The sequence below is a fragment of the Lactuca saligna genome, chromosome 3, assembly GCF_052625555.1.
Source record: "Lactuca saligna cultivar CGN05327 chromosome 3, ASM5262555v1, whole genome shotgun sequence".
Taxonomy (NCBI): Eukaryota; Viridiplantae; Streptophyta; class Magnoliopsida; order Asterales; family Asteraceae; genus Lactuca; species Lactuca saligna.
Window position 1 is genome coordinate 164309549 of NC_136419.1, and position 144179 is coordinate 164453727.

A 144179-nucleotide genomic window follows, 5' to 3' on the forward strand; every position below is an offset into this window, starting at 1 on the left:
ACTATCAATGGACGATCCAAAGTTCATTGAGGATTGGTCGCTTGTGAGTAGTTGAAAGTGTGGTAACATTATTATGAATTGATAAGATTCTATTAATAATGAGTTGTCATATGGCAAATGTGGAATGTTTCCATATTGGGAGTTGGATATTGAGAGTCTTTGTCTAGTTTAGAAAATTTCATGCAAGAAGAATGTTCAAAGGAATGTACTTTGGATGTGAGACTTCACGTCTATGTAATTGTCTTGTAAAAATTTCCGATATAGTACTTTATAATTTCATTGGCCAAGTTTGGTGACTTTTGTGCTATGATTTTGTGAAAGGATCGTTGCATAAAATGTTAGAATCTAGCATTTTCTAGTAGTAGCAAGAACCTTGTGTTCTAACACTAATGATAAGGATTGGGAATTGTGAAATGAGCATCATTGGAAAAGTTTTTCAATTGATCTATTTCACAAAGTAAGGACCATAGGAAACATAGTGTGCATGCTTTGTGTATGGGACAACTATTGTTGTACTTTGAGTAATAAGTTGATTTTCTGAAACGGTAAACGATGAATAATGAGTAATCAATATGGTGTTTAAATAGAAGTGTTTTATTTACTCTCACAAGTTTGGGGCCATATAGGATTAAGTATTATTATTGTGTTTCAATTTTGCATGTTTTGACTTCCAGAATAACTGGTTTATTCAAACCTCCACAGTCGGTCATACGTTGGAAGTAGGTATGAAGGAAGACTGTCATGAAGAGTTTGTAGATTGTCTAAAGAGTTTAGACATAGCACAAGTTTGATGCAAAGTTTATGAGTGCTTTTAATAAGATTAAAGTATTGGATTAAACCCACGCTCACAAGAATCTCTTCATGGATTTCATCACGAGTGATTGTGAGTCGATAATATTGTATATTCCTGAAACCGAGATGTGTGAGTTGTTATTTTCTGGTTGGTTGCACATTGATAATAAGTAAACGCACCAGTAACTTGGTGTTATAAAACTTATTGTTGTGGGTGATTCGATCAGTAAATGCAAGCTAGCATTTGAGTTGAATTTTATCCATTCATTTTACCCAAAGTGGGATAAAAGCGATATATGTGGGCCCCTCGATGATTTAGTTATGACACCTAAGCGCTTGGCCAAGCCGGGACTAAGTTGATGTGTTCAATTGTGGTCTATTGTAAGTCGTCATAAATCCGAAGTTGGGAAACAGTATAGAGAGAATGATCGATGTTCATGTCTTGTATCTATGCGATATCTTGAGAATGGAGGAATATATGATCCCTTATCTAAAGGACACGTGTATCTGATAAGATCATAGTTGATAGCGGCTTTTGAAAGCTACAATTGTTGATCAGGTACTGAAGTTATGCAAAATAGTTATTAGACTTATCCAAGTGGGAGACTGTTGGATTAGTGTCTAAGTCCATATCTATTTTGGTATGTACTTGACCCAATTATGAGCATAGTCCTTTTGGGTTGCCTTCACCATAGCAATATGTAGGATCAATTAAGGAGAGAAAGGTTTAATTATGATTTATTAATATATTATAAGAATAATATATTAAAGGATAAATCATAATGTTTAATTAATATTAGTTAAGAATTAATTAAGAATTAATTTTGTGGCTAAAAGAGATTAATTAAACTTAGGGGACTGGAATTGTAATTATGAGATAATTGCAATTGGGCTATGGATCACCTTGGAATAAAAGGTTGGACGAATTCTATGGGGAAGCCCATTAGAAATCGTCCAAGGCACGTTCCAGAAAGGGTCCATGGGCTGCTTAGGGCCTAAGCAGTCAAATTAGGGTTTCCTTGTTTGATAACCCTAATTGCCTAAGTATATAAGGAACCCTTGGGCACCAAATATTTGGCAAACACTTCCTTTAGGGTTTCTAGCCGTTTTTGGTACCTCCTCCCTCCTCCCTCTTCATCCAAGTTGCTTAGTGGTGTTTGTGACTCCATTAGAGGTGCAACACTTGAGGCACTAAGCTTTCTAAAGCCAAGGATTAATTGTTATTGCTATATAACAATCAAAGGTCAGATCAAAACCCTATTCTATGTTAATATGATTAATTGTATGCTAGATCTAGGGTTTATAGCTTTGGATATTCAATTGCATGTTCATTAGACAAACTAGATCCAAAAGTTATTAGGGTTTGCATGTACATCATAGGATTGATGTATTGTTCAAAACCCATCAGAATACAGTCAGCATCTACAACAAGTTTTAGTGACGTTAAGGGAAGAGAAGCTATATGCAAAACTTTCAAAGTGCGAGTTTTCGATTCAAAAGGTAGACTTCTTAGGGCACGTATTCACCGAGGATGAAATACACTTGGATCCTTCCAAGGTCAAGGTGATTGCAAGCTGGGCAACACCAAGAACACCGACGGAGATACACTAGTTTTTGGGCCTTGCTGGCTACTATCGAAGATTTATACAAAACTTGTCTAAGATTTCAAAGCTGCTCGCTACCTTAACTAAGAAGGGAGTGACATTCAAATGGGAGAATAATTAATAAACTACTTTCCAAACGCTTAAAAAAGCTCTGTGAAGCACTCCAATCTTGTCTCTCCCAGAAGCGACCGAAGACATCGTGGTCTATTATGATGCATCCAAACATAGCTTAGGATGTGTGCTCATGCAATGAGAAAAGGTCATCGCCTATGCCTCAAGACAACTCAAGATGAATGAGATCAATTACACCACGCACGATCTTGAACTAGGAGCACTGGTGTTTGCCCTGAAGATCTGGAGGAACTACCTCTATGGCACGAAATGCACTATCATCACAGATCATAAAAGTCTTCAACACATTCTCAATTAAAAGGAGCTCAACATGAGACAACATCGATGGGTTGAACTGCTAAATGATTATGAGTGCGAAATCCGTTATCACCCGGGCAAAGCCAACATAGTAGCAGATCTCTTCAGCTAGAAAGAATACTCGGGCCGTCGGGTAAAGTCGTTGACTATGACCATCCATTCCCACTTATCCGCACAGATCAAGGAGGTGCAGAAAGAGGCATTAAAACCAGAGAACGTCGCAGGGGCGGCCTTACGAGGAATGGTTAAAAACCTTGAAGTTAAGGATGACTGAGCTTATTATCTCATGAATCGAATCTGGTCATCAAAGTTCTGCGGGTACAGAGACGTTGTCATGAATGAGGCTCACAAGAAAAAATACTGCGTTCATCCAAGTTCAGACAAAATGTATGTGGATCTCAAGAAACTTTATTGTTGGCCGAACATGAAGATGGAGATCGCTACCTATGTGGGCAAGTGATTGACTACTTTTAGAGCCTTCAGCGTGATGGGACCATAGCACTGGGCCTTCAGCCTATCTGGACCGCTCTCTAGGACTTCGGCCTGACTGGACTACCTCGAAGGCCTTCAGTCTATCTGGACCGCCCTGGTAGCTTGGCCTTTAGCACGAGTTGGTCCGCCTCAACCCAACAACCATAACATGTTGACATATACAACAACAATCAATAATCAACAAACATAGGTAGTCCTATTAATCTACCAGTCTAACATATATACAACAACATAGGTAGTCTTATAGATCTACCAGTCTAATCACATAACCAATGAACATATAACCTCAACATAACATCACACATCAAACCAAGATATCTAATCTAATGGGTCACATTGGTTCCTTTGACCCACAAGTACAATGAGGAAAAATCATCTCTCAGTCTGAGCAGATAGTTAAATAGAACACTGCTCCAAATATTAGCTCTAAACATCCCATATACATTAAAAAGAGACCAATCTCAACTACAACTTAAAATACTAAAAATACTGTTACGTCAAACTTGGTTAAATCCTGGTCAAAGTCAAAAGTCAAAAAAATTTAACCGAGTCAACTCAATTGAGTACGCCCAGTATACTCAGCTTGTACACACGGCGTACAAGGGTATTGAAAGAAAAGTTAGTTTTTGACTACGTACACGCATCATACTCTAACATACGCACCTGCCACCTTTTTTCTTATATTATGGGCTTAATCCTTTAAGCCCTTTCGTCCAAAGTACAGATCTACCCTCAAATGATGTCCTTAATCATATACTTTCCAACTTTATGATGTTGCATGGCAATTAAGAGCTGCATACAAAAAACGCTAACTTTTTACTCATTAAGACATCATAGCACATGCATACTAGGAAACTAAGGTCCAAGATTACTTAAAGCTCAAATGAATTAGAGTAACCCATACTCAGTACATCATGCTTATGGGACCAAAATGAACATAAATCCATGGCTAATCAAGATATAAGAAAAACTTCATCAATATTAGACCTTTTTACCTTCGAGTGGTGCCAAATGATGATGCGTTTCTAGATCCAAAGAGCTTCACTCTTCTAATACGGTCTTCTCTTCATTCTTCCTCCTTCAAGATCACCAAAATACACACTCATGGCTCAAAGATGCTCTAAAAATGGAATAGGGTTTGCAAGGGTCGAATATAAGGCTGGAGGCTGATGAATGAAGGGAGCCTTGAGAGTTAAGGAGGTATAAAAATTGCACGAACCCTAAATATTATGGTTTTGGTCTAGGCTACGTACACCCAATGTATGCTTGGGTACCCCCAGCATACATAAGTAGTGTATGTTTTCTCATTAAAGTGTCATGAGACTATTTTTGCAATCATTTCTCATACCAAAGGTTAAAATGGAAACACCTGAATGTCCAGATGTTACAGGTTTTCCGTGACTGTTTGAGACTGTCTCTGCCACAACGTGGTGATTTACGTCAATGAAATGGCTATGCATTTTGGTACGTATCTGAGTTTATCCAAGACTAGGTTTTAACCGGGTTAAACCCATCAGCTACGACACAGCCAATGGATAGCCATGACATGGAGGTTAATAAAGGTTGACTTTGACATTGACTTTTGACTATTGACTTTAGGCCATTTGGGATATTTTGAATAGTATATTGAGGCTTGGTCCCTATCTATTGTATATGTGACCTAAAGAGACGTTAGTTGGAGCAATACTCAGTTCAGATATCTTCCTAACATTGAGGTGATTTTCTCCTCACTCTACTTGTGGGTAAAAGGCACTAATGTCGCCCCATTAAGTTATGTATCCTTGTATATAAGATGATGCTTTGTTGATTATATCTTAGATTGGCGGATTTGTAAGATTACCTATATTTTCTTGCTATATGTTATATGTTACATATGTCGAGCGAGTGTGTGTGTGTGTGTGTGGGGGGGGGGGGTTAAGGTTGCACTACTTTATGTTAGACAATCCAATCAAGAGAATATAGGCCAGTGGCAATTCAATCGAGAGATTATGGGACAGAATGGCAATCCAATCGAGAGATTGTAGTCAAGAGTGGCAATCCAACTGAGAGATTGTGGGCCACGGTAATCCAGTCAGGAGACTATAGACCCAACATGCAATATATATATTTTTCAGTTGTGTGTGGTATTTTGGAGAAACTCACTAAACTTTTGCTTACAGTTTGATTTTTATGGTTTCAGGTACTCCAGAATGTAGGGGCAAAGCAAAGGCTTGATTTGCACATCATCCTGGATTTTTTGACATATGATTTTGAGATACTTTGATTCATCTTTATGACTTTTGGAAATTGAGTTTTGTAAGACTTATGGGTTATTAAATGGTTTTAAAAATGAAAATTTCATCATGATTTTTGGGATTTTACATTAAGAGCATGGATTGGTGAGGTTGAGAGCACTTAGTTTTGGGTAGTATACTTTTATTTAGACGATACGAATTGGTCATGTTTTGGTTGTTACTTTTTCTTCAATAATGGTTTTTTAAACTTAAATACGTTTAATTGGGTTGTTTTTGAAAAATAGTAAAGTACGATTTGTTTTTAAATTTGTTGCATAAAATGAAAATTTTGGGGAAAACTCACGTCGTTACATTATCCTTGTTGTAAAAGGATTTTTGTGTACTTAGTTATGATTTTGTGAAAACAACGACAAAAACTCATACCCCATGAAAAAACCCTTTATGACCAAATCACTTATATTGAGCTAAAATCCTAGAAAATTCGCTTCTGATACATTTGATTTATATTAAATATTGCATACCCATTTGCACAAAGCAACACAAGCATAAAAATCAAAACATTATCATTATACTTCACAAGAATCACATTCGAAGGAATTTTAGAGATAAAACAACAAGAGGAGTATATCAAATTGTTCATCTTATAGTGAAGTAGTGAATCGCATTTGTTCTATTTGTTTTTCGTTTCAACTTTCTTTTTGTCATCTTTTGTCCTGACTACCCTTCGTTGTATCTTACGGTCAGATTATTTCCATGTTATTTTTTTCGTTTTAACTACCACTGTGTTATTTTTCGTTCCGATTATCTTTGTGTTATTTTTTGTTTTGACTACCTATGTTTTATTTTTTTTCTTTTGCACTATTCTTGTGTTATTTTTTCCATTCACACTAAAACTACGACATCTACTAAAATCAATTATTTAAAATAATAATAATAATAATAATAATAATAATAATAAACAAAAAAAACAAAAAAAATATATGTCAAATCAAAATGTGGGCTTAAAAAGCAAATAAAAAAATGCATGGAAGAACATACAAAAACACTCTTATTTAGGTGTTAGGACCCAACAGTGAAAGAAGAAAGGTTCTGTAATTGCTAGACGTCTCCGAGTGAACAGCATCTGTCAAAGTTTTGCCGTACTTTTTATAGTACTCTGCTTTTATATATTGCATATCCATCTCTGTCCTTGTCACAATTACTCGAGTCAGAGTTTTATCATCGGTTCCCAGCCCTTTCATTGCTTTTCGTAACACCTGTACTTTCCAAATTCATAGATTAACATTTCCATAATCAGTTCATCCAACGTTATTTAATAAATCAATTATCCATTTATAAAAAATATACCCAAAAAGAAAATGCGTCGGCTATTTATCAATACAAATCTGCATAAGAATACTTATATAATTATAGGAAATAAAGAGTTATAACTAATATTAACAATTTTGTTCCCTTATTGTTGGGAATCATAAACAGATGCCATGTCGTGTCGTATCTTCTCATACATAATAAACAAACATACACGATCTAAAAGGTCATGGCCATACATAGTGATGAACCCTAAGAGGTACTAGTAAGTAGAATCACCCCTTCTGGTTAATGATGATACAGGTATATTCGAGTACAAAATCATATACTATCGAATATATATTAAGGGGTGTTTGGATTACCTTTTTAGCTTATTGTTTATAACTTATTTGAGGTAGGAATAAGCAATAAGCAATAAGCATGGGGAAAGATGCTTATTAAAATTAACTTATTTAGCTTAATAAGCTGGATTTTATCAAAACACTCAAAATAGCTTATTGTGGGAATAAACAATAAGCACCTCTTTTTTTTCCTATCAAAACACCCCTAAACTGGAAAGAAACATAATACATGCAAATTGTCTGCTTTGTTTTTCTTTCCATTTCCCTAAGCTTACGTCCTTCTATAAAATACTTTTTATCCATTGCTTATCCCAACATACAACACTTAATTGAAAAATAAAAAAGTAGGATGCTATAATAAACATACCTTCGCAAAGTATTTACCGGGATTCTCAGCCGATTGCAAAATTGTTACAAGAGCATACTCAAAGTTCCCAGAAGTTTCACTCTTAATAGCCTGTAAATATGATACCATGTCATATGGGTTTTAACTAAACCAATGATATAGGATGCTATTATAGACACACTGAAGGTACCTTCTTAAGTGTGTTCCCAAACATATTTTTATATGCAGAACTGACTGCATCCATATGTGGGCGGCTTCTTTCACTGAAAATGCTTCTAAAAGTTTGCTCATCGGTTCCTAATCTCTTTTCCCCAGCATTAAACAATGCTTTAGCATCTTGCTCCACTATTGTCCTATCAACATCTGGCCCTTCACTTCGAGGCATACATATATATGCAACAAGCATCTACAACAACCAAAATTATGCATCTTACCCTCATTACATGCAACAAATCGCATTACATCATTTCTTCCTATACCAACATATTCTACAATACAAAATTTACCCAATGTCATCTAGATGCAAAATTAATTTTCAAATTACAATGTCTCAGTGAAAAAAGTGGCACTACAAAGATTTAATAGAAACAAGTTGTACTAAATAAATCAATGAAATAACGTTGGTATCTCTTGCATTTTTTCCATTGCAAATGATTAAAAAAATGACTACAAAGTTTTGATAGAAATAAAACGTACTAAATAAATAAACGAAATAACAAGTTGTACTAAAAGTATGTGAAAAGTGCAATTAATCGTGTAAGTGACATGATCTCATCTATTGGGGAGGCCAAAAATGAGTTGTTTTTTTTTTTCTATATAAAAGTTAAGGATCAATTCGTGAAATAACACTCATTTTCATATATTTGTTCATTATAAAATCCTAATTTTATTTTTTATTTTGTTATATAAAATTAGCGTATTTTGAAGAATCTATATAAACTTATCATATTTTTTATTTTGTTATATAAAATCCTAATTTTATTTTTTATTTTGTTATATAAAATTATCGTTTTTGGAAGAATTTGTTCAAGGAATGTCATCTAATACGAATCAATTTTCATTGTTGTAATTGGGTTAAGTGTTCAAGGTATAATGTGTCAATAAGAAAAACCCTGGAATTACAATGTTTATAATTGACCAGATTTTTCAAAATAACACGCCTTACCATAAAGAATGAAAAGCCATAACATCTAGAATAAAATTCAAAATTATTAGATAGATAAAAGAAAGTTCATGCTGCATTTATGCTAATGAAAAAAATATATATTGAAAAAGGTCTCTCAAATGCATACGTGAAAGGGTCGTACCTAACTATTGCGTCACAAAAAAGCTTAAGATTTCCTAAATAGAATATAAGGGTTAAATCCAACTACAGCAATGCACTTTATATATATATATATATATATATATATATATATATATATATATATATATATATATATATATATATATATATATATATAACATCACGCTTTCATTTTATCTATAACCATTTTATCTATTACCATTATGTACTTTAGAAAGTCTTTCCAATTATAGTTATATCATCCAAATACAAAACCATTTTTATTACAATAATTATGTAAATATTTTGAGTTTCCGTTGTAATTTACATTAGTATTATTCTTCATGTTATCATTTAGTTACTAAACTTTTTTTTTTTTTTTTGTATTTGATGGCTATTTAACTTTAAATTTTGTAACGATTACATTCTTGTAACTGTCGTAATCGCCGTAAGATGTATGCTTTGTGTACTCATCAAGTCACTACACCAGTTTTTGTATGACTACAATTATTTTACTTTCAAATTTTGTATCAGTTACATCCTGGGTAATAGCTTCTTACCTGCTAATTGGTATATATTTTTTTTTCCGTGTTTACTATATACATCATTATTCTAAACGTGAAAATAAGTATTAGAAGGATTAAATGTTTGAAATCATTACACGATTACATAAAGTGGTTTTAAAAAACACTAGGAAAGTCAAAGAAGGACCGAGTGGCTAGTGGGGGATCCGAGAAAATTTTCAGTAGGAACATTGAAGGAAACAAATGGCATACTCACGAACCTAGAGAGATGGCATACTCAAGACTCATGGGCGTAACAAATTATTTTCAATTTTTAACATATGCTAAATGGTTATTAATTATTTTTAGTTAGGCCATATATTGTCATGCAGTTTTTGCCGCCAGTATGCCTATGTGGAAGTTATTACCGGCAGTAAACACCCCCCAATAATATTATTGTCGACGATAAACTACCATAGGTATACCTTCACCGATCTCTCTCACCTCTTTTAACATTCAAATTCATTCTTTCCCCTGCTCATTCTTAATGGCGGTAAACGCTACACACAACACCCTAACCATTTTGAAAAGTGGCATGAAGTGTGGTGTCAGTGGCACCACACTATTCAGCCTTAACAAGTGATATTATATTAGATAAATAATTAAAAATTTAAAATATTCAAAATAATTATTAATTATAATTAGTTAATAAATCCAACATAACAAAAAATAACTAAATTAGGTATTAATGGTTACAATGGTGTTATTGATACAAAAATTACTTAACGAGAATAAATTGTGTTTAGTGATTAGATCTAGTACACAAAACATAGCATGAGGGTAAATTTGAACACAAACCATTTTATAAAGTACAATGGCCCAATAAGAAAATAAACATATAATATGAAATTCCTACGATCAAATATTTTTCAAAATACAATGAACTATTGTGAAATTTGATAGTATAATGTTATAATAGAAATAGATGGAAAAAGAATGTTATAATACATAAATAAATAAAAGTATGATGCTAATCTTTGTACATACCGTAATGTTTTTTTAATAGACTTTGAAAATAGGCATATAAAAGGAATATGTAACATGATCCAACAATATATCGGCGTAGTTAAAAACTTAATGGTTAAATCTAAGAAACAGAATGACTACTTTCATATATTTGTTTATCATAACATCCTACTTTAGTATCATCCTGTTACATCATTATGGACTACCTTCAAGTAAACCCCCTCTAAAACTTACTTATGTTAGAAAAGAAATACTAAATTGGGCCTTAAACCGGGAGGTCATAAAAGAGTTAGTGTCATGGGCATCTTTGTTTTGTCACCAAATTTCAGTTAGAGCGAGAGATCTAAGAGATACTAGTGTCTCGAAAAGATAAAAGGCTCTAGTTCTCTTTGTAATAATTCAGCTGAAACTTTGAATTTCAATAAACACTGGGTTTTAGCTTATTCAAGTATATTAGTTAGTATCCTTACAAGGTTCCAACACTCTACGTGGTGGCATATGAAGTAGTATTTTGGACCCAAAAACAAGTGTGCTAATTTGGATTAACGAGGATGATCTCTCTCTAAGTATAGGGTGGTGTTACGATCTTATATTGTCCAAATATAAATTGGATTGGTGGCTTATAAGTTTAAGTTTCGCTATTTACCATTAATCTTCTTCATTAATATATCTTAAAAGACAAGAAAAATAGGAAAGAGTGACCCACAACACTTTAAATCATGGTAACTTTGTTGATTGATAAAATATTGAAATGTGATAGGAACAATATAGAGGATGGCAAAAACATATGGGCTAACCTTAATAGTTCCAGAACCAAGGACATCTGGTGCACCCCATCAATGGTCATGACACTAGATAAAGATGTATATTTATAGAGACTATAGAAGAGGGTAAGATTATTTGTCATGCCGTGTGATCGGAGGAACATGAATCAGTTGGAGGAAAAAGATAATAGGTATGTATTAGGGTTCGATTTCTAAGCAAATACAATAGTTAGAGTAGTGTAATTTTTAGTCCCAATAAGGTGTTCTTATACTTCCTTGGTTATGGTAAATTTGTTGTCTAATGTCGAGGCATTGTATGATGTTGAGTGATGAGTTCCTTTAATTTATGGTCAAGTACTTCTTACATGTTTGTTTGGTGTGGTGGAATTCATGGCAATCGTAACAACCAACATCATCAGTTGTTGGAATAGTTTCTTGTGATTCAGTAGTTTGATCATTATGACGGCCCCTACTATCCTATCTGTGACCTTATATCGTCATCGAGAGCCATCACTAAATCCTTCTTGGCTAACCAAATCACAACCTTTGTCTTTGAAGTTTAACCATAATCAAGCTGTTTTGGGGTCTCAGTTTGTTGTTCTTGGTCTCAGTTAGTTATTTTGTATATTAGGTGGTTGTTTCTTGATCTTAATTCATTGATTGTGGGTGTTTATTTGTTGTTTCTTGTCTACAATAATTAATCAAGGTATCAATTAGTATTTTTGATATCGTCTCATTATTTCCATCTCAATTAGTTTATTCCTATTCTCAATTAAATATTTATGTTATCCATTTTTTTGTTCTAGTCTAAATTAAATGTTTATGGTATCAATTTAAATCTAAAAGCCTCAGTGAAGTAATGATGTTATTATTATCATTTGTAGTTTAATTATTTTAGATTATAATGATTATAGTTTAGTTTATTGCTTATTATAATGGATATAGTTTACGTATTTGTAGACTATAATTGATATAATAGTTAAGGAAACTCAATATTTAATTTTTTGTTAACTTATCGTTAAATATAAAATATCAGGTACTATATCATAACTATTGCTACATAGTGTATAGGTAGCTTGTCGCTGTTGTCCACTACTCACTATAGATAACTATGGATTTCATATTGATATTCAATGGAAAAATATAGTTGAACTCCTCATATACCTTTTTAAATTCCATGAAATAAGTAGTGAGTACTCGTCTTGTTTCCCATGATGAAAGGACTTACAAACTCCATATATTCTTTATTTGTTTCTGTAGTACATGAGTTCCTTCACATATTCAAAGTGGCTAACTAAAGAAGAGAAAAAAACGCTTGATATTATTGAAAATATGCAAACACAAATAATCATCTTTGTAACCATGTATTAGAACGATCACCTTTAGGGATTAGATGTGAAATGAGACTCTATTCCCATGAGTCGGAGACGTATCGAAATAGTTTTTCTCCACTTGGAAAAGTTAAATCCATTAGGTATGTTATTAGTGAGTCTAGCAGCAACTAGAAGCATCTCAAGTACACATGTATTAATGTTGTTGGTTCTCAACGCGTAAAATCTCCCGACCATAAACCTCACTCTGATACCATGTAATTAAGGAATATAATGAGGCTACAAATAGCTTATTTATCATATATTATATAAGGGGAAAGTACAAGATTATGTATAGAGGCAATAAGCCTAAACATAGGAAACCCTATGTGTGTATCTACTAACGAGGAGGAAGCCAATAAGTACAATACTTATATTCTAACACGAACTGAAGTGCATGAAATTTTAGTGTAATTAGGAAACATAACTACAGTGGAAGGTTATAATGAATAAATTACATATGAGTGGGAAGATCTTGTTAACTCTTACGTATGTATTCCAAATGCCTAAATTCTTACCACCTTAGCGAGGTAACTAATATCCCATTTTCTTTAAGGAAGGTTGTGATCCTGTGAATGTGAGACCTTATACATACCTATACTACTAAATGACATCCAAAAAATTATAAAAGAGATGATGGTTGTAGGACTTATTCAAAATCGTGAAAATCTATTTTGTAGTCCTATGAAATTGGTTAAAAAGATGGGAGTTGGAGGTTCTGCATAATACACTGATTTGACATATTCTTGATACCTCTCGTAGATAAACTATTAGATGAACTACATTGAGAAAGTACTTTTTTCAAATATATACTTGAAATCAAGGTATTACCAAATAAGAATGCATAAAAGAAGACATTCAAAAGAAATTTTTTCTCACACATAAAGGTCTCCATGAGTTCTTGGTTATTTCGTTTGCATTGGTCCATGCCCCCATGAAGTTTTAAAGTCTTACAGATAACGTATTAATTCCTTTTTTAAAGAAATTTATAATGTTCTCTTTAACAATATACTTGTTTATAGCATATTTAAAGAGGAACACTTTATTCATTTGAAATGGTGTTTGAACTTTTTCCCAACGCAAATTAAATGTAAATCACAAAAAGTGTGAGTTTGATAAAAGGAGATTGGGTTTATAGCCTTTCTATGGTGGGTGTAGAAATAGACAAGACTAACATCCAATATATGTTATATTGGATATTACCAAGAATAATGAGTGACTTATGTAGATATTAGGGTGTGTTAGGATATTATAGAAAGTTTTTCTAAGACTACAACATTGTCCCTCCATTGAGGAATTTTCTAAATAAGAAACAATTTGTGTTGGAAAAAAGTTGCATAATAAGCCTTTGGAAAATTAAAGGATTCCTTAACAAAATCTTTCGTACGAAGGCTCCCTGGTTTCCTAAAACTATTTATAATTGGACTGACATGTTTGGGTATTGTTCAGGTGTTGTTTTAAAAGAGAATAAACAATTCATCATTTATTTTAATAAAACCTTGGGAAAACAATAACAACTCAAGTAGGACTATTAAAAAGAATCAATGGTGGTAGTGATGGCACTAAAATGGCGATGGTCAAGGTAAATGAAGTGTTAGAGTCAATAAAAACATATCAAGATCGAGTCTTTTTAACTAACTTTTGGAAATAAATTTTAAAGTTACAAGGAACACATTTAAAGTATAGAACTTCTTACCATCCTTCAAAAAATGGCCGATCTAAGGTGGTTAACAAGTTCCTTTAATAATATTTGATGTTCTTGTCTCATATAACATAAGTAGTGGCATAACTGGCTATTATGGGTGGAGTACTAGTATGATATGTCTCACCATTTTAGTTTAAAAATACTCATTTTATAGTTTTATATTGACGTGATTCTCCCAATTATGTATATACAAACCAAAAGCATCAATGTTTTAACAAATAGATCAAGATTTATTTTCCAAGTGGGTGATTTAGTTTCCTTAAAATCGATGATCTAGCTTGAAAATAAGTGGAATTTCAGGTGGATGATTTGGTTTCCTTAAAATCTAGCCTTACTATCATCGATCATTGATGATAATAACAATAGAAAACTTCTTGCCCATTTTATGGGCCTTGTCCAGTCGTGGAAGACAAGTTACATATTGCCTCCAACTTCCTCTAAATTCCATTATCCATCATGTTTATCGTATCTCACAATTTAGAAAATCTATTGGAATGTATTCTTATACTGTTATTCCATCCCAACAAAAAAGAAACTTTGTAATTAGTTGTATTTCTGATAGATATACATGAATAATGAGGTGTTGATGAAATGGAAAACCATGTCCAACTTCGAAGCATTGTGGGAAGATTTTGATTCAATGATTGCTCAGTTTCCAAATTGCAACATTGTGTACAAGGTACAACATTTCCAAAGGGGGGGGAGGGGGTGCTATTGTTATACCTAAAATAAACCCCTCTAAAATTTATTTATTTTAGAAAGAAAAAAATTATAGTAGGGCTTTAACTAGGCGGGCATAAAACAGTTGCTGTAAGGAAATTTTATATTTTTTTAGTGTATGTCGATCTAGTTGAGATAAGTAGAAGGTCAATCAATTTTGCATTATTTTTGTTTTTTAACTGAATTTCATTTGGAGCAAGAGTTGTGGGAGACATAGCAATTTAGACATACCCCAATTTAGACATAAAAAATAGTGAAGAAATTTAAGCCCGTTGATTCACGATCTGGAGGCCAAAAGGGCCGCACATGTGGCAAGTACGGGAAGATTCATGAGGAGCATTTCGGTCAATGGCAGGGTGCCATAATTTCAGAATGGAAGGTCAGTATGCAAGTGATTACCATCACCAGGCTCCGCCATCGACCACCAATATTTGTTACCACTGTGATCAGGTTGGCCATGTGAAGGCCAACTGTCCATTATTTGTTGCAAGGCCAGTACATGCACCGTCTCAGACAGGTACTAGGGGAGGGTCGAGTCCCTAAAGTCCAGGGTCATGCATTTTATCTCACAGTAGACAAGGCTAGGGCGACGCCTAACGCCATTAGTGGTATGTATTCATTTATTATTTTGTCAAGTTATCTCCTGTATTCTTATGTTTGTATTTATAATAGGTACCTTTTAGTGTACTCATTGCCTACGCTTGAGCTTTTGGACTTGGGTGCGAGTCGTTCTTTTATATCTTGGTCAGTAGGATTTTGATATGACCCTTAGGGATTTGGGGTGTTCGTTGCAAGTTTTCATCACCAACGAACACAAGGTTTCGGCTTCGAGTATGTTTTGTGAGTGTACTTTGGAGATATTCAAGGTGTCTTACATGATTAACCTGATTCATATCCCTATGGGGGATGTATACGTGAGCATGGGAAAGGAATAGTTGAGCATGTTTGAAGTTGTGATTGATTGTGAAAGGTGTGGGGGTTCAAACCCCAAGTGGGGGAGAACTGACCTTTTTTGGAGAGGTTACCACAGTTGGTTCAAATTTTTGTTCAACTGCTACGGCTAGGAAGTATATCCAGCATGGATGTTTGGGTTATCTCACTTACATGGTTGACACTTGAATGGAGGGAGAGTTTTAGTCTCTAATGAGCCATTGGTAAGAGAGTTTCTGTAACAGCCCGGAATTTCAGGTATTTTTATAATATTGTTTTTGGGGTGTTTCAGGAGGGGACTCGGCGAGTTGGAGCCAGACTCGCCGAGTAGAACCACAGACTGGGTCGCGGGTTCGCGACTGGACTCGACGAGTCCATTATGGACTCGGCGAGTCTGCGCTGTTCAGCGGAAACCCTAGCCGTTTGGGTTTGGAACGTATATAATGCACTTATATGCCGTCATTGTCCGTCTTTTAGCCGATTGAGAAGAACCCTAGCGGCTGTGGACATCTAGAGCAAGATTGGAGGCTATTGGAACCTTGAAGAAATTGTCGGGCAAGAAGGAGAGGAGTTTTGGTTGAAGGAACAGCAAGGGTTTCGAGTTCTGAGGTTTGGGGACACAGAGAGTGCGTTCTTCAGGTAATACTTCGGATCATTCTGTTATATTGATGTGTGTGCAGATTTAGGGTTTATGAAACCCATTTGGTGATTAGATGGATTATTACCTTGTTACCCAAACGATTATAACCCTGTATTAGGATGTTTAGAGGTTCAGAAGGTCCCATGCTTGTGTATTCGGGACAATACGTATTTCAGGAAGCAGATTGATCGACTGCATGGCATGGACTCGCCGAGTCCAATGAACAGACTCGGCGAGTAGCTTGAAGATTGACTGGGACTCGTCGAGCTGTTCTTCAGACTCGACGAGTGGAGTCGGGGTGGCCCCGCGATTCTTCCACGAGGCTCTCGTCGAGCCAAGAGGGATACTCGACGAGTAGAAAGGGAACATTAGGGAAAGTTGGGGAGGACGTCTAGACTCGCCGAGTCGCCTTTGCACTCGCCGAGTCCGGTCAAGTTGACCGTTGACCGTTGACCGTTGACCAAAGTTGACCTACATGTAATTTCTTAGGGTCAGTTGTCTTGAAAGATAAAAGTATTAATAAAGGATATATGATATTATAGGGAGTCTGTAGCTCGGCGGATCGAGTGCGAGTGATTTCAGGAGTCGCTAGCTTTCATTACCCACGAGGTGAGTCTTCTCACTATACTGTACCCGGAAGGGTTTGACTGTGTGACCGGAAGGTCGGATATGATTTGTGTTATACGTGCTATAAATGGTAAGGTATTTGCTATGCGTGCTATGTATGTTTATACAGGCCGGAAGGCAATATGTTATGTGATATATGATCTATGTGCTATATGTGTTAAGATTAATGTATTAATTGCTGTGTATGTTTATGGGCCGGAAGGCAATATGTTATGGGCCGGAAGGCAATGTGTTATGGGCCAGAAGGCATTATGTTATGGGCCGGAAGGCAATATGTTATGGGCCGGAAGGCGATTATCTCAAGGCCTGGAAAGGCGTATATGCGTAAGTAGTATACTGGGGAACTCACTAAGCATTTATGCTTACAGTTGTCATGTATGTGTTTCAGGTACTAGCGAGGACCGTGGGAAGGCGCCGACATGACGCGTACACATTGATGATGTTTTGAGATCTTGGGGATTTTATGATTGTATTTTGATATGAAAATTGGAATAATTATATTTGGTTGAAATAATTCACTTTACTTTAAATGAAAAATTTATTTGAAAATTTACGTTGTTACAGTTTCCAAATGTTTTCTTTGAGGATTTCCCGGAGTGTCTCACGTGAGGTAGGTGGAGTTCAGGATTGATCTGATGCCTAATGTGGTCCCGATTGCTAAGGTGTCGTATCACCTTTCACCACTAGAGATGCAGGAGTTTTCCTCCCAACTCTGGGAGTTTTTGGGCAAATAGTTCGTCAGATCGAGCAGTTCACCCATACCGATTATGTTTCTGTAGAAGAAATATAGGTGTCACAATATGTGCATAGATTATCGAGATTTGAACAAGTTGATGGTGAAGAATCATTAACCACCTCCTAGGATTGATGATTCGTCATAGGGTGCATCTTGTTTCTCCAAAATTGATTCGAGGTCGGGATACCACCAGATGAGGATCAAAGAGGTGGATATGGAGAAGATTTTGTTCTGAACTCATTATGGTCATTATGAGTTTGTGGTGATGCCGTTTGGGCTCACCAACGCACCAACAACGTTCACGGATTTGATGAACCGAGTGTGTAGGTTGATGATCGATTAGTCGGTTATTGTTTTCATTGATGATATTCTACTCTACTCCAAGACTAGGGAGCAACATGAATAGCATCTTCAGGAGTTACTTGGGGTACTGACGAAGTAGAGGCTTTATGCCATGTTCTCAAAGTCTGAGTTTTGGTTAAAAGAGGTACAATTCTTGGAACACCTCGTCAATCAAAATAGCATTTTGGTAGATCCAACCAAGATTGAGGTTGTTATGTGATGGTAGGTCCTAATGTCCCCATTTGAGATCAAGATTTTTTTGGGGTTAGAAGGTTATTATCAAAAGCCCATTCATGATTTTTCCAAGATTTCCATCCCCTTGACTTGCTTGACGAAGAAGAGTATGGATTTTTCGTTGGGGGCCTGAGAAATAGGGTGCATTTAAGACTCTGAGGCAGAAGTTATGTGAGACACTAGTATTGACCCTTCCTAAGGGTGTTTAGTATTTTGTCGTATATTTGTGATGCGTCGATAACGACTTTGGGGCGGTACTCATACAACAAGGCAAGGTCATTATGCATGCATCCAGGCAGTTCAAGCCTCATGAAGACCGATATCTGATGCACGACTTGGAGTTGGGGGTTGTAGTAATTGCCATCAAGATTTGGCGACACTATCTCTATGAGGTATGTTGTACCATCTATATCCATCACAAGGGTCCGAGATATCTTATGGATCAATTGAGTATGAACAAGAGGCATTGCATGTGGCTTGACGTATTCAATGATTATAACTGTGAGATTCTTTACCATCCAGGAAAGGCCAATGTGGTCGTCGACGCTTTGAGATGCAAGGTGTCTAGTAACCCATTGTAGGTCTCTGTTTGAGGATAACCATCGACTCAAGACTCTGGAATTTAATTGGCAAGGCTCAAACCGATAGAATCGGGAGGAAGAATCGGAAGAAAGAGAAGATCAAGGGCCAGATTAGCAAATTTATCACTGATGGTCGCGCTTATGATCCAGTGCGGCTGAGTTTAGGAGCTAGTTAATGGTGGGGTCCGATAGAAATTGATGGTAGAGGCACTTAAATCAAGGTTCTAAATTCACCCTCGAGCCAGGAAGATGTATCGAGACTTGAACGTTAGCTATTGGTATCCATACATGAATTGAAAGATAGCCTGATATGTACAGAGATGCTTGGCCTATCAGATGGTCAAGACAAAGCACCAAAGACCGCATGACAAGTTACATCCCTTGGAGGTTTCTATTTGCAAATGTGAACAAATTGCCATGGAGTTCATCACCAAGTTGTCAGCGACGGCCAACGGATTTGATGTCATTTGGATTATTGTTGATCTTCTAACCAAAAGAGCCCATTTTCTTTCCATTCAGGAGATTTCTTTGGCCCATAAATTGGTTGATGTGTATGTACACGAGATTGTTGCTCGCCATGGTGTACCGGTTTCCATCGTGATGTGCGATTCACTTCTTGGTTTTGGCAGAGGTTGCATGAGGAGTTGGGTACGAGATTGAACTTCAACACTACTTATCACCCTTAGAATGATGGTCAGATTAAGCAGACTATCTAGATGCTCGAGGATTTGTTGAGGGCTTGTGTCATTGGTTTTGGTTAGAGTTAGGACTCCTAACTTCCCTTAGCTGAATTTTCATACAACAACAACTATCATTCTCATATTAGTGCACCGCCATATGTGCTTTTATATCGGATAAAGTGTCGTACTCCATTTTGTTAGGGAGAGGTCAGCCATAGGTTCATGGGGAGGACTAAGGTGGTTCTCCAAACCACGAAGCTTATTCAGCAGATCAGATAGAGGTTACAAACCGCTCAGAGTTGGCAGAAAAGTTATGGTGATATGCGTCCATCCGAGTTGGAGTTCTATTTTGGGGGCATGTTTTTGCTAAAGTTATCACCTTGGAAGGTTTTATATGCTTCAAGAAGAGAGGCGAGTTGGGCCCCTGATTTATTGGACATTTTCGAGTAGTGTCCAGGTGGCCTACATATTGGATATGCCTAAGGAGCTTACTTAGATTCACATCCCCTTTCATGTTTCTTCACTTCAGAAGTGTGTGGTTGATGATTAGGTTATGGTTCCATCGAACAACATCCAAGTTGATGAGTGCCTGAATGATTTTGAGATGTTGGTGGCTATACTAGATAGGAAGATGAAGGCCTTGCACAATAAGGTATTGCCCTTGGTCAATATCCAGTGGGAGAATCAGAAGGGTTTTGATTGGACCTGGGATCCTCGGGGCTAAAATACGTGAGGATTATCCAAATCTATTTGTAGCCGAAGATTTTGAGGATGACATCTTCTTCAAGTGGGGGTGATTTTAACATCTGATATTCTAAGGTATTATTATTTTATTTAAAATTTTATATCAAAGAAACCTACCCTACGCTGGTGTATGATGATCCCCCTATATTGAGCATATGAGGGAGTTGGACGTGGGGATTAAGTGACCTATGTTGAGCGTAGGAGCGCATAAAAAACCCTAATCTTTTGGGTTATGAAACCTACTTAAAGGCTCTAACCCTTAAGTCCCTCTCCATTCATAGCCTCCACCCTCCAAAACGACCTCCTCGAAACCCTAGTCGCGATTTGTGAGCGTAGAGCTTTTGGAGTGCTTTGTGTTCACTTTTGAAGGAAGAAGAGTATTGTAGAGTCATTTGGGACTTTAAATCAATGTAGATCCTGAATTTACATCCTTTCATCCCTCTTCGTAAGGTATAGAATTTCTACCTTGATGATTTTTCATGTTTGATCTAGTTATCGTTGAGTATTTCATGCTTTTTCCACATAACTTTGGTTTACATGAGTATGAGCTACTCCAGACCATTTGAATATCATTTCCAGATGTTTTTAGGGTTGCTAAATCATGAAAATGAGAGCTTGGTTACACCCATATATCAGCACCAACGCCAACACCAACATCAGCATCGGTACCAACATCTCAAGCATTATATGTGTCAGCATGTAGATAGCTATCTTATGTAATCTTTGTATATTAGGTAAATATACATATATATATATATATACATATATATATATATATATATATATATATACATACATACACACATACATACATATATATAGCAGATTTGATATCTTGGTGATAAGGATCGATTCTTATTATAGATTAGATACAATCCCTTCATTAAAGGGGTATACTAGTATAGGTTAGTATATATTTAACATTAGCATGAAACCCTAATGTTAAAGTCTTGGTGACCATATTTGTGACAACCTGTTTTCGTGGTGAAAACAAACCCTTCCTCATGTTCCTATGTGTCAAGCTATTGTCAATAATGATCTTGTTGGTCCTTTGAAGCAAAAACCATAGACTATTTATGATGACAATACTGACTAGTCGCAACGATAAGAAACTCTCTTCCATATCATGTGTATCTTCTTGTATAGAATTTTGAGTTGACTCAAGAGATGATGGCTACGATAACAGTGGATTATGAAGGCACTATGGAAGTTCAAGCAACTACCATCAACAACCTCAATTGGAAATATGAGCATTTCTTCGCTCAACAACGAGAGTCACTAACCCGAACTTTTAACAGGTTTAACTATTTGGTAAATGATATGCACAGGCCGGGAACTGTCAATCATTCTTCTAAATTGGTTTTGAACTTCCTGGACTCCCTTGGGAAAAGCTGGGAACATGATGTTGACGTCCATAAGAAAGGTGAGAAGATCAATGCCAAGGATTTGAATTCCTTATTTGGAAATCTACAAAATTGCGAAGAGACCAAAGCTCTTCGTAAAGGCATCATGAAGGACTTAAGCAAGGAAAATTATATAGCCTTGGTTTCTCGAAAGGAAGCAATGAATCTCATAAGTGAATCAAATGACTCAAATCACGGTAAAGAGAGTGGTGAAGAAATCAATGATGAACTTGTTGCTAATGTTGATCTTATTGTCAAACGTTATGAAGAAAGCATATCAAATAGGGTTCGAAGAGCTCAGTTTAAGGGAGGTAGTTCAGCAAGGAGATCCTCTTCGGAGAAGGGAAACTCAGGTAACTATTTTAACTGTGGAAGCCCTGACCATTTTTTCAGGGACTGCAAAGAGAAGAAAGAAACTAAAAGTTTAGAGAACTATGAAGTGCTATAGAAGAAGTTGTTGGCTCACATGAAGAAGGAGAGCATCTCTGTGCCAAAAGCTTTCATTACAAAGCAAGAGGATCGTGAAGAATGGGTGGAAGAAGATGAGACACTCTGAAGATGAGGAGTTGATTGTTAAGGGTCCTATGGATCTTATCAATGAGTCCCCTAATGAAAATCTTAATATGTATAACACTGATACCTCTCAAGTTTTCCAAGGGTTGAGTCAAAATCTAGAATATACTTGGTTTCTTGATAGTGGGTGCTCTAGACACATGACTAGTCTCAAGTCCTTCTTTACAGATTTTCTGAAGAAAGACGGTCCTATTATGGTTTTTGGCGACAACAATAAAGATGTTGTCATGGGAGTTGGAACATTTCAATGCAGGGCGTTCAAACTGAAGGATGTGTTCTATGTCAAGGGTCTAAAAAGCAACCTTATCTCCACTAGTCATCTTTTTGACGTTGTTTATAAGGTTCTCTTTTATTTCCATGAAGGGAAGGCTCTTGACTCTAAGAACAAAATTGTGATAACTGCACTAAGGGACATAAACATTTATATGCTTTGATTTTATGTTTTTAGACAATGCTACTTTATGTTTTAAACTTTTTACTTTTCTACCTTAAAACTTCTGAATATAAGATGCTAAAATTTTATTTTACAATGAACTTTACTTTAAAAAAAATTAACTATTATTTTACCAAACAAGTATACAATGTACAATTTACTACTAATATTGCCATTGTGTGTTCTTCTCATGTTTATTTGAGAACTAGAACATGGTATTTTTTCTATCTTGATAGTCAGTCACATATGTTTTCAACATATTGATGATCTTATTACTACACCCACTGATCATTTAAATCATCTTCGCATGGAAGAGCTTAGTCATTTAGAACTTGAAATAGGACACCGTGTGTTGATTTCTCTTGGGCTTAGAAAAATATTAGAATAACTTAAATTTGATGAATTCATTTAGGTAAACCCGAAAATCTTGAACGAAGTTGTTACATTCTACAATGGTTCTTTTAGTGACTCATATGATGAAGATTAGTCTTGACATCATCAGATAGGGGGGGATTCTAAGGTTACACCTTATGATATGATGTGTCAAACACTCTATATGATGACCACCCGTGTCAGTGCCAACATCAAGATCTGAGATAATGTCTCAAGCCTTATCAACATCAGTGTGTAGATATTTATCTTATGTAATATTTGTATATTAGGTATATAATATATATATATATATATATATATATATATATATATATATATATATGTAATATTTGTATATTTGGTATATAAATATAAATAAATAAATATATATATATATATATATATATATATATATATATATATATATATAATAGATAGCAGATCCGATATCTTGGTGATAATGATTAGTTCTTAGTATATATTTGAAACAATCCCTTTATTTAAGGGACATACTAGTTTAGTTTAGTATATATTCAAAATTAGGGTGAAACCCTAATGTTAGCGTCTTGGTGTCCGTCTTTGTGAAAACCCGTTTTCTTGGTGAAAAAAACCCTTTCTTGGTGAAAGACAACTTTGTGAATATTTCCTGTTCTTTACTTTTTCTATTCTTGTTTGCTTAGTCAGTTTGTTCTTGTTTATTATACTTGAAGTGTATCTGATTGATACAACCTTTCGTTGAATAATAGATAACTTTAAGGACCAAGGTTTAGGTTTTGTGCTTCTTGTGACCATGTAAAAGGATAAAGTCAGAGACTTTATCTATTAAGATGTCCATGTGGTATAAATCTAAAATATGAACAATCGGCCTTTTGTTTTAAGGACTTAATAATTATGTTGGTCATCAGGAGGCTAATATGGGCGTAGCCCTGATTTGACCTGTTTTACCGTCTTGAGCTTTACGTTAGGCGTACAGTTGCATGCCACATGAGCATAGGTCAGCTAGAGTTGACCATTGAACTTTTAGCTATTGACTTTGACCAAGTTTGACTTACGGTCAATTTGAGGATTTTAGGTTGTAGATTGAGACTTGGTCCCTGTTTGCTAATATGTGACATGACGAGCTAGTTATTGGATTATTGATTATTAATGTTATCTTCATGACTATGAGTTGAGTTTCTCATTGTACTCGTAGGTCGAAGGCACAGATGTTGACCCATTATATTGTATTATATATCCTTGTGTATGGGATGTTGCTATGTTATAGTGGTTTGTTATATTGGTAAATTTGTATGATTGCTTGCACTTTCTGGTCATTCATTTCTTTTATTTCATATGTCGATATAGTGTGGTTGGGTTGAGACAATACGACTTTATGCTGCAAGCCCACAAACTCTAGGCAATCCCTTCAGGAGACTGTGGGCCTAGGGGCAATCCAGTCGGGAGACTATGGGCCTATGGATAATCCAGTTTATATTGTGGTCCAGTGTGCATGCATTGTTTATATATTGTTGTGTGGGGTATATTAAGGGTATCTCATTAAACATTGACTTATAGTTATTGGTTTCATGTTTTCAAGTACTTCTGATAATTTAGGCAAAGCGAATGTGTGATTCTATACCTCCTTCATTGTTTTATGTTTTGCGAGATTGACTTGATAGTCTAATTTTTTTGGAAATGATTTGAAAACAATGGTTGTTTATCAATGGTTTCTTATGGAAATGTTACTATGAAAATAAAAAAATTTGTCATGGATTTTGGGATGTTACAACATTATTTTTTAGCCTACTAGAGTATATCACACAATCTCATTGTACTTGAAAATGTCTATCTACTTATTTAGCTTCATCCAAGTACATAGAATTTTTTGTTGTTATAACTAGATATATTTTCAAAAAAAAATGTCTAAATAGGATACAATTTGCTATAATTAGGTATAATTTTCTATTTAAAATTTCTTGATAAGGTACAATAATCTAATAGATAAAATAAAAGATAGTGTTGTAATAATGCGGCGATTAAATAACAGTTTTGTCCTTATGTTCTCATATCTAAGAGTTCGGATGTTAATATTACCTTCATTTTATTGTTTTTATCATGTATTACTATAATTATTATAATTACTTTTATTTATGTTATCATGTATTATTACAAAACAATGATAACGATAATGATAATGATAAAAATTTAGGTCCAAACATGAAGAAATCATAGCACTAAGACTAAAAATGCAAAAGATTCATTTTCGGGAGAAATTCATAAAAACCACTATATGAATAGGGACAAAAAAAGAACTTACTTTTAACAAATAAATGGGATGAGACTAGTATTTATTGCACCTAACCCGCCAACTAGTTATAACCCATATTCTTTATTTAAATAATTAGTAAAATGAAAAGTACCTTTTTATGATCACCAGAGGTTTGAGATTGAATATCATGCTCAAGGTACACTCCAAAAAGTGCAATATAAAGTTGCTTAAGCTGATATAATTGCGAGGGAGTCCGAGAACATATAACTTCTGTAACTGCTTTAAGATCAATGTTGCTACTAAGTGCTTCTCGTAGTATCATTGCATCCCTCCGTGCTGGATCAGGCATCCAAAGTAACAATGCTTTCTGAACCATTCAAAATCCCCCCTCAAGTACACAATATCAACCAGCTTTCATTTTTATTTGTTTATTAGAAAACAATATTATAGTGATAGATATACAAAATGTTACCTTAATATCGCCAGTGAGCTCTGAAGACAAACGTTTGGTCAAGTCTTCAGAGTACATAACTTTATATTCTTGTTCAATGAGAGCACGCTGTGATGCATCACGATGGGCAAGAATACCGATGATAGCTATAGTGTCACATCCCCAACCTAAACATATAATACATTACATACACTAATAATATCAATCTTATTCATTCTCACTCAATCTACATTCCATCATATAAATATGAAAATCAACTATGATATTTACACATCATACTATATTATAAAGGAAGTATTTTTTTTCTTTCACCACATTCATTTGAAACTCCCATGCATTTTTTCCTTTCACCACATTCATTTGAAACTTTCAAACCTATAGTGTAATTATATATAAACTAAATTTCAATATTAAAATAATATTTTTACTTCTACTTATAAAGTTATGTTTTGCTAACTTTTAACATATTATACTTAATTTATTAGTTTTAATATATTGTTAGTTGTAAACCATTATCATTTTAAAGAGACAATTTTGGAACAATTTGTATAAAATATTTAAATTATTAATTTGAATATAACATTACAGGGTCAACTTATATATAAATTTTAGTTTAACTTAAACAACCCAAATAACATTTTGTAAATAGCTAAAAGTGGTTCATTGTAGTGTCCTTTTAATAAAACATTGAACAAATAAATTTTTAAAAAATAATTAACAATAACAACAACTATAAATAACATTAAATCATATATTATAATTCATTTTATTCATGTGTAACTCACGGATAGAAGTCATTCGAGAGCTTGAGATTATACAGTTATAATAGATGTATATATTATCATATAATTTAAAATAATCAATATATTTTATCAATTTAATATATATGAATTATTATATCAAATTTAACAACAACGTTATTGTCATATTTAAAAAAACATATATTTGTAAAAACTTCAACTATATATGTGTTTCTGCGCAACACGTGGGCATTCACCTAAAATATGATATATATATATATATATATATATATATATATATATATATATATATATATATATATATATATATATGTGTGATCATATTACTTTTAATTTTATTCATGTGTAACTCGCAGATACAGTTATTCAAACGATTGAGATTATGCAGTTATAATAGATGTATATATTATCATATAATTGAAAATAATCAATATATTATATCAATTTAGTATATAAATTATTATATCAAATTTGACAACAACGTTATTGTTCTATTAAAAAAAAAGATATATTTGTAAAGATTTCTACTATATAGGCATTTCTGCACAACATGCAGGCATTCGCCTAATCTAATTATATGTAAGGTCACATTTACTCATTGATGGGAGTTACATTGATTTTTTTTATATTTTATAATTATCATAATTGCATTTTTTTTAGATAAGATGATGAACAAACTAACATCACCCATACATTTAAATTCCATCATAAAAAAACATTTAAAATCTAAGCTCCCTCTCTCCACTTAATGTAAATTATAACATAACTCCAAGGTGTTTTTGGTTCGTAGAATGTTTTTAGAAAGAATACAATTGAATACGTTTATAAAATAATAATTTTTTAATTATGTGGTGAACACATAAAAAAACACTTCAATGGCCGAAATTAGAGTGTAACATCCGGATTCCCAGGTATATTATTCTAATATTTTTATTTTTGGAATTTGCGAAGGAACTCGGCCAGTTGATGCTTAGACTCAGCGAGTAGGGTCGCGGATTATCATCCTAGTTCGCGACTGGACTCGGCGAGTCCATTAGTGGACTCAACAAGTCCATGCTGTTTAATGAAACCTTAATTCCCCCGGGGTTGGAGCCTATTTAAGGGCACTCATAGTCCCCCATTGCGGCTACCAGTCCCTTGAGAGAACCCTAAGTGAGCTAAATCGTTTGGGAGGAAGGAGAAGCTATATTTGATCTTTCTATCTTTGGTTTAGCAAGAAGAAGGTGATCAAGAGCAAGAGGAGACTGAAGGAGGTGTGATTCTAGTGGTTTCAGAGTCTAGAGACTTCAACTTGAGGTATTTATTCGGACCTTCTTCAGTTTTGGTGTTGATTCTTAGAGTTAGGGCTTTCTAACCTCTTTTGAGGATGGTTATGTGGAGCAATTGGTCCCTTCTCGAGTTTATGCTTTGGATCTGAACTCAAAGAGGTCCAGAGACCTTAAACCTTGGAGCTTTATGGGTTATCTTGGGAGTCATGAGCTTAGAATGTCAGTTTTGGGGCTAAATCACCAAATGAGACCATCTAGATGATATATGAGTGTCAAGGTCTGGACTTTACGTGATTATTTTGATTGGGAAGGCCAGACCTCAGGAGGTCAATAGGGTTTGTGCATGTCATGTACTTGTCGAGTTGTTCTTGAGACTCGGAGAGTTGAGTCGGGGTGGCCCCGCGATTCATACCTGGGGACTCGTCAAGTAAAAGGAGGGACTCGATGCGTCAAATGGGACTAAAGAGTTAGTGCACACATGTGGACTCTCCGAGTTGCCCAAGTGCACTCGACGAGTCGGGTCAAAGTGTGACCGTTGACATTGGTTGACTTTTAGGGTTGGTCAATAATGAGGGCCTATGAGCCAAAGAAGGGGTAAAATGGTCTTTTACCCTTCTGAGGGTGCCTAGAGAGGGTTGAGTCTAGTTCTGAGAGTTATATTTATGAAAGTATTACTTTATGTGTTTAGACGGAGGCTAGATCGTATTTCTACCGAGTCATTGATTTATTCGAGAGATCTAAGGTGAGTCTTCTCACTATACTTTACCTTGAGTGGTAATTAGAGTTATGTGACATAGTTATTGTATGCTATTATGTGATGTGTTGTATTGCATTATTTCTATGTGATTTATGTCATGAGTATATCAGAGTATATCAGAGTTAGAACTGGAAGGTTCATAGAGTTAGGACCAGAGGGTCCACAGAGTTAGGGTCCACAGACCCACAGAGTTATGGCCTCAAGTGGCTAGTATGTGTATGTATGGTATTTTGGGGAACTCACTAAGCTTTATGCTTACAGTGTTATGTGTTTCAGGTACCAGTGATGATCGCGGGAAGGCGCCAGCATGATTCGTACACATGCATGGGTTTTTTTTTATGTATTTTGATCTTGGGAAATATTTGTGAAACAAAGTTATGATACAATGGGGTTTTATCGATAAATGTGTTTGGGAATGTGCGTTTAAAAATGTGAAAATTTTGTTTTAAATTTTACGGTGTTAGAATTTGGTATCAGAGCCTTGGTTTGAGGGATTCGGATGCATCTTCGGGCGTATCTGAACTCGAACTGAGGATTTGAGGAATTTTTTTTTGATAATAAAGTAAATTTCTAAAAGGTGTAAAAAGATTTTTGAGACAAACTGAGCAGAGCCGTGTATACGATCAGCCAACGCCCGAACAGTGATTTCCCACAATACCCTTACAATAAGTTTTAAAAGAAACGTTATGTTATGCTATATGATGAATTATATTATGAATGCTAGAATAAGACTAGGTATTCTTATTAGGACTAGAGTGGCCTGATATATGATGCCTTAGTCTAGGGGTTTTGCTGCTAGGGATGCTTGAGAGTGTTGAGATAACAGCAAGGAGCTTATGAGAGAATTGCTAGTGAGTAGGACATGATTAGAGAGAAAAGCGTACTTGGGATTTGGGGCTCTGGGAGGAGGACTTGGTGTGAATGTTGAGTAGGTGTGGTCGGTAGTATTGGGTCGTACTATCGAAGGCACTTGGTCAGTGCGCAATCCAAGTAAGAATCCTTAGGGTACCAGAGATCAAGTACGGTTGGGATATCGAGTGTGTGTACATCCGAGCAAATTTCTAATATCTTGTGTTGTATTTCAGAGAGGCATCATGGTAGGGACACGTCACAGACCAGGGACCAGTGGAGGGGGTGTGAGCGACGAGGAGCTCCGCCAGATGATTCATGATGAGGTGGTTGTTGCCATCCGTGACGAGATTCCAGAGATGTTCGGGTCTATTAAGACCACCTTGATAGAGACATTCGATGAGAGATACGCTGCTCTTTCTGAGGTTGTTGTAGCTGCGACCACTGCAACTGTAGCTACGACTAGATCGCAGGGTGGTGATGCATTGCTGTTCCTGGAGTTCAGCAACACAAAACCACCGGAGTTTGATGGGGCCCAGGACCCGATTGCAGCGACGAGGTGGATATCAGACATAGAAGGATGTTTCTTTACGTGCTCGTCTCCTAAGCATTTGAGGGTTTGATTCTCACTGAACCAGCTTCGCTTAGGAGCGAAGGATTGGTGGAAGTTTGTGACAGCGCATTATTCGCCTGCTGAGCTTGCTGTAGTGACTTGGGAGAGGTTCACCGTTATGTTCCGAGATGAGTACATTCCCCAGGTAGAAAGGGAGCGTTTGGCCCAGGAGTTTTTGACCCTCAAACAGGGTACTAATTCTGTCACAGTGATTACAAGGAAGTTCCATGAGCCGACAATGTTTTGCCCAGAGAACGTTTCCTCCGTGCAGGCATGTATGAGCTGCTACCTGAGCATTTTGAGGAGGGATATATGGTACTTCGTGGCGAACTCGATGTATCGGATATTTGATGAGCTTCAGGCAAATTCCCGGAAGAAGGAGATAGAGTTGGAGACCCAGGCTAGGGAGGAGGCTGAGTCTCAGGCGAGGGATCGACGACCGGCACGGTCTCAGCCGGCAACCAAGCGAGCCAAGCCTGCTGATTCGTGATCTGGGAGTCAGAAGGGCCGCACTTGTGGCAAGTGCGGCAAGAGCCACGAGGGTGTGTGCAGAGTGGGGTCTTGATACAAATGTGGCAAGGAGGGGCATATGGCCAAGGATTGCCCCAAGGGGTTTGCAGTATGCTTTCACTGCAACCAGACTGGACACCGCAAGGCAGAGTGTCCACAGTTACGAGGGACTACCCAGGGAGCACCTCTGGGATCTGCTCCTGCTGCTATTAGAGCTACTGAGAGCCGGCCAGTGAAGGCCGAGGTACCGAAGGTGCGAGGGAGAACCTTCCAATTGACTGCGGAGGAGGTCCGTGCAGCGCCCGATGTCGTGGTTGGTACTTTTCTTGTGAATTTTGTACCTTCCTTGGTGTTATTTGACTGGGGTGCGAGTCGGTCTTTTGTATCTTTGGCTTTTAGTCAACACATCAGTATTAGTCGAGAGGTGATGAGTCGAACTCTGAGAGTTTCCATAGCTGACGAAAGAGCGGTGTATGCCACCGAGGTGATCCGAGGATGTGTACTCGAGATTTTTAGCATCAAGTTCCCGATTGATCTAGTTCCTATTGTGATGGGAGATGTCTGTGTCATCGGGGACATGGACTGGTTGAGCAAGTTTGGAGCAGTTATCGACTGCGAGAGACAGCTTGTGACCATACGAGACCCTAGTGGGGGAGTTCTTACCGTATACTGCGAGGGTACGCGTTCTGGGTCGGCATTTTTTTCAATCGCTAGAGCGAGGCAGAGTCTACAGCAGGGTTGTAAGGGATTTGTAGCATATGTGATGGATACGAGGGTTGATTTAGAGAGACCGAGGTCAGTTGATGAGGTTCCGATAATGCGTGAGTTCCCGGATATATTTCCGGAAGAGTTACCAGGTGTGCCTCCCAAGAGGCAGGTTGAGTTTAGCATCGATTTGGTTCCGGGAGCTGCACCTATCGCCAAGGCACCTTATCGCCTTGCGCGTCCAGAGATGCAAGAGTTATCATCGCAGCTTCAGGAGCTACTGGGGAAGGGGTTTATTCGGCCGAGCAGTTCGCCATGGGGAGCGCCTATCCTTTTTGTTAAGAAGAAGGATGGATCACACCGAATGTGCATTGATTACATGGAATTGAACAAGCTGACGGTCGATAATCGTTACCCGTTGCCGAGGATTAAAGATTTGTCCGATCGGTTACAGGTAGCATCTTGGTTCTCCAAGATCGATTTGAGGTCCGGATATCATCAGGTGAGGGTGCGAGATGAGGACATCCAGAAGATAGCGTTTAGGAATCGTTATGGGCATTACAAGCTCGTTGTGATACCTTTCAGGCTCACCAATGCGCCGGCGGTGTTCATGGACCTCATGAACATAGTATGTAGGCCGATGTTGGATCGCTCGGTGATCGTGTTCATTGATGACATATTGGTGTATTCGAGATCCAAAGAACAGCATGAGGAACATCTGAGAGATATCCTCGGAGTTTTGAGATCGGAGAGGCTTTACGCCAAATTCTGCAAGTGTGATTTTTGGTTTCGAGAGGTCCAGTTCCTAAGGCATCTCGTTAACCAGAAAGGGATATTGGTCGATCCGGCCAAGATTGAGGCGGTGATGAGTTGGGAGGTGTCGAGGTCACCTACAGAGATCAGGAGTTTCCTAGGATTGGTAGGCTATTATCGGAGATTTATCAAGGATTTCTCCAAGATCGCCGTGCCACTCACCAAGTTGACCCGGAAGGGTGTTGCTTTCTCATGGGGCCCAAAGCAGTAGGCCTCCTTTGAGACACTTCGTCAAACGTTATGCGAAGCCCCATTGTTAGCCCTTCCGGAGGGAATGGAGGACTTCATGGTATATTGTGATGCGTCAATATCAGGGTTGGGAGCAGTACTTATGCAGAGGGGGCACATGATAGCATATGCATCGAGGCAGTTGAAGCCTCAAGAGGCAAGGTATCCCACCCACGATTTAGAATTGGGGGTAGTGGTGTTTGCCCTTAAGATCTGGCGTCACTATCTGTATGGGGTCCGGTGTACCATATACATGGATCACAAGAACCTGAAGTACTTGATGGATCAGCCCAACCTGAACATACAGCAAAAGAGATGGTTGGATGTGGTAAAGGATTATGTTTGTGAGATCCTGTACCACCCGGGTAAGGCTAACGTGGTAGCCGATGCCCTAAGCCGTAGGTCGGAGAGCATCCCGATGCGAGACGTTTGTATGAGATTGACAATGATGACTTTGGTGTTGGACACCATTCTAGGGGCCCAGGCTGAGGCTGTGAGACCAGAAAACCAAAAGAGGGAGCGAGTTATCGGGCAGGTATCAGAGTTCGTTACCGATAGCCGGGGACTTATGACATTTTAGGGTCGTATTTGGGTACTGTTTGTGGGTGGGATGCATACCATTTTGATGGAAGAGGCACATCGATCGAAGTTCTCGATCTATCCCGGGGCCACTAAGTGTATTTGGACCTAAAGAAGGAGTATTGGTGGCCCTATATGAAGAGGGACGTTGCGTGGTTCGTTGAGAGGTGCCTAACCTGTCGTCGGGTTAAGGCCAAGCACCAGAGACCGCATGGTAAGTTGCAGCCGTTAGAGGTTCCTGAGTGGAAGTGGGAACAGATTACTATGGACTTTATCACCAAATTGCCAAGGACTGCGAGGGGCGTCGATGCAATTTGGGTGATTGTAGACCAGTTGACGAAGAGTGCTCATTTCTTTGCTATCAATAAGAGCTCTTCCGCAGAGAAATTGGCAGAGATGTACGTGAGGGAGGTGGTATCGCGACATGGAGTGCCGATCTCGATTGTCTCAGATCAAGATGTGCGTTTCACATCCAGATTCTGGAAGAAATTTCATGAAAAGTTGGGTACGAGGCTGCAATATTAGTACCGCATACCACCCACAGACTGACGGGCAGAGCGAGCAGACGATCCAGATGCTCGAGGACATGCTCCGAGCGTGTGTGTTGGATTTCGGTGGGAGTAGGGACACATATTTGCCTTTGGCAGAGTTTTCCTACAACAACAACCAACATTCGAGCATTGGTATGCCACCCTTTGAGTTGTTGTATGGGAGGAGGTGTCAGACCCCCATTTACTTGGGAGAGGTAGGGCAACGTGTGATGGGTAGTACAGAGATTGTGCTTCAGAAGACTGAGCAGATACAGCAGGTCAGATAGAGGTTGTTGACCTCTCAGAGTCGTCAGAAGAGTTATGCGGACAGGCGTTGGTCCGAGCTCGAGTTTCAGGTCGGTGACTTCATGCTCTTTAAGGTCTCTCCTTGGAAATGAGTGATCCGATTCAGGAAGAAGGGCAAGTTGGGGCCTCGATATATTGGATCTTTCAGGGTGATCGCGAGAGTAGGCAGGGTAGCCTACCGTTTGGAGCTACCTGCAGAGTTGGGTCAGATTGACAACACTTAACACTTTTCACGTGTCGCAGTTGAGAAAATGTATAGCCAACGAGTCAGCAGTGGTACCATTAGAGGATATTCAGGTGGATGTGGGCTTGAACTATGTTGAGAGACCGGTGGCAATTAGAGATCGGAAGGTCAAGGTTCTGAGGAACAAGGAAGTGCCTCTGGTGCAGGTGCAGTGGCAACATAGGAAAGGGTCAGAGCTGACTTAGGAGCCGGAGCACGAGATGCGTGAACAACATCCAGAGTTGTTTGCAGAGTGAGACTTCGAGGGCGAAGTCTGATTCTAGTGGGGTAGAATTGTAACATCCGGATTCCCAGGTATATTATTCTAATATTTTTATTTTTGGAATTTGTGAAGGAACTCGGCGAGTTGATGCTTAGACTCGCCGAGTAGGGTCGCGGATTATCATCCGAGTTCGTGACTGGACTCGGCGAGTCCACGCTATTTAATGAAACCCTAATCCTCCGGGGTTGGAGCCTATTTAAGGGCACTCATAGTCGCCCATTGTGGCTACCAGTCCTTTGAGAGAACCCTAAGTGAGCTAAATCGTTTGGGAGGAAGGAGAAGCTATATTTGATCTTTCTATCTTTGGTTTAGCAAGAAGAAGGTGATCAAGAGCAAGAGGAGACTGAAGGAGGTGTGATTCTAGTGGTTTCAGAGTCCCGAGACTTCAACTTGAGGTATTTATTCGGACCTTCTTCATTTTTGGTGTTGATTCTTAGAGTTAGTGTTTTCTAACCTCTTTTGAGGATGGTTATGTGGAGCAATTGGTCCCTTCTTGAGTTTATGCTTTGGATCTGAACTCAAAGAGGTCAAGAGACCTTAAACCTTGGAGCTTTATGGGTTATCTTGGGAGTCATGAGCTTAGAATGTCATTTTTGGGGCTAAATCACCAAATGAGACCATCTAGATGATATATGAGTGTCAAGGTCTGGACTTTACGTGATTATTATGCTTGGGAAGGCTAGATCTATGGATTAGAGGAACGGATCTGACCTCAGGAGGTCAATAGAGTTTGTGCATGACATGTACTCGCCGAGTTGTTCTTGAGACCCGACTAGTTGAATCGGGATGGCCCCGCGATTCATACCTGTGGACTCGTCGAGTAAATGGAGGGACTCGACGTGTCAAACGAGACTAAAGAGCTAGTGGACGCATGTGGACTCGCCGAGTTGCCCAAGTGCACTCGACGAGTCGGGTCAAAGTTTGACCGTTGACTTTGGTTGACTTTTAGGGTTAGTCAACAATGAGGGCCTCTGAGCCAAAGAAGGGGTAAAATGGTCTTTTACCCTTCTGAGGGTGCCTAGAGAGGGTTGAGTCTAGTTCTGAGAGTTATATTTATGAGAGTATTACTTTAAGTGTTTAGACGGAGGCTAGATCGTATTTCTACCGAGTCAGTGATTTACCGAGACATCTGAGGTGAGTCTTCTCACTATACTTTACCTCGAGCGGTAATTAGAGTTATGTGACAGAGTTATTATATGCTATTATGTGATGTGTTGTATTGCATTATTTCTATGTGATTTATGTCATGACTATATCAGAGTATATCAAAGTTAGAACCGGAAGGTTCACAGAGTTAGGGCCAGAGGGTCGATAGAGTTAAGGCCCACGGGCCCAGAGAGTTATGGCCTCGAGTGGCTAGTATGTGTATGTATGGTATTTTGGGGAACTCACTAAACTTTATGCTTACAGTGTTATGTGTTATGTGTTTCAGGTACCAGTGATGATCGCGGGAAGGCGCCGACATAATTCGTACACACGTATGCTTTTTTTTTTTTTATGTATTTTGATCTTGGGAAATATTTGTGAAACAAAGTTATGATACAATGGGGTTTTATCGATAAATGTGTTTGGAAAAGTGCATTTAAAATATGAAAATTTTGTTTAAAATTTTACGGTGTTACATAGACCCTTCCTAAAGGAGATTGGAGAGAATACAATTTCATTCCATTTTTTATTAAAAGATCCAAAAACCTTCGTTAAGACGTTAATTTTTTTCTAACTAAACTGTCTCTCTATCTATCTATCTCTCTCTCTCTCTCTCTCTCTCTCTCTCTCTCTCTATATATATATATATATATATATATATATATATATATATATATATATATATATATATATATATATATAAAATGATGCCCTATGTTTAACAACCAATACATATAATGATATGAAGTACTCATAAATATACTCAAAATGCATATATTTATGCAAAAAGTCCATAACAAGATACATAAATTAAACATGCCAATAAAAAGAAGATTCAGTTTAGAAATAAGAATTCAATTTCGAAGTTATTGCTCAATCATTTATAATCAAATTTAAGAAATTAGAAAAATACAAATGCTAAGAATTTTTAAAATCAAACATAACTCCATCTTAAAGTCTGAAAGAATCAATGTTGTTTGCTAATCTTTTTGGTAAAAATAATTACTAGAACTATTAACCACATAATCAAAAAGCTTATAGGAGTATCGATAAATTAATGAGCATTTCAACCACACCTTTAAACGGAAGAGTGATATATATATATATATATATATATATATATATATATATATATATATATATATATATATATATATATATATATATATATATATATATTAGTTTATATATATATATATATATATATATATATATATATATATATATATATATATATATATATTAGTTTATATATATATATATATATATATATATATATATATATATATATATATATATATATTAGTTTATAACCCGTGATAACCACGGTTATAAAATTAATTAAACTTTCTTATTAAAAAATCAAAATTATTAATCGATTATTTTAAATAAATTATTACTTAAGAGATATTTTTTTAATTATATAAAATTATAATCGTTGATTTAAATAAATACGTGGAGTTATATCATTTTATAATTTATATTAATTTTATTTTATTTTTTAATTTAATGTTATTAATTTAATATAATTAAAGGAAGAAATTTTAAATTTTGAAATTTAAAATGAAAAATCAATTATTAATTTAATAAAATTAGAGTGGGAAATTTAAAATTTGAAATTTAAAATGAATAATTAATAGGTGGACAAGTGGCATGATAAATGATATATAACATTAATGAGGGATTCTAATTGGATGACACTTGTCAATATGTGATTAAACATATTCTTTTATTAAAATATATATATATATATATATATATATATATATATATATATATATATATATATATATATATATATATATATAAAGTGAAAACAAGAAAAAAAAAAGTTGGTGTAACTCATTTGCAAAAGGATAGATTCTGTTTTAAGCCGAAGAGCGAGTTAGGTCATTTTTCGTTAGATCAAATTCAATTTTCAAGTCAAGGGGCAAAAAACCCAACTGCAGGTTCAAGAACTTCGGAGGCTCAGACTTCAATTTTTAAGACAAGTAAGAAACCTTGACCTTTTTTTGGCACTATTCACAAAAGTCAGAATGCTATTCAACAATAATTTATGAAACATTTATGCTGAAACAATAGAACTCTAAAAAGATTGCCAAAAGACTGCCCTGAAAGCAAAACGAGATTCGGGGAAAAAGTGTTACCAAAGAAAACTTACTTCTGATAACTTTAAAAACAAACACATATAAATCGGAAAACTTAAGCAAAGAAAAAAAGAGGCGATTTGCAGTGTTGTTTTAAAGAAATTAATAAAAAACGGAACTCGGTTCTTACCCTCAATATGAACGATAGAAACAGAAAACCTCAGACAATGCCCCTTGATATGAAAGAAAGAATCAGAAATTAAAGTTTATGTTTTTGCTTGAAAGAAGATGTTTAGTCCCCCACTCCTCGGTATATAAAAGATAGAATAAGAAAACTCTTAGGGACTCCTCAGTAATTCTTTCCCAGTCGGTCAGTCTCCTCGTCTTCTTAGGCATGCACTTTTTTAGTTGTTATTGCCGCCTTCTTTCTAATTTCATGTTTCAGATGGTGCCCTTCTTGTTGGACTGCTTTTGTGGACAAAATTTTGGTCCAAGTTATATATACCCGTAAGAGTTGAAAAACATATGATGCCCTATCCTATACTGATGCCCTGGGCAGTGGCCCAGTTTACATTGCCCTTGGGCCAGCCTTGTATTGAATTTAGTTAGAAAAAAAATTAACGTCTTAATGAAGGTATTTGGATCTTTTAATAAAAATGGTAGGGAATTGTGTTCTCTCCGATCTCCTCTGGAAATGGTCTAATTTCGGCCATTGCAATGTTTTTTTTTTTAATGTGTTTATGTGTTCAGAAGCCATCAGTATTGACTACATAAGAAGTCATTGTTATATACTTATATTAGGAGATCTACTGTAATATAAAAGCTAAAAGCTAACTTAGACTACCATCTCCCTAATTTTTCTATATCGAAATGTGTAAAACATATAGATATAGATAATGCTGAAGCAGCCGATACCTAACACCATCGTTAGAATGTTGCCACTATGATGCAATGACACCTAGTTATGTTGCATAATTAGTGCTTTAGAGTATAATATAATTAAAATACCATGACATTTAATCGAATAGATCTTATAACAGAGTCAGGATTGAAATTTTGAAATTAATTATAACTGTTTTGATTGTACATTAAATTTTTTGAACATCTAGATGAGGGACGACATGAACTATGGCCTAGATCCATCACTAGCAACCCACATGTTATTTTGGGGGTGAAGAGAGTGTATATTAGCAATTAAGAATCCTTAGTGTACAAAATAAACTAAATAGTTTTTGTGGTGCAAGGAAGAAAAAATATATGGAATAGAATAGGGGAAGAAAAAGCTTTTAATTACTTGCTAAAAACGTAAAAAAAAAAAAGAAAGAAAGAAAGAAAGAAAGAAAGAAAAAGTACTAGAAATCTCATAAATAAAAAACACACAAGACACCTATTTTTATACTAAAAAAATTAGAGACCTAATGATACTCTAAAAAAACAAAAGTTAAATATGTAACTTTCCTAAAATTTCCCTAGATTTTTAATCCGATTAACCTAACAATCATCCCCTTAATAACATTGATCATACCCCTCGTTCATTGTAGTGTTGGTTCCTTTTTTACTAGATTTGCCTTTTGTATCTCCCATTTAGGACACTCGTTGCTATAGTGACCAAATTCACCACATTTGTATCATTGGCTACTTTTAATCCTGGATACATTCATTAACATCGACTCTTCTCGGACCTACAACCTCTTCACCAGCTGGTCCAAAGGCATCTCGATTTGAATCTTAGTTGTCACAATGCTTACAAACATGTGATTTTTCTTCACTGGCCAACATCAACCCACCTTGAGTTTCCTCCATTTTCTCGATTCCTCATATACGTTCCTCATATGCCTTAAGTCTTTCAACGACTTCATCGGATAACATCGACTCAAACTTGAAGCATTGCTCTATTAAAAATACTTAGACATTGAATCAAGTAACCTTTTCATCAAATCCATTTCTTCAAGCTCGTAACCAAGACTCCTTGATTTTAAGGCTAAACCGGATAAGGTTTTTTTTTTCACAAAATCATTGACCATTTTTCCCCTCCTTCATACGCTAACTTTCAAACCTCCTCTCTAAAGTTGCTAGCTGAGCCGTTATCACCCGATCCACTCCCAAGTACCGTGTTTTTAGCCCATCCCACACTTGCTTTGGGTAGGTGTAACTCACCATTTGCAACACGATACCTTCTGGGATCGCTTGAAACAAAAAAAAAGAGCTTATATTGATTACTATCGATCCGATGTTTTCACCTAACACCCTTGATTAATCCGTCTTCTATATTTTATGTGCATCCATAATTAACTTGACTTTGATTGCCCACATTGGATAATTTGTTAGAGTCAAAATCAAAAATTGATATAACATCAAACATCCTTCTTTAATTATCGACATCATGTTCTCCCTTTTGATAGCACCAACCTTTTAAATATAGCTTGTTCCGAGAGCATTCTTACATCGATCAATAAAACAAGGTCATGACCACCATTACCATTTCCTGCCACCCACAAAAACGAACTAAATCAAGGCCGCATACTTTGATGTCTTCATGTCCATTTATCACGCATCAACTATTAGTTTATCATTATCATTAGAACAAGTTCGATCAAGAGAAATTTAAGCTGTTGTTGAAATGCTTCAACTTGTAATAAAAATGACTAACCCCCTTCAACCATACCTAGTGCCTGCTGCGTCTACCCTGGAGCGCAGGGCTACACTTTTTCTTGAATCCAATTCTCAAACCAACTGCACAAGGTCTTTACAAGCCCTAGACTCTAATACCAAGTGTAAAAAATAAACTAAAACAATTTTTTATAGTACAAGAAAGACACAAAACATATTGAAGAAAATAAAAGTTGAACAAAAACAAGTACTAGAAATTGCAAAAATAAAAAAACACATGAATCTACTTTTATATTAAAAGAATTAGTGATCTAACGAAAGTCTAAAACAATAAAACAAAACTATATATGTAACTTTCCTAAAATGCTCCTAGATTTAAAATCAGATTAACCCAACATTTTAGATATATTGCAAAATAATTTGAGATTATGAGTGCCAATTCTAAAAAAGTTGGACTAGCCCACTTGGCTAACAATGCCTCTAACTAAGAGTTTCTAACCAGAAGGTATTGCGTTCAATCCCAAACAAATACTAACATGGCCGTTGGAAAAAAAAAAAAGAGTGACATGCATTAAATCCCTAAACATGAAATCGTCAATATTTAGAAAAACCTGAACCACATTATCGATAGTGTGGTGGAAATCAGGAGAACGATGAGGGAAATGATACAGATACATAGAATCATTACGCATCGCATACCCTTAAATGCCTTGTACAAATGCATGGCGTCATCACGAGGTGAAGATAACACCCCTGGAACTGTCAATGTAGCCATCTTGATCTTGATTCCTCTTCTTCTTCTTCACATTTCTAGAGCGATCTTTGGAGATGATGATTTATGAGCAGGTGATCCTATTAACACGAATCCAAATCGTGTAATTGTCATGATTAAAACCTGCGAAACCACAAGATGCGTATTAAAAAACATAGATGAGAAATATATTATTTTCTATCAAGCCCTTAACTTTGTATAAAATTACACATTTTGCCCATAACTATAATATCTATTATATTATTTTTGGGTTATTCAAAATATGATAAAATTTCTTCATGCACGGACGATCAATTTCATTTCTCCTATCATTGAGACATTGACACTCAATTTTGATTTTAATATATATTATTAAAATTAATATTGAATGAGTTTTTTTAATAATATTGATAAAATAATTTATTTTGTACAAAAACAAAATAAATTATTTAGTCCACAACTAAAATTGATTGTGTATAAAAATATTAAGGATTAAATGTGTACAAAAATATTAAGTATTAAATGTGTGTAAAATTGAATGTACTCAATTTTGGTCACTGAGTTTTTTTTAAGAATATTGAATGAGTACAAAAACAAAATAAATTATTTTGCAAAAAAATAAAAATTAAGAACTAAATATTAAGTACTAAACGTGTGTAAAATAAGAATTATATTACCCTATTAAGATATTTTTATCGGTTAACCTGAAATAACCTGACATAAGGACTGAATGTGTAATGTTTAACAAGTTGAAAGGGTAAATATGAATGAAAAATAAACCCAGTAACCAAATATATATAAATCCAAAAATATATTACCCTTATCCCTTTTTATTGTATACTTTTCTTCCATGGCAAAGAGAATTAATACTTAATACCTTTTACCTTTTAAAGTTTCAAAATCTACATTACATTTTTATAGTTTTTATTTTATACTTTTATTTATTAATTTGTTATATAAAACAAAACGTACTCTAAATTATTTTTTGAACATGTTCAATTATTTTTGATTGATTGTGAATTCATTAGATGTATTTGATATTAAATAATAAATCTTTATCTAAGAACGTATTGTGATATATTCATATTAATAAACAATGGGTTTATCAAACGACAATATACTATTAGAGAACGTATTGTGATATATTATATATACTATTAATCGTTAAAAACTTGATGAGCAGGAACTTTTTTTCTCTTTCATATTTGGACACGGAAGTTCTTATTCTCATTTTAACGCCACATGGAAGTTGTTATTCTCATTTTAACACCACAATTCCTCTCCACCGCCTTTGACCTCGCCTCTTTCTTCTTATCTCAATTTGCTTTCAATTTCATCCTGTTCTGTTATTCGTCGTTTTCTCTTCATTCCTTTGATGGCTTCCGTAGATTTATGATTCCTTTTGTAGGTTCCGATTTCGATGGTTTTCTTCAACTCAGTATGACTAACGCTCATCTCTGCTCCAATCACAAATCCTACACAGAACCCCCATCGCTCCTCCAAGGCGTGTGCAATTGGTCGCCGATAAACACAGCTCTACCGACCCCATCCCACACTGATGAAGCTCGAGAACAGGGTGTTACTCCTATCATTGGCGTTCCCCTTCACTATAAGGTTTTCCTTTTGTTATGCTTCCTGATTTTTGTTGTTTTGGAACAAACTGTTTGTAATTTGGATTTCGAAAAACGTATGAATTGTTCTTGAATACTGAAATTAACATGAAAAATGAACCAGAAAAGTTCAATAGTTGACTAATGAACGATTGTGTCAACGCCTACAGTGAGTTCGATTCCAAACCACCGCTTGTATCACCTCTTCATCTTCTTTAGTAACAACTGTATATGTTGCTACGATTACTATTTCCTCTTCTTTCTTCATGACTTCTTTTACAGATACGATATCAGATTCGCGAATAATGGAAGCACCACAGGGAGTTGTTTCTTCTTCTACTTCGTCTTCTTCCTATGTTTCTATAAATGGTGTAGCCTGGATGAAGTTCATACCAAAGAATGCAAGAAAGTAGATACATGAGGCGAAGAAGATGATGATGGTAGCCATTTCAGACATGTTGACGACATGGAGAGGAGTGGAGTTTCTGATCTTCTCACACCATCTTATCAAAAGGTAATAAACAAACGAGAAGAAAACTGTAAAGAAGATTCCCATCGGAATAGAGATTGCATCGAAAGCCTTTGGAGAATCCACCATCTTTTTGTTTTCTATTTTCAACATCTGATCTTCTGAATGTTGATCAAATTGAGCTTTTCCCATGTTTTTACACTGATTGTTTCAATTGAGGGTAGAAGATTGAATGTTGTTGATCGAGGATGAGAAAGAAAGATGAGTCTTATCTTGAGGATACCTAGCTTGAATTATGAAGACCCTATATGCATAGAGTCAAAGAAAGGTAGCAAACTAGAAACTTTCATTAAAATAATTGGACATGATAGGGACAATTTCCTGAAATAAATAAATGTGTATATAAACAAAAGTGTGCAAATTATAGATTCCTTGTATCTATCATTTTTCACATACTACGTTTTCAAGAACACCAAAAAAATATTTTTTCTCTTTCATGCACGTTAATGTTGTTTATAGCAATACATACGCTTGGGGTAATTCAGTAATTTCCTCTTATTCATTTCCCGGTATTGGGTTTGTGCAACAAAGTTATTATAAATCTGTTTCTGGGTAGTGTTTAGGTTGATTGGTATTGAAAATCAGAGTTAGCTTGAGAATGCACAAAAGGTCTTCAATGAAATGCCTCCTACAAATAAAGTTTTGCATAAAAATGATTACGATGCTATGTTATGGTGGGATACACTACACTATTCTCTCTCCTCTCCAAGTTTATTTTACATGTTTAAAACAAATCCTATATCAATTATCAGCACTCATCAGTATATTTTGGTGGAGACTATTCGCTTGGTGCAGTTGGGGATATAATCTATCATTGGGAATGCCTTTAAATATTGCCTGATTACAGATTGTCCCACTTCAATAAGGTTAGATTCGATTGGAACATGAAGCAGTTATCCTAATTTTGAAGCCCAGACTTATCATGACTTTGGATAATCTTATTGGTAAGTGGTAACACTAACAACACCATTTATCTACAGTCTGTTCTTGTAATATTTATTGATGGTTATGCTACGATGTTCTACACTCAATTTTCTTTTCAAATCTGTATTTTAGTTTCTAGGGTGTTCAGTTTTGGCTGGATACCGGAGCATTAGTTCTAAACATATATAAGTCCGGTGTTCTTGTAGTGGCTAGCCTAGGAGATCCTTTCGGGAGACCACCGGTGTATTAGGGTTCACTTGACTTTTTAATCTACTTCCATAAACTTCTATAATGTTACTTTTGAAGCTTCAAACAAACTTCAGTATTGCAGAGCACAATTCTGATCAGGCAGAGTTTTTGAAGCTTTGCAAGAGAGTTGAGCACACGATTCGAGCATGGTATCTTCTTCAGTTTGAAGATCTCATGGTACTATTATCTACTTTTATCGATTTTTGCTATAATATCTTTCCCAATTTCAAACTTTTAGATTTTTTTATTAAAGCGTCACTTTATTTTTCCATGGTTGACATACTTGCAACAATTATATTCCCTCTTTGATCCTGTCCAAGGGGCATGGAATTTGGAGTAGCAGAACCAATCATCACAAGAAATTGATGTTCTTCAACAGATTTTTCTGTCATATATGTTTAAGGTGATGGAGAAGAGTAATTTTAAGATCTGCACTAATGAAGAGATTTATATTGCACAATCTAGGCAGCATCTTTTAAACCTTCCTATCATAGTGGATGAATCAAAGGTTTGATGCAGTCATACATACCTCCCTTAAGTGCTATTTGTTGGGTTTTGAGCAATCTAACACTTCCTAAGTGTGCATGCAACCCTAATAAACCTTAGATCTATGTTTGTCTAAATACATGCAAAATAATAAATTTTCCAAGGTTTATAACCTATCTAACATGGCATGGGGAACATTTCAACATAAAAGAGTTAGAAGAGATTACATACCTTTTGGTGAGTTTGGTTCTAAGGAGTTTGAGGGCCAAGCACCAATAGTGTGAATGCCTCAAATGGAATCACAAAACACCACAAACTCTTTGAAAACTTTGAGAGAGAATACACACTTGTATAAAATCGGCCACACACAAGCTTACACACACTAGTTCACTAGTTTCCTCTTAGGCTCCATTTCATGCTCCATAAGCATGCTTATATAGTGTGCATGGTTAGGGTGAAACCCTAATAACCCATGTCTTTTCCTTTCCAAGGATCCATGGGTTAAAAGCTCTATGGATCATCCATGGACTTCCACATAAGCCTAGCCCATTAACAAATGAGTATTAGCCCACACTATATAAAACAAATAGCCCATAATCTAATTAGTCTTCCTTTTAATCTCTAAATTAATTCATAATTAATTTAAGACTAAAACTAATTAAATAACGTAACTTCATATTAATATATTATAACTTATAATATATTAATAAACATATGTGTATAACTCTCATAAAATTATCCATAATAGTTTGGATGAGATGCAACCCAAATGGACCATGCCGGTCGGGTCAAGTATATACCAAATAAGTTATGGACTTAGACACCTTATCCAACAGACTCCCACTTGGATAGGTCTAATAACTGTATTTTCCTATAACTTCAGGAACCAACCAACAATCGTAGCTCTCGAAAACTCCCTCGAACTATGAAGACTCTGTTGAACTATGAAGCGCCATTTTAGATAAGTGATCACATAATCCTCCTCGGACAAACACATGGAACTATGTCTTGCTTATTGTCTGGCAATTGTTTCTCGATTTTCCGATTTGTTTGACGATGAACTTCACTGAACACATCGGTTTAGTTCTGACCGGGCCCGGTACATGGGTCAACACAAAATCATCGAGGGGCCCAGATATCGCTTCTATTTCTAGAAGGAACAGATAAACTTCGACTGATATGCTTGTTCTACTACTTATTGAATTGTACACAAAGGCACGTTTTATAACATCAAGTTACTGATGCGTTTACGTGCAATCAATGCACAAACAACTCATAGGTAACAACTCATATCTCTAGGTTTGAAGATTTATATGATATTATCGTCTCACGATCACTCGAGATAAATTCCATGAAGTGATACAAGTGAGCGTGGGTTTATACCAATACTCATAACTTATGAGTACTCATGAATGTTGCAGCAACCATTGCCATGTCTAAACACCTTTAAGACATCTACAAACCCAATTCATGACAATCTTGATTCATACCTACTTCCGACGTATGATCGATTGTGGAGGTTTGAATAAATTAATTATTCTGGAAGTCAAAACATGCAAAACTAAAACAGTAGTAAATAATTGACAATGATAGTAACACTTTACTCATAAATAAATCACAAATTTTATTCATCATCAAACGTCGATTACATTTTACAAGTTTCAGGAAAAATATCTAATCTGTAAAACTAATATCGTCCCTCAGCCCGATGCGTCTCGCATGCTGAAAATGCTTAACCCTCGTCAGTCCCTTCGTAAGGGGATCTGCAGGATTCTCATCCGACGATATCCTCCTTGCCACGAGGAGTCCTTCTTCAATCTTGTGTCTTATGAAGTGATATTTTTTGTCAATGTGTCGAGATCTGCCATGATCTCTTGGTTCCTTGGCTAAGGTAACCACACTATTGTTGTCACAGAAAATCTCCATAGGTTCCTTAATAGCTGGTACAACTCCAAGGTCTCCGATGAAGTTCTTTACCCATATCGCCTCTTTTGCTGCTTCACTCGCTGCTATATACTCTGATTCACAAGTCGAATCAGCCACCGTCTCCTGCTTGGAACTCTTCCAAGAGATTGCCCCTCCATTTAAGGTAAAGATCCAGCCCGACTGAGAGCGGAAATTATCCCTATCAGTCTGAAAACTAGCATCACTATACCCTAATACTCTCATGTCATCACTTCCACCAAGGGTAAGGATCCAGTCCTTAGTCCTTCGCAGGTACTTGAGAATGTTCTTTACCGCGGTCCAATGAGCCTTGCCAGGGTTCCCCTGATACCTGCTGACCATGCTCAAAGCAAATGCCACATCAGGACGGGTACAAGTCATAGCATACATGATCGAGCCAACTACAGAAGCATACGGTAATTGGCTCATCTCAGCTATCTATGCCTCTGTACTCGGACTCTGAGTCTTACTCAGTTTGGTATTGCTTTGGATCGGTAAATCTCCTTTCTTGGAATTCTCCATGTTGAACCTTTTCAACACCTTATCCAAGTAGGTACTCTGACTAAGTCCAATTAGTCTTCTACTCCTTTCTCTTAATATCCTTATCCCTAGGATATAGGCAGCCTCCCCTAAGTCCTTCATAGCAAAGCACTTCCCAAGTCAGGACTTAACCTCCTGCAAGGTTGGGATGTCATTTCCTATAAGTAGTATGTCATCCACATACAGTACCAAGAAGCTAACTATACTCCCACTAGCTCTGACATACACGCAAGACTCATCTTCGCTTCTCGAGAAGCCAAACTCTTTTACCTTCTCATCAAAACAAAGATTCCAGCTACGAGATGCTTGTTTTAATCCATAAATGGATTTCTCAAGCTTGCATACTCTATTAGGGTACTCTGCACTTACAAAACCCTCTGGCTGATTCATGTACGCATCCTCAGCTAACTTTCCTTTAAGGAAAGCGGCTTTGACATCCATTTGCCATATTTCATAATCATGAAATGCTGCAATGGCTAACATAACCCTAATAGACTTAATCTTTGCTACCGGCGAGAAGGTTTCATCATAATCAATACCTTGAGTTTGAGTAAAACCCTTCGCAACCAGTCGAGCCTTATAAGTATGCACTTTTCCTTCCATGTCTGTCTTCTTCTTGAAGATCCATTTGCACCCGACTGTTTTACGGCCTGGTACATTGTCAACCAAGTTCCAAACTTGATTGTCATACATGGACTGTATCTCGCTATCCATAGCCTCCTTCCATTTAGCAGACTCCGGGCCTGCCATGGATTCCTTAACACTGCTAGGTTCATCCAAATTTACCAGTGTACTATCACTGATAAACATATCACCTTCCGTAGTAATATGAAAGCCATAATAAAACGAAGGTGTGTTCCTAACCCGTGTGGAACGCCTCGGAGGTACAGACTCGTCAGCTGGATCAACAGGAGTTTCCTCCTCAGGTTGATAGCTAGTGTCTGAGGTTCCTTCACCAATTGATTCTTGAATTTCTTCAAGATCAATCTGCCTCCCACTGTCTCCTTGGCTTATAAATTCTTTCTCGCGAAAGATCCCTCTTCGTGCTACAAAGACCACATTCTCACTGGGTCTGTAGAAGAGGTAACCGAAGGATTTATGTGGGTAGCCGATGAAAATACACCTTTCACTTCGGGGTTCAAGCTTATCATGAGTTTCACGCCTCACGAAAGCTTCGCAACCCTAAATTTTGATGTGGTCCAAATTGGGAACCTTCCCAGTCCACATCTCATGAGGTGTTTTGGTAACCTTCTTTGTAGGGACTAGATTAAGGATATGGGCGGCAGTCTCTAAGGCATACCCCCAAAAAGAGATTGGTAACGAAACTCGACTCATCATAGAGCGAACCATGTCCAACAAAGTTCGATTACGCCTCTCAGCCACACCATTCAGCTGTGGTGTCCTGGGAGGAGTCAATTGTGAGACAATCCCACACTCCTTAAGATAGTCAAGGAACTCGGTACTAAGATACTCACCACCTCGATCGGATCGAAGCATCTTAATGTTCCTGCTCAATTGATTTTCTACTTCCTGTTTGAATTCCTTAAACCTTTCAAAGGTTTCTAACTTATGTTTGATTAAGTAGACATACCCATATCTACTAAAATCATCAATAAAAGTCACATAATACCAATTAGCATCCCTTGTGGAGGTTTTGAATGGCCCACATACATCAGTATGTATTAGGTCCAACAAACCCTCACCCCTCTCACAAGTTCCAGTGAAGGGTGATTTTGTCATCTTTCCAAGTAGACAAGATTCACAATTATCATCTGATTTAAGGTCAAATGATTCCAAGACTCCACTCTTTTGGAGTTGGCCTATGTGTTTCTTGTTTACATGTCCAAGACGACAATGCCACAACGATGCTTTATCTAGGCTAGTAGAAGAATCAATATACAACACATTATTTCCTAAGTTGTCTACAATCGACACAGTTTCATACACACCATCACAAGGTAATGCTTTAAAATAAAACACATTTTTAAAGAAAGCATCAATACCACCAATTTCATTATCAAACGAAAAGGTAAAACCTTGTTTGTACAAAGCATGAAAAGAAATAATACTCCTCGCCATTTCAGACGAGTACACACATTTATTCAAATCTAATTTTAACCCATTATTAAGCAACAAAGTATAAATTCCAATCTTGGAAACAGGTGAAGGCTTCCTATTCCCCATGATCAAGTTTATCTTCCCGTGCTCCACATTCTCACTTCTTATTAGGCCCTGCAAATCAGAACATATGTGAATACCACATCCTGTATCAAGCACCCAAGAGTTAGAATATGTTGAGTAATTAGACAATATAGTGTAAATACCTGCGTGGGTGGGTTTCACTTTCCCATCCTTTAGATCCTGTAAGTACTTAGGGCAGTTTCGCTTCCAGTGTGCCTTTTCATGGCAATAAAAGCATTCAGTATCCTTGGGAATGGCAGAAGGAGTGACAGAACCGCTCTTGGTCTTTGATGAGGATCCTTCAAGAGACTTTCCCTTGGTACCCTTCGAAGGGTGCTTCCTCTTCTTCCCTTGGCCTTGCCCGATAGCTAAAACAGGGGTAGATGTTGGAGTAGGAGTAGTAGAAGTAACAACCGCTTTACCCTTAAGACCGGGTTCCGCGGTCTTCAAGAGTCCTTGAAGCTTGCTGAGGGTAACTTCCTCCTTGTTCATATGATATGTCATTCGAAAATGATCATAACAAGAAGGCAAAGAGTGCAAAATGATGTCAATTGCCAACTCCTCAGGGATGTTAACATTCAGCTTCAGCAAACGGTCCACATACCTTTGCATCTTTTGCATGTGGCCCGTGACGGATTCACCGTCCTTCATGCGGGTTGTTATTATGGAGGAGATTATTTCGCACTGCTCCTGACGAGCACTCTGATGGTACCTTTCCATCAGATCTTGGTGCATCTCAAAAGGGTAGAAATCTTCATATGACTTTTGGAGCTCGGCTGTCATCGTGGCCATCATGATACATGCCACCTTAGTAGCATCTCTCTCATGAGTCCTGAATTCAGCGTTCTCCACAGGAGTAGCAGTGGACTCATCAAGCTCTTTTAACTCCTTATCGAGGACATATTCTTTGTCCTCATAACGAGTAACCATCTTGATGTTCCTAATCCAATCCATGAAATTGGAACCATCAAAGATGACCCTCCCACTAAGATTCATGAGAGAGAAAGAACCAGTTGGGTTAGAGCCCGAAGCATTAGTGTTAGAAGACATCTGAAAGAAGAGAGTAAGTTTAGATTAGATATATAGAATCCTTAATAAGACACCGAAATGTAATATTAAGGCTAGGATCCAATCACAATATATTATACTTAGAAGAGGGATGCCGTAATCTAAGTAATAATATATTTGAAAAGTAGGTGAATGACGATTCACCAATTTCCACCACGAAAACGAAATGATTTATTAGGTTTAATTGGATTTGAAATTCCTAGATTCTTTTGAGATTCATTGAACTTTTCAATGGTATGTTTCAATCTCGATTGTGCCCTTCAAGTTTTGTGATTGGGATGCCGAGGATCACAAAACAAGGTGTGAATAACCATGCTAATTCACTTGGTACCCTTAATATTGTCACCTAATCAATGTGTCGGTTAACCACACACGCTCCATGTCACACCCCCGAACCAGACGGCGGAAACGTCCGGGGGCTGTTGTGACTCAATTGAATACCATCACAATGAATATACATGAAACATAACATCATACAATACCAAGCATTGGAATAATACAACTGGTAGCGTTTACATCCATTACATTGTCTCAAAATATTACATCCCCAAAATAAATTGTTCATTGTTACTTAAACAACCGCAAAACAATCATAGAGTACAGTCCTTTCTTCACTTATCTGTTACCTGAGAATACAAGTATTTTGGAAAAACGTCAACATATGAAATGTTGGTGAGTTCATAAGTAATGTTTAAAATCCAATGTTTGTATTGTTTTGAAAACCACCAGAGAATCCGATATTTTCTGAAAATAGTATAGCGTAAAAAAAAATATGTGAAGATCCGTGAGTATGCTTGTTTGTTTTCTATAGATGTAAGCGTACGAGTTGTGAAATTCGGCATGTAGTTCGTAGGTGTACTAGTTGAAAACCCTAGGAAAACCCGACGTTTTCCTATCACTTTGCTTTAATTAGTTTATGTGTTGTTGTTTCGTTACGTTAGAGGTATTCGTTGAGCTCCGGAGGCATTGCGTATACAGTGGGTGGTGAATTGTTGTAACGTACATTAATGAAAACGTCCAGTTGACAACCGTACTAGCGATCCCTTAGGCGTCACTCGCACTTATTCACACAACTCAATCCTCCCAGACTTGTGTAGTCCCACGACCGAAGAGAAAAAGAGAAGGTGCGAAACCCTCGGTATTTCCCTACGCCGTTCAAGACCATTGCAATTGCGAAGGGCCCAAAGCCCAACCCGCAATCGTGAGTTCCTGACTTTACTAGCAGCACCGAAGGACCCTTGGGGACCAGCAACACGTTTGCCATTGAAAGTCCTTTTACACGCGGTTAAGTCGTATTAGACCCAACTACATGTAAGCAAGTATCCTTTGGGCCTAAAGATCATGTCATCGGGCTAGCTAGGCTCAACAAGCATGATTTGAAACTTTTGGGCCTAAGGAATGTACGTCGACGTAATGAGTAATTCCACGAGAGTATAGAGTTCTGAGAGTTCCATATGTGTATTGAGCGTTGTAGTGTTAGTAGTTTTGGATTTGTTATTGACTCGAGACCGAATCAATTCGTTTAACAACGATTTTTGGTATTGTTGTGTATTGTGTCGGTAGTTGCGGTGCCAATATTTGATCAAGTTGCGTGTATTGAATTAGCCTTGAACGTTTTCTGTTTTCAGCCCCTCATTGTTTGTAAAATTTACTTTTTCCACCCTCTAATTAAATAACTTTTCGGTTTGGTCCTTAAATCATTTTTCTTGACATTTTAACACCAAAAATTATTGAAATTAATATTTTTCAGCATATTTTTCGTTGAAAACAGTTTAAGTCCCTGAAATTGTAGTTTTCTCGGTTATAACCCTTCTTTTTCGCAGTTTTTACAATTTTGGCCCCAATTGGAAAATTTTTGCAACTTTGGTCCTTTTTAAATTTGAAAAAGCATTTTAAACCTTTGAATAGTACTTGTAACACTAGTAGTCCACTGTTTTACAGAAAAACATAGTTTTGGCCCTCCAAAACAGAAAATTTCGCATAACGGGCCCTATTGGGCCGAAATTGTCATTTTTAGCCCATTAAGCTTGAAATTTATGTTTTTAATCCTCCAAAAGAGTATATTTTCAGAAAATACATTATGGAAACTGTTTTGACTCATCTCACCCATTAGGTTTCGAAATATTTCATTTTGGGCCCTTCAACTTTGTATTTTTAACATTTATGTAAAAAAAAATGAGTTTTTAGCCCAAAGTATGTATTATTAAGCCACTTAGCTATTTTTCTTGGTATACTTTGTATGTAGTAGTATGTTTTATGTTAGTATCATTTAACATAAAGTATATCTCGGTTTTTAGTGATTTATGACTAGATCCAACATCATAATCATACCAAACACACATATAAGCATAGAAATCATACAAGGCATACACATAATGTTAGATCTACACCTTTGATTATATTCTCTCCCACAAAAACTTATAAAAAACCGAAAATAAGGGGGTATGAAGCTCACCTTAGGGGGTAGTTTCGGTTCTTGAAGAAAAGATGGAAGAAACTTGGTGATTTTTGACCCTAGCACCCTTTGATGAAGATTTCGAGTTTATGGAGTTCTAAGACACAAGTTTATGATTTCATGAGAGTTAAGAAGAGGTTTTTGAAGATAAGAAAGAGTCCAAAGCATGGATCCAAGCATTAACTTACCTAGATGATGATTTTGGTGATGGATTCTCCTTGTGAAGCTCTTGATTCACGAAATTTTTGAAGGAGGAGGAAGGATTGTTCCTTGAGAATTCTAGAGAGAGTTTGTGAGAGATTTGTGTGTGTGTGTGTGTTTCGGCCGAGAGTGAGTGAGAGAAGAGAGAAATAGACCCTTGAGGTGATATGCATTGAAACATGGAACATTTTGCATGGAAATCCTTTGGTTAATTGTGAGGTGTCACTCACAAGGTCAACCCTTCCTCTTGGGCTTGTTTTGTGCCGAAAATATGGAAGGAAGAAGAGAAATTTGGGCTTTAATGCCCACAAGCCCATGTGTAAATTAATTTGGATGAGTTTTAACCTAAAAGGAAATATAATATGATTTTTATACTTTGGTGGGCTAGTTTAGGTTAATCATGGATCAAAGCTTTTAATTCATTTCATTCTAGGCCCAACATGGCCCAAAATATTGAAATAAATAAATGTGGGTCCAATTAGAGTCCATTTAAGGGTTCTAAGCCCATGATAGTCAAATTGGAAGCTTATTGGTCCATTTGGGTCCAATAAGGAAGTCCTAGTCCAAAATGGACTTAAACGAGGACTTCTAGGGTTTCCAATTGATTGTTGACTATTTGTAGCACTTGCATGATGTATTTGATTGAAGTTTTTGATGTCATTTAATATTCATCACACATGCTTTTAAGTTTTTGATTCAACATTTTACTTGAGTTTGGTGATTACAAGACACAAAATTTCTAGTTGTGACATCATCCCCCCGTTAGAGGGAATTTCGTACCGAAATTCTGTTTGAAAGCTAGATTTGAGAATGCTAGAATAGGTGAGGGTACTTCTGCTTCATTTGGTCTTCGCGTTCCCACGTGAATTCCGGCCCACGCTTTGCGTTCCACCGTACCTTCACGATCGGGATGCGACTTTGCTTAGTACGCTTCACCTCCCTGTCCATGATTTCAATTGGTTCTTCAACGAACAGGAGATTCTTGTTGATTTCGATTTCATCAAGGGGAATGACGAGTGTTTCATCTGATAGACACTTCTTCAGATTAGAGACATGGAACACGGGGTGTACACCGTTTAGCTCTGCGGGTAGTTGCATTCTGTAGGCTACCGGACCTATTCGGGCAACGATTTCGAAAGGTCCAATGTACCGTGGGTTTAGTTTTCCCCGCTTCCCAAAACGAATAACTCCTTTCCAGGGCGAGACTTTTAACAGTACTCGATCACCGACCTGAAATTCTAAGGGCTTTCGCCGCTTATCGGCGTAGCTCTTTTGTCGGTCACGCGATGCTTGCAATCGAGCTTTGATTTGAACGATCTTTTCCGTGGTTTCGCGAATGATTTCCGGTCCCGTTAGTGCTTTGTCCGACGCACGTGTTTTTGCTAGCTGGGTGTCACCTACTTCAGCCTAACATAACGGTGATCTACATTTACGCCCGTACAGTGCTTCGAAAGGAGCCACCTTGATGCTCGAATGATAACTATTATTGTATGAGAACTCGATTAAGGGTAGGTGGGTATCCCAAGACTTTCCAAAGTCTATCACGCATGCGCGGAGCATGTCTTCGAGCGTTTGGATGGTTCGCTCGCTTTGACCATCCGTTTGTGGATGATAAGCGATGCTCATGTTGAGGTTTGTTCCCATCGCCTTATGGAGGGATTGCCAAAATCGTGACGTGAACCTACTGTCCCTATCCGAGATGATAGATACTGGTATTCCGTGGAGTCTCACGATCTCTCGAATGTATAAACGCGTCAATCTTTCCATCTTGTAAGATTCTTTAATTGGCAGGAAATGGGCAGATTTCATCAGTCGGTCGATTATTACCCATATGGTGTCTAATCCATTCGACGTTTTGGGTAGCTTGGTCACGAAATCCATAGAAATCCCCTCCCATTTCCACTCCGGGATTGCCGGTTGCTGTAACAATCCTGAGGGTTTCTGGTATTCCACCTTTACTTTGGCGCACGTAAGGCACTTACTAACGTAGGTCGCGATTTCCGCCTTCATGTTAGGCCACCAATAGTGTTGTTTAATATCCAAATACATCTTGTCGGAACCGGGATGAATGGAGTATCGCGTCTTGTGGGCTTCCTTCATAACAACATCTCTAAACCCTCCAAGTTTAGGGACCCAGATACGGTTCATGAAATAGTATACTCCATTCTCCTTTGCCTCCAGGTTCTTTTCCATTCCGTGCAATGCTTCACTAGCTCTATTTTCCGTCTTCATGGCCTCTGACTGGACTACTGCAATTTGAGTGGCCAGGTGAGATTGAATGGTTATGGAGAGAGTTTTTGTACGAAGATTAGAGTACTCCTTCCGACTTAATGCGTCAGCTACCACGTTGGCCTTGCCTAGGTGGTACTTAATCTCACACTCATAATCGTTTAGCAATTCAACCCATCTTCGTTGTCTCATGTTCAGCTCCTTTTGGTTCAAGATGTGTTGGAGACTCTTGTGATCCGTGAAGACAGTGCACTTCGTACCATAAAGGTAATGCCTCCAAATCTTTAGGGCAAAGACTACAGCTCCCAACTCTAGGTCATGGGTCGTATAGTTTACTTCTTGCGTCTTTAGTTGGCGGGATGCGTAGGCTATCACTCTCCCACGTTGCATGAGAACGCAACCTAAGCCCTGATTTGACGCGTCGCAGTAGACTACAAAATCTTCCGTTCCTTCAGGCAGAGATAGTACAGGTGCGCTACAGAGAGCTTGTTTCAAGGTCCGGAACGCAATCTCTTGTTTGTCTGTCCATTTGAATGGTACGCCCTTTTGCGTAAGCGAGGTAAGTGGTTTGGCGATCTTAGAGAAGTTTTGAATGAATCTCTTATAGTAGCCTGCTAGACCCAAGAATTGACGAATTTCTGTGGGCGTTGTCGGGATTGCCCATCCTTCTACAGCTTTGACCTTAGAGGGATCCACATGGATTCCATCTTGGCTGACTACATGACCTAGGAAGTTCACACTCCGTAGCCAGAGCTCACACTTGGAGAGTTTGGCGTAAAGCTTTTCTGATCGCAGAGTTTCTAGGACTTGTTGAAGATGTTGGTCATGCTCTTCCTTGCTTCGAGAATAGAGGAGAATGTCATCGATAAAAAAAATGACAAAGTTGTCGAGGAACGGTTGGCAGATTCGATTCATTAGGTCCATAAATGCGGCAGGGGCATTCATTAGACCGAAGGGCATTACGAAAAATTCATAATGTCCATAGCGAGTTCGGAAAGCTGTTTTTGGAATATCCTCTTCCCGGACTTTGAGTTGGTGGTATCCGGACCGTAGATCTATTTTAGAAAAATAACTAGCTCCTTGGAGTTGGTCGAATAGGTCATCGATTCGTGGGAGTGGGTAGTGGTTCTTAATTGTGATTTTATTTAACTCTCTGTAATCGATGCACATTCTAAAAGATCTGTCCTTCTTTTTGACAAAGAGCACCAGAGCTCCCCATGGCGAGTAACTAGGTCGAATAAATCCTTTGTCCAAAAGTTCGCTGAGTTGGCTGGATAATTCCTGCATCTCGGCAGGAGCTAGCTGGTAGGGTGATTTAGCGAGAGGAGTTGCTCCTGGAATGAGGTCGATTCGAAACTCAATCTGTCTCTCTGGGGGTACTCCCGGAAGATCTTCAGGAAACACGTCCGGAAATTCACACGCTACGGGAATGTCTCGAACGTTAATCTCCTCCTTGGTTTTATCCACCACGTGAGCCAGGAACGCCAGATTGTTCCTTCGTAGATATTTTTGTGCCTTGATGCACGAAACGAGGCGAAGGTTCATGCTAGATTTGTCTCCGTAAATTACTAGGGTTTCGTGATTTGGGAGACGAAGACGAACGGCCTTCTCGTGGCACATAATTTCAGCATGGTGGGGGCTTAACCAGTCCATGTCGATGATCACATCAAAACTCCTAATTGATACTGGAATTAGATCTATTCGAAAGACGTGTTGATTAAGGGTTAGGGTACATCCGGTGTAGATTTCCCCAGTGGATTCGGTTTTCCCATTGTCCATTTCCACTGTATAGGTTTCATTTAGCTTTTCGGGCAGTTGTTTTAATAAATGCTTAAACTTATTGCTTACGAAACTTCGCTCCACTCCGGTGTCAAATAAGATGCATGCATAAGTGTGGTTTAAGGGAAACGTACCGGTAACAACAGAGGGGTCCTGAATAGCTTCACCCTGACCCATGGTCAACATCCTTCCTGTTCCTCCGTTTCTTAAATTGTTGTTGTTAGGGCAGTCTCGGCGGATGTGTCCAGTTCTCCCACACCCGAAGCAGGTGTGGCTAGGCCCTGTGTTATTGCCGCCGGCATTGATGTTGTTGCTGCGATGGTTGTTGTTGTTGGTTGCCTGATTTTGGTTCTGGGGAGGGTAAGTCCTGCAGTACCTTGCAGTGTGTCCCCTTCGATTGCAACTGGTGCACTGAAAATCCTTGCATTCTCCATTGTGATGGAAACCGCACTTGTTACATTTGGGAAGATTACCGGAATAAGGTCTGGAAGCATTTGAATTGGCTGAGGTTGGAGCATGTGGTGCGGCTGGAACCGGTGCGGTGACAGCATTAACCGCCACTGTTTGCTGTTTCTTGGAGGTGTCGGGGCCCTGGCGCCCCTTCCTCTTATTGTTCTTTCCCTTCTTGCCATCACCTTCCTTCGTCTTCTCAGTCTCCACTGGCTTCTCTCCCTTCTTGTTGTTATGGTCATACAGCTTCTTTGCCAATCTTTTCGCACTGTCAAATGTTTTGGGGTTTGCAGCTATCACATTCCCTTGAATTGGTGATGTTAGTCCCCAGATGAATTGCTCAATCTTCTTTCCTTTCGAGGTGATCATACCCGGGCACAGCAAAGATAGTTCGCTAAATCTCGATATGTAGGCATCGATATTCGCATTCTGCACAGTGAGGTTCCATAGCTCTTGCTCCATCTTTTGTATTTCGCCTCGTGGGCAGTACTCAGCAATTAACCTTTCTTTCATCTCTGCCCACGGCATAGAGTTGGCTACAGGGAGCGTCATGGATTCTACATGTCCGTTCCACCAGGTGAGCGCTTGATCGACAAGAGTGCAGGCCACGAACTTTACTTTCATCTGCTCAGGACAGTCGCATATCTTGAATACTGATTCCACCTTCTCGATCCATCGCTTCAGAGTGATCACCCCTCCAGTGCCGTTAAAAGTTTGAGGTTTGGTGTTTGTGAAGTCCTTGTAGGTACATGTCTTGGTGGGTCCTTGATTCATTCCGTTGTTCGAACTTCCGGCTCCTTACCTGTTGACTCCTCCATTGTTCCCTTGATGAATTTGCTCAATCGCTGCAGTGACTACTGCAGATACAGCTGCCTGGAACGTGACTGAGTCAACTTCAGGTGGGGTTGGTCCTGGGTTTCCGTGAGTAGGTCGGAGAGGCATCTTTCTGTCACAAAACGGAAAGATGTTGAGGGTATGTGGTTTCTGTGAGGTCGTGATCCTACTGACTAGGTGCATGGTACGAACTTAAACACTACTACCATTGACCAATCAATCATAATTTCTCAACACATAGCAATTTGTAATATCGTAACAAAACACGTAAAACCTTATTAATATTATCCGCATTTGATACATGAAAATTTTGCTCGTAAGAGCATACATGAGTGATATTAGTTCGACAGCATAACGACTCTATGAGTAGTGTAGTCACTTAAACATAGAGTCGGGGTACATAGCATAGTTCCTAACGACCTACTAAGATAAGTCTATCCCTAACAGCGATGAGCTGCATCCTACTATAACGGTGAAATCATATGCCGAAGTGCTGAGCCAACAGCTGAGCCATCTCAGTCATGTCTACAATGACCTCATCCCTCTCATGCTCTACTTGCACGGCACGTGCTTCCATGGCGAACAGTTGTTGCCGCAAGTCGGCAATCTCGGCTTCTGGGGAGTGATTCTCCCTCGCGGGATTCACTGGTGGGACGTGGTGATCCTGTTGCACTTCGCTAACAGGAGATGCGACGTGATCCACGTCCGAGGCCTGATCCTCCTCCATGTCATCGTCGGTTTCCTCGAACTCGTAGTCGGTGTCCATGTACTCGTCAGGTTCAACGCCGTGGACTCCCTCTTGATTCCCTTCTGGTTCGTCTTCGAGTATCCCATGTGCCCCTAGGGCTTGGTGAAACTGAATGCCTTGATGCTCTCCCTCCATGAAGACTGGGAGAAAGTATACGAATAAGCTATCACTTTCCTACGACTCTACCGCTATTGCACAAGCTAAACAGGCGTTCTCTTTTCGGTAGTAGGGGTATAGTTTTAGGTTCCCTAGCTATCCCGATCTCATCAGGACGTGTGTTAGTTATACTTTGGAGAGAGTGTAGTTGATCAGGCTACATCCACTCCTTGGTACCACTAAGAACAGTCCTGAATTTAACCGAGATACTAGTATTATTTTTGTTTGGTTCGGCGTTATGTTCCTATTCCTAATGCAAGCAAGGGTGTTTTATTTACTTGTTTTGTTCAGAGTTATGTTAGTCCCTCTTTTTTGTTTATAGTTGCATATCAATGTGTGGCTAGATATGTTAGTTCACTATAAACAAAGATCTGATACCAACCTGTCACACCCCCGAACCAGACGGCGGAAACGTATGGGGGCTGTTGTGACTCAATTGAATACCATCACAATGAATATACACGAAACATAACATCATACATCACCAAGCATTGGAATAATACAACTGGTAGCGTTTACATCCATTACATTGTCTCAAAATATTACATCCCCAAAATAAATTGTTCATTGTTACTTAAACAACCGCAAAACAATGTGTTGTTGTTTCGTTACGTTAGAGGTATTCGTTGAGCTCCAGAGCCATTGAGTATACAGTGGGTGGTGAATTGTTGTAACGTACGTTAATGAAAACGTCCAGTTGACAACCGTACTAGCGATCCCTTAGGCGTCACTCGCACTTATTCACACAACTCAATCCTCCCGGACTTGTTTAGTCCCACGACCGAAGAGAAAAAGAGAAGGTGCGAAACCCTCGGTATTTCCCTACGTCGTTCAAGACCATTGCAATTGCGAAGGGCCCGAAGCCCAACCCGCAATCGGGAGTTCCTGACTTTACTAGCAGCACCGAAGGACCCTTGGGGACCAGCAGCACGTTTGCCATTGAAAGTCCTTTTACACGCGGTTAAGTCGTATTAGACCCAACTACATGTAAGCAAGTATCCTTTGGGCCTAAAGATCATGTCATCGGGCTAGCTAGGCTCAACAAGCATGATTTGCAACTTTTGGGCCTAAGGAATGTACGTCGACGTATTGAGTAATTCCACGAGAGTATAGAGTTCCGAGAGTTCCATATGTGTATTGAGCGTTGTAGTGTTAGTAGTTTTGGATTTGTTATTGACTCGAGACCGAATCAATTCGTTTAACAACGATTTTTGGTATTGTTGTGTATTGTGTCAGTAGTCGCGGTGCCAATATTTGATCAAGTTGCGTATATTGAATTAGCCTTGAACGTTTTCTGTTTTCAGCCCCTCATTGTTTGTAAAATTTACTTTTTCCACCCTTAATTAAATAACTTTCCGGTTTGGTCCTTAAATCATTTTTCTTGACATTTTAACACCAAAAATTATTGAAATTAATATTTTTCAGCATATTTTTTGTTGAAAACAGTTTAAGTTCCTGAAATTGTAGTTTTCTCGGTTATAACCCTTCTTTTTCGCAGTTTTTACAATTTTGGCCCCAATTGGAAAAATTTTGCAACTTTGGTCCTTTTTAAATTTGAAAAAGCATTTTAAAACTTTGAAAAGTACTTGTAACACTAGTAGTCCACTGTTTTACAGAAAAACACAGTTTTGGCCCTCCAAAATAGAAAATTTCGCATAACGGGCCCTATTGGGCCGAAATTGTCATTTTTAGCCCATTAAGCTTGAAATTTATGTTTTTAATCCTCCAAAAGAGTATATTTTCAGAAAATACATTATGGAAACTGTTTTGACTCATCTCACCCATCAGGTTTCGAAATATTTCATTTTGGGCCCTTCAACTTTGTATTTTTAACATTTATGTCAAAAAAATGAGTTTTTAGCCCAAAGTATGTATTATTAAGCCACTTAGCTATTTTTCTTGGTATACTTTGTATGTAGTAGTATGTTTTATGTTAGTATCATTTAACATAAAGTATATCTCGGTTTTTAGTGATTTATGACTAGATCCAACATCATAATCATACCAAACACACATATAAGCATAGAAATCATACAAGGCATACACATAATGTTAGATCTACACCTTTGCTTGTATTCTCCCCCACAAAAACTTATAAAAACCGAAAATAAGGGGGTATGAAGCTCACCTTAGGGGGTAGTTTCGGTTCTTGAAGAAAAGATGGAAGAAACTTGGTGGTTTTTGACCCTAGCACCCTATGATGAAGATTTCGTGTTTATGGAGTTCTAAGACACAAGTTTATGATTTCATGAGGGTTAAGAAGAGGTTTTTGAAGATAAGAAAGAGTCCAAAGCATGGATCCAAGCATTAAATTACCTAGATGATGATTTTGGTGATGGATTCTCCTTGTGAAGCTCTTGATTCACGAAATTTTTGAAGGAGGAAGGATTGTTCCTTGAGAATTCTAGAGAGAGTTTGTGAGAGATTTGTGTGTGTGTGTGTTTCGGCCGAGAGTGAGTGAGAGAAGAGAGAAATAGACCCTTGAGGTGTTATGCATGGAAACATGGAACATTTTGCATGGAAATCCTTTGGTTAATTATGAGGTGTCACTCACAAGGTCAACCCTTCCTCTTGGGCTTGTTTTGGGCTGAAAATATGGAAGGAAGAAGAGAAATTTTGGCTTTAATGCCCACAAGCCCATGTGTAAATTAAGTTGGATGAGTTTTAACCTAAAAGGAAATATAATATGATTTGTATACTTTGTTGGGCTAGTTTAGGTTAATCATGGATTAAAGCTTTTAATTCATTTCATTCTTGGCCCAACATGGCCCAAAATATTGAAATAAATAAATGTGGGTCCAATTAGAGTCCATTTAAGGGTTCTAAGCCCATGATAGTCAAATTGGAAGCTTATTGGTCCATTTGGGTCCAATAAGGAAGTCCTAGTCCAAAATGGACTTAAACGAGGACTTCTAGGGTTTCCAATTGGTTGTTGACTATTTGTAGCACTTGCATGATGTATTTGATTGAAGTTTTTGATGTCATTTAATATGCATCACACATGCTTTTAAGTTTTTGATTCAATATTTTACTTGAGTTTAGTGATTACAAGACACAAAATTTCTAGTTGTGACACTCTATTGATCGATGACAAACATTAAGTCACCCTTCGTGATCCTTACTAGTCCTAGTTAGTGTGCCGGTTAACCACACACGCTCCACCAACGACTTGGTAAGGTACAAAGTGTGAATTCCATGGACTAGCACCATGTTCACATTTTTCCTAAAATAACTAAGATTGGGAATTGAAAGAGTTTAGTTACTTTATAATAATCATTATACTTTTAATGAGGATTTAAAGTCATTGTCCTACCCGTTCGGCTAACGACCCTCCACCAGCTAAGCAAGCGGTGCGTGAGAGTATACACCCATTAAGTCGCCATTTTATAGGCAACAACCTTATACCCACCTTATAGACCGGCTTCGTGAATGAGGCCTACTAACGGTAAAACGACTTATTCTTATACATATATATAATAATTAACCATTAATGTTATAAATAGTATAAGGGTTGAATTTTAACTATTAAAACTCTAAGGGTTGGAATTAAAGTTTATTAAAGTGTGTGAAACTTTACAAATTCCAAAACTTGAGGGCAAGTTTTGTAACTTTGCAAAACTCTTCATTCCATAACTTATGAATTAAAGGTTCATAAAATGAAGACTCTTCATTTTCATATAACTTATGTGTTTTAAGTGTGTGTTAAATAAGAGTGACCTTTGGAAATCCATAACTTGAGGACAAATTATGGACTCCATTAAAACACATAAATGATCAAGAATTAATCCTAAACAATTCCGCAAATAATTCCTATCATTTTCAAAATTCATAAGAACATGAACATGATCATCAAAAATTCAAGAAATATATGAACACATAAAATCATGGAATTTTGATATATGCTATTGTAAATGGATTAGAACAACCATTACACCAACTAAAATAAGTTTTATAACACCAAAACAGTTTAGGGTAATGTTTCTAGTCCATTTCCAGCAGCAAAAGTCGAAAAACTGCACTCTTTCGATCCTACTCGTCGAGTGCATGAACATACTCGACGAGTAGGTTGAAGTTTACCTTGGACTCGTCGAGTCCCCCCAATGGACTCGGCGAGTCCATCATGCAGACAACAACGATTTCGACTTTTTTTCACTATTTTACATCAAGTATCAAACAAGTAAGCCTAGGCTCTGATACCACTGTTGGGTTTTGAGCAATCTAACACTTCCTAAGTGTGCATGCAATCCTAATAAACCTTGGATCTGTGTTTGTCTAAATACATGCAAAATAATAAATTTTTCAAGGTTTATAACCTATCTAACATGGCATGGGGAACATTTCAACATAAAAGAGTTAGAAGAGATTACATACCTTTTGGTGAGTTTGGTTCTAAGGAGTTTGAGGGCCAAGCACCAATAGTGTGAATGCCTCAAATGGAATCACAAAACACCACAAACTCGTGGAAAACTTTGAGAGAGAATACACACTTGTATAAAATCGGCCACACACAAGCTTACACACACTAGTTCACTAGTTTCCTCTTAGGCTCCATTTCATGCTCCATAAGCATGCTTATATAGTGTGCATGGTTAGGGTGAAACCCTAATAACCCATGTCTTTTCCTTTCCAAGGATCCATGGGTTAAAAGCTCCATGGATCATCCATGGACTTCCACATAAGCCTAGCCCATTAACAAATGAGTATTAGCCCACACTATATAAAACAAATAGCCCATAATCTAATTAGTCTTCCTTTTAATCTCTAAATTAATTCATAATTAATTTAAGACTAAAACTAATTAAATAACGTAACTTCATATTAACATATTATAACTTATAATATATTAATAAACATATGTGTATAACTCTCATAAAATTATCCATAATAGTTTGGATGAAATGCAACCCAAATGGACCATGCCGGTCGGGTCAAGTATATACCAAATAAGTTATGGACTTAGACACCTTATCCAACACTATTATAATTGTCTCTGTGTCTGATAACATATCTTCTCCTTTTCCTATTTAATCCCTCTAAATGTAGATTGATAAAGATCTTCTGAAGAGGTACTTTACAGAACATCACCATGATAACCTTCCTGACTTTGCTGATAAGGTTCAGGGATACATTAGTCTTTTTGATGCTTCATACTATGCACATCACTATGAATATAAAAACTATGTTTGATCTTATTGTTTATACAAATAGTTTTTTGTAGTATGTGATATTCCGGAGAGGCATTGGACTTGATAAGACTACTGACTACTTCATCATGGAGAAAGTGGACATGATTGTCTCCCATTTATGGGGATTGTAACAATTGGTGAAAATAGGAACGATCGTACGATGCTATGTTTTGATTATTAAGAAATATGAGTATTTTATCAAGAATGGTTGAAGAAATTTAACCTCTTTTATTTAAATAAGTTATTGTGAAATATAAAACAAGTAACAATTGATAAATTTCGTTATGATGTATGACTACGAACCATCACCAATTTGTGAAATTAGCATATAACATCATTTAAACGCAACAAACTTAATTTTTGTATTAACATGTCTCTAGTTGATAAGTAAATTAGGGTCTATGTAAAAGGTTTGCTTAATAGATGTGGAGGATCTAAATTTGATAAATATACGAACCAAAGTGACAAAACGTGTTTAACGATATGGTTAACCGGTTAAATGTCACGAAATTATACATTGGTCAATAAATTTTATATTTAAATAAATAAAAATATAAAATGAATTATTATAAGGTATAATTAGAATGTATTTAAGTGTTTTTGAATAAAAAGAATAAAACATAAACATTAAAGTTCAAATACACAAAAACTATATTGTTATTTTATACTAAGTATACATGTATGTATTTGTACATATGTATTATTATCTAGTGAATGACTAGTTATGGGTCATGATTTAAGTGATTTCATGTAAGGAACATGATTTCTAAATCAATTAAGATAACAAAATTGGTGGAGATATGTGCCAACTTAACTAATAAGTGCTTAATCACTTAAGACATCTTACTAAGAATGCTTATTAATCCCTCTTCTAAATTTCGAGATTAAGACCTTCCCTCTCCTTAACTAGAACTCCTAACTAACTAAATAACTAGTAGTTAGTTATTTAACTAACTCTATCTCTAAGCAACCACACAAGCAAGTGGCTAGACAAGATCACATCACTTAAACTCACAGCCCATCACAAGCTAGTCTAGGTTTTGTCCCCTTATCCTCTTCCACTCTTTCCTCATTCATATCCACGAAATTTCCTCTTCATTTTACCCTCATTTGACCAGCTAATAGTCTAGGGAATTACTCTCAACCTTCATCTCATTTTCAAGCACAAGAACTTCCTTCCAAAGCCATCAAAACCATGAACTAAAGGGTTGATGTCCCTTTTGTGTTTCAGCCACCATTTCACCCATCTACACCTTCCTTTTGCTTGATATTTTTACCACTAAATACCCCTGGAAGTTACTTGTTATGATACTCAAAATTATTGATTCAAAACAATGAGTAAACTACCCTTTTTCTTGCTCTTTTGCTGTGAAATTTTCGTGACAGCAACATAGCCAAAAGAGTGGCTGTTTTGGAGCATCAAACCAACAACCAAAAGTTCATATTCAACCTTCCATTCTTCAAGTATTCACATAAGGTGAGTTCATAACCCTACATTTTCATGTTTTCTTCAAGTTTTAAGGGGGGGAATACAAGTTAGAGCACTAAACATAACTTAAATTTAAATGACAGCTTTCTACAGAAAAGTTGAGTCTTGTTCACGGACTGTTTTGACCATCTTAAACTTAATATTTTTAAAAACTGTACAATATGAAAATAGTTCACGTTTATGCCTTTCTAAGGACTACTCGCACGCGTACATACGATTTTTCTACAATTTATGGTGATTTTTATAAAACTGCCTGTCATTTCAAAAGTGATTTCGGATCAATCTGTGAAGATGTTCATTTTCATACTAGTTTGAGACCACTAAAAATCATAATAAAAATTAGGAACAAAGTAGACTCATTTTATAAACTCTCAGAGGTGACGGATTCAGTTTTTGACTTACGATGATTTTTCTATGAGTTTTCTAAAAACAGGGACAGTAAAGGGTAATACTGTCAAAAGTGGTTTATAGATTTATTAACACCTTCTAACATTTTTGAGAAATGTTTATTCATTGAGAAAGTTAAAACACAATCATTTAAATATGTTTAATTACCATTTTTACAAAAGTGATAAGTACAAAAAGGTCTTTAGTATCAATCTTAAGGATTATTTCGTGCAATGTTTCTAATAAAAACATAAGAATATGAACAACAATTACGAAACATACCAAATCATCTTTTAAAATTGATACATATATATATATATATATATATATATATATATATATATATATATATAACCATATACATATATATATATATATATATATATATATATATATATATATATATATATATTTGTTTACAAACTTGTCTTCTACATCGAAAATATACATATATATGTTTTGTTTACAAACTTATCTTCTACATCAAAACTATACATATATAGTTTACGAAACTCTACTCCATTTGTATCCTGTTGAGCAAAGGGTAAAATACTGTCAAATGCATATCTAAAGATTTCACGTCGTTTTTCATAGCTATCCCAGTCTTAGGGGATGTTCATTTAAATGCTGATCTACTTTTTCAAAACTACTTGTTTGTCCCAGGGATTCACTAATTACAGGTAACAAACAGGTTTTGAAGAAGGGACGTTGCGACGCTAGTTTAAATTCATATTTTGGCATCATATTGTAATTGGTTTTGAACATGTACCTTTTAACAATGTAAACTTTCAATTATATATATGATGGTTGTATTGCTTTCTTTACTATGTATTCATTTGTTACGTTACCACATGAAGTCATCCGCCCCCGAACGTTTCCGCCGTTCCGGTTTGGGGGTGTGACAAATTGGTATCAGAGCATTGTTTATAGTGAGCTAAGTATATCAAACCACATAAGATATACAAACTATAAATACATAGGGACTAAAACTCTCTGACTTAACAATTTCAAAACAGTAACATTAGGGGTCCTTTGATGTTAAGTCTATGTTTGCTAAGTGTATACGTTAAGGTGGTATATACTAAAAGTTTCATAGACTTAGAATTTGTGATTTTCACTTTACTTCCTTTTCCTTGTTTGGATGTGGATATAAGGTAAGGTCACTTATTCGAATGACAATTTAATCTTAATTGTATATGACCTGTATACACAAGGCAACCATAGAAGGACCAGGAATGGACCGAGATTTCACGAAAAATGTACGTGCATACAAACATACTAGTAAGGAGTTATATTGGCAACAAAACAAAAAGTATTAAGATAAGTTAAACACTACGAGTAAGCCTCGAGGTATGTAATGATGTCTGGGATGAATATAGCCTGATCAACTATATTTATCCAAAAGGTGACCAACGTATGCCGAGGAATGGTCGTAGTGGATGACGAGTCTAAAACTTACCAACAAACCATACAATGAAAACTTTAACATACAATTTTAAAATACTATAGGAGAATTTTGCGTTACAATAAATCCACACACTTAGATTCTTCATATGCTTCTTACCCCTATTCTCGCATAGGCATATCAGCTAGACTTCATCTCTACATAGACCCCTACTATCCTGCCACCGAAGCCAACATATGGATCAAGAAGGATCCAGAAGAAGATTTCGAAGTATACCAATAGATGAAATACGAGGAAGAAGATTTCCGAGAAGGGACTAGATTGAGAAAGAAGTTCGGGAGATACCATCAATAAACCTTACCCTATCAAGAGGAGTGTGAGAACCTCCACCTCTTATTTTAGGAAGCAACCCACAATTAACTACCTAGCCACACATATAGACTGGAGAGGACAACCGATGATCCATAACCGACATAAACTCAATGCACCGTACTTCGGGCCATAGCACCCTGTGACACCCCGAAAACCTTAGGGGGAAACATTTCTGGGGAGGACTCCACGTTGAGTATCAAATCCAATGTACATAGTAAGCAGAGTAAACAACCATTACATTACATATTAGAATTTACATCTGTTCAAAAGTAAAGTGTTACAAGTATTATACATATATCATATGAACAAAAGTAGAGATGAGTCTTATGTACGCTCCGTCTTCTCCCAAAAGATCGCAGGTACCTGTCTAATATGAACCTGAGAGTACAAGCAGTTTGAAAATCAGCATAAAGCTGGTGAGTTCATAAGATGGTTGTTTTGTGAAAATGTACGAGTTTCCTTTGGTTTTCCGAAAATTTGTTATCCAAGAAAATCCCATATTTTCTTAAAAGTAATGTTTGATTAATTGTTGGTTACATGGTTCTGGTTATGTTTAACTATGATCCCAGAAAAGTCCCATACTTTCCTGAATGTTGGTTATCAATGTAAAAGATGTATTTTGTAAAACGTGGTTATGTTCAATGTTTCCCCAGGAAAATCCCATATTTTCCTAAAGGTAAGTTTAGTTATTGAATTTCGTTGCAATGATTGATTACCATTCGTACTCATTGTATTAACTACGTATTCTGATATCCTAATGGTGTTTCACTGGAGTGTACCTAGATACATGCCATTGTATTCGTATTCCTATTCTTAATCATATTCATAGTTATAATTTATATTTGTATTCATATTATATTTGTAGTCCTATTCGTATTCGCATTCGCATTCGTATTCGTATTTGTATTCCTAGCCATATTCCTAATCCCATTCATATTTGTATTCGTATTCATATTCGTATTCGTATTCATATTCGCAGTCGTATTCCTATCCCTAATCCTACTCCTAATACTATTCGGATTCGTATGCGATTTCGTATTTGTATTCGTATTCGCAGTCGTATTCGTATCCCTAATCCTACTCCTAATACTATTCATATTCGTATTCGTATTCATATTCACATGATTACTTTAGTATTCCTAATTATAGTTTCATATTCGTATTCGTAGATTATAAAATATAGTTTTAGATTGTAGCATTTTGTCATGAAATCTATGACTAGTCTGAAAACTACTTCGTAATTCGAACTATTTGATAAACACAGTTTTTAATATTAGAACATACAGAATGAAATCAATTGAACTGAAAACAATAAGTTGGAGTACAAGATTTCCTTGTACTTTTGCTTGTATTCCCCCTGAAAACAGTGAAAAACATTTGAAAAAGGGTAGGGCTATGAACTCACCGGTCGAGAAGCGTGTCAGATTGGATGCTAAGTATCAGTTCGGGGGTTGATAATGCGTAAGGTCCCTATGTAATATGACATGATATGCAAATGTATCTAGTTAGACTTTAAATCACTAATTAGATATGATTATACACTCCAAGACGCGAAAAAACTTCAAATCAAGTGTTTGGAGTGACCCGGGTGACATCTAGGGACGTATAAGGCTCGAATATGGAGTTTACTCCTCAAGAGTAAACTCATAAGAGGGTTTACGATTCTAATGACTCATTCCCCATGAGTTTACGGCTGTAAAATCATGGTTAGTGTGTTCTTGGATGCTACAAAGTCTTACAATGCACACGGGAAGGTTCTAGGGTCGATTTCATGGCTTAGGAAGTGATCGGGACTTGAAATGGTCTTGGAAATGAGTTTAAGGTCTAAGGAGATGTTCTTGGGGAGTTTACTACCTTAAACTCATGAGTTTACAACCGTAAACTCATGTTTGTCCATGAATAATGGCTTTGATGGTTGTAATTCAATCACATGTAATTCTAGGTCCAAAACTAAGCTTTTCAAGGGGTTAAAGGCACATTAACACCCTTTGAGGGGTGTTTACGGCCTAAGGAGGTGGGTTTATGGTCCAAGAATGTTCTTGGGCTGTTAAATCATGTTTGGTCCCTTCTTGTATGGTTTGGTGCTTCAAATGATGAAGTGGAAGGTCCTAGACACGTTTGGAAGCTTGTGGTGGTGTTCAAGGGCATCTTTAACACCTTAAGAGGTGTTTACGGTTAATGCATGGGGGTTTACGGTCCAATAGGGTTCTTGGGGCGTAAACTCATGTCCAAGCCTCATTTTGTGCGATTTTGGGGTCCTAAGCTCATGCATGCAAGTTTCTAGTCCGAATCTAAGCCTTAGAAGTGTTTTGGAGGGGTTTTGAGGCTTCAAAACCCTCATATGAGGTGTTCACGGTTTTAGGAGGGTCCCCAACCGTAAACACATGTCCATGGATGTTTTTGAGTGATTCCAACATGAATTTGAATGATAAACAAGCTTAGAAACATGCTAGGATAGATTTCTTACCAAAATGAAGCTTGAAATGAGGTTTTTGGGCCAATTCGAGTTCTAGAGAGAGAGTAGTGAGCGAAAGTTTTTAGAGAGAGAGTAAAAGTCTCAAAATTATGTCACTCAATCCCTTATATAGGGGTTGAGTTTGTGGCCCGGAGGAATTCTACCCGATACTGCCGTTAGACGGTGCTTTTGGTCGAACCCGATAAATTTGCCGTAATTACGATTTACATGAAATAATAATTTTCCAAACAAATATGGAAAATATTTTAAATGATTATAACACATTCCGACATTTACGAAATCAAAATAAGTATCGCGATAAAATTTATTTAACGCAAAGGTTAACGGAACGAATTTAATACAACGGATTTTTAATGATGTATTGGGTTACGACGACGGAACGAATTTCGGGTTGTCACATTATCACCCCGTTAGAGGGAATTTCGTCCCGAAATTCAAACGTTAGATGCGACTTGTGGAATTGGAAAGAGGATACGGATACTTTTGTTCTATCGGATCATCACGCTTCCAAGTGAATTCGGATTCTCGCATGGCATTTCGTGGAACATTTCACTTATCGGGAGACGGCTTGCTTCATACATTTAATCTCTCGCTCTATGATTTCGATTGGCTCTTACCATAAGGTTTAGACTTTCTTTGATTTCGGTCTCTTCAAAGGGATTACTATGGTTTCATCGGGTAGGCACTTCTTAAGGAAAGAGGCGTGGAATACCGGGTGGATGCTACTAAATCCTGAGGGTAGTCGGAGTTCGTAGGTTACGGGATCAATCCTAATGAGGATTTCGAAAAGTTCTATGTACCTCGGGATGCACGTTTTAGAATGTGACGTGCCTTCTTTCTCATCGTTAACTATCTCGATGGTAAATGTTTCGGTTATTAGTTGAGGGCTATGTTTATGAAGATGTTCGAATGAATAGCTAACAGTTCATCTTTCAGTACTAGAATTCAAAAGGATTGCAAACAGAATGGTTGTCGAAAAGGAATATACCTGAGGCAATGGTGGGATCGGCGACTGCCTCCCCTTGTCCTATAGCTAGGACTCTTCCAGTGTTGCCAGTTATTGTTGTATTGGGGTAGTTTCTCTTATAATGCCCGACTTTACCGCAACCATAACAGGCCTGACTGATGCCCGCTCTGGAAGCTTGATTTGTTGGTGTTCTGCAACTCCGCGCATGGTGACCCTCTTTGTAACGACCCAAAAATCACGACTACAAATTTCTTTTAAAACCTTACTAAAACTGGATTTATAAAACGTATCATAAATCAAACATGACTTTCAAGTATCAATTTAAAACACAATATCATTATCAGAGTCAAACATCCCCAGGCTAACTGACTATGGTGTGTGCTCTGCAATCTTCCTGAGCTCCTCTTTCGAATACCGAGTACCTGAAACCGAAACTGAAAACCTTAAGCACGAAGCTTAGTGAGCTCTCCCAATCTACCACATACCACACAAAAACATATAAAGCACATATTGGGCCTTGCCCACTGCATCGGACCGAAATCCGGACTAACTGGGGCCTTGCCCCCTGCATCGGACTGAAGTCCGGAAACTGACTGGGACCTTGTCCCCTGCATCGGACCGAAGTCCGGACTAACTGGGGCCTTGCCCCCTGCATCGGACCGAAGTCCGGACTAACTGGGACCTTGTCCCCTGCATCGGACCAAAGTCCGGGCTAACTGGGACCTTGTCCCCTGCATCGGACCGAAGTCTGGGCTAAATGGGGCCTTGCCCCCTACATCAGACCAAAGTCCGGACTAACTGAACATAACATAAACATATCAACTAGCATGAACACACGTGTACTGCATAATACATCGGGCCGTAGCCCGGAACACATAACACATAAATTCTGTCTGAGCCACGAAGGCATCAAACATACTAACCACTGCATCAGATAGAAATCCGAAAACTACTGCAAGCTAAACGGGCCGGCATTGTGGCCTTAGACCCGTTCCTACTGGAAGGAAACTCGCCTGATGATGCTGAATTACTGCTGCTAATCCTTTTGACTGCTACCTGACCTCTGACTTCGACTGCTGCTCCACTAGCTCCTCGAGCTTCAAAAGCCAATATAACACTTAGTCCAACTGACCTCCAAAAGTCACTAGGTCAACTCTGGTCAAGGTCGAAATCCTGGTCAATGTCAACCTTCGAGGTCAACCCTACTCGCCGAGTCCAACTAGTTCCAAGTCCTGTCCTGTCCAACTCGCTGAGTCACCACCCGACTCACTGATTCGAGCCCCAACTCGAAGGGTTTAGGGTTTCGCGATCTGACTCGCCGAGTCCAAGAACAGACTCGCCGAGTCCTAGACAATCTTCAACCAACTCGTCGAGTTGTTCATCCAACTCGTCGAGTCCATGCCTAACTTCAACCGACTCGACGAACTGCTCATCCTACTCGTCGAGTTCCTCCTCATCTTTAAGCTACTCGCCGAGTCCACTCGAAGGACTCGCCGAGTCTATCCAGTCCTCAATCCATGCAGTGGCGTTTCGAGCCAAACAGAACTTCCAACTCATAGATCCATACTTCTAGGGCCTATTCCCCACGTAAAGTGGCAAACTTTACGTGTAGATTGAGAGATCTACGCTCAAAACACACTAAATTAGGGTTTATGGCAAACATGCTTCTTCAACATACCAAGGGCTGATACTTTAGGGGATTCAAGACCAAAACCAACATGGATCTGAGGTAGCAACCTCAGATCTGAACCTCCAACTCGAATTGGTTACATAACATACCACAATGACCAAAACTCACATATAAGAATAGGTCTAGATGCAAAAAGGGAGTCCAAGCAATAGCTTATTACCTCCAATTGTTCTGAAATGACTCCACAATCCCAGATCTACAGTCCCTTCTTGCACCTCCAAGGTCTTTCTTCCTCCTCCAAGCTTTAGTGCACTCTTCAAGGCAAGATCTAGCTCAAAAACGGATATGGTGGCTAGGGTTTGGTATTCTGGGGTAGAGAGGCAGCAAAGGAACCCTAGGAAGGAGAATGAGATGCTTATATAGGCTCCAAGTCCCGAATTTAGGGTTTTCCTCGTTCAGACCCAACTCGTCGAGTCTCCTTGGCCGACTCGCCGAGTCAGTCGCTTACACCTCGACCCGGATCCCGCTCGGACTCGCCGAGTCCCTCCATGGACTCGCCGAGTCTCTCCTTAAAATTGAGGTCTTCTTTCTTTTCTTGACATTCCAAACTTTGGGGTGTTACAACTCTCCCCCACTTAAACTAAACTTCATCCTCAAAGTTTGCTATGATCAACTGCCTGCGAACTGCCTCCAAGTCTCTATCTGGGAAATCTAACACCCTTTTCTCCATCACTCCAGCCACTCACCATGCCGATCATTACCGTTGGTACATACTGAATCCTTCTCCTTTCCATAATTTTCCTAGCGTTACTTCCTCTGACTGGCAATTATGTACCCCTCATCCGCTTACTGGATGCACTGAGACCACTTTGGTCCAACTAATCTACCGATATCCGAGTTACCGGACTCCCACCGGTCACAATACTCCATCGCAATCTCCTAGCCGCTCCCAGTGACTCCGGAAGATACCTCGACTGTCCATAACTGTCCTATCCATTCTGTCATCCATACTGAATCGCTGTTGCTGGAATCAGCTTGCTTATATCCCATCTGATTACTCAACTCCTACTAACTCGAGCCTTTCATCCTGAAGAAAAGCTACCTGCCTAGCTATCTTTACATATCACTTATACTCGGCCGAAGGCTCAACTGATCCTGCTGAGAGAGAGACTTGCCATTTCCAAATCAACCAACTATACCGTCAACACTTGCATTCCAACGCAAATACAATACTGACCCAAAACCCTGAAACCTTCCAAACACTGAGTTGCCTGCAATACTGAACCTACCTGAAACACTAAACTGCCTGAAACGTTGATCTGGCTGAAACACTGAGCTGCCTGAAACACTGAACTCAAACCCAACTGAGGAGTCAAGGGATTCCTCACTTAGTCGCTTCCACGACTTCTGAATGAAATCTTCCTCTAGGACTAGTTTCCACTAGTTATCCTGTCACTGTGGCTCTAGCAACCTTCCGATCCAACCGATCGGGTCCATACGTCACATTCTGACATCATCAATTCCACTACTAACAACATGATGGCTCCCAGACTGACGGTAGCCTGCAACCTACCCGAACCCCAACGGTCCACTGCCACTTTGATCTCATAACTGATGTGACGATCTATAGCCCAAATTGTTGACTTAGCCATAACTGATCCATTTGGGAAATCCAAAATCTAACCTGTGGATTCTGATATCCTCACTGCTGCACTACAACTGGTGGGTACTACTACTTTCCCGTGTCCAACACGCGCTCATACCACCTACCAAATTGATAAAGGCTGCGACTACGCTCGCGGACTTACAACTCTCTAGTACTATCTGGCTACTAGCGAATGCTACGGCTACCCCCGCAGACCTACAACACCACTTACTACTATCTGACCCGAGGACATCCTGACTATCCCTAGTCCCGCTAGTGATTCCTCATCCCGATTTCTCAAACCAGCCCTCAGTCTTTGAATTCTGCATCATCCTCGACATCTTATATCCTTGATATACTTAGCGCTTCGTCGAGGAATTCTCCGGCTTGGTTCCCAAACCAACCGTCTACTAATTCGGATACAAGAAGCTATTGTTGGGAAGTTTCCAACCTCCCAACTCCTGAATCTACGCAACCTGCATGCTGCCTCAGACACTGGCTACTAATACGAAAACATCTCTTGTTACCCGTTCTCAGGTTCCTCATTCCGACTCACTTGAGTCCGACAGGTGGTCCTCCAATCCTGGATTCCCAACCAGCTTCTAACCATCTCGATTACATGAACTAACCACTGGGAAAAGTTCTCGAACTCCTAATTCTGAACTTCTCAATCCATCCATCACTATGCTACTACCACTTCTTCTCAGAGGCCGCGCACTCATTCTGAGTCTACGCGACTCTTATCCATGTATACCCGGAGGGTTCTCCCCCACTTCGATCCTGCTTACCCCTTTCTGGTTCACAAAAAGAGATCCCAACCTTTACTACCATTCCAAAACTTCTACTGAGGAACCCAAGCCCGCCAGGTAGGAATTTGACCATTCCATCCAAATCACTAACCACTCCGAACTAGCGAAACGAACCAAATCTCTCCCTACCATGCTACAGTTACTGCATCCTCCGAAACTTCTCCATATGAGCACATCCCCTAACTACCAACCAATTATCCGAGGTATGCAAATGGCATATAACATGATCACAAGCAAGCCACACTATAACACAAAACTTATACCACAAAGCGATGCAGAACCAAAACCATATAATCATGGCATAAGCTGACAAAAAAGCAAAAGTTACGTACCTTCATTACTCAGTGCTGCTCGAATCCCTGCTGAAATCTACCGGAAAACTCGACTATGAGCCATAGGCACCCTTGCCCGGCCTCGTCAACTGTTGGCGGTACTTGAAGTCCCAAAGGCAAGAGCTGGCACCTGCCCTGCTGGATACAAACTCGGACAGTGGGCCTTCTTGTGGCCCCTCAGTCTGCAATGGAAGCACAACGGATCAAGTCCCTGGGCGATGGTAACAACACAGTCTCTGCTAAAATGACCAATCTGGCCGCACTTGAAACACCCAGCATCGCCACCACCTTTACGCCTACACACACCCATGTGCGTCCTTCCGCACTTCCCGCATCGACTGCGGCTCTGATAGTTCCTCGTCCTCAAATCTGAACCCTTGGGCCTCTTACTCGAACCTGTGGCAACCTGAGTCTCATCCATTTTCCTCTTCCTTTCCGACTCCCTGCCCGACTCTCGCTCCTGCGTTACCCCAACGGCAACGCCTGCTGACTGAACAATAGATGTCTGATCCTGAAGCCTTGCTATCAATCTATCAGTGATCCTCACGACCATGTCTGGCAGACCCTCGCGAATGGCTCGTGAAACTTCCTCAACTATCCAATCATGCAATGGTTTCTCTTGGAGACAGAATGCCCCACTCACCCCTGCCCCCTGATAGCAGAAACTAGAAATGGGATCTCCCTCCCTGATGGATCCCTGAACTCCATAAGATTCGGGACCTAGACGAGCCCCAATCTGTCCTGAAACTAACTCGGCCCTAAAGGCCTCAAGATAACTGTCCATGAGCTCCACAATAGCCTCTCTAACTGAACCGAAAATCACTGGAGTCTGATCAATGATGTTGCGCATAATCTCTGCGGAAATGAAATCCCTCATCTGATCATCAAGCTGCCCGGCTCTGAAGCCCGAGCCAAACCCCTCCTCGACACCTGAACTGCTAAATGGTAGCTTGCGCAATGTCACCATGCTGAAAATATAACAAAATCCTGATCAATTTACATACTACTGCTGAGGGATCTCTCACATACTCTACTAGTTCCTTGGTTTCGCCTCGGCCCCTCTTGAATCGAGTACGGATCCTCTGCTTTCAGTAGTATGGGCCCCTACTACCTTCCACATCTATCCGTACTTTCCTCAAGAGTTACCTCAACTCCACCAAATCCCCTTTCCTCTACTACTAATCTCTGCTGCTCTCATCCTAGGCTTGCCCTAGGGAACTTCTGACTCTACTCAAACCAGTCCTTAGCTGCTGAAGGCCTCCTTGTAATGCCAATTAGCCACCACCTGAATACCATCACATGTAATGAGGCTCGGATAATCCTTCGAGTAAAAGTCTCGTCCTTACAACGGTTAACTCAAACGAGAGCTGCGCAGTAGGGCCAAATCCAGCACTCTGAGATTATTTAACCCTGCTCACATGTGATGTGACGTATTCACCTAATGGCTAACTCCCACCACTCATAGTCCCACAAAGCACAAAGCAAGCAGCATTCGGATAAAGGAAACATACTCAGGCAAAACTATTCTCATAACGAGAAACTACACTAGCATACAATGCTAAGCTCGCGCTACCAGGCATAACCTAAACAGGCTATCCTACTGTTGTCTACTCAATACTAGCATGCAATTCTCATAAAGTTGAACACATAAAGCAGGCACATAAGGCATCATCCTAGATCCTTAGTCCTATTCTAGCATGCTGTTCTACTGAAGCTGGAACTGAAACTGAAACTGAAACTGATACTGATAATCATAATATAACTTGTATGGGTGAATTGGGAGTACTTACTTGAGCTCGGCTGATTGCATGCACCACACCCTTCTTTCTTTTCAAAAATCTTTTTGCTTTTTCAAAAAAATGTTTTCTTTTCTCAAAATTCTTTTGTAACTACGATTTTTTTCTTTTGAAAACTATATACCACTTCCTTAGTTTGAGTTCAGACACACTCAGGAGCGTGCCCAAATCCCTCAAACCAAGGCTCTGATACCAACTTGTAACGACCCAAAAATCACGACTAAAAATTTCTTTTAAAACCTTACTAAAACTGGATTTATAAAACGTATCATAAATCAAACATGACTTTCAAGTATCAATTTAAAACACAATATCATTATCAGAGTCAAACATCCCCAGGCTAACTGACTATGGTGTGTGCTCTGCAATCTTCTCGAGCTCCTCTTTCGAATACCGAGTACCTGAAACCGAAACTGAAAACCGTAAGCACGAAGCTTAGTGAGCTCCCCCAATCTACCACATACCACACAAAAACATATAAAGCACATATTGGGCCTTTCCCACTGCATCGGACCGAAATCCAGACTAACTGGGGCCTTGCCCCCTGCATCGGACCGAAGTCCGGAAACTGACTGGGACCTTGTCCCCTGCATCGGACCAAAGTCCGGTCTAACTGGGGCCTTGCCCCCTGCATCTGACCGAAGTTCGGACTAACTGGGACCTTTTCCCCTGCATCGGACCGAAGTCCAGGCTAACTGGGACCTTGTCCCCTGCATCGGACCGAAGTCCGGGCTAACTGGGGCCTTGCCCCCTGCATCGGACCGAAGTCCGGACTAACTGAACATAACATAAACATATCAACTAGCATGAACACACGTGTACTGCATAATACATCGGGCCGTAGCCCGGAACACATAACACATAAATTCTGTCTGAGCCACGAAGGCATCAAACATACTAACTACTGCATCAGATAGAAATCCAAAAACTACTGCAAGCTAAATGGGCCGGCATTGTGGCCTTAGACCCGTTCCTACTGGAAGGAAACTCACCTGATGATGCTGAATTACTGCTGCTAATCCTTTTGACTGCTACCTGACCTCTGACTTCGACTGCTGCTCCACTAGCTCCTCGAGCTTCAAAAGCCAATATAACACTTAGTCCAACTGACCTCCAAAAGTCACTAGGTCAACTCTGGTCAAGGTCGAAATCCTGGTCAATGTCAACCTTCCAGGTCAACCCTACTCGCCGAGTCTACCTACTGAATCGCCGAGTTCATATGCTCAGGGTCTTTCTTATCCGCGACTCGACTCGCCGAGTCAGTCCATGACTCGTCGAGTCCAACTAGTTCCAAGTCCTGTCCTGTCCAACTCGCTGAGTCACCACCCGACTCACTGATTCGAGCCCCAACTCGAAGGGTTTAGGGTTTCGCGATCTGACTCGCCGAGTCCAAGAACAGACTCGCCGAGTCCTAGACAATCTTCAACCAACTCGTCGAGTTGTTCGTCCAACTCACTGAGTCCATGCCTAACTTCAACCGACTCGACGAACTGCTCATCCTACTCGTCGAGTTCCTCCTCATCTTCAAGCTACTCGCCGAGTCCACTCGAAGGACTCACCGAGTCTATCCAGTCCTCAATCCATGCAGTGGCTTTTCGAGCCAAACAGAACTTCCAACTCATAGACCCATACTTCTAGGGCCTATTCCCCACGTAAAGTGGCAAACTTTACGTGTAGATTGAGAGATCTACGCTCAAAACACACTAAATTAGGGTTTATGGCAAACATGCTTCTTCAACATACCAAGGGCTGATACTTTAGGGGATTCAAGACCAAAACCAACATGGATCTGAGGTAGCAACCTCAGATCTGAACCTCCAACTCGAATTGGTTACATAACATACCACAATGACCAAAACTCACATATAAGAATAGGTCTAGATGCAAAAAGGGAGTCCAAGCAACAGCTTATTACCTCCAATTGTTCTGAAATGACTCCACAATCCCAGATCTACAGTCCCTTCTTGCACCTCCAAGGTCTTTCTTCCTCCTCCAAGCTTTAGTGCACTCTTCAAGGCAAGATCTAGCTCAAAAACGGATATGGCGGCTAGGGTTTGGTGTTCTGGGGTAGAGAGGCAGTAAAGGAACCCTAGGAAGGAGAATGAGACGCTTATATAGGCTCCAAGTCCCGAATTTAAGGTTTTCCTCGTTCAGACCTAACTCGTCGAGTCTCCTTGGCCGACTCGCCGAGTCAGTCACTTACACCTCGACCCGGATCCCGTTCGGACTCACCGAGTCCCTCCATGGACTCGCCGAGTCTCTCCTTAAAATTGAGGTCTTCTTTCTTTTCTTGACTTTCCAAACTTTGGGGTGTTACACTCTTGGCCACAATTTTTGTAAAATTTTTTTACACGATAGGGACCGGGGATATAGTGGTGGTAACTGCACTGGTTACACCACGGAAGAACACTGGCATATCCGGTGATAGGTGCTTGGGCTGGGAAACCTACAACAAAAACAGTAGCAGGGGTAGTGGCAGCGTGGACGGCCACCATCTGTTGTTTCTTCGAGAACTTTTGTGAAGGCTAACATTTCTCCCCCGCCTACCAGTACTTTCTTTTCTCACCACTTCTTTCTGTAGGCTCAAGAGTGGTAGCTGCTTCCTCTACGTCCTCACTATGGTCGATCAAGATTTGCGCTAGGCATTTGGTGCTGTCGTATGTATCCAGCTTCGCAGCTAAGATGTTCCCTTTGGTTGGCTGGGTTAATCCCTAGATAAACCTCTCAATCTTCTTACTTTCCGGGGTAACCATCCCTGGACAAAGAAGCGCTAAGTCATCAAATCTGGATGTGTAGGCAGTGATGTCGGAACCTTTCATCTTCAGGTTCCAGAGTTCATGTTCCAGCTTCTTAATTTCACCCCGAGGGCAATACTCTGCATGCAGAAGTTCCTTCATAACTTCCCAACCCATAGCATTGGCTACAGGTAGAGTTAGAGATTTGACTCGGCCGTTCCACCAAGTCAAAGCTTTATTGGTGAGAGTGCAGGCGGCAAACTTCACCTTGTTGGATTCGAAACAGGCACAAATTTCGAAGATAGATTCGATCTTCTCTAACCACGGAGTTAGAGTAATGACACATCCAGTGCCATCGAAGAATGTGGGTTTTGCATTCATAAAGTCTTTATAGGAACACTCCTTTCGGTGTCCCTGGCTACCTTCCTGGTTTTGAGGCTGGGGACCACCTCCTGAACTACCGGGGTTCGTTTGCGACATGGTTGTTGAGAATGCTACAGTTAAAGCTGACTGAAGAGTTACAAGATCGATTTGAAGAGAAGGTGGTGTTGGAGGAGGGTTGTTGTTGGTCTTTGAGCTGAGTCTCTTTCTTGGAGGCATCTTAATCTAATAAGATCAGGAAAGAGAGGATGCTAAGTCCTCCGAATTAAATCAAGAGATATAATACAAAGGATATCTCTTTATGACATACATAGAATTCTATTAAGCGATAAAGCAGGAAGGAGTTATCAAAACAGATAAATTATCGCTAAAAGGGATGATTGAGGAGCAATGCTGGGATGAGGAATTCTATAACGGATTTGGCTCGAGAAATACTCCCATAGTATTTCTTGTCTCGCTGCAACGACGGCTCATTGTTTGGGTATTGGGTAGGTTTTAGGCATGTCGCACACCACAATCACTCCCAAGCACATGTTGGCCGTGTCTCGAATGAATATAGTTGGCCAGGCTATATTGATCATGGACACGACTACATAACTACCCAGTTTTAACCACAGTGCACAACACCCATTTACTTATGTTCGGTTCTACTTGTAGTTAAGGATTTCGACGTTTGGGGATACTTTGTATGCTTTTGAAAATACTTATATTTTGAGGTATACTTTTAGTTCAGAGCACTTAGGCCCTTTAGTGTTTATAGTCTTATACCATGTAAGGTTTGGTATACTAGTTCACTATAAACAAGGGCTCTGATACCAATCCGTCACACCCCGAAAACCTTAGGCGGAAACATTTCCGGGGAGGACTCCACGTTGAGTATCAAATCCAATGTACATAGTAAGCAGAGTAAACAACCATTACATTACATATTAGAATTTACATCTGTTCAAAAGTAAAGTGTTACAAGTATTATACATATATCATATGAACAAAAGTAGAGACGAGTCTTATGTACGCTCCGACTTCTCCCAAAAGATCGCGGGTACCTGTCTAATATGAACCTGAGAGTACAAGCAGTTTGAAAATCAGCATAAAGCTGGTGAGTTCATAAGATGGTTGTTTTGTGAAAATGTACGAGTTTCCTTTGGTTTTCCGAAAAGTTTGTTATCCAAGAAAATCCCATATTTTCTTAAAAGTAATGTTTGATTAATTGTTGGTTACATGGTTCTGGTTATGTTTAATAATGATCCCAGAAAAGTCCCATACTTTCATGAATGTTGGTTATCAATTTAAGAGATGTATTTTGTAAAACGTGGTTATGTTCAATGTTTCCCCAGGAAAATCCCATATTTTCCTAAAGGTAAGTTTAGTTATTGAATTTCGTTGCAATGATTGATTACCATTCGTACTCATTGTATTAACTACGTATTCTGATATCCTAATGGTGTTTCACTGGAGTGTACCTAGATACATGCCATTGTATTCGTATTCCTATTCTTAATCATATTCATAGTTATAATTTATATTTGTATTCATATTATATTTGTAGTCCTATTCGTATTCGCATTCGCATTCGTATTCGTATTCGTATTCCTAGCCATATTCCTAATCCCATTCATATTTGTATTCGTATTCGTATTCGTATTCGTATTCGTATTCGTATTCGTATTCGTATTCGTATTCGTATTCGCAGTCGTATTCCTATCCCTAATCCTACTCCTAATACTATTCGGATTCGTATGCGATTTCGTATTTGTATTCGTATTCACAGTCGTATTCGTATCCCTAATCCTACTCCTAATACTGTTCATATTCGTATTCGTATTCGTATTCGTATTCGTATTCGTATTTGTATTCGTATCCCTAATACTATTCATATTCGTATTCGTATTCGTATTTGTATTCGTATTCGTATTCGCATGATTACTTTAGTATTCCTATTCGTTGTATTCCTACTTATAGTTTCGTATTCGTATTCGTAGATTATAAAATATAATTTTAGATTGTAGCATTTTGTCATGAAATCTGTGACTAGTCTGAAAGCTACTTCGTAATTCGAACTATTTGATAAACACAGTTTTTAACATTAGAACATACAGAATGAAATCAATTGAACTGAAAACAATAAGTTGGAGTACAAGATTTCCTTGTACTTTTGCTTGTATTCCCCCTGAAAACAGTGAAAAACATTTGAAAAAGGGTAGGGGTATCAACTCACTGGTCGAGAAGCGTGTCGGATTGGATGCTAAGTATCAGTTCGGGGGTTGATAATGCGTAAGGTTCTTATGTAATATGACATGATATGCAAATGTATCTAAGTAGACTTTAAATCACTAATTAGATATGATTATACACTCCAAGACGCGAAAACACTTCAAATCAAGTGTTTAGAGTGACCCGGGTGACATCTAGGGACGTATAAGGCTCGGATATGGAGTTTACTCCTCAAGAGTAAACTCATAAGAGGGTTTACAGTTCTGATGACTCATTCCCCATGAGTTTACGCCCGTAAACTCATGGTTGTTGTGTTCTTGGATGCTACAAAGTCTTACAATGCACACGGGAAGGTTCTAGGGTCGATTTCATGGCTTAGGAAGTGATCGGGACTTGAAATGGTCTTGGAAATGAGTTTAAGGTCTAAGGAGATGTTCTTGGGGAGTTTACTACCTTAAACTCATGAGTTTACAACCGTAAACTCATGTTTGTCCATGAATTAAGGGCTTTGATGGTTGTAATTCAATCACATGTAATTCTAGGTCCAAAACTAAGCTTTTCAAGGGGTTAAAGGCACCTTAACACCCTTTGAGGGGTGTTTACGGCCTAAGGAGGTGGGTTTATGGTCCAAGAATGTTCTTGGGCTGTTAAATCATGTTTGGTCCCTTCTTGTATGGTTCATTGCTTCAAATGATGAAGTGGAAGGTCCTAGACACGTTTGGAAACTTGTGGTGGTGTTTAAGGGCATCTTTAACACCTTAAGAGGTGTTTACGGTTCTTGCATGGGGGTTTACGGTCCAAGAGGGTTCTTGGGGCGTAAACTCATGTCCAAGCCTCATTTTGTGCGATTTTGGGGTCCTAAGCTCATGCATGCAAGTTTCTAGTCCGAATCTAAGTCTTAGAAGTGTTTTGGAGGGGTTTTGAGGCTTCAAAACCCTCATATGAGGTGTTCACAGTTTTGGGAGGGTCCCCAACCGTAAACACATGTCCATGGATGTTTTTGAGTGATTCCAACATGAATTTGAATGATAAAGAAGCTTAGAAACATGCTAGGATAGATTTCTTACCAAAATGAAGCTTGAAATGAGGTTTTTGGGCCAATTCGAGTTCTAGAGAGAGAGTAGTGAGAGAAAGTTTTTAGAGAGAGAGTAAAAGTCTCAAGATGATGTCACTCAATCCCTTATATAGGGGTTGAGTTTGTGCCCCGGAGGAATTCTACCCGATACTGCCGTTAGACGGTGCTTTTGGTCGAACCCGATCAATTTGTCGTAATTACGATTTACATGAAATAATAATTTTCCAAACAAATATGGAAAATATTTTTAATGATTATAACACATTCCGACATTTACGAAATCAAAATAATTGTCGCGATAAAATTTATTTAACGCAAAGGTTAACGGAACGAATTTAATACAACGGATTTTTAATGACGTATCGGGTTACGACGAAGGAACGAACTTTGGGTTGTCACATACCCATAGACCGGCGAGCAGATCAAGAGAACAATACGGATCACCTACACTCCTTAGAAAAGGAGATAGTCATATTAGGACAAAGAACCCTTACAGCTACAACGTGGACAGTCATCACAGAACTGAGAACAGAGGAGGCCACTCGTGAAATAGAATCATCCCGACACATGAAGGTAATCAGCATAGTGGTGCAACGCTAGTTTTATAAATAGACCCTACAAGATTTAAATTGTTGTAACAGCCGCCGTGATAGCATTCATGGCGCACTTCGGTGCTAACGACACAAACAAAAGCGAGAACGGCGCCGAAAGTTCCAATCGTAATAACAACCAGGGACACCCTGAGTATGTTCCTGCAGCGATGCCCCAAATCAAGAACCTACCAAAAGACAACAAACAGTGACATTCTATACCACCACCATCCCTACTACCTCAGTGCCGACAAGACCACATGTTGGAAACCTGCCAAAATGCACCAAGTGTAGCTTTCATCACAAAGGAAAGTGTAGGGAAATGCATTGCAAGAACTGTAATGAAAAGGGGCATACCACAAATTTCTGTAGGTTGTCGGCTCAACAGACCGCCCTAAACACAAAAGCTGGGATGAGTCGGACTTGCTACAGATATGGAGAAGTAGGGCGTTTCATAAAGGAGTTCTCAGAGACTAAAAAAAAGATGTCAGGAGCGTCGGAAGTGTTTTAGCAACAGAGCATGGGAAAGCAATAATAGACCCCGCTGAGATTTCGGTACATTCATTACCGATAGCACATATGCATGGACACGATATAATAGGAACGCGGAGAGGAGTATTGTGAGTCATAGATTTAATCAATTTCTCAACCAAAAACCTCAAAAACTTAAACGAAATATTTACAGTAGAATTGGAATAATCAAAAGCACTAGAGACGTGTATATAGGGTGCACTCTAACACTAAATCAACCAATTCGTTCAAATCATCCTAAAACCGGTCACAATAAAAATTTACGACATTTTCATTTTAACAACGTATTAGTTAGTTTCCTCACCATACCGATATCATTTATTATGAAAAGGCCATTCGCCTAAACCCATCGAGTAATAGAACCCTCGTTGTCTATGGCGGCAAACCGGACACAAACCCCCGACTCACCTTTTACAACAAGACTCAGAAGTACCTACACAGGAGGTGCCACGCCGTCCAAGCCCGTGATGTGGATAAGAAACAAGAAGAGAAAAACATCATGGATGTTGAAAAATCTCGTAACCTTCTCGATATATTCCCAGAAGTTCTCCTGCGAATACCATCCGTACGGCAACCCGAGTTCAAAAATCAACCTAAGTGCAGTAATTGTGGAAAAGGGTTGTTGTAAATGTCATCTCACCCAAATTAATCACCCCACTCAAGTAGAGACTATGGACCCATACTAGTGAATCTATGATTACTAAGTGTATATATTGGAGCCCTATATAATTAAGATTCTATAGAATTAGGGTTGGTAATTTTGCTTTAAATCCTTTTCCTTGTTTGGATGTGGGCTTAGAATAGAATCACCGATTCGACTGACTTTTCAATCTTAATTATATACGACTTATAAACACAAAGATATGATAGATGAATCAGTTATGAGTCATACCATGATCTCCATGACAAGTTACCCATGACAGTGGATGGACATGCTACCACTTGAGCGATCGTAGGCAAATCAACCAAACCCACACACTTTCTACCGACCAAGGATACAAAGAAAAATAGAAAAGCTGACAGGAGCATATCATAAGAAAATTGCGAGACTGCATAGTATACCACTATCTATCATTTTGGATAAGGGACAGGCGATTCGCCTCGTGTTTTCAATAGTCGTTAAAGAAGTCCTTTTTATCACCCTCAAACTGAAAGACAAAGAGGAAGAACCATTCATCGAATCCTTATACAACATCAACTATTACATTAACATCAAAGTCGCATCATTCGAAGCTCTCTGCAGAAGCAAGTGTAGATCACCCCTTTGATGGGATGAGGTAGGTGACATGCAAATAGCTAACTTGCAAGTTCCTAACAACACTCTCACCAGCCCCCAGATCATACGAGAAACTACAAAGAAGATTGTTCAACCCGTGAATGATTGAAGGCATCCTAGGATCGGAAGAAGAGCTTGTCTGATGAGACTCTTGTTATTCCACTGGATGAAATTGAAATCAACGGGAGTCTAAACTTCATCGAAGAACCGGTGGAAATCATGGAACAGGAGGTCAAAAGGACAAAACAAAGTCGCATGCTCATAGTGAAGGCTCGTTGGAACGCCAAGCGAGGACCGAAATTCACTAAGGAATGCGAGGATCAAATAAAAAAACACCCCCAATTGTTTAGTGATATACCGTCTACAAGTTGAATTTCGGGGCGAAATTCTTTTAATGGGGGGAGAATGTAACAATTGTTAAAAATAAGAACGATCGTACGATGCTATGTTTTGATTATTAAGCAATATAAGTATTTTATCAAGAATGGTTAAAGGAATTTAACCTCATTTATTTAAATAAGTTATTGTGAAATATAAAACAAGTAACAATTGATAAATTTCGTGATGATGTATGACTACGAACCATCACCAGTTTGTGAAATTAACATATAACATCATTTAAATGCAACAAACTTAATTTTTGTATTAACATGTCTCTAGTTGATAAGTAAATTAGGTTCTATGTAAAAGGTTTGCTGAATAGACGTGGAGGATCTAAATTTGACAAATATACGAACCAAAGTGACAAAACGTGTTTAACAATATGGTTAACCGGTTAAATGTCACGAAATTATACATTGGTCAATAAATTTTATATTTAAATAAAGAAAAATATAAAATGAATTATTATAAGGTATAATTAGAATGTATTTAAGTGTTTTTGAATAAAAAGAATAAAACATAAACATTAAAGTTCAAATACACAGAAACTACATTGTTATTTTATACTAAGTATACATGTATGTATTTGTACATATGTATTATTATCTAGTGAATGACTAGTTATGGGTCATGATTTAAGTGATTTCATGTAAAGAATATGATTTCTAAATCAATTAAGATAAGAGAATTGGTGGAGATATGTGCCAACTTAACTAATAAGTGCTTAATCACTTAAGATATTTTACTAAGAATGCTTATTAATCCCTCTTCTAATTTTAGAGATTAAGACCTTCCCTCTCCTTAACTAGAACTCCTAACTAACTAAATAACTAGTAGTTAGTTAGTTAACTAACTCTATCACAAAGAAACCACCCAAGCAAGTGGCTAGACAAGATCACATCACTTAAACTCACATCCCATCACAAGCTAGTCTAGGTTTTGTCCCCTTATCCTCTTCCACTCTTTCCTCCTTCATATCCACGAAATTTCCTCTTCATTTTACCCTCATTTGACCAGCTAATACTCTAGGGAATTACTCTCAACCTTCATCTCATTTTCAAGCACAAGAACTTCCTTCCAAAGCCATCAAAACCATGAACTAAAGGGTTGTTGTCCCTTTTGTGTTTCAGCCACCATTTCACCCATCTACACCTTCCTTTTGCTTGATATTTTTACCACCAAATACCCCTGGGAAGTTACTTGTTATGATACTCAAAATTATTGATTCAAAATAGTGAGTAAACTACCCTTTTCTTGCTCTTTTGCTGTGAAATTTTCGTGACAGCAACATAGCCAAAAGAGTGGCTGTTTTGGAACATCAAACCAACAATCAAAAGTTCATCTTCAACCTTCCATTCTTCAAGTATTCACATAAGGTGAGTTCATACCCCTACATTTTCATGTTTTCTTCAAGTTTTAAGGCGGGGATACAAGTTAGAGCACTAAACATAACTTAAATTTAAATGACAGCTTTCTACAGAAAAGTTGAGTCCTGTTCACGGACTGTTTTGACCATCTTAAACTTAATATATTTAAAATCTGTACAATATGCAAATAGTTCACGTTTATACCTTTCTGAGAACTACTTTCATGCATTCATACGATTTTTCTACAGTTTATGGCGATTTTTATAAAATTGTCTGTCATTTCAGAAGTGATTTCGGACCAGTCTGTGAAGATGTTCATTTTCACACTAGTTTGAGACCACTAAAAATCATAATAAAAATTAGGAACAAGGTAGACTCATTTTATAAACTCTCAGAGGTGACGGATTCAGTTTTTGACTTACGATGATTTTTCTATGAGTTTTCTAAAAACAGGGATAGTAAAGGGTAAAACTGTCAAAAGTGGTTTATGGATTTATTAACACCTTCTAACATTTTTGAGCAATGTTTATTCATTGAGGAAGTTAAAACACAATCATTTAAATATGTTTAATTACCATTTTTACAAAAGTGATAAGTACAAAAAGCTCTTTAGTATCAAACTTAAGGATTATTTCATGCAAAGTTTCTAATAAAAACGTAAGAATATGAACAACAATTACGAAACATACCAAATCATCTTTTAAAGTTGATATATATATATATATATATATATATATATATATATATGTATATAACCATATACATATATATGTTTTGTTTACAAACTTGTCTTCTACATCGAAAATATACATATATGTTTTGTTTACAAACTTGTCTTCTACATCAAAAATATACATATATAGTTTACGAAACTCTACTCCATTTGTATCCTGTTGAGCAAAGGGTAAAATATTTTCAAATGCATATCTAAAGATTTCACGTCATTTTTCATAGCTATCCCAGTCTTAGGGGATGTTCATTTAAATGAACATTTTCACACGTAAATCTGTTTTATACTAAGTTTTGTGAGACATCAACTTCACGTACGTTCGAGTATCCATTTGAAGTACTGTATTATATACCAGAATCCCTTGGAGGGGGAGCATGGTGTTTGTGTATAGATCTATACGGGCTTGACAACTCGCGCCCTGACTGTTACCTACAGTCCACCATTTGGGGTGACAAACGTCAGAACATTCCAACGCCTGAAGAACGTTGTGTATAGGCATTTCTAGTCAATAGCATGGTTATAAAACTCACATGGAGTATTAAAAACACATTGATTTACGGGGTTTTTCAGATGTCTTGGAGATTTTATACGTACATACATTTTCTAGAAACAAACATTGGTCTTGAAAGAAGGCTACATTTATGCTAGTAGAAAATATAGGATTTTCTAGGTACAAACAAACAAGAACAAAACATTTCATTTCATACAAACATTGTCATTTAATACTTATGAAACTCACCAGCTTAAATGTTGATCTAGTCTTTCAAAACTACTTGTATGTCCCAGGTATTCAGTAATTACAGGTAACAAACAGGTTTTGAAGAAGGGACGTTGTGGTGCCAGTTTAAATTCATATTTTGGCATCATATTGTAATTGGTTTTGAACATGTACCTTTTAACATTGTAAACTTTCAATTATATATATGATGGTTGTATTGCTTTCTTTACTATGTATTCATTTGTTACGTTACCACATGAAGTCATCCGCCCCCGAACGTTTCCGCCGTTCCGGTTTGGGGGTGTGACAGGTATGTATTATGAGAATAAGAAGGTAAGTTTGCTTATAAATTTTACTTATTTATATAGAGAGTTTGTTGGTGTCCAATTCTTGATTATGGTTGCAGGATAGAACAATTTTTTTTTCTAAAAAACCCAGTGCACGAGTTATGAATGATCAAAAGAAAGATGATGAAATTACAAATGACCAATATCCAGATGAGATGTATGTTGAAAGGTTCCAGATTGAGAACTTAAATATCAGTTTACGGAGTTTGATGAGTAAGATCACAATACAAGAACCTACATATGATAGAATAATTGTCGTTTACAGGTATTTTGCTTCTTTTTAATTAATATTATTTTGAAATTCATTCTTTTTATTTGTGTTTGTACATGTATGATGTATAAATATAATGTTAAAACCACAAGAATGTAATGATCGATATGCAGACGATCAAGCACCAAGGGACAAAAAGAAAGGGGAATCCATGTGAAGCATTTCAAAAACATCCCAATGGCAAATATGGAATTAGTCCTAGTGGGTTTCTTTTATTTTTTTTAATTGAAGTTTTATTATATGAATTGGATATTTTTTCACCTTTTTAACATTATCTTGGATATGTAAGTTTCTAATTCCAGAGGTAAAACTATGAATGCTATATAACATTACCTATGTTAGCTTGCAGGCAACATTGGATGAAACTACATCACCAGAAATGCAGCCAATGTCAACACTCAAAACGAAAATACAAGAGAGATCGACATTCTACTCCACTCAAAACCAAAAGAAAGCCAACTCATCTACAAGTGGAAGCAATATAGATATTGTTGTAGATGTTAAGAAAGGAAGAGTTTTAAAGAAATAAAGAATATCATGACCAATCATGGTATTATTGAAGGTTTGATCTCACATCAGCTTTAGTTATTTTAGTTTACCAAATTAAAAAATAATAGTCACTTTGCTTATTGATTTGTATATGTTAGCAAAAAAACATTCTTTGAGGGTACTTTTGTCATAATACTTAACTGTTTTAAAGAAATAAAGAGAAAGGAATTTGACTTTATTTTTTGTTTCAGTGGACAAAAGACGACACCTAATGAAGAATATTCAAAGGAAAGAGTAAAGCGCACATTGTTATTGGTAAAAACATATGTACGTTGTTATTATGATAGAAAAATAAAGTATGTTGACTATATATTGGTAAAAAGAGTAAGGTATGTTGTTATTTCTTTCACTTTAGCCTAATCATATTCCCATTGGTTTCTTAGGCATCAACGATCGAGATCATTAGTGGATTAAATGGAGAATTTAAGGCCATCTGATGCTTCAATTATCGATATTTTATTGTTTGTGGGTGGCTTAACTCCACTTCTTCTTTAGTACAAGTTAGATATAGAACCTGAAAGAACAAAAAAAATACGACTCAGCGCCAACGGGCGCACATGATTCCCATATAGTTCATATTAATAAATATAGTTCATATTAATAAATAATGGGTTTATCAAACAATAATATTTTGTTAGACGTATATTATCTTGTATGCATAGTGTTGTGTATTTTATACGAAACGCATAATTTAGTTAGCCTAGCTTTTTAGTTAACACAAGTTGTTTGTATTCAACCCGATATGTATTTTGTGTACTTAAATGAATGCGAAGGCAATACGCCAAAGTTATGGGAAAATTGGTTTATAATAAGATATCTGCCGATTCTCCACAACTCTAGTTGATCCTTGCAATCTTTTTCCCGCTTCTTCTTCACATTCGTCATCCTCTTCTATAATGTTGGAATCTCGTTCGACTTCCACACCCAATCCCACAAATTAGATTTATTGCATCGCTAATATAAAATCATATGTTCTTTTTCTCGATTTAGATCGATTGGGCTATGATTTTGGAGGAAACTACTCAAAACTCATTGTATCAGGTACTCTGTTTTTTTTTTTTTTATCACATTGATGGCTCCTCCAACAAACAAGACGATCCATAATGGACCATGGTTGATGCGGTTGTCAAAAAATAGTTTAAGGAACCCAACACCTACTTCAAACAATCATTCAAATCAACCCTACTGCTTGTCAAATTTGGAAATCGGTTGAAGAATTATTTCAAGACAATAAAGAGGCCAAATCTATGGAACTTGATGACAAGTTATGTAATATTGTGATCGAAGACTCCATCATAATGGAGTATTGCACCCAAATTAAATCAATCTCCGATCTTCTTGCAAATATTAGATCCCCAATGCAGGAATGTAACCTGGTGATTTTTGTAATCATTAGCTTCTCACAAAAGTATGATTATATTTTGTCACGACAATTTTCCATCAAAAATCGTTTCCAACTTTTCTTGAAATAATATCCATGCTCACCCTTGAAAAACAATAAATGTTGAAAGAACAAAACCCTACCCTCTCACCAAAACAATGCCTCCTCACCCTACGGTTCTCAATACCGAACACAAAAACTACACACAAAATTCAAATAGGGTCAATCAAAATAATTTTTTGTTGGAGTTTTTTTTTCAAAATTTGTTTCTAAAATATAAGATTAGCAACGAAAGACTTTAAAATTTGAACAACATAAACTAGTTTTATTCCCGCTATAGGATCTACTTTCAAAGATTAACTACTTTCAAAGATTAAAAAGAAAACAACAACCATAGATGAGGTAAAATTATAACCTTTGTAGTCCTTTGAAACCTCAACCCCCCCCCCCCCCCCCCCCCCCCCCCTTGAAGTAAATAGAGGGGGTTGGATCGCAATGTATATTCTGAATAAGTGTTTTGCCGAGTGAAGGATGCAGTATTCGTCAAGTGGCAGACTCTTAGCTTCTGATATGGTCATTTTTTTTTAATTAACCCATTAAAAATGTAATTTAATGGGAGCCCAAAAGGTTGTTGGAGCCTAAATACTTGTTGAGCCCATAATAGATTGTTTAGCCCTCTTAGAGGAGGCCAAATATTGAAATGTCGACAGCCTGTTTAGATTATGATCCCATCTGAAAAATAATAGTCCGTATTCGAGTTTTGAGCAAAGTTAGGAGATAATCAACCCAATATGAAATTGTTGAAGGCTCCATGCGAGATGTGGGCCAGAGCCCTATTTCCTTTTTGTCATCTATGTGAAAGGATGGGGTACTTGGGTGCTTAATGAACACGAAGATGAAAGGTCCTATCTGGATAAATATGGGTGATGAATAGTCTTGACGTCAGAGTTCGTGGCCTGAAAGGAGACAAAAGCTCGACTTGGTCGGCGATGCTGATTAACTAGGTCGACAGGAGGTAGCACGACAGTGATGGTTTAGTGGTTCCCCGCTGGAGAACGTCTGTTGTGGAAGATCGATGGTGGTCTTGGTTTTCTCATTGGGCATCATTATCGTTGATCTGGGATTGCGGGTGATGTTGATCCTCGGAATGAATCAGGTAGTGATTGGTGGTGCTTGAAATCCTGCTCAGCTAGTGGCAGTCGCTATCGCCGGCGGTGCAAGTGTTAGCGACTGACGATTGATGGTGCTCGAACTTAGGCTTGACGGTGATGAATAAGGATGCGGCAGCTGGACACAGTCTGGATGGTGATGATTTCGTCGCAGGTAAGTTTTCGGTTAACCCAACTCATGTCCAATTCTTTGGCTTCCTCCAAATTATCTAATTAGCCTTCAATTTCACATAAATCTTCAAGCTTCTAATTTGGAAAATTAACTTGGTTTCCGTATGACGTCTCGATTTCATCCATTAGCCATTGTAAGACCTTTTACTAGTTTTTGGAGTCAAAGACTCCATGGGATCGACTGGTAATAAGAGTTATTGGCACCGAAACTGCTGTTTTAGTTTTGTTTTCTGGCGGTGGATCTAGAAAACGGAACCATCACAACGTCGGTTGTATGTTGTCAACTGATGGCGCTCAGGAGGATACGTCGGAGATGATCCAACAGTGATGGAAGAGGTCGTCGACGCGTGACCGATGATCGGAGGGTGTACAGGAAGCCTCACTTGAGAAAAGCAATATGATGGTGGGGGTTCACCTTCTTTGTCTTTTGTGATTTAATAATGAGTTTATAATAATAAATTGTAAAGATGATATATATATATATATATATATATATATATATATATATATATATATATATATATATATATATATATATATATATATATATATATATATATATATATATATATATATATATATATATATATATATGATGATGATGCATGATGAACATGTATTTATATAAACAAAAGATTTAACATTCATAATCATAATAAGAACGATACTTAACTTTGATACCAAATTGAAAATAACATGATGACAGATTAATTGCTTTGATATCAATTTTAACAACATGACGGATAAATAAAGATTAGAGTAAGATTATACCTGATTAATGCGTTGGATTGTCTTGATGATGGATTGTGTTGGATAATTGAATATTTATGTGGATACTTTGGATAGAGCTCTGCTATTTAGAAATAGACAAACTATTTCAACAGAGAAGAACTTTGAGATCAATTCAAGTCTTAAACACTTAAACTTAACTTGTTTATTTCATATGGGCGAAGGCCCTATTTATAGGCTCGAAGGAGCCGGTTACATAATTGGTTTGCAATCGTTTGATTGCAAAACGACACACATATTTACATTATAGCCCTCTAGACTATTGAGGGTTACACACTTTATGTTACATCAACCGACACTTAATAATTATGCTACCGACACTTCTTATTTAATTACATAACAATCCTTTTACCGACACTTTACATAATGAAAAATATAATAATCCCTTCCACATTGAAAGGACAAATGTCTTTAAAAACGGATTGCTTACGTCATCCAAATTGAAAATAACATGATGACAGATCAATTGCTTTGATACCAAATTGGACAACATGATGGATAAATGAAGATTAGAGTAAGATTATACCTGAATAATGCGTTGGATTATCTTGATGATGGATTGTGTTGGATAATTGAATATTTATATGGATAGAGCTCTGCTATTCAGAAATAGACAATCTATTTTAACAGAGAAGAACTTTGAGATCAACTCAAGTCTTAAACACTCAAACTTAACTTGTTTATTTCATATGGGCGAAGGCCCTATTTATAGGCTCGAAGGAGCCGGTTACATAATTGGTTTGCAATCGTTTGATTGCAAAACGACACACATATTTACATTATAGCCCCCTAGACTATTGAGGGTTACACACTTTATGTTACATCACAGATAATACAATCGACGCTTAATAATTATTCTACCGACACTTCTATTTAATTACATAATAATACAATTCCTTCTCAAATTGAAAATAACATGATGACAGATTAATTGCTTTGATACCAAATTGGACAACATGACGGATAAATGAAGATTAGAGTAAGATTATACCTGAATAATGCGTTGAATTATCTTGATGATGGATTGTGTTGGATAATTGAATATTTATATGGATAAAGCTCTGCTATTCAGAAATAGCAATCTATTTCAACAGAGAAGAACTTTGAGATCAACTCAAGTCTTAAACACTCAAACTTAACTTGTTTATTTCATATGGGCGAAGGCCCTATTTATAGGCTCGAAGGAGCCGGTTACATAATTGGTTTGCAATCGTTTGATTGCAAAACGACACACATATTTACATTATAGCCCCCTAGACTATTGAGGGTTACACACTTTATGTTACATCACAAATAATACAATCGACGCTTAATAATTATTCTACTGACACTTCTATTTAATTACATAATAATACAATTCCTTCCACGTTGAAAGGACAGGTGTCTTCAATAATGGTTTTTTAACGTCATTCTTCCCGCCTTCGAAAAAGCAGATATTTTTTTTTTGATTCTTATGTTAATCGTCCATGAATAGCGTTCCTTCTTATCTGGGTTGCTTTAGGATGGCTTCCATTCTCTGGTTAGTGTGGCTGCTATATGATTGTTGGCACTTTTGATATACTTGAGGTATGAGTGAAATTGATGTAATTGTAATTGCCAACGGATTAAACGTCCACGACAATAATCTTCTTGTAATTTATATCGCCAAAATCCAAGTAGATATTTGGAATCTGTGCGTAGCTCGAATCTGGTTTGGAGTAGGTCGACTTTCCATTTTTTCAATGTTCTGAGACATTCTAGTGTTTCTCGTTCATGTGTGCTGTAATTTTGCTCCGTTTGGGAAAATGTTCCCGATATATACTTGCATAATTTTTGCTCATATTTATCTGTTTTTAATACTTCAGGTGATACATCTGTATCAGTGTATGCTTTTGGTGACATTTTCATATCACTGTCAATTATGTAACCGGCTCCTTCGAGCCTATAAATAGGGCCTTCGCCCATATGAAATAAACAAGTTAAGTTTGAGTGTTTAAGACTTGAGTTGATCTCAAAGTTCTTCTCTGTTGAAATAGATTGTCTATTTCTGAATAGCAGAGCTCTATCCATATAAATATTCAATTATCCAACACAATCCATCATCAAGATAATCCAACGCATTATTCAGGTATAATCTTACTCTAATCTTCATTTATCCGTCATGTTGTCCAATTTGGTATCAAAGCAATTAATCTGTCATCATGTTATGTTAAATTTGGTATCAAAGCAATTAATCTGTCATCATGTTATTTTCAATTTGATATCAGAGCTAAGTATCGTTCTTAGAAACAAAATTTTTAATTCTTGTTTATTTGTGTTTAGACTTGACAAACTCATAATTATAGTTTTTAGAAACAAAATGATAATTTATTTTTTCTTTCAAAGTTACAATTTATAAATTTTAATAAGATATTAATGGTGGGGTTTTTTTTTAATACTATTATATTTTAATAAGATGTTGATGGTGAGGTTTTTTTAACAAAATGTGTTTCTAATTGGTACATACTCATAATTGTAAAAACCTTCTACCGACATTTGTAGGTGGATGGTATTTGATTTAATAATGAGTTTATAATAATAAACGATGAATGTTTGTAACGATGAATATATATATATATATGATGCATGATGAACATGTATTTATATAAACGAAAGATTTAACATTCATAATCATAATAAGAACGATACTTAGCTCTGATATCAAATTGAAAATAACATGATGACAGATTAATTGCTTTGATACCAAATTTAACATAACATGATGACAGATTAATTGCTTTGATACCAAATTGGACAACATGACGGATAAATGAAGATTAGAGTAAGATTATACCTGAATAATGCGTTGGATTATCTTGATGATGGATTATGTTGGATAATTGAATATTTATATGGATAGAGCTCTGCTATTCAGAAATAGAGAATCTATTTCAACAGAGAAGAACTTTGAGATCAACTCAAGTCTTAAACACTCAAACTTAACTTGTTTATTTCATATGGGCGAAGACCCTATTTATAGGCTCGAAGGAGCCGATTACATAATTGGTATGCAATCGTTTGATTGCAAAACGACACACATATTTACATTATAGCCCCCTAGACTATTGAGGGTTACACACTTTATGTTACATCAACCGACACTTCATAATTATCCTACCGACACTTCTTATTTAATTACATAACAATGCTTCTACCGACACTTTACATAATGAAAAATATAATAATCCCTTCCACATTGAAAGGACATATGTCTTTAAAAATGGAATGACGTAAGCAATCCATTGTTAAAGACATCTGTCCTTTCAATGTGGAAGGGATTATTATATTTTTCATTATGTAAAGTGTCGGTAGAAGGATTGTTATGTAATTAAATAAGAAGTGTCGGTAGGATAATTATTAAGTGTCGGTTGATGTAACATAAAGTGTGTAACCCTCAATAGTCTAGGGGGCTATAATGTAAATATGTGTGTCGTTTTGCAATCAAACGATTGCAAACCAATTATGTAACCGGCTACTTCGAGCCTAAAAATAGGGCCTTCGCCCATATGAAATAAACAAGTTAAGTTTGAGTGTTTAAGACTTGAGTTGATCTCAAAGTTCTTCTCTGTTGAAATAGTTTGTCTATTTCTGAATAGCAGAGCTCTATCCAAACTATCCACATAAATATTCAATTATCCAACACAATCCATCATCAAGACAATCCAACGCATTAATCAGGTATAATCTTACTCTAATCTTCATTTATCCGTCATGTTGTTAAATTTGGTATCAAAGCAAATCTGTCATCATGTTATTTTCAATTTGGTATCAGAGCTAAGTATCGTTCTTATTATGATTATGAATGTTAAATCTTTCGTTCATATAAATACATGTTCATCATGCATCATCATATATACATATATATATATATATATATATATATATATATATATATATATATATATATATATATATATATATTGTCACACCCCAAAACCATGAATGACGGAAACGTTCTGGGGCGGAGGACATCATGTAAAGTATCACAACACAGTAAATGTAAATAAGGAAACAACATCATCCATTGCATTAAATATATAATTTTAATTCAAGCGTGTTCTGTACAGTTTTAGACACCAAAAATATAATGTAAATCAAAATAATATGATGAGTCTTGAATGCGCTCTATCTTCTCAAAAGCTGGCATCGGTACCTGTCTACTGATGACCTGAGATTACAAGTTATTTTGAAAGAGTTTGTCAGCATTAAGCTGGTGAGTTCATAAGTATTTTAGTGTCGATGTTCATTATCAAAACGTTTGAACCTGTCGTAAGTATAAGTTGTAAATTATATGTAAATGTTTGTAAAAGTTTGAATCTCTCAGAAAAACCTATATTTTCTATTAAAGTAGTCTTCTACCAAGGCATAACTGTTTTGTATGCTCGTTTGTTGTAAAAGTGTGTAATTTCCCAAGTGTAACTATCATTTAGCAAAATATAGTTTGTACATTAAAGTTTAAGTGAGGTTATCACTAAAATGTAATGGGTAAATCATTGTAGTACTGTAGTTTTGTTTTATAGGAACTACTGCTGTACTAACTACCTTAAACCGGATTTATATTAAGGTATAATGTGATAATTGCACCATACTATCGACTGATAACAACGACATAAAGAATGGTCGTAATAACGGAATGATGTTTGGCACCCACAGACCTGCAGGTCCGGCTGTAGCTAGCAGCAAGGTGTAGGATAGTCAATCTAGTATAGATCTATACGCAAACTCAACGCTCTCCCTCCAAGAGAATTCTGGCTACAACTCGGGCCATGACATTTAAGGCATGCCCAATACAGTGGATCACACTTGTTAACGTGTTCATGTATATGTAATGTTTCTCGTTCTAGTATAGTTGTATATGTCCTGTTTCTAGTATAGTTGTATATGTTCTGTTTCTAGTATAGTTGTATATGTACTGTTTCTAGTATAGTCGTATATGTTCTGCTTCTAGTATAGTTGTGTATGTTCTGTGTTACCCCGATGGTAACTAGCTATTGATGTATTGATAAGTATGAATATGGAAGTACTTTTATGTCTATACATGTATATATGATATATAACTAATATTGAAACGACCCTCGGATGGTCACCCGAAATTCCACCAGACCACATCCAAATCGAGGAAAAGGAAATAGGACAGGTGGCTTTCCTAAGCCCTTTAAACATTATTTATACATCTATACATATATGGACATGCAATTTATAAGTAGTAAAACAAAGTTTAAATAAAAGCATTTGATAAGTAAAAGAGTTTGTAAAACATTTTGAAGTAAAACAGTTTGAACAGTGATAAAATCATTGGTTTCCTAGTTATTAATCACATGTGATTAATGCAATCACATGTGATCGAAGCAATAACTATAAGTATTTAACTTGTATTCCCCCCCCCCCCCCCATAAAGTATTTAAACATTTAAAATCATTTCAAAGGTTGATTTAAGGGGGGTATGAACTCACTTGGAAGTTTGAAGATAGCGAGATGGAAAACCGGGCAGAGTTTCGTCTCGGGAAACGGATTTTTCTCGGGATTCTCGGGAATCTCGGGAGTAAAATCGACCCTCGGGACTTGAGCAAAAAGACCAGAGCTTCGGGTTTGAACGGGCACAGAAATCGAGGCAAGATCGTGAGAGAAAGAGAGAAAATGAGAAAAAATTTCGAAGCCTTCGCATCCCTTTTATAGGGGTGCTGAACGGCCCACGTACGCGGGACGTACTCCCGTACGCGGCGCGTACGGGACGTCACTGCTGACCGCATCCTCGGCTGCAGCGCGTTTCGGACGAGACGGGGGGGGGGGGGTCGCATAGGGGCGACGTGGACGATCCGAGGCCGTGGCCTCGAGTACGCGGCGCGTACCTCGGCCCTAGGCTGACTCCTCTTCGGATATTACCAACATTTTTGATTTACATTTAATTATAATTTATTAAATAAACTTCAAAAAATCATATCTTCTTCATACGAACTCCGTTTTCGACGTTCTTTATATCCCCGCGAAGGTGAGACTACGATCTAAAACTTTCGTTTAGATTCCGTTGGCAAATTCCGAAATTATTTTTATTAATTATTTATTAAAATGACGTGATTAAGGAATTTCTTTAAAAATTCAAAAACTTCTTTATCTGACGTCGGTTTTTGCCAGACTTTTTACCGCTGAAATACCATTGACGAGAACTTCGATTCTCGTTTAGGTCATTCCGACCAAAAGTCGCTCGATCTCCGATTCGAGTTTTTAGCTGTCTGTTGCTAAGCTGAACTTGGAAAAATCATAACTTCAATATACGAAGTTGGATTTGGGCGTTCTTTTTACGTACGATCATGGTTTGATGACATTTAAACATAGAAGAAATTTAAATAGGAACTTTTTGGACTTTTTAATATCGAAGTTAATTGTATTAACTCAAAAGTGGTTACAATACTTGACTTTTTAGGTCACTACAAAGAGTTGAAATATCGGGTTGTCACATCATCCCCCCGTTAGAGGGAATTTCGTCCCAAAATTTAAAGTAAGAGAACACTTGTGGATTAGGGAAACAGATGTGGGTACTTGCGTTGCATCTGATCTTCGCGTTCCCATGTGAATTCAGGTCCCCGCTTTGCATTCCAGCGGACCTTCACGATAGGGATGCGACTTTGCTTGGTTTGCTTGACCTCTCGGTCCATGATTTCTACTGGTTCCTCCACGAAGTTGAGGCTCTCGTTGATCTCGATCTCGTCGAGTGGGATTACAAGAGTCTCGTCGGATAGACACTTTTTCAAGTTAGATACATGGAATGTAGAATGTACGTTACGAAGTGTGTCGGGTAGATCGAGTTTGTAAGCTACGGGGCCGACTCTTGCAAGAATCTCGAAAGGCCCTATGTACCTCGGATTAAGCTTCCCACGCTTGCCGAAGCGTATCAAGCCCTTCCAGGGTGAGACTTTGAGAAGGACTCGGTCTCCCACCTGAAATTCCAAAGGTTTCCTTCGTTTATCTGCGTAGCTCTTCTGTCGGTCTCTAGAGGCTTTCAATCGTTCACAGATTTGAACGATTTTCTCTGTCGTTTCCCGAATGATTTCCGGACCAGTAAGAGTACTGTCGGAAGCTTGCCCCCTTGCTAGTTGGGTATCACCGACCTCAGCCCAGCACAGAGGGGATCTGCACTTTCGGCCGTAGAGGGCTTCAAATGGTGTTGCCTTTATGCTCGTGTGATAACTGTTGTTGTAGGAAAATTCGACGAGGGATAAATGGGAATCCCACGCTTTTCCAAAGTCAATTACACAGGCACGCAACATATCTTCTAAAGTCTGGATCGTCCTCTCACTCTGTCCGTCAGTCTGTGGATGGTAGGCTGTGCTCATGTCCAGCCTTGTTCCTAGGGAATGTTGCAGTGATTGCTAGAATCTTGAAGTGAACCTACTATCTCTATCGGAGATAATGGACATAGGTACACCATGTAGCCGTACGATTTCCCTAATGTATGTTCTCGTAAGTTTCTCCATCTTGTCGGTTTCTTTGATAGGCAGGAATTGTGTAGACTTGGTCAATCTATCAACGATGACCCATATGGTGTCAAGTCCACCCATTGTCTTGGGCAACTTGGTTATGAAATCCATAGTGATCCGCTCCCACTTCCATTCCGGGATCTCTGGTTGTTGCAATAAACCAGAGGGCTTCTGGTACTCGACCTTAACCTTTGCGCAAGTAAGGCATTTACTCACGAAGGTAGCAATCTCTGCTTTCATATTAGGCCACCAGTATAGCTTTTTAAGATCCAGATACATCTTATCTGAACCTGGGTGGACGGAATACCGAGTGTTGTGCGCCTCGGTCATGACCAAGTCTCGGAAACCACCGTGTTTCGGTGTCTAGATCCGGTCCATGAAATATAAGGCTCTGTCACCCTTGGCTTCTAAATTCTTGTCCATTCCTCTAAGGGATTCACTCGTCACATTTTCAGGTTTCATGGCTTCAAGTTGGGCCGCCTGAATTTGATTAGACAAGTGTGAATGGATGGTTATTGATAATGACTTGATTTTGCGACCAGAATATTCCTTCCGACTTAGGGCGTCTGCTACTACGTTGGCTTTACCCGGATGATAACGAATATCGCATTCGTAATCACTGAGTAGTTCGACCCATCGTCGTTGTCTCATGTTGAGCTCCTTTTGATCGAAAATGTGTTGTAAACTCTTGTGGTCGGTAAAGATAGTTCTCTTCGTTCCATACAAGTAATGTCTCCAGATCTTTAGAGCAAACACCACTGCTCCTAGTTCAAGATCGTGGGTCGTGTAGTTAACCTCGTGTGTCCTCAACTGTCTCGAGGCATAGGCGATGACCTTACCTCGCTGCATCAGGACACATCCGAGCCCTTGATTCAATGCATCGCAATAGACTACGAAGTCTTCTATTCATTCGGGAAGGGATAGTATTGGTGCAGTGCACAAGGCTCGTTTGAGTGTTTGGAATGCTCTTTCTTGTTTCTCTTCCCAGTCAAAGGCCACACCTTTCTGGGTTAGGGTTGTAAGAGGTTTTGCTATTCGAGAGAAGTTCTAAATGAATCTGCGGTAGTAGCCAGCGAGACCTAGAAATTGACGAATTTCTGTAGGCGTCTTAGGTGCTGACCAGTTCTCAATGGCTTTAATTTTGGATGGGTCCACGTGGATTCCCTCTTTGCTTACCACGTATCCTAAGAATTCGACTCTCCGGATCCAAAATTCACATTTTGAGAACTTCGCATAAAGCTTCTCTTTTCGTAATGTCTCTAGAACTTGTCGCAGGTGATCGCCATGCTCTTTCATACTTCGGGAGTAGATCAGGATGTCGTCAATGAAAACGATAACGAACTGATCCAAATAAGGTCAGCATACTTTATTCATCAGATCCATGAAGACTGCGGGTGCATTGGTCAATCCGAATGGCATCACCACGAACTCGTAATGTCCGTAACGAGTTCGGAAGGCTGTGTTCGGCACATCCTCCTCTAGCACTCGTAACTGGTGATACCCGGATCTCAGATCAATCTTAGAAAAATAGTTCACCCCTTGCAGTTGGTCGAATAGATCATCTATGCGAGGCAGAGGGTAACGATTCTTGACCGTCAGTTTGTTGAGTTCTCTATAGTCAATACACATACGGAATGATCCGTCTTTCTTCTTAACGAACAAGACCGGTGCTCCTTAAGGTGAGAAACTCGGTCTTATAAAGCCCTTGCTGAGCAGTTCGTTAAGTTGACCAGAGAGTTCCTGCATTTCAGCTGGTGCTAAGCGGTAGGGTGACTTGGCTACTGGGGTAGCTCCTGGAACTAAGTCAATTCTGGACTCGACCTGTCGTTGCGGAGGTAACCCGGGTAATTCTTCTGGGAAAATGTCGGGGAAGTCGCTCACTACAGGGATGTTCTTTAGTTCTTTCGTTTCGAGGCTCGTGTCGACGACGTGAGAAAGGAATGCATGGTATTCCTTACGCAGATACTTTTGTGCTTCAATACTTGATATGATGTGAAGACGTGCACTAGGTTTGTCGCCGTAGAATATAAGAGTTTCGTTAGACGGAAGGTTTAGATGTCGGCGCGATGAAGGCTTAACCAATCCATGCCAATGATCACGTTGAAACTTTTTATTGAGACAGGCATGAGGTCGATTGGGAATGAATGGTTATCTAGAGTTAGGGTACAACCTAAGTATATGCTACTCGTACTTTCAGTTTTTCCATTAGCCATTTCTACTGTGAATAGTTCTTTGAGTGCGTGCGGTGGTTGATTAAGCATGCGAGCAAATTTATGGTTTATGAAGCTTCGCTCCGCTCCACTATTGAATAGAATGCATGCATAGGAGTCATCGAGGAGGAACATACCAGTCACCACTGTCGGGTCAGCAACTGCTTCCCCATGGCCTATAGCTAGTACCCTTCCCGCTCCACCAACATTCTTTGCTTTGGGGCAGTCCCTCTTATAGTGGCCTGCTTCGCCACATCCATAGCAGGTCGGGCTCGCGCCAGAGCCAGGGACTTGGTTGATAGGTCGTGCCGGGAACTTACAGAAATGAACGGTGTGTCCTTTCCTGTTGCAGTTAGAGCACTGCATTTCACGACAGGGGCCGTTGTGGTGGTAGTTGCATTTGTTGCACTTGGGCGAACTTCCAGCATACCCACCCACCGGAGCAGTAGTAGCAGCAGCAGGGGTTATTGCAGCATGTATTGCCACAATTTCCTGCTTTTTGGCAGCCTGTTGCTTCTTCTTTTCATCCCAGAATTTCCGCTTAGTATCAGCGGGTTTGGAGGGTTCCGGGATGGCTAGGGTGGTTGCGGTTGCAAGGGTTTTGACTCCATGGTCAATGAGTCGTTGTGCCAATCGTTTGGCTCTGTCGAAGGTAGTGGGGTTTGATGCTAGGACGTTCCCCTGATACGGAGGCACTAGCCCCCATATGTACCTTTCGATCTTTTTCCCTTTAGTGGGAACCATATTAGGGCAGAGGGCCACCAGTTCGTTGAATCTGGCAGTATAAGCAACAATATTGGTGCCCTTCATGGTCATGCTCCAAAGCTCCTGTTCTAGTTTCTAGATCTCGCCCCTCGGGCAGTATTCCTCAATCATGAGGTCTTTCATCGTTTCCCAACCTATGTCGTTGGCTACGACGAGAGTTAGAGATTTAATGTGGCCGTTCCACCACGTCAGGGCCTTTCCTTCAAAGGTGCATGCGACATATTTCACTTTGCTCGCAGCAGGGCATGAACAAATTTCGAAGACCGCTTCAGTCTTCTCGAACCATTGCGAGAGGGCAATGACTCTGCCGGTCCCATGAAAGGACTTTGGCTTGCAGTTGGTGAAATCCTTTTAAGAGCACTCTCTCTAGTGCACAAGGTTTCAACTGGGGTTGATTCCACAGGGGTTCCACCTCTGCTGGCATCAGACGAGTGATACTGAGCCATGGCAGTTGCCACTGCTGCAGCTACGACAGCATTCAGGGCTGCTATATCGATGACCGGAGGTGGAGGAGGTGGTGGTGCAGGATTATTCCTGGGAGATTTGCGAGGAGGCATATTTCAGCTATAAGTTTATAAAGATAAGAAAAATGGTAAGAATCAATTTGTAAGCAACGTGAGAGTGACACATGGACTAACTAACCATAGCCCAACAGTTGAATGAGTGTTTGAAATCACAATAAGAAATATTAGTAGGAAGGTAAGAATTTTTTTTTCTACATATTTTTTTAAGAACCAAGAAAATGAATCACTAGACGATTCATTTGTAAGATGCTTCACAAGAAAAAATTCTCAAAAAAACATCTTTATGATTCATTTTTAAGTAAATTAAGAAAAAAAATCACTTTTATGACAATTTTAGTGAATAACAACAAAATCATTATATAAATTAATCATCGAGATGTTTTTTTGAGAATTTTTTCTTGTGAATCATCTAATGATTCATTTTATTTGTTCGTGAAAAAAATATGTAGAAAAAAAACTTCTTACCTTCCTACCAAAAATTTCCTTCTTATTTGATCTTGACTCTTTCTCTCTCTCTCTCTATATATATATATATATATATATATATATATATATATATATATATATATATATATATATATATATATATAATAAATATATTCATCGTTACAAACATTCACCGTTTATTATTATAAACTCATTATTAAATCAAATATCATCCACCTACAAATGTCAGTAGAAGGTTTTTATAATTATGAGTATGTACCAATTAGAAACACATTTGTTAAAAAACCCACCATCAACATCTTATTAAAATATAATAGTATTGAAAAAAACCACACTAATAATATCTTATTAAAATTTAAAAATTGTAACTTTGAAAGAAAAAATAAATTATCATTTTGCTTCTAAAAACTATAATTATGAGTTTTTCAAATCTAAACACAAATAAACAAGAATTAAATTTTTTTCGTAAAACATTAAAACAGTCTGAAAAATTTCTTCTAAATTTAAAAATAGATTCTAACATATCAATAATAAATTGTATATCTAATATTGAAGCAATACATATAATAAATAATAGTATAAATTGGAAACGAGAACAAATAAAAAACCTTGAAGATAAGATAACAAAATTAATATGTTAAATAAGTTTCAAAAAATAGAAAAAACGCTAATAATAACTAATTCACTAGAAAAAAGAAACTAAAATTTTTATTTAATGGAAACTTTACAAGAAAAAGTAGAAACACTAACTAAATTATTTGCAGCATTAGAAATTCCGTCTGAAACTCAAGAAAATAATATAATGGAAAATAATTCAGATAATGATGACGCAGAAGTAATATATGATTTTTCTTCAGATGATGAAAACCCTTATTCAAATCCATATAGAGATTCACAACACAATTTTGGATTAAAACTAAAACAATCATATGTCGAAGATGATTATCAAAGTCAATATATTTATGGACCACCTTCGTTAGAGGAAAATTTTTTATATAGACAAGGAATGGTCAAAAATAAATAAAACAAATGGGAAAAAATACCTCCACAATATATACCTAAACTATTTACTTTTCCAACAAATTCAGATATTCTTTTTATCGATTGTGAGCAAAATCCCGAAGCAAAAATTCAAGAATGGAGTAATAAAATGGGAATTCAAATTCAACTAACTGAAGAATTAAGAAATCTACATCCAAAAATTTTTCTTAATTATATTATACATAAAATACAGGGCAATGCATATCGTTTCCTTTCATCTCTCGATGAAACTGAGACGATGATGATAGCGACCACTGACGCTATGGAAACATTTAAAAATGTATTAAATCGACTTATTCAAGAATTCATAGGAAAACAAATAGAAGATAAAACATCTCAAGAAGCTTTTCAAATAGAATCATTATGGCATCTAACTAACTTACGAATTTGTAACATGTGTTATTTAGACCCATTTATATGCGAATATTCTGAATATTATTATAATCTAGATTTTACAAGAAAAAAGATAGCATTAGACATGTTTTACCAAAAATTACCATCATTAGTAAGTCAAAGTGTAATAAAAGATTTCCAAGAAGCATTACAACAAAATAGAATTGCAGATACCTTAGGAGCAAGAATAAGTATATTAAAAGCATGGATACAGAAAAAATGTTTAGAACAAAAAACAACACAAGATGCAAGAATTGATTTATGTTGTGATACCTTATCTAATAAAGTTTATCAATATGGTTGTAAAGATAATAAAAAACAAAAATATAAAAAGAAAATGTGGAAAAAATAAACTTATAAACCTAAATATAAACAATATTATAAACAGGGTGAGTGAAAATATTTTCGAGACAGAAAACAATATAAGAAAAAATATCAATCTAACACAAATTACTGTCCATCTAATAAAAAAGACTGTAAATGTTGGATATGTCAAGAAGACGGACACAAAGCCTACGAATGTCCAAAAAAGACTACAAAAGAGAAAGAAACAAACTTATTAAAAATTGCATATGATCTCGGGTATGAACCTATAGAAGACTCAGGAATTGATTCAGATATAGACATTTATGCATATACAACTGATACTGATTCTGATTCAGGTAAATAGTCCTATGAAGAAAGCATTATTGGATTTAGAACATAAGGGAAACCTCATATCTAACCTATCCAAAGTACACATTGCTAAAGCATATATTGGTATGAAAATACCATCCAAAGTAAACAATGATAAAGTATACAATGATATGAAAATATCAGCAAAGCATACATTGATATGAAAATCCTCATATCATCATTTAAAATATTAAAAGCAAACATTATTCAGCAATCATTCAGGTACCCAAAAGACGGAAGTATTCATTTAGCAGAACTATTGAAATGGAAGCCATTATGAAGCAAGTCAAACACCAGTTCAAACAAAAAGAAGAACAAGAAGCATCATTAATCAGACAGCTTGAAGTAGTCAGACGTGAAAAAGAGCAACTACAACAAACAATACAAATTCTATCATCCCATTCAGCATCTAAAGAAGAAGCAGCCAGCAGCTCAACAACAAAACAACCAAAAGAAGAAATCCAAGAAATATCATCCGATGAAAGTCAACCACAAATAGCACTAGAAACAGAAAAACAAACCATGACACCAAACCAAGAGGAGTATTCACCACTACAAGCAAATCATAAAAAAAAATAAAGAAATGGTACGTAATTTTCAACGGAGAAAACAAAGGAGTATATGAAGATTGGGGAATCGCCAGTTCATATATTCTTGGAAAAAATATCATTCACAAAAGTTACAGAACGAAAAATGAAGCAGAAACCGCATACAACGAAGAATACAAAGCAGTAATAAAAGATAACGTTGAATGTTCAAAAACAGTTCTCCTAACACCACAAAAACCTATATCCAGCTTTACACCACAAAAACCTGTATCCATCCCAATATCCCTTAACCAGCTAAATGCAAAAATTGCCCTTGAATCCATTTTATCAACCAAAGAAAAAGAAGCCATGAAAAAACCATCTGCCAAAAAAATTGCCGAATTATGGGATAGTCTCATTTCATACACCAAAGTCCATTCATTGATGGGCTTTTACCCAGTAGCCAGACGCCCAGGTCCTAAAGCCGTTTTCTTAGCCGACTTATCAGATCCTATGACTTTATGGGATTATTTTATTCATGGATTCATCGACACCATCTATCTAGAAGGCACTAATTTACACTGCATAAGCGAGTTCCCTTCTGCTGTGCAAACTATCATCAGAAATTATAAACTACGATTCGCAAAACAGGAAAGAGGATTATTCATTAAAAAGCATTCTAGCTATCCAAATTTTGATGAAGACTCTCAACTAATTGTCCCAAGTATTACTGTCGCAAACATGGGAATAAGCAACGGCTCGAAACCAACAAAAGATGATCTACCACGAGAGTCACCAACACAAGATCACCTAATCTTTGCACTTGTCGGGGTCTATTTAGCATCATCACGCATAGGCAACGGTAAAGATCAGAAGTCAAGAATCAGAGTGAACTACGCCAGTAAAACTTTCATTATCTATTCGTTAACAGACAATGAAATCACTTCAGAAGCAATGAAAGCAATTGAAACCTTTGAACAACCTTTCAAAAAGTTTTCTCATCAATTAGCTGAATTACCTACAGATATCAAAAAACAACTTTGTAAACATATTAAGCATGCACCAAGACACAATTGCAGTCACTGTTCAGAAAACACAGAAGAAACACCATTCATGGAAGATTAACGATGAAAGAAAGCATTATTCAAAAATATGTCTTTTTGGAGGCGAGAGGAATGAGGTAAGCAATCCATTTTTAAAGACATTTGTCCTTTCAATGTGGAAGGGATTATTATATATTTCATTATGTAAAGTGTCGGTAGAAGGATTGTTATGTAATTAAATAAGAAGTGTCGGTAGGATAATTATTAAGTGTCGGTTGATGTAACATATAGTGTGTAACCCTCAATAGTCTAGTGGGCTATAATGTAAATATGTGTGTCGTTTTGCAATCAAACGATTGCAAACCAATTATGTAACCGGCTCCTTCGAGCCTATAAATAGGGCCTTCGCCCATATGAAATAAACAAGTTAAGTTTGAGTGTTTAAGACTTGAGTTGATCTCAAAGTTCTTCTCTGTTGAAATAGTTTGTCTATTTCTGAATAGCAGAGCTCTATCCAAACTATCCACATAAATATTCAATTATCCAACACAATCCATCATCAAGACAATCCAACGCATTAATCCGGTATAATCTTACTCTAATATTCATTTATCCGTCATGTTGTTAAATTTGGTATCAAAGCAATTAATTTGTCATCATGTTATTTTCAATTTGGGGGGGGGGGGGGTATTGATGAAGATGGAAAAGATCCAAGCAAGAATCATTCAATATGTATCCACAAAACAAGTCACTAAAACCACCAATTAATACTAGTCCTTCACTAGTATGTAGTTCTTCTTAAGCCTCAAAGACTTATATCAAATAAGTTTTCAATGTCATCCACATATAGAACAAAGAAGTTCACTGAGCTCCTACTAGTTTTCTTATAAACACAAGATTCATCTTCGTTTCTGATAAAACCATACTTTGTGATTTCATCATCGAAACGATGATTCCAGCTACAACATGTTTGTTTTAACCCATAAATTCTTCTATTGAGCTTACCAAATTTATTAGGATGCTTTTTAATCAAAAAAACCTTTAGGTTGAACCATATAGACATCTTCTTTCAAGTGTCTGTTTAGAAAAGCAATGTTTGTTGGAGGAACGTGTACCATCTTGATGGAGGAGGCACATAAATCGAGATTCTCAATCCATCCCGGAGCCACTAAGATGTTTCTAGATCTTAAAAAGGAGTATTGGTGGCGCTGTATGAAGAGAGATGTAGCATGGTTTGTTGAGAGGTGCCTAACCTGTCGTAAGGTTAACAAACAAAATAATTACAATGATAAAGTGAAGTATTTACATCTGTTCGGTACATAGTTTGTATGACATCAAAAGTGTATAACAAAAGTAAAAAAGACGTTACTCAAAAAGCTCCGCCTTCTCAAAACCTACGGATGTACCTGTCTACCGGTTCCTTGAGAATACATGGGTTTCGAAAGTGTATAAAAATTTAAGTTGGTGAGTTAATAAGTATGTTTTAGTGATGGAAAACTTGTCTCTGTACTTTGAAAATGATAGTATGTGTCTCCACAAAATCTAATATTTTCTACAGTGTATGTAATGTAGCCTTAGGCCTTAATACGAAAATGTATGTTGTTATAGTGCTCTGTAGTAGTGTATGTAGTCTTATGAATAAAACCATATCATGTATGTTTTCCCTAAATTGTATGTAGTACTAGAGTACTCTATAGTTGGAAAATTGTGTATCATAGTAGTGTTTGTTATGAAAACCTTTGTTTGAATGTCTGGATACCACCAGCTGTAATGTATAGTAGTGTATTGTTTGTATGAAACCTTTGTATGTGTGCTTGGATATCACTAGCTGTAGTGTATAGTAGTGTATCGTAGTTTGATTAATTAAAATAAAACCATTAAAGTAATGTTAATCCCTTAAAAAATGTTTTAGTTAATATTGTTGTGAGTTTCATATAACCATGCTAAATTGACTAGCGGCCTCTACGACGTTCTTCAGACATTGGAATGTTATGACGTTTGTCACCCCAGGCCTACCGGCCTAACTGTAGCTAACAGTTTAGGTGTGGGGCTGTCAATCCCATATAGATCTATACACAAAGTCATGCTCTCCCTCCAGGAGACTTTGGCTATAATTTATACGACTTAGACCTATACCCCGAGGGGTACAATTGAATTAGTGCCTCACAACCCTGTATTTACTAGTTTACATGTAGTTTTTGGATTAATGTCTAAGTCCATAACTATAATTTGTGATACTTGACCCGACCCGGCATGGTCCATTTGGGTTGCATGTCATCATGCATTTGGATAGACAATAATGAGAGAAATAACACTTCAGGTTTGTTAATCTATTATAAGTTTTAATATATATTAATAAGATTATTTAAATAGTATTGATCAAGAATTAATCTAGGATTAATTAAGTGATCAAAAGAAGACTAATTAAATATATAGGTTGATTGTGTAAATCATCCATACTTATATAGTGGGCTAATGCTCCATGGATTGTGAAATTGGGCTAAAACCCATATGATGCTCCATGGATGCTCCATGGTGTATTTCTACCCATGGATCATGGAAATGAAAGGCCATGACAATTATGGTTTACATGGTGTAACCCTGACTATATAATGATCTTATTCTTGGAGAAAATCAGCCACTATGGGTGATGGAAAGGGCTAGGGGATTTTATGAAGTGTTCCAATTTCTCTCAAGTCATTCCATGTGTATTTGGTGTTGCGTAAACCATTTGAGGTGTCACACTTGGGGCATTAGGCACTCAAGCTTCATGAAGACATTCTACATCGAAGAGGTATGTAATTCAAACTTGATATATTCATATGAATCTATGTTATTATGCTAGTTAGGATGAATAACTTGGAAAGTTCATATTTGCATGTATAATAGAGAAAACATAGATCCAAGGTATTTAGGGTTGCATGTACACTTAGGAGTGTTATAATGCTAAAAATCCAACACTGGTATCAGAGCCTAGGCTTGCTTTCTCTTATACTTGATGCAAATAGAATTTTCAAAGCCAAGAATATGTCAAGGCCTAAAACTCGACGAGTTCTGGTAGAAAACTCGACGAGTTCATGTATTAGAGCATGAACTCGATAAGTTCCATGAAGAACTCGACGAGTTTGGCCTCCATACAGCATATCTTCGGTATTTTTGGCTGGAATTGGACTAGGAACATTACCATAAGCTGTTTTTGGACTTATAAAATTGTTTTCGATGTGGTAATGTTCATGCTAATCCAATTTCAAAGATAATTCTCAATAGATTCATGTTTTGTATTAGTTTAAAAGTTATGCTGATTACATGAAAAAGTTTGATGGGAATTATCTTTGTTCATATGAGTTGCTTAGATTAATAGATAAGTTAATTGATTATGTGTTTTCAATCAATTTTAATCTAAGAGTTGATTCTAAAATGTGTTTTTGTAACTTGTCCTCAAGTTATATGAAAAGTCACATTTAAGTTTCATAAAACTCATAAAAGTTGGCAATGGTTACAAAAATGAAGAGTCTTGTCCTCAAGTTATGGAGGTTGAAGAGTCACTTCATTAAGTAACAAAATGTGCAACCATAATTAATTCCATAAGTTACAAAAATAAAGAAAAGTTACATTCTTTTATTAGTTTAAAGTCTTCCATAACTTGTCCTCAAGTTATGGAACTTGAAGAGTCTTTTAATTAAAACTACTTTAAACTCATAAGTTATTGAATTAATTAGTTTTGAAAAGTTTCAAAACTTGCCCTCAAGTTTTGGAATTTGAAAAGTGTTCACTTATGAATACTTTAATTTCAAGTTAGCCCTTAGAATTTTAAAAGTTAAAATTCAACCCTTATACTTTATAATATTATAAGTTAATAATATTTATAATTATGTATAAGAGTAAAGTCCATCTTATCGTTAGTAGGCCTCATTCACTCTCACCCACTCTCACCCACCGCCTATAAAATGACAGTTTAATGGGTGTCCACTCTCACCCACCGCTTCCGTGACTGGTGGAGGGTCGTTAGCCGAACGGGTAGGACAAAGACTATAAATCTCCCTTCATTAAAAGTATTAAAGATAAATACTAAGTAACTAAACCTTTTATAAATACAAATCTTAGTTACTTAGGAAAAAGTGAATAAGGTGCTAATCCATGAAATTACACTTTGCACTTTGTTTAAGTCGGTTAGTGGAGCGTGTGTGGTTAACTGGCATACTAACTCGTATTTAACAAGGTAGGAAAAGGGTAACTTAATGTTTATCATAGTATCGATGGAGCGTGTGTGGTTAACCGGCACATCGATTGAGGGGTAAACACTTAAGGGTACCAAGTAATTTGCATGGGTACTTCACACCGTGTTTTGTCATCCTCGACATCCCGGTCACAAAACCTGAAGGGCACACTCGAGATTGAAACATGCCATTGAAAATTTCAATGAATCTCAAAGATCTAGGAGTTTCAAAACCAATTAAAACCTAATAATACATTTCGTTTCTCTTGGTGGAAATTGGTGAATCGTCATTCACCTACCTTCAAATATTTTATAGCTTGGATTACGGCATCGCTCTTCCAAGTTATAAAAGTATTGTGTTGGGTCCTAGCCTTAATATTTCATATTGGGTGTTATATTAAGGACTTTAAATCAACTATCTTGAATATCTCCCAAAAAGATGTCTGGTTTTGACATTTATGATCTTCCTAAATCTCTTGAAACAAGCTTTCCTAAATGAAGATGATGTCCCATGGAAATCATACTTCCTTCACATCCTCTAATTATTCTCTCTAACCCACAAGTTCTTGAAAAGTTTATGGTCACTCAAGCCCTATTGGCAAGTAAAGGTCTATGTGTGGTCACATCTTGGAGATGTAGTCACATATTGACAAGCCGAAGAGTTGGGTGTCAAAGTCTTGAGAAAGTTGGTGGTTCAATCACTTTCTAAGTTACATAGTGAGTTCCTTTGGGACTCCTATGAAACTGACTATGATAAGACCCTTAGTGATCTTTTCTATTTGCTAAGATCAACTTCCTAAAACTTGTGGACATTAACAATAATGACATTGGATATCCAGTAAAGCTCTCTCTTCCCAATGGAAAAGGATCAGGCATAGTCAACTCGGTGGACAAAATGGTAAAGAGAAAGGCTAAGTCTGTGATAGTCCCATGTTCCATTACCAAAGTGTCCGTATGTTAAATTGCCAAAAGAAGGGGCATTGGTTGCGAAGCTGCCAATTTACCTAAGGGTGTGAAAGTCAATAAGTTTGACTCTACTTCAGGTAAAGTCCACTATTTAACTATTCTAAGTTTCTATTTAGAAAGAATCAAAGAAAAGTGAAGGAACTTAAAGAAAGAATATGTTGAATCTGATCGTGTAGATGGATATCTATCGCATAGTTTGAAGATCGGATTCTTGAGCTACTTCTTAGGAGTTATGAGATATTGCTTAGGAATAGATAACAACAAGTTTTCATATGGATTGTAAGGATAAGTTTTTCTGAAAAGTTTTAAAATAAAAGGAAATTTTTGATTTTATTTATTTTATGTATCCTTACAATGGCGTTTGTGGAAAAATTGTTGCTTATAAGATTCCACTGATAGCAATATTGGAAAGTGAATTTGATTCTCTCATTTGTGGTAATGTGTAAATTTACCAAATAAGGAAAGATTCCCATCACCCAAGTTTCAGTTGGATAGAGACTTGGAATCATGCAAGTTGTATAGCATGATGGATCAGAACTTTCAAGCATTGGTAAAATTAAGACTAACTACTTGTTCACATGGATGTGTGAGTCAAGTGAAGGACTAAGGGATCGAGTACACATTCTTATGCACAGTTCAAGTCCACCACAAAAGATCGATAAGATTAGTCGTCATAATTTACTAAAGCTCAGTAAATATGGTTATACTTACAAGCTTAAGTGTGATTCTGATACATTGGAAAAGGTTCCAATGTATAGCAGAGAAAATAAGAAGAATCAAATTAGGCAGAAGGATAAACGTTTCTCAAATCTGAAAAGATGGGAGAGTACTTTAGTATGATGTTATATGATCATCTTAATGATTAATAGACCTTATCACAATTCATCCTCTAAGTGCATTTTGATAGCTAAAAAGAGGAGCTATGAATTGTTGAAGTGGTTAAATGAAGAAGATGATTCATACTTCGTTCCAAAAACAATTCTTAGAGTTATACTGTAAGAATGGAACTTGAGAAACATGTCTTAAAGAAGGTTTAAAACACTTGTCAAATGTAAGAGTAAAAGTTTTCTACTCTTGTACATTTGAAATTGGTAAGTTGTGATGTTTTGGATAAAACAAAGACTAGCTAAGGCCAATTGTGTGAAGTGTTTGTCTTGATTAGAATCCACACTATCTCTTGAATATTTGACAAGTGAGTCTTACATGTCACGAGGACAGTGGGAGTCTTTAAGTTCTTGAAAGTCTCAAGAACTAATCAAGAATAAAACCTAAAGTTCTTCACTAGCACATGACGTGAGGTTTATAAGCTATCGTGTTGACATATTTTGTACCCATTCCAGTTAAAGTTGGTTTTGCATATGAGTTCTTAGAGCTCTCAATTGGTTACATATCAACTTGGAAGCAATAACAGGCCCTTGAGCTGCCAGGTGGCAAGAAATTAAGATTGATTTCAGTCCATATGACTTTGGATTTGTCATTATCCTTGTCTTGTGACTATGGTTTTGACAATTCACTTGGATAAGAACACATATACTATTAAATCTAAGTGTCATAAGGCTTCTCTTCGATTCATGATGGTAAGGAAACACTTTCACTCAATAGATTTTAGTAGATATCAATTGTGATATTTGCATTCTCAAAGTCATTAGTGGAGCGTGTGTGGTTTACCGGTACACTAACATAGACTTGTGAGAAGGGGAAAAGGTCTAAACAATTGAGACTATGATTACGACATCCCTTTTCATAGTTCTTAAAATTGTTTAGATACACCTATGAGCTATCTAAGATAAGGTGTATGATATTGATAAAGTTTTATCAAAGCAATCAAGTATCATAAATCTGAACTTTGGTAACAAAAGTCAATAAAGTATTGTTTTTCTAGAAGTTCAGCTGATTTCTAAGTACATGTCAAAGCTAGAGGGAGCATAAGTGTTATGCTAATAATCATCATGTTAGTGGAGCGTGATAATTATGATAAAGGGTACAATCTAGCAATGTTAATTATAGGAAAACAAAAGGTTTCAATTGGGAAAGAGTTGCTTTGATATAATTAAGGGAGAGGAAATTATACTTCATCTCAAATCTAAAAGCTTAGATTGAGGTTTTAATCGTATTTAGTCAAGTATATATATATATATATATATATATATATATATATATATATATATATATATATATATATATATATATATATATATATATATATATATATATATATATATATATATATGAATGTTACGTTGGAATGGCTCAACATAAGAAAGTTCTATATATGGGTCCATTATTTGCGTTCTAAAATTCGATTATTATTACGACATCCCTTTTCATAATCTGAATTATGAGAACTTGGCAAATTGAAACGGAAATATTATAGCAAAAGACTGGTTTAGTCTTTATGTGAGACATCTTGAATAGTGTCCCATATGTTTCGGATATAGGATCGATTGCATGTGCTATAATATTCATCCTTTCCTTTCTATAATTTTTCAAATGTTTGGGGCATTACGAAGGGAAAAAGTATAGAAGTGGATATGACTAAAAGGATTAAGCAATTGTCGAGGACAATCTAAAGTTTACCAAATATTGGTTGCTCAAGGACAGTTGGATGTATAGTGTTAATTCTGGAAGGACCATATTGACATAATATGTAAGGAGGCAACTCTTATTCAAAAGTGATAGTCAAAATGGAATATGAAAATGTTTCAAAGTTAGAAATTGTTCAATAAATCTATGTAAGATTGGGAAACTTAATGCAAGAAGGATGTTTCCAAGGAGTTGATCACCTTTGGAATGCTCTGTAATGTTTGTTGCCAAGTCTTTGCGACTTTATGCATAATCATTACAAGAGGATCAATGCATATAAGTTTAGAATATAACAAATTTCAGTAAATGGCGTGAATTTGGAATTGTTGCATTTGCAGTAAGGATTTGGGACTGTGAAAAGAGGATCATTGGAGTTATGTTCAATTGATCTAATTCACAAAGTAAAGATCAAAGACAAACATAGTATGCATACTTGGTGTGTGCCATGACTAATGTTTAGAAAACATAGTGTACATGCTTGGAGCATGGGACAACTAGTGTTTTAATTCAAGAATAAAGTTGATAGATGAAACAATGTACAATGAATAATGTGTAATCATATGATGATAAATAAAAGGTGTTTTATTTATATTCATAAGTTCTGAGACCATATTGGATTCGACTATTATTGTGTTTCAGTTTGCATGTTTTGACTTCCCGAATAAACTAGGTTATTCTTCCGGAATGAATAAGTTATTCAAACCATCCACAGTCGGTCATATGTTGGAAGTAGATATGAATTAAGACTGTCATGGGTTGGCTTGTAGAGGTCTAAGATGTTGGACAAAGGGCTACAACACTCATGAGTGCTCATAAGTTCTGAGTATTGGATTCAACCCGCGCTCATTGGAATCACTTCATGGATTTTATCACGAGTGATCATGAGACGATAATATCTTATATTCTTCAAACCTAGAGATATGAGTTGTTACTATGAGTTGATAGTACATTGATTACACCAAACGCATTGGTAACTCGATGTTATAAAACGTGTCTTTGTGTATGATTCAACAAGTAGTAGAACAAGCCATAAGAGTCGAAGTTTATCCATTCCTTTTACCTTCGGGATGAAAGCGATATCTGTGGGCCCCTCGATGATTTGATGATGACAAATGGAAGTGCTCGGCCGGGCCAGGACTGATTTGATTTGTTCAATTAGTCAGTCGTCATAAATCGGAAATCGGGAAACAACTAATGGACAGAGAGAATGATTATAATCCATGTCTCAGTCCATATGATATCTAGAATGGAGGAATATATGATCCCTTATCTAATGGACAAGTCATTGACAAGATCAGAGTTCATCTACAAGGTCAGAGTTCGACAAAAGCTTTTGAGAGCTACGATTGCCAGTTGGTTCCTGAAGTCATACGCAAAAATAGGTTTAGACTTATCCAAGTGGGAGACTGTTGGATTAATGTCTAAGTCCATAACTATAATTGGTAAGACTTGACCCGACCCGGCATGGTCCATTTGGGTTGCATGGCATCATGCACTTGGATAGACTATAATGAGAGAAATAAGATACTTACGGTTATTAATATATTATAAGTTCTAGTATATTAATAATAAGAATAATGAGATTATTTAATTAGTATTGATCAAGAATTAATCTAGAATTAATTAAGTGATCAAAAGAAGACTAATTAAATATATGGGTTGATTGTGTAAATCATTCATCCTTATATATGTGGGCTTGTGATCCAAGATTCCTTATGTTGGACTAAGTCCATGGGGTGACCCATGGATACTCCATGGAGGTTAAAATCCATGGAGCATAAGGAATGGGTAAAGTCATGAGTTACATGGTGTAACCCTAATAGCCACCATATAAAAGAAACCCATGGCTCAAGAAATCGTGACGATGTGTGTGTGTATGAGGGCTACACGATTTCATGAAGTGTTATATTTTTCTCTCTAAGTTATTCCAAGTGCTTATGGTGTTGTGTGAACCATTTGAGGTGTCACACTTGGGGCACTAAGCACTCAAGCTTCATGAAGACAAGCACCATTAAAGAGGTATGTATTCTATCTTGATATATTGATATTTTGTATGCTAGATTAGGATAATACCTTGGATGTTCATATTTGCATGTATAATAGAGAAAACATAGATCCAAGGTATTTAGGGTTGCATGTACACTTAGGAGTGTTAGAATGCTCATAACCCAACATGAGATGCCTTGAGAGCGAGTAGGTAGCCAATGCATAGCAAGAATAGAGTACTCGTGATCTGGGGTCCAAGGACGAGGACTTGGGGTGAATGCTGATGCGGTGTAATCAGTAGTATATGGCCCGTACTACTGAAGACACCAGATCAGTGGGCAACCCAAGTAAGAATCCTTTGGGTATCGGAGGCTGAGTAGGGTTGCGTTATCGAGTACGAGTATGCTCGATTGAGTCTATGAGATTTTTATGTTGTATTTCGGAGGCATTATGGTTGGGACACGCCACAGACCTGGGACGAGCGGTGTGAGTGACGAGGAGCTTCGTTAGATGATCCACGATGAGGTGGTTGCGGTAATTCGGACCGAGATTCCGGAGATGTTTGTATCTATCAAGACCACGTTGTTGGAGACTTTTGATGAGCGGTACGCCGTGGTGACTGAGGCCGCAGCCGCTGCAGCTACAGCAGCTGTGGCTGCTGCCAGACCTCAGGGAGGTAACTCGTTGCTATTCCGGGAGTTCAACAACACAAAGCCACCCAAGTTTGATGGGACGCAGAATCCGATCGCTGCGATGAGATGGATTGCTGACATTGAGGGATGCTTCTATACGTGTTCATGTCTGGAGCATCTGAGGGTACGGTTCGCTTTGACCAGCTCCGCCTAGGAGCGAAGGATTGGTGGAAGTTCGTGACGGCGAACTTAACTCTTGCAGAGATTTCAACAATGACTTGGGAGAGATTCACTACCATGTTTAGAGCCGAGTATGTTCCCCTAATGGAGAGGGAATGGTTGATTTAGGTGTTCTTGACCCTCAAGCACGGTAATGATTCAGTTTCTGTGGTCACCCGGAAGTTTCATGAGAGGGCGATGTTCTGCCCTAAGTAGGTGTCTACTGAGCAGGAACGGATGAGCTGATATTTGGGTATTCTGAGGAGGGACATTCGGGAGTTCGTATCGAACTCGACATACCGGACATTTGCTGAGCTCCAGGAAAATGCCCGGAAGAGGGAGATCGAGTTGGAGACTCAGGCCAGGGAGGAGGGCGAGTCTCAGAGGATGGATCGGCGGTCGGCTCAATCTCATCCGGTAGCCAAGCGGACCAAGTCCGCCGATTCGAGGATGGGAGGTCAGAAGGGCCGCACTTGTGGAAAGTGCGGCACGGGTCATGAGGGGTCCTATCGATCAGGTACTTGCTACAAATGTGGCAAAGAGTAGCACATTTCTAGGGATTGCCCTAACGGATTTATGGTTTGCTTCCATTGCAACTAGACCGGCCATCGGAAGGCCGAGTGTCCTCAGCTTCACCAGGGATCAGCACATGGATATGCCACCTGCTGCTAGGGTTACCGAGACTCGACCGACAAAGGCCAAGGCTCCGAAGGTTCGTGGGATAACTTTTCAGTTGACTGCGGAGGAGGTCCGTACGACGCCCGATGTTGTGGCTGGTATGTATTCTTTCGTGTATTTACTTTTATGCTGAGATATTGTTCTTATATTATGATATGTGTAGGTACTTTTCTTGTGAATTCTGTACCTGCCTTGGTATTATTTGACTTGGGTGCGAGTCGGTCTTTTGTATCTTTGGCTTTTAGTCAGCACATCGGTATTGATTGGGAGGTGATGAGTCGACCCCTGAGGGTTTCCATAGCTGATGAGAAAGCGGTATATGCCACCGACGTGATTCGAGGATGCGTGCTTGAGATTTTTGGTGTCAAGTTCCCTATATATCTGGTTCCTATCACGATGGGAGATGTGTGTGTCATCGTGGGCATGGACTGGTTGAGTAAGTTTGGAGCAGTCATTGACTACCAGAGACAGTTGGTGACCATACGAGACCCTAGTGGGGGAGTGCTTACTGTGTATGGCGAGGGGACCCGGTGTGGGTCAGCGTTTTGTTCGGCTGCCAGGGCGAGATAGAGTTTACAGCAGGGCTGTAGTGGATTTATAGCCTATGTGATGGACACAGGAGTGGTCGCGGGGAGGCCAAGTTCAGTTGACGAGGTTCCAGTAGTGTGCGAGTTTCCGGATGTGTTTCCCGAGGAACTGTCGGGCATGCCTCCGGAAAGGCAAGTGGAGGTCCGTATCGATTTGGTTCCGAGAGCAGCACCTATTGCCAAGGCGCCTTATCGCCTCACTCCACCGGAGATGCAGGAGTTATCCTCGTAGCTTTAGGAGCTATTGGGAAAGGCGTTTATTCGACCGAGTAGCTCTCCTTGGGGAGTTTCAATCCTTTTTGTCAAGAAGAAGGATGGTTCACACCGGATGTGTATTGATTACCGGGAGTTGAACAAGTTGGCGGTCAAGAACCGGTATCCGTTACCTAGGATCGATGATTTGTTCGATCAGTTGCAGGGGGCATCTTGGTTCTCCAAGATAGTCTTGAGGTCGGGTTATCATCAGATGAGGGTTCGGGATGAAGATATCCAGAAGACTGCATTCACAACTCATTATGGACATTACGAGTTTTTGGTGATGCCTTTTGGGCTCACCAATGCCCCAGCTGCGTTCATGGATCTCATGAACAGGGTGTGCAGGCTGATGCTAGATCGGTCAGTGATCGTATTCATTGATGATATTTTGATATATTCGAGGTCTAGAGAGCAGCATGAGGAGCATTTGAGGGAGATCCTTGGAGTTCTGAGATCGGAGAGGCTGTATGCCAAATTCTCCAAGTGCGATTTCTGGTTACGAGAGGTCCAGTTCCTAGGACATCTTGTTAACCAGAAAGGGATATTGGTCGATCCGGCCAAGATCGAGGCGGTGATGAGATGGGAGCTGCTGAGATCACCCATTGAGATCAGGAGCTTTCTGGGATTTGCCGGCTATTATCGGAGGTTTATTAGGGATTTCTCCAAGATCGTCGTGCCACTTACCAAGATGACCCGGAAGGGTGCTGCATTTTCATGGGGTCCGGAGCAGTAGTCCTCATTTGAGACACTTCGCCAGAAGTTGTGTGAAGCCCCGGTGCTCGCGCTCCCGGAAGGGATGGAGGATTTTGTGGTATATTGTGATGCATCAATATCTGGGTTAAGGGCAGTGCTTATGTAGAGGGGGCACGTTATAACGTATGCATCGAGGCAGCTGAAGCCTCATGAGTCGAGATATCCCACCCACGATCTGGAGCTGGGGGCTGTGGTATTTTCCCTCAAGATCTGGCGGCACTATCTATATGGGGTTCGGTGTACCATATACACGGACCATAAGAGTCTGAAGTACTTGATGGATCAGCCAAACCTAAATACGCGCCAGAGGAGATGGTTGGATGTGGTGAAGGATTATGATTGTGAGATCCTATACCACCCGAACAAGGCTAATGTCGTAGCCGATGCTTTGAGCCGTAGGACGGAGAGCGCCCCGATCCGAGACGTTTGTATGAGGTTGACGGTGATGACTCCGGTATTGGACACCATCCGAGGGGCCCAGGCTGAGGCTGCGAGACCAGAAAACCGAAAGAGGGAGCGGGTTGTCGGGCAGGTATCAGAATTCGTTACCGATAGTCGGGGACTTATGACATTTCAGGGTCAGATTTGGGTACCATTTGTGGGCGGGACACGTACCATTTTGATGGAAGAAGCACATCGATCGAAGTTCTCGATCCATCCCGGGGCTACTAAGATGTATTTGGACCTAAAGAAGGAGTATTGGTGGCCCTGTATGGAGAGGGATATTGCATGGTTCGTCGAGAGGTGCCTGACTTGTCGCCAGGTTAAGGCCGAGCACCTGCATCCGCATGGTAAGCTGCAGCTGCTGGAGATTCCCGAGTGGAAGTGGGAACAGATTACCATGGATTTTATCACCAAATTGCCAAGGACTGCGAGAGGGGTCGATGCAATTTGGGTGATTGTGGATAGGTTGACGAAGAGCACTCATTTTCTTGCTATCAGTGAGAGCTCTTCTGCTGAGAGGTTAGCAGAGTTGTATGTGAGGGAGGTGGTATCGCGACATGGGGTCCCAATGTCGACTGTTTCAGATCAGGATGTACGATTTACTTCCAGATTTTGGAAGAAGTTTCACGAGGAGTTGGGAACGAGACTGCATTTCAGCACCGCATACCACCCACAGACGGACGGGCAGAGTGAGCGGACGATTTAGACGCTCGAGGATATGCTCTGAGCGTGTGTTTTGGATTTTAGAGGGAGTTGGGCCACCTATCTACCCTTGGCAGAGTTTTCGTACAACAACAGCCATGATTCGAGCATTGTTATGCCACCCTTTAAGCTATTGTATGGGAGGAGGTGTTGGACCCCCATGTGTTGGGGAGAGGTGGGGCAACGGGTAATGGGTAGTACAAAGATTGTAGTGTAGTGGCCTTGGTGCAAGTGTAGTGGCAGCATCCGAAGGGGTCCGAGCTGACGTGGGAGTCCGAGTCAGAGATGCAGGAGAAGCTTCCGGAATTTTTTTCGGTATAAGACTTCGGGGACGAAGTCTGGTTCTAGTGTGGGAGAATTGTAACAGCCCAAAATTCAGGTACAACCAATTAGCCCTTCATCTTTTATATAATTGTCATTTTTGGCCTTTGTGTTGGCCGAGTGCGCTGGGCGTACAAGGAGTATGCTGCGCATACTCGCGCGCCTCATTGAACGCGTTATCACCCGGGTACGCTGGGCGTACCCAAGGATATGCCGGGCGTAACTGGTCCAGACCCAAAACCCTAATTTGGGTTGTTGGCTATAAAAGCAATGAGATGGCTTGGTTCCTCAGCCACCATCCTTCAGAAAGAAACCCTAAGAGAGTTTTTCCTTCGTTTATAGCTTGGGTGTGAGTGTTCTAAGCTTTAAGGTGTTATTTCAAGGTAGCAAAAGAGAAGAGGAGTCCATTGTGGAGGCTAGAAGTTGGTGTACAAGTGTAGATCCGTGGATAAAAAAGGTTGGAGCTTCTTCCTGAGATAAAAAGTTCAGATCTTGCCTTATAGTTCTTATGGTATGCTTCTTGGACCAATTTCTAGGGTTTTGGTCCCAAAGATGGAGACTTTATGAGCAAGTAGTCTCCATTGGCTTAGATCTATCATATTCCAGGTCTATTTGAGTTGTATGTTGATAAAAATGTAATGTTGGATGTAAATAATTAGCCATGCATGAGATCTAGATCTTTTGAGTTGAAAAGAAAAGGTATTAGAGAGTGTAGGAGCCTTTACAGCCATGCCAAGGCTTAAAGGTTCCGACTTTATGGGTTAGGAAACTTAAAGAGAGCCGGATCTAGAAGTTGAAGAAGTGTCTTAACCATTTATGACCAAAAATACGGTATGGCTGAATCTGGGAATTACGTTGGGCGTAACTCCGAGTACGCGCAGCGTAAGGGGTTGAGACCCCCGATTGTGGTTCATCGATGTACGCCCCGCGTACAGAAGCCGGTACGCCCCGCGTACTGTGGTCTGTTGACTTTTGTTGGCTTTTAGGGTTTTGGTCAACATGTGGACTTTGAGTCAAAGAGGGGTGAAATGGTCTTTTACCCCTCTAAGGAATAATAAAAGGTGAAGCCTAGTCTTAGAAGCCTATATTAATTAGAATGATATTTCGTTATGATTAGGCAGGGTTGGGTCATCTTTTCAAGATTCAGAGATAGCGAGCACGTGAGATTCTAGACTTCCTACGAGATGAGTCTTCTCACTATACTGTACCCGGAAGGGTATTTATGTGTGATCGGAAGGTCGGATATGTTATGAGTTGTATGCATTGTATATGAATAAGTTAACCATTTGTATGTGCTATGTATGCTATGATATGGGCCGGAAGGCATTGTGATGTGGACTGGAAGGTTGATGCGGGTAGGACCGGAAGGTTTACCGGGTCGGGACGGAAGTTCCCTGAGACACATGGACCGGGAGGTCATGACCTGGAAGGGCGTATGTGCGTAAGTAGTATTTTGGGGAACTCACTAAGCATTTATGCTTACAGTTGTTGTGTTATGTGTTTCAGGTACTAGCGACGACCGTGGGAAGTTGCCGGCGTGATCTGTACACACTAGCGGAGGATTTATTTTATGATCTTGAGATTTATATGTTTTGTATTATGATATGATACATTGGATTTTTTTGACTTGATTTGGATGAAAACATGTTTAAGAAATGAAAATTTTGTTTTGAAAATTCACGTTGTTACACTATCAAAATATCTTCTTGTTTTTGAATGGTTCTCTCACTCTGCTCGTCAGTTAGTGGATGATAGGTTATACTCATGTCCAGCCAAGTTCCAGGAACCTTCTGAAGTGACTACCAAAATCACGAGGTGAATCTACTGTCTGTATCCGAGATAATAGATATGGACACACCATGCATTCGTACTATCTCTCGAATGTAAGTTCTAATTAGTTTCTCCACCTTATCTATTTCTTTGATTGGTAGGTAGTGTGCAAACTTGGTTAGTCTATCAATGATTACCAAAATGGTGTCATGACCACCCATTGTCTTGGGTAACTTGGTAATGAAACCCATTGTAGTATCCTCCCACTTCTACTCAGGTATTTCTAGTTGTTGAAGTAAACCTAAGGGATTTTGATATTCTACCTTCACTTTGGTGCAAGTTAGGCACTTGCTGTGACAACTACCAATTCAGGTCATTTTCAGACTCATGCATAAACTAGGATCCAACTAAGATCTAGGACTAATATACTTGACACTTACAATTCTAGTAAGTTGCTTAGCTACAATAGGAAATGCCAATACTATAATTAGAATAAAGCTTCAACCTTTGTTATAATTGAAATAGGGTATAAAACCCTAAAAATAAATTAAAACATTATAATTATACTTCAACATGTTGATGAATATCAAACAATATTCCAAAAAAAAAAAAAAAAAACAAACCCCTAAAGAGCCAAAAATCCAAACTTATAAATTATAAAGCTTAAAAACTTTATAAAATTTGGCTATAAACTTTCTAATAGCAAATTTTTATTAATCTAATTAGGAATTATAATCAATGAAATAGAAATTAAATTATCAAGTATTAATCATAAATTATTGGTTAAATACAAGATATTAAAACAAATCAAGAATTGCTTAATAAATATTTTTATAAAAGTTAGGGTTTTATAAAAGAAATTAGAGGGAATTTTATAAAGTTTAAAATTTTGGAGAGAGGAGGCCTAATGCATGATAGAGTCGGCCACTCTCCCCTCCCCATGCACTCTCTCTTCCCAAAACACAATCATTAAGTCAAAAACCTCACACTACCTCTTCTCTCTTCACTCTCTTACAATCCACTCTTCTCACACAAACTCTTCTCCTTTCTCTCTCTCTAACCCACGAAAATCCTCTCATTCATCTGCCATATTTCGAGATTTAGGAGGATTGAAGTGTTCTTACTTCTCTCAAGGTCAAAACCAAGGTAAACAACAACATCTTCTCCCATAGTTTCATGGTTAAACTTCTTCTTCTTCGTAGTTTTCTCTACTTTTCGGATTCTATGCCTTTCCATGGCTAGAAATATTTATTCTTCCCTTGTGGTTTGTAGATTCTCACCATAACACAATGCATGTTTTTGAGATGGTGAAAATCCGGGATCAAACCCATGCAAGGAGTGAAAAGGATTAACATATGATCATGTGACATCAAAACCGAATATTTCATCTTCTTCTCCATTTCTTTTGTGTTCTTGCATGACCAAAAGCATTTAAACCATTTCTAGTGCATCTTGGATGCTCATTCACTCCATGCATGTGTTAGAAATCAGAACTTAACAAAGGCATGCATGATGTTCTTGTCAAAATACCCTAATAATGCACAAAAACAAACATGCAATCTGCCAGATTACCTTGTTCGACTTTGAACGGCCATAACTCGGTCATTTCTTAACCAAATCATGATATTCTTTTTGTATTGGATAGTTCCACGCGTTAACTTTCAAACCCAACTGGTCTCACTGTAAAATATCAAATATCCGATTTTTGGCAATTTGTACAAAATGGTGCGCATACTGGTCTTTTTCTGTGATCACTATTTTTGTATTGCATGATCAATGGCCTTAAACCCAACCATAAATCTGAGGAAAAATACCTTAGAAACTTAACATATCTAGTGAATGATGGCTGAAATTTCGTGGCTTAAAACCTCACTGAATGGGCTACACAAATTCATGAACTTCAGCCACATCTACATTTCATGCATCATTGCATGCAACCTTTCTTATTTTTGTTTAGATTCATTACCCTCATTTCTCTTCTGAAGACATTTTTAACGTTTTCCATTTTGAAAGCCCTCACATGCATGAGATAATCTGGAGAATTTCAAGAGCTTTTATTATTTCCTTGACTTATTAAAATTATTGCTAAAACCAAGGGCTTAAATCACATAAAATACTTCCAGAGGTCAATAAATCCTGAATACATTCATGGATGATCCTTATGGTGAATAATGACCCCTCACCAAATTTCATCAATTTTTATTACTGTTTAATACGATTTTCGATTTTCTTTTGTTTAGGGCATAATAAATCACAAAACCACTTTAGAAAATGTGAAAAATGTATCTAACAATTTTCGCATACCTTACCTGTGAATGGTGACTCCAGAAAAAAATTTCAAGATTTTTCATCATTTCTTACTATTTTTCCCAGTTTTTGTTAATTATAATGGTCTAAAAATGGGAAAAATAGTTCTGATTATCCAAAATTCATGAAACATTACCAGGATATCATATTTTATAGTAGGAGGTTACATAAAAATTTTGAGGATTTTTCTCTACTGTAAACTATTTTTCTCTTATTTTCTAAAGTTAATTGCATTAAAATACATTTAAATACACATAAATACCCAAAGCCAGTTTATACATTATGAAAACCACTTTTGATATTTTTCCCAGGTTATTTTTACTGTAAGTGATGTTACAAAAATTTATGGTGATTTATTTTAACTGTTTAATATTATTTCTTTAATTAATGACTATTTAAAGGAATAAAACAAGGAAAAATAGAAATACCCACTGAAAAATATCTTTTATATTTTTCCCAGCCTAGTTATGTATAATAGAAATTAAATAAAAAGTTTGGGTAGTTTTGGAAACTGTTTTCTATTTATTTGAATTTTTATTGGAATAAATGCCCATAAGTCATAAAATATAATTAAACAGCTTGGAAATCCATTTTTATATTTTTCCCAGCTTAGTATTGTGTAATAACAATTAAATAAAAAGTTTGAGAATTCTTATCCCTCGAATGCTATTTTTCGTGAATTTATGTTGTTATAGAGACTTAAATTTTGGAAAATTAACCTTCCAAAGTTGTAATTAATCGCACGACTTGTAAAATTTTAATATTTCAGAAAAAGTGTAACCAATTGATATAAAATCCAATACTAAAACATAAATTGGCATTTCCCTGTATGTAGAGTTTAGTATATTAGCGTTAGATATCGACATGGAAACTCACTAGTGTGTGTTTGACGTCGTAGCATCCCGGTAGTAAGACGTTGGTGCATCCCGAAGTACCGCTAGTGCCTACACGAAACATCGTGAGTATTCACGCACTCCCCTATTTTCAGTTTTTATGTTTTGGGGTGGAAAAGCATGTCCAGAAAAACTATTGTTTGCATGTTGTATTTAAATTGATTATTATCAAACATGATTGCTATTGTATTGCTATGTTTCTTTATGTATGTCTATGCAACACGGAACATGAGAACTTATCGTACTAAGGCCCTTCCCTTATCTCTCACCATTAACACTTTGAGCCAATGGTCATTATGGATAGTGCTATTAGGAATTGACAACTCGTCACTCGCCCGAATCGCTGGAGTGCATGATACCATATTCATCTATGGAACGATAAGCATAGATCTCGATAGGGCTTCGGTTATAGGTTTGGTTGAGACTCATTATTTGCTCATACATATACAAACTCGTTTCTCGTTATAGCAATAAACTTGTATTCATTAATAGCAATCCACTTGTTTATCATTGAAGCAATGTACTTGTATTTACGAAAAGCCTTATTTTACGCTCGATTTTATAAACTTGTGAACTCACCAACTATTTTCATAGTTGATGCTCGTTTTACAAGCTTTTTCAGGAAATAATTAGTAAGTGGATGTAGAGATTCATCATCATAGAGCATGCTGCATCGTGTTGAAGCTATTATGAAGTTATATTTTGATCAATGTTGTTTTGGAAAAACTTGTACTTTGTTTCTTTTTAAGCTATGGGTTGTAAACTTTTAAATACTGCTATGGTGATGTATCTTTATCATTTGCAATGGAACCGTTATCGCTGTCATACCTTGCGTTTCCGCTTTAGCAGGGTGTGACAGAAGTGGTATCAGAGCTAAAGTTATAGAGAACATCGGTTTTTCTTTAAGAAAACACAACCTATAACTAAAACTTACAAACAAATTCTTTTTACATCGAACATATTACTAGTATAATTAGGTCGGGAGTTGTATCATTGGACCTCGATTAAACATAGCCTGATCACCTATGTTTAATTAAGGAAAGATTTATACAAAGTCTGAGCTAATTATAATGGGAATGTGTTCAACAAAAATATTTGAGAAAACTTTATTCCAAAAATTCAAAATGGTTAATTTTGGTGTGTGTAAGCATTGCATATTATAGGCATACATTGTCATTTATTTCATATCTCAATTAAACTATGTCACAGTCCACTATGTCAATATCGTCATCTTCCCGCGCTACCACCTCAGCCGATGAGTCCGACTACGTCACTGTTATCCCTAGACGTAATCCCCCCGCCTCGGTAGAGGAAGACCCATCAGAGGATACAGAAGATACAGGGAACTCGGTGGAGATCAGCAATGATAACGCCCCGAGTCAACGACGCGAGGCATCACCTTCATCGGTGTTGCCACAGCCACCGCTTTATGGGCTTCGCATTCGGAGGACGGCAAGGAAGAGTGTTCCCATTCCAGTAAGGATAGCCACCAGTACAACATGACTTGGCATGACAGGACCTAGCGAGGTAGGACCCAGCGTTGCAGGACTGAGAGCACCGCCACCACAACAAGTTATAGGAATACCTGTCAGGCAGCCAAGTATGACCCCGGAGGAGTCCCGGAGGATGTATTCGATGGCAGCAGATCTACGCAACAGCCTCACTGTAATAGCCGGGCAACAGGAGGTATTGAACGAAGTGAGGACAGGGATGGAAATCCTGTATCAGCATTTGATGGAGACTGCTAACACTGCTAGTGCTGCTAGACGAGAGGCAGGTCATGCGATGACAACATATTATGTGTTTGGTGGGCTGTTCCTGATTGTGGTGTCGATGCTTCTTGTTGGGATAGCAATTGGCTTTTGGTTCTTATTTCAGTATTTTATTTTATTTTGTTATGAAATGAAAACCCATGTTGGGTGTCTTTTGGGAAAAACATTTAAAACTTTATTTTGGGATTGATGTATTGGTTTGGTTTTAAGATTATCTCAAATGGTAATGAAGAATTTTATTATGTTTGAAAACTTTTACTATGAGGTCAAACCCTAGATTTTAATTGCTAAATGGTTGAACAAAAGAGATTTTCTTTTCTTTTCTTTCACAAATCTATATGCCTAGTATTAATGCAAACCAATGATTTGACAACATTTACGGTTTTCAAAATACTAGTGAACTACATATTATACATTATTTTATGTATTTATACGTATTTCTTCTCCTGTGTCATAGAACCATGTCAGGAAGGCCTAGTCGCGGGTGTGACAACCCGAAATTTCCATTTATACGAAGATTATCTATTCAATAGAAGCTAGTCCAGTTTCAGTAATTTTCAGACTTGTCCGAACAAGTTTGTGTACATTAGGGTTTACGTTTCTGGATATATCAGGAGAGTGGATGCTCCTGTATTTGTGAAACTTGAACATTGTAAGTTTCATAATGTTATAGTCCGACTTTCGGAATAAAAATATTTTCTGTCAAAATATTCCAAGACTATAAATAGATTTCTGAATTTAATTAATTCATTATTCACAATTCCAACTAGAGAAAAGCCAATTCTCTCTGACGGATCTTCGGGTTTTCATCCCGGATTGTGAGTCTACTTTCCTAAATGTGTTTCAATACTTGTTATATGCTTTATAACATCAATTACATGTCTAAACTGCAAGATCCGAGAGTTTACCGCCCAAGAACGTTCTTGGGGAGTAAGCTCCAAAACGAAGCCTAAAGGCTTCCTAGTCCCAATTCCTTGTTAGACAACTTGTTTAGGGCTTAATGTATAAAAATTTGAGACTAAAAATCAAACAAGAAACCCTAGTTATAGGAGTTTACGGCCAAGGAACTCCCTTGGGCCGTAAACCCCTTTTTAAGGGTCATAAATGCCCTAAATCATCCCCTAAATCTTAAGGACTTTACCCTCTAATACTTGTGCTTATTTTGGACACCAAAACACTTCAAAACCATTAGGTTTTAGGAGTTTACGGCCAAGGAACTCTCTTGGGCCGTAAACCCCTTTTTCAAGTGTTAAAGATGCCCTAAACTCCCCTAAGGCTTTAAGACAATTACCCTTGAACACATGGGACTTGAATGGAGAACAAAAGACATCAAAATCACTCCTTAAAGGGAGTTTACGGCCAAGGAACATATCTTGGGCCGTAAACGCCAAGTGAAGGCACAAATGTGTGCCTCTTGTCCCCTTTAGCTTTAGATAAAAACATGGAAGCTATCCTACATGTGCATGCGCCTCAAATGAATTAAAACCAACACCCCATAGGAGTTTACGGCTGTAAAATCTAGGGGATATGGTCCTTTGGCCGTAAACTCCCCAAAGGAGCATTCCAAGGCCTTAAACTACTTCAAAGATTATTCCAACAAGGCTAGGCTTATTCTAGGATCAAGATAACACCTCAAAACACCCAAAACCACCATGTGAGGAGTTCACGGCCGTAAACTCATGGGTTCATGGCCGTAAACTCCAAAGGGTGGGGTTTGTTGGGTGGTGAATTCATATACAAGGCCATTTGTGCTTTAAACCCTTTTTGCCTTGTCCCATATCAACTCAGATGCAACCATTAGGACCTATAACACTTATATAAAGTGTATACATGTTCCTAAGTGTCTTAACTTACTTTGTTAAGTTATTATTTGGCTAATTAGTTATATATATGCTCATTATATGATAACTAGGCTCGAACGTGCGAACAAGTCTCCGTTTTCCACATAGCACGGTACCCGATACATCAATCCAATCTACTCACCGCAAGTGAGTTCATACCCCTTTAATCAACCTTTGAAATACTTTTAAATGTTTTAAATACTTTATTGGGGGGGGGGGGGGGATACAAGTCAAATACTTATAGTTATTACATCAATCACATGTGATGGCATTAATCACATGTGATTAATAACTAGAAAACCAATGATTTTATTACTGTTCAACTGTTTATCAAACTGTTTCACTTCAAAATGTTTTACAAACTCTTTTTACTTATCAAATGCTTTCATTAAACTTTGTTTTACTTCTTATAAATTGCATGCCCATATATGTATATATATATATATATATATATATATATATATATATATATATATATATATATATATATATATATATATAAGTAATGTTTAAAGGGCTTAGGAAGGCCATCCGCCCTATTTCCTTTTCGCGCACTGAGATGTGGTCTGGTGGGATTTCGGGTGACCATCCGAGGGTCGTTTCCATATTAGTTATATATCATATATACATGTATAGACATAAAAAGTACTTCCATATTCATATTTACTAGTACATCGATAGCTAGTTACCATCGGGGTAATACAGTACATATACATCTATACTAGAAACAATACATATACAACTATACTAGAAACAATACATATACAATGATGCTAGAAACAATACATATACAATGATGCTAGAAACAATACATATACAATGATGCTAGAAACAATACATATACAACTATACTAGAAACAATACAGATACAACTATACTAGAACGAGAAACATTACATATACATGAATACTTTAATTATTGTGATTTAAATCGGAGCATGACTTAAATGTCATGGATCGAGTTGTAGCCAGAATTCTCTTGGAGGGAGAGCGTGAGTTTGCATATAGATCTATACTGGATTGACAATCCTACACCATGCTGTTAGCTACAGCTGGACCTGCAGGTCTGCGGGTGCCAAACGTCATTCCGTTATTATGACCATTCATTATGTCGTTGCTACTAGTCGATAGTATGGTGCAATTTATCACATAATGCCTTAATATAAATCCGGTTTAAGGTAATTAGTACAACAGTTCTTATAATACAAGACTACAGTACTACAATGATTTACCCATTACATATTTTAGTGATAACCTCACTTAAACGTTAATGTACAAACTATATTTTGTTAAATGATAGTTACACTTGGGAAATCACACACTTTTACATCAAACGAGTATACAAAACAGTTAAGCCTTGGTAAAAGGCTACATTAATAGAAAATATAGGTTTTTCTGAGAGATTCAAACTTTTACAAACAATTACAAACCTTTACATACATTTTACAAACTTATACTTGATACATGTTCAAACATTTTTGGATGACAAATACCGACACTAAAATACTTATGAATTCACCAGCTTAATGCTGATAAACTCTTTCAAAATAACTTGTATTCTCAGGTCATCAGTAGATAGGTACCGAGGCCAGCTTTTGAGAAGATGGAGCGCATTCAAGACTCATCTTATTATTTTGATATACATTATTTTTGGTGTCTATACTGTACAGAACACGCTTGTATTAGAATTATATATTTAATGCAATGGATGATGTTGTTTGCTTATTTACATTTACTGTGTTGTGATACATTACATGACGTCCTCCGCCCCAGAACGTTTCCGCCGTTCTTGGTTTTGGGGTGTGACAGCAGGTGCCCACAGAACGAAACACCCGATGTTGCTCAAGTTATAGCACAACAACTCATGCAAGAAATCCTAAACATTGTTACTCAAGTAACTGTAGGACTTAATGCTAACCAAGGAAGTAGTGGAGGAAACTGGGGAAACAATGAAAGGGAATGCAACTACAAGTCCTTTATAGCCTGTAAACCTAAGGAGTTCCATGGAAAGGAAGGTGCGGTCGGGTTGCTGAAATGGATTGATAGCATGGAGTCGGTCCTTCACATTAGCAAATGCCTCGAGCGCAACAAAGTTGAGTATGCATCTTGCCTACTCCAAGATAGGGCATTAACCTGGTGGAATACCCTAGTGCAAACCCGAGGCCGTACAGCGGCATATCAGCTAACTTGGGAATCCCTAAAGAAGCTGCTGATAGAGGAGTATTGTCCCAAGGATGAACTTCAGAAGCTTCAATCTGAATTCTGGAACCATTCTATGGTTGGAACAAAAATAGAGAAGTACATAGTCTGATTTCATGAACTAGCAAAACTAGTACCTCACATGGTTACTCCTGAGGAGAAACGGATAGATCGTTACATCTGGGGTCTGGCAGCAGAGATTCGGGGAATGGTTACCTCAGCAAACCCAACTACTATTCAAAGTGCAGTAAGTCTAGCAAATCGACTAACCAATGATGTGATAAGGATGGGAGCATCGAAAAAGGAAAGCTCTAGTAGCAAGAGGAAGCCAGCAGATCAGGGAGAGAAGAATTATGGAGGCAAGTCAGGGAGGAAGCCAAAAAAGTCTCAAGAAACTTCATGGTAAGAGCTCAGGAGCAAGAACCTGTGAAAACTCAAGAACGGGAAGTGCAGGAGCGAAAGCAGCACTCAGGGCCGCTTCCGAAGTGCAATAAGTGTAACTTCCATCACAAGGGAGCTTGCCCAGTGTGCCAAAACTGTAAGAAAACAGGCCATTACTCGAAGTATTGTAAGGTGAATAAGGAGGGAAAAAGGACATGTTACGAGTGCGGGAGTACTGATCATCTCCGTAGAGCATGTCCCAAACTGAACAATGGACCTGGTAACAATGGACAAGGCCAAGCCAGGCAAAACATTCAAGGGAATCAAGTTGGACGGCCAAGAGGTGTAGCCTTTGTAATTGGTGCAGAAGAAGCTTGTCAGAACCCTGAAGTGATAACAGGTACGTTTCTCCTGAACAACCATTTTGCATTAGTAATATTCGATGCGGGAGCAGATAGGAGTTTTGTTTCTTTAGCATTTAGACCGTTAATTGGTTTGAAATCGAGGGAGATGAGGAATGCTTATGCTATTGAACTTGCTGATGGGTATGAAATTAGGGCTAATGATATAATTCCTGGTTGTACTCTGAATTTAGCTGATAAACTCTTTAGCATTGACCTAATTCCTATAGAGCTAGGTAGTTTTGATGTGATAGTAGGAATGGATTGGTTATCCAAAAATAGAGCGGACATTGGTTGTTTCAAGAAAGTCATTAGAGTGCCTCTCCCTAATGGAGAAACCCTTATCATACACGGTGAGAAGCCAGGAAGAAGTTTAAACATAGTATCAAGCATGAAGATTCACAAATACCTGAAGAAGAATTGTATTGCATTCATGGCCCACGTGCTAGAAAGAGAACCTGAAGCTAAGCAACTCAAGGAGATTCCAGTGGTTGAAAACTATCCCGAAGTGTTTCCGGAGGAATTGACCGGTCTACCCCCTCACAGGCAGGTCGAATTTCGGATAGACTTAATTCCCGGAGCGGCACCGGTAGCAAGAGCACCATATCGCCTTGCACCATCCAAGATGCAAGAGCTATCCGGAAAACTTCAAGAACTTCTAGACAAAGGGTTTATTCGACCAAGTTCTTCACCGTGGGGAGCCCCAATGTTATTCGTCAAAAAGAAAGATGGTTCATTCCGAATGTGCATTGATTACAGAGAACTGAACAAGTTGACAATCAAGAATCGATATCCCCTCCCTAGAATAGATGACTTGTTCGATCAGTTGCAGGGCGCTTCCTACTTTTCAAAAATCGACCTTCGGTCAGGGTATCATCAACTAAGAATTCACGAAGAGGACATTCACAAAACAACATTTAGAACCCGTTATGGACATTATGAGTTCTTAGTCATGCCTTTTGGACTAACGAACGCACCCGTTGTATTCATGGATTTGATGAATAGGGTCTGTAGACCATACCTAGACAAGTTTGTAATTGTATTTATTGATGACATACTTGTTTACTCACAAACCAAAGAAGATCACAATAGACATCTAAGGCTAGTGTTGGAGCTATTGAAGGAGCAGAAATTGTATGCCAAGTTCACTAAGTGTGAATTTTGGATTCGGGAAGTACATTTTCTTGGTAATGTGATCGGCGAAAGAGGAATTCATGTAGATCCAGCTAAGATCGAGGCAATCAAGAAATGGGAGGCCCCCGAAACCCCAAAAGAAATACAACAGTTCCTTGGATTAGCTGGGTAATGCAGACGCTTCATTAAGAATTTCTCTAGGATTGCCCAACCATTAACATCTTTGACCCAAAAGGACAAAAAATTTCTCTGGGAAGAGAAACACGAAGAGGAGTTTCAAATCCTGAAAAACAAGTTGTGCAATGCACCAATTCTGGCTTTACCAAAAGGATCAGAAAACTTTGTGGTGTATTGTGATGTGTCTCATCAAGGGTTAGGATGTGTGTTAATGCAAAAAGAGAAGGTCATTGCGTATGCTTCCAGACAACTCAAACCGCATGAGAAGAATTATACCACCCATGATCTTGAACTAGGATGAATAGTTTTCGCTCTTAAGATATGGAGGCATTATTTATACGGAACCAAGTGCACCATTTATACCGATCACAAAAGCCTTCAGCATATCCTAGATCAGAAAATATTAAACATGTGGCAGAGGAGATGGGTAGAGTTGTTTAGTGATTATGATTGTGAGATACAATATCACCCGGGGAAAGCTAACGTAGTAGCCAACGCTCTTAGTAGGAAAGAAAGAGTGAAACCTTCCCGTGTGAGAGCTTTGGGAATGGTAATTCAGACGAGATTGAAATCTCAAATCATTGATGCCCAGGAGAAAGCATTATTCAAGGAAAATCTTCCAGGCGAGACCTTACATGGTTTGGAAGAGAGATTTGAAACCAAACCCTATGGAGTTCTTTATTTTAAGGACAAGGTCTGGATTCCAAGGGTTAACAATCTGAGAGACATGGTATTCGAGGAGTCTCATCGATCTAAATACTCAATCCACCCTGGAGCGGATAAGATGTACAAGGATCTTAAAGAGTACTATTGGTGGCCTGGAATGAAAAAGGATATTGCCTTGTATGTTGGGAAGTGTTTGACATGCTCAATAGTCAAAGCTGAACATCAAAAACCATCCGGCTTGTTGCAACAGCCTGAAATTCCCCAATGGAAATGGGAGCAAATATCTATGGACTTTGTTACCAAACATCCTAGAACGGCTAAAGGTCACGACTCAATTTGGGTCATAGTGGATCAACTGACAAAATCTGCTCATTTTCTCCCCATTCGAGAAGATTTCAAGATGGAAAAATTGGCCCAAATCTACATCGATAAAATTGTTTCTCTGCATGGTGTACCCCTATCTATCATTTCTGATACAGATAGTCATTTTACATCTCGATTTTGGTGGATGTTACAGAGGGCACTAGGAACCAAGATAGATTTGAGCACAGCTTACCACCCTCAGACAGATGGGCAAACGGAGAGAACAATACAAACATTGGAAGACATGCTACGAGCGTGTGTCATTGAGTTCAAAGGAAATTGGGATACTCATTTGCCTCTAATTGAATTTTCTTACAATAACAACTACCACACGAGTATCCAATGTGCTCCATATGAAGCATTGTATGGACGCAAGTGTCGTTCGCCCTTATGTTGGATAGAAATTGGAGATAGACAGTTGACTAGACTCGAACTTATCCAGGAAACCTCTGACAAGATTGCTATCATCAAGGATAGGCTTAAAGCTGCTAGAGATCGTCAGAAAAGTTATGTGGATAATCGTCGTAAACCATTAGAATTCCAAGTAGGAGACAAGGTACTTTTAAATGTGTCGCCTTGGAAAGGGCTTGTACATTTTGGTAAGAAAGGAAAACTAAGCCCGAGATATGTTAGACCCTTTGAAATCCTTGAAAGGATTGGTCCGGTAGCATATAAACTTCAATTTCCCCAAGAGTTAAGCGCCATTCACGACACATTCCACGTCTCCAACCTTAAGAAATGTCTAGCCGACAAAGCAATGATAGTACCCCTGGAGGAAATTAAGATCAATGATAAACTGAACTTCATTGAGGAACCGATAGAAATCCTTGACATGGAGGTAAAACATCTTAAGCAGAGTAAGATCCCGATTGTGAAAGTTAGATGGAACTCTAATCGCGGGCCGGAAAACACCTGGCAGCGCGTGGACTTCATGAAGGAAAAGTATCCCCAACTTTTCCCTTGCGACGACAAGCGATGACATAGAATGAATTTCGGGACGAAATTCTTTTTAAGTGGGGGATACTGTGACAACTGCCAATTCAGGTCATTTTCAGACTCATGCTTAAACTAGGATCCAACTAAGATCTAGGACTAATATACTTGACACTTACAATTCTAGTAAGTTGCTTAGCTACAATAGGAAATGCCAATACTATAATTAAAATAAAGCTTCAACCTTTGTTATAATTGAAATAGGGTATAAAACCCTAAAAATAAATTAAAACATTCTAATTATACTTCAACATGTTGATGAATATCAAACAATATTCCAAAAAAAAAAAAAAAAAAAAAAAAACAAACCCCTAAAGAGCCAAAAATCCAAACTTATAAATTATAAAGCTTAAAAACTTTATAAAATTTGGCTATAAACTTTCTAATAGCAAATTTTTATTAATCTAATTAGGAATTATAATCAATGAAATAGAAATTAAATTATCAAGTATTAATCATAAATTATTGGTTAAATACAAGATATTAAAACAAATTAAGAATTGCTTAATAAATATTTTTATAAAAGTTAGGGTTTTATAAAAGAAATTAGAGGGAATTTTATAAAGTTTAAAATTTTGGAGAGAGGAGGCCTATTGCATGATAGATCCGGCCACTCTCCCCTCCCCATGCAATCTCTCTTCCCAAAACACAATCATTATGTCAAAAACCTCACACTACCTCTTCTCTCTTCACTCTCTTACACTCCACTCTTCTCACACAAACTCTTCTCCTTTCTCTCTCTCTAACCCACAAAAATCCTCTCATTCATCTGCCATATTTCGAGATTTAGGAGGCTTTAAGTGTTCTTACTTCTCTCAAGGTCAAAACCAAGGTAAACAACAACATCTTCTCCCATAGTTTCATGGTTAAACTTCTTCTTCTTCTTCATAGTTTTCTCTACTTTTCGGATTCTATGCCTTTCCATGGCTAGAAATATTTATTCTTCCCTTGTGGTTTGTAGATTCTCACCATAACACAATGCATGTGTTTGAGATGGTGAAAATCCGGGATCAAACCCATGCAAGGAGTGAAAAGGATTAACATATGATCATGTGACATCAAAACCGAATATTTCATCTTCTTCTCCATTTCTTTTGTGTTCTTGCATGACCAAAAGCATTTAAACCATTTCTATTGCATCTTGGATGCTCATTCACTCCATGCATGTGTTAGAAATCGGACCTTAACAAAGGCATGCATGATGTTCTTGTCAAAATACCCTAATAATGCACAAAAACAAACATGCAATCTGCCAGATTACCTTGTTCGACTTTGAACGGCCATAACTCGGTCATTTCTTAACCAAATCATGATATTCTTTTTGTATTGGATAGTTCCACGCGTTAACTTTCAAACCCAACTGGTCTCACTGTAAAATATCAAATATCCGAGTTTTGGCAATTTGTACAATATGGTTGCGCATACTGGTCTTTTTCTGTGATCACTATTTTTGTATTGCATGATCAATGGCCTTAAACCCAACCATAAATCTAAGGAAAAATACCTTAGAAACTTAACATATCTAGTGAATGATGGCTGAAATTTCGTGGCTTAAAACCTCACTGAATGGGCTACACAAATTCATGAACTTCAGCCACATCTACATTTCATGCATCATTGCATGCAACCTTTCTTATTTTTGTTTAGATTCATTACCCTCATTTCTCTTCTGAAGACATTTTTAACATTTTCCATTTTGAAAGCCCTCACATGCATGAGATAATCTGGAGAATTTCAAGAGCTTTTATTATTTCCTTGACTTATTAAAATTATTGCTAAAACCAAGGGCTTAAATCACATAAAATACTTCCAGAGGTCAATAAATCCTGAATACATTCATGGATGATCCTTATGGTGAATAATGACCCCTCACCAAATTTCATCAATTTTTATTACTGTTTAATACGATTTTCGATTTTCTTTTGTTTAGGGCATAATAAATCACAAAACCACTTTAGAAAATGTGAAAAATGTATCTAACAATTTTCGCATACCTTACCTGTGAATGGTGACTCCAGAAAAAAATTCAAGATTTTTCATCATTTCTTACTATTTTTCCCAGTTTTTGGTAATTATAATGGTCTAAAAATGGGAAAAATAGTTCTGATTATCCAAAATTCAAGAAACATTACCAGGATATCATATTTTACAGTAGGAGGTTACATAAAAATTTGGAGGATTTTTCTCTACTGTAAACTATTTTTCTCTTATTTTCTAAAGTTAATTGCACTAAAATACACTTAAATAAAAATAAATACCCAAAACCAGTTTATACATTATGAAAACCACTTTTGATATTTTTCCCAGGTTATTTATACTGTAAATGATGTTACAAAAATTTATGGTGATTTATTTTAACTGTTTAGTATTATTTCTTTAATTAATGACTATTTAAAGGAATAAAACAAGGAAAAATAGAAATACCCATTAAAAAATATCTTTTATATTTTTCCCAGCCTAGTTATGTATAATAACAATTAAATAAAAAGTTTGGGTAATTTTGGAAACTGTTTTCTATTTATTTCAATTTTTTTATTTTTCCTAGCCTAGTTATGTATAATAACAATTAAATAAAAAGTTTGGGTAATTTTGGAAACTGTTTTCTATTTATTTCAATTTTTATTGGAATAAATGCCCATAAATCATAAAATATAATTAAACAGCTTGGAAATCCATTTTTATATTTTTCCCATCTCAGTATTCTGTAATAACAGTTAAATAAAAAGTTTGAGAATTGTTATCCCTCGAATGCTACTTTTCGTGAATTTTTGTTGTTATAGAGACTTAAAATTTGGAAAATTAACCTTCCAAAGTTGTAATTAATCGCACGACTTGTAAAATTTCAGTATTTCAGAAAAAGTGTAACCAATTGATATAAGATCCAATACTAAAACATAAATTGACATTTCCCTGTATGTAGAGTTTAGTATATTAGCATTAGATATTGACATGGAAACTCACTAGTGTGTGTTTGATGTCGTAGGATCCCGGTAGTAAGACGTTGGTGCATCCCGAAGTACCGCTAGTGCCTACACGAAACATCGTGAGTATTCACGCACTCCCCTATTTTCAGTTTTTATGTTTTGGGGTGGAAAAGCATGTCCAGAAAAACTATTGTTTGCATGTTGTATTTAAATTGATTATTATCAAACATGATTGCTATTGTATTGCTATGTTTCTTTATGTATGTCTATGCAACACGGAATATGAGAACTTATCGTACTAAGGCCCTTCCCTTATCTCTCACCATTAACACTTTGAGCCAATGGTCATTATGGATAGTGCTATTAGGAATTGACAACTCGTCACTCGCCCGAATCACTGGAGTGCATGATACCATATTCATCTATGGAACGATAAGCATAGATCTCGATAGGGCTTCGGTTATAGGTTTGGTTGAGACTCATTATTTGCTCATACATATACAAACTCGTTTCTCGTTATAGCAATAAACTTGTATTCATTAATAGCAATCCACTTGTTTATCATTGAAGCAATGTACTTGTATTTACGAAAAGCCTTATTTTACGCTCGATTTTATAAACTTGTGAACTCACCAACTATTTTCATAGTTGATGCTCGTTTTACAAGCTTTTTCAGGAAATAATTAGTAAGTGGATGTAGAGATTCATCATCATAGAGCATGTTGCATCGTGTTGAAGCTATTATGAAGTTATATTTTGATCAATGTTGTTTTCGAAAAACTTATACTTTGTTTCTTTTTAAGCTATGGGTTGTAAACTTTTAAATACTGCTATGGTGATGTATCTTTATCTTTTGCAATGAAACCGTTATCGCTGTCATACCTTGCGTTTCCGCTTTAGCGGGGTGTGACACTTGCCCACGTAGGTAGCAATTTTGGCTTTTGTGTTCGGCCACCGATAGAATTTCTTGTGATCCAGATACATATTGTCTGAACCTGGGTGAATGGAGTATCGAGTCTTGTATGCTTCATCCATGACTACATCCCTGAAACAACCAAACTTTAGGGCCCAAATCTAGTTCATGAAATAACGAACTCCATCTCCCTTGATCTCAAAGTTCTTCTCCTTTCCTCTTAAGGCTTCACCTGCCACATTTTCCAGTTTTAATGCTTCTAGCTAAGGCTCTTTGATTTGTGTGGAAAGATAGGAATGGATTGTCATGGTTAGTACCTTCACCTTACGACCCGAGTACTCCTTTTGACTAAGGGCATCTATTACTACATTGACTTTACTGGGATGATATCGAATTTCTCATTCATAATAATTGAGTAGTTCTACCCATCGTCACTATCTCATGTTAAGTTCTTTCTGATCAAAGATATGTTGATGGATTTTTTGGTCGGTGAAGATGATGCACTTGGTACTGTAAAGGTAATGTCTCCAGTTTTTTAGTGCAAAGACTACAGCTCCCAACTCAAGATTATGAGTGGTATAGTTAACTTCGTGTGCCTTTAGCTATCTTGAGGAATAGTTAATAACCTTTCCTCGCCGCATAAGCACACAACCTAGCCCTTGATTGAATGCATCGCAGTATACAACAAAATCCTCTATCTCTTCTGGAAGAGACAAGATAGGTGCGATGGACAGGTCTCGCTTCAGTGTCTAGAATGTAGTGTCTAGTTTTTCTCCCTAACTAAAAGTTACACCCTTCTGAGTCAGGGTAGTAAGTGGTTTAGCAATTCTGGAGAAGTTTTGTATGAATCTATGATAGTATCCAACAAGACCCAAGATTTGACGGATTTCTGTGGGCATTCTTAGTGCCGGTCAATTCTGGATTGCCTTTATTTTGGAATGGTTCATGTGTATGCCTTCTTCGCTAACCACGTGACCAAGGAAATTTACCTTTCTAATAAAAAAACTCACACATTGAAAATTTAGCAAAAAGCTTTTGCGCCCTTAAAGTTTCCAATACTAATCTCAGGTGCTAGTTATGTTCTTCCTCACTACATGAATAGATGAGTATATCATGTATGAATACTATCACAAATTTTTCTAGGAAAGGACGGCAAACCCGATTCATTAAGTCCATGAACATGGCGGGTGCATTTTTCAAACCAAAGGGCATCACTACAAACTCGTAGTGACCATAACGAGTTTAGAATGCTATCCGTGGAACATCACTCTCCTAGACTCGTAATTGATGGTACCCTAATCTCAGGTCGATCTTCGAAAAGTATCTTGCTCCTTGGAGTTGGTCGAATAGATCGTCTATTCTGGGAAGAGGGTATCGGTTCTTAATGGTAAGTTTGTTTAGTTTGTGGTAGTCTATGCACTTTCGGAAAGATCCATCCATCTTTTTTATGAACAAGATCAGTGCTCCCCAAGGTGAGAAGCTCGGTCTAATGAATCCCTTAC

General features: G+C 37.7%; 1 protein-coding gene, 1 long non-coding RNA gene and 1 pseudogene across 5 annotated transcripts; 1 reads left to right on the forward strand and 2 right to left on the reverse strand.

Annotated features, from left to right (window-relative positions):
• Positions 1-6542: 6542 nt before the first annotated feature.
• Positions 6543-41052, reverse strand: LOC145034012 (annexin D5-like). Its single transcript, XM_078982455.1, has 6 exons — positions 40881-41052; positions 25935-26080; positions 25614-25829; positions 7737-7952; positions 7568-7657; positions 6543-6807 (listed from the first exon to the last, which is right to left on the reverse strand). The coding sequence occupies exons 1-6, from the start codon at positions 40954-40956 to the stop codon at positions 6604-6606; spliced, it is 948 nt and encodes a 315-aa protein (XP_078838581.1). The 5' UTR covers positions 40957-41052; the 3' UTR covers positions 6543-6603.
• A 2465-nt stretch (positions 41053-43517) lies between these two features.
• Positions 43518-90954, forward strand: LOC145036120 (uncharacterized; annotated as a pseudogene).
• A 1209-nt stretch (positions 90955-92163) lies between these two features.
• On the reverse strand, positions 92164-96462 carry LOC145037425 (uncharacterized). 4 transcript variants are annotated; one of them, XR_013678849.1, is made up of 4 exons: positions 95011-96462; positions 94467-94545; positions 92460-92554; positions 92164-92347 (listed from the first exon to the last, which is right to left on the reverse strand). It is a non-coding gene; the product is annotated as an uncharacterized LOC145037425 (long non-coding RNA). The 4 variants fall into 4 exon arrangements; XR_013678848.1 differs by lacking the exon at positions 92460-92554; XR_013678846.1 differs by having other exon boundaries at positions 92164-92554.
• Positions 96463-144179: the final 47717 nt, after the last annotated feature.

What these genes read in the sequence shown, in the direction of transcription:
- LOC145034012 (XM_078982455.1), bottom strand. Translation starts at nt 40,956, where the DNA reads ATGGCTACATTGACAGTTCCAGGGGTGTTATCTTCACCTCGTGATGAC. An exon ending in CCTCTGGTGATCATAAAAAG is followed by an intron (nt 7,953 to 25,613) that starts GTACTTTTCATT and finishes TGGTTGTTGTAG; the next exon opens with ATGCTTGTTGCATATATATG. An exon ending in CCGGTAAATACTTTGCGAAG is followed by an intron (nt 6,808 to 7,567) that starts GTATGTTTATTA and finishes TGGAAAGTACAG; the next exon opens with GTGTTACGAAAAGCAATGAA.